Source organism: Carcharodon carcharias, chromosome 1, assembly GCF_017639515.1.
Source record: "Carcharodon carcharias isolate sCarCar2 chromosome 1, sCarCar2.pri, whole genome shotgun sequence".
Taxonomy (NCBI): Eukaryota; Metazoa; Chordata; class Chondrichthyes; order Lamniformes; family Lamnidae; genus Carcharodon; species Carcharodon carcharias.
Window position 1 is genome coordinate 138239179 of NC_054467.1, and position 131166 is coordinate 138370344.

At 42.9% G+C, this 131166-nt stretch overlaps 1 protein-coding gene, 1 long non-coding RNA gene and 1 pseudogene across 3 annotated transcripts; 2 read left to right on the forward strand and 1 right to left on the reverse strand.

Moving 5' to 3' along the window:
- Positions 1–4625: 4625 nt before the first annotated feature.
- On the forward strand, positions 4626–9086 carry LOC121275372 (annotated as a pseudogene).
- A 20059-nt stretch (positions 9087–29145) lies between these two features.
- On the reverse strand, positions 29146–86325 carry smim14 (small integral membrane protein 14). Its single transcript, XM_041211194.1, has 5 exons — positions 86191–86325; positions 75106–75208; positions 56572–56620; positions 34660–34808; positions 29146–33224 (listed from the first exon to the last, which is right to left on the reverse strand). Exons 2-5 carry the CDS (start codon positions 75178–75180, stop codon positions 33186–33188), a joined length of 312 nt encoding a protein of 103 aa, XP_041067128.1. The 5' UTR covers positions 75181–75208; positions 86191–86325; the 3' UTR covers positions 29146–33185.
- A 57-nt stretch (positions 86326–86382) lies between these two features.
- LOC121290616 lies at positions 86383–91137 on the forward strand. 2 transcript variants are annotated; one of them, XR_005945856.1, is made up of 4 exons: positions 86383–87174; positions 88996–89301; positions 89533–89630; positions 90890–91137. It is a non-coding gene; the product is annotated as an uncharacterized LOC121290616 (long non-coding RNA). The 2 variants fall into 2 exon arrangements; XR_005945854.1 differs by having other exon boundaries at positions 88996–89630.
- Positions 91138–131166: the final 40029 nt, after the last annotated feature.

The window sequence follows — 131166 nt, forward strand, 5'->3', positions numbered from 1 at the left end:
ATAGGTCTGGTCCTTGAGTTGAGATTCTAAATTGGAGAAAGGCCAATTTTGTGGAAATGAGAAAGGATCTAGGAAGAGTGGATTGGGATAAGTTGTTTTCTGGCAAGGATGTGTTCAGTAAGTGGAAGGCATTCAAAGGCGAAATTTTGAGAATGCAGAGTTTGCATGTTCCTGTCAGGATTAAAGGCAAAGTTAACAGGCATAGGGAACCTTGGTTTTCAAGGGATATTGGCGATCTAGTTAAGAAGAAGAGAGCGGTGTATAGCAGGTATAGGCAACAAGGAGCAAATGAGGTACTTGTATAGAAAATGTAAGAAAATACTAAAGAAGGAAATCAGTAAGGCAAAAAGAAGACATGAGGTTGTTTTGGTAGATAATGTGAAGGTAAACCCAAAGGGTTTCTACAAGTATATTAAGAGTAAAAGGATAGTAAGGGACACAGTTGATCTCCTTGAAGATCAGAGTGGTCGTCTATGTGTGGAGCCTCACGAGATGGGGGAGATCTTAAACATTTTTTTGTATCAGTATTTACTCAGGAAACTGGTATAGTGTATAAGGAAGGAAGGGAAACAAGCAGTAGTGTCATGGAACATATTGAGATTAAAGAGGAGGAGGTGCTTGCTGCCTTACAGCGAATAAAGGTAGATAAATCCCCCGGGCCTGACATGATATTCCCTCGGACCTTGAGGGAGACTAGTGTAGAAATTGCAGGGGCCCTGGCAGAAATATTTAAAATGTCCTTAGCCATGGGTGTGGTGCCGGAGGATTGGAGGGTAGCTCATGTTGTTCCGTTGTTTAAAAAAGGCTCCAAAAGTAAACCAGGTAATTACAGGCCAGTGAGCCTGATGTCAGTAGTAGGTAAGTTATTGGAAGATGTTCTGAGAGATCGGATATACAATTATTTGGAGAGCCAAGGGCTGATTAAGGACAGTCAGCATGGCTTTGTGTGTGGTAGGTCGTGTTTAACAAACCTTGTAGAGTTTTTCGAGGAGGTTACCAAGAAAGTAGATGAAGGAAAAGCTGTGGATGTTGTCTACATGGAATTTAGTAAGGCCTTTGACAAGGTCCCACATGGGAGGCTAGTTCAGAATGTTCAGGCGCTTGGTATCCATGGAGAGGTTGTAAACTGGATTCGAAATTGGCTGTGTGGGAGAAGACAGAGAGTGGTAGTGGATGATTGCTTCTCAGATTGGAGGCCTGTGACCAGTGGTGTGCCTCAGGGATCTGTGCTGGGACCATTGTTGTTTGTTGTCTATATCCATGATCTGGATGATAATGTGGTAAATTGGATCGGCAAGTTTGCTGATGACACTAAGATTGGAGGCGTTGTGGACAGCGAGGAAGGCTTTCAAAGCTTGCAGAGGGATCTGGACCAACTGGAAAAATGGGCCAGAAAATGGCAGATGGAATTTAATGCAGAAAAGTGTGAGGTGTTGCATTTTGGAAGGACAAACCAAGATAGGTCATACACAGTAAATGGTAGGGCACTGAAGAGTGCAGAGGAACAAAGGGATCTGGGAGTTCAGATGCATAATTCCCTGAAAGTGGCGTCGTAGGTAGACAGGGTTGTAAAGAAAGCTTTTGGCATACTGGCCTTCATAAATCAAAGTATTGAGCATAGGAGTTGGTATGTTATGGTGAGGTTGTATAAGACATTGGTGAGGCCAACTTTGGAGTATTGTGTGCAGTTCTGGTCGCCTAACTACAGGAAGGATATCAGTAAGATTGAGAGAGTGCAGAGAAGATTTACTAGGATGTTGCTGGGTCTTCAGGAGTTGAGTTACAGGGAAAGATTAAAGAGGTTAGGACTTTATTCCTTGGAACGTAGAAGAATGAGGGGAGATTTGATAGAAGTTTACAAAATTATGAGGGATATAGACAGAGTAAATGCGAGTAGGCTCTTTCCACTTAGATTGGGAGAAATAAACATGAGAGGACATGGCTTTAGGGTGAAAGGGGAAAGGTTTAGGGGGAACATTAGGGGGAACTTCTTCACTCAGAGAGTGGTGGGAGTGTGGAACGAGCTACCATCTGATGTGGTAAATGCGGGCTCACTCTTAAGTTTTAAGAATAAATTGGATAGATACATGGATGGGAGAGGTCTGGAGGGTAATGGACTGGGTGCAGGTCAATGGGACGAGCGTCATAATATTTCGGTACAGACTAGAAAGGCCGAATGGCCTGTTTTTTTGTGCTGTAGTGTTCTATGGTTCTATGGTTCTACTGAGCTGATAAGAGCTTCCACTTTTATGCTATTAATCTTGCTTTAAAAAACCCTTGAAAAAGTTACACCTCGTTGAAAGATGTATTCAGTTCATAACTATTATGAAATAACCTCACTAGACCTGAAAAGCTAATTTTATTTTGGGGCATGTCAAATCTCTCCATGTAGTAAAATAACATTTTTAAAATAATACACATATGTAAGTTTTCATGGTATTTCCAGCTTCTTCCCAAGCTCCATATAACATGTCCCAACCAATTATTTCAGTCTCTGTAATATTTTACTTAAAAGTGAAAATTTCAGTGCACTTTATTTCCTGATTTGCTGTCTGTGAGAATACTTCAATGTTTGGCTGCTTATGCTGATTAATAACATCACTGTTGCTGGATGTTAGAGATCTCCCTGATTTGGCACTATATTGAACCATATTAGGAAGTGCGAAATCTATGCCACAGTGATCACTAGTTCTTTGTTGGCACCTTTCTTCAAGGTCAGCAGAGAGTGCCTGCGGCTTTGCTGCTGACCATGAAATCCAAGCCATAATCTTTTACTCATTTTATACATTTGCCTACATATTTCTTACTCCACTTTCTTTCCACGATGAGGTGGGCTGCAGGCTACATCTATTAATGTTATCGATCCTTTTTTATCCTTTGCCTCAACCCATATGGATTTTGTTTCTATCTTAATGTTTGTTGCATCCTTTTTTTGCTATTGTCATGTTATCTGTAATCAGAACGGCTACTTCACCCCTGTTCCATCCTTCCATATCCTTTCTAAATACATTTCACCCTGCAATATTTAACAGTCAGTTCTGTTCTTTTTAAGCCATGTCTTAGTCATTCCTACCACACCCTGACTCTTCGCAATGAATTATTGCCTCCTTTATACCCCATTTAGTTTATGGCTGTGTACATTACACTACACACACTTTAATTCGGTTTCATTAATCATTCTGAAATGGACCCTCTCCTTTGCACATCAGTCTTTCAATCATACATTCACCTTTCTAGTCTGCCTTGCCCTATTACCATCCCTCAGGTCCTAACTTCTGATATTCCCTCAGCAGGAGCTCTTCCCTTTTCTTCTCTATGCCATTAGTTCCAATATGGGCCAAGTCAAATGGATATTCCTGCTGCTTTTCCCTGTTCCTCACCAGTTGCTCTAAGTTATCCATTAACATTGCACCAAATAGACAAAACACTCTCCTGGACTCTCGGTCGAGATTGCAGAGGACTCTATCCTTTTACTTTTATCAAGTCTCCTATGACTACAATCGTTCTATTCTTCCCTCCTTGGACTGCCTCATGCTCTGTGGTGCAATGGTTAGCATTCTGGTCATGCCACTATAGCCTTCACCCTTTTCCTTAGAGGTAGCAAGCAATTGAGCTTAAAAGCAAAATACTGCGGATGCTGGAAATCTAGAACAAAAACAAAAATACCTGGAAAAACTCATCAGTTCTGACAGTTAACGTTTCGAGTCCGAGTGACTCTTCATTAGAACTAAGGAAAAATTGGGCCTGTTGGACAGGTCCCATGTCTATGGGACTTCATTCTCTATTTCCCCTTGGTTCCCCCTACCCTGCTGAATAACATTCACACTCATGCCTTCCTGTAGCTGTCTCTTCCTCTGAGGTGTGACTGCACTCTGGGAAACTATCCAGAAGTCCCTTCTCTTCCTTAATGTGGCTGATTCGCTCTAACTCACGCTTCAACTCAACAACTCTGCAGAGAATTTCCAGCAGACGTGGCAATTCATAACAGTTTTGATATCTACACATTCCCGGATATCACAGTCCTAACTCAAAACTCATGCTGACGCTTCTGTTTCTTTATTAATTAGCAATAATTTATATGTAGAACTAATAGTGTATTTTGAGACCTAGTATTAATTAGCTGATGGATTAGTCTCATTTTTAATTAATTGTTCTGATTATTTACATACAGCAGATACTTAACTTGTGCAAATTGAATCCATTTACTGTCTGGCTCAAAAAAGGGTAGGAACGGGTACTAAATATTCCTGAATACAGAGTGCTCAGGAATGATAGGGCAGGAAAGAAAGGAAGAGGAGTAGCAGTTTTGATTAAGGAGAACGTTACACTGCTGGAGAGAGAGGATGTCCTACAGAGGTCAAGCACAGAATCTATTTAGTTAGAGCTAAGAAACAAAAGAGGTACTATTACTTTGCTAGGTGTAATATATAGGCCACCAATTTCAATAGTGGGGAAGATGTAGAGAACAAATTTGCAAGAAAATTACAGAGAGGTGCAAGAATTATAGAATAGTTATGATGGGGGACTTTTAATTATCTGGAATAGTGATACAATAAAAGGCAGAGGTGCAAGAGTTTCTAAAAAGTGTTTAGGAGAATTTTCTGTGTTAGTATGTTTCCGGTGCAATGAGGAAGGGGGCATTGTTGGACCTGGTCCTGGGGAAAAGAGGTGAGTCAACTGAACTAATTGTCAGTCAGATAATCTTTAGGGGACTGTGAACATTGTATCGTAAGGTTTGGGTTGGCTATGGAAACGGACAAGGAACAATCCAGAGTAAACATAATTAATTGGGGGAGGGCCGACTTCATTGGGGTGAGAACAATACTGGCCCAGGCAAATTGGAATCAAAGATTGGCAGGCAAAACTATAACTGCACAATATGGGCTTTCTTAAAAAGAAGATAGTTTTCATACAGTCAAGTTTGACAACCTTTGACCAGGAAGCAGTATAGTAAAAAAAAAGTAGTTTCTTTAAAAGGCCTTTGGAATCTGTAATTGTTTTTTAAGAATTTTTGAAAATAACTTTTAAGACTTTGCATCAATTGTAAAGGGATAAGTTGTTATTATCTTGGATAGTAATAAACACAGGTCCATATGATCTGGTGACCCTTAACCTGGAAGGAGTACCAAAAGGAGGGAAGTTAAGAAAGAAATCATGTGGCTGGCAGACACAAAGGAGAACTGCAGACACAAAAGAGAGCTACAAGTAGAGGAGCCGGAGGGTGAAGGCAATCGGTGAACGGATGCAGATACAAAGAGGAAGCAGGCAGAGTCAGAAAGATAATTTTTGAGGAGAAGGAGCAAATCACTCCCAGAAAGAGGCCAGTTTTTCTGTTTGGCAGAAAAGGATGCTGTTGGAGGTAATGTGTGAACTGACTGAAAAGGTCTAAAACCCGGAAAGCTGTGCCAATAGCTCAGATTCACTAAAGAGTTGTGTGCCATTGGTTGGTTAGATGAAAAGGAACTCTGGACAGCTACACCATCAGCACTGTCATGACCCGAGGGAGAGATGGTTCATTGAAGTGTGTCTTTTGTTTGTATCATTTTTGTTAATTCATGTTTAATTTACATTGGTTCTGATTCGTGTTAAAGTAAGAGTTACAAAAGGTGAAATCTTGTTTGTAATTTCTTCATTTGGGTGTCCTTTGGTAAATTTAGTTATTTTGGTTTTTTGTTCCCCAAATGGGATCATAACAGAAGGTATTATTTTGAAGGGGAAAGATAGGTCAAATAAATCCAGAGCTCCCAAGCTGATGAAAGGGAGAAAGGTGAAGTTGAAAAAGGGTACATACGAATAGATGTCAGGTATTAATAAAATTGAGAACAGGGCTTAATATAGGAGGTCCTGAGGGATGTGAAGAAACATATAAGAGAGACATAGATAGAATATGAGCAGAGAGTAGTGTCTAATACAAAAGGGAATACAAAAGTCTTTCATAAGCATATGCATAGTAAAAGGGTGGTAAAAGTAAGAGTGGAGCTAATTAAGGACCTAAAAAGGAATTTACACATGGAGGCAGGGGTATGATTGAGATACTAAATGATTATTTTGCATCATAGAAGAAGAAGATGCTATGTAAGTCATGGTGAAAGAGGATGTAGTTGAGACACTAGATGCTCTAAAAATTGATAAAGAGGAAATATTATTAGATAAGCTGCTTTAGTTAAAGTTGATAAGTTGCCAGGCACCAGATGAGATGCATCCAAGGATACTGAGGGAAGTAAGGGTGGAAATTGCGGAGGCACTGGCTATAATTTTCCAATCATCCTTAGATACAAGGGTAATGCCAGAGGTCTGGAGAATTGCAAATACTACACCATTGTTCAAAAAAAATGTAAGGATAAGCTCAGAAACTACAGGCTAGTGAGTTTAACTGTGGTGGTGGGAAAGTTTTTAAGAAATGATAATTCGGAACAAAATGAATCGTCACTTGGGCAAATACAGGTTAAGTAAGGAAAGCCAGCACAAATTTGTTAAGGGAAAATTATGGGCAGAATTCCCCCCCCCCCCCCCCTTAGGGGGGGGAGATTTAAGAACGGACACACGGAGGCACGCCTCCAATTGGCACCCCCGATTGGGGGTGCACCGCCATTTTTCATGAGCGGGCCAATTAAGGCCCACCCAGCATGACGTCCGCCAGGAAGCGCTAAGTGTTCCCTGTGCGGGGGGGGGGTGGGGGGTATGAGCAGATTCCCTGAGTCAAGGGTGCACTCTTTTGCGCATGTACATGAAAGAGCGCACTCATCTCCCTGAGGCTAAGTGCTGCCTCAGGGTAATCGGCTGCACAATAAAAAATCTGAAAAATAGAGAAAAAAAAATTCCGACATGTCCCCTCATGTAACACTGTCACATGAGTTCGGACACGTCCATAACTTTTACATACACTCTAATTACATTTTTTAAAACCTACATGAAACCTCATCCCCCCAGTGGATGAGGTTTCATGCTTTTTCTAATGCCCGCCAGGGCTCCTGGCCTGCCCGCCAACCTTAAAGTTGGATGGGCAGGTCCATTAATTAGTTTAATGACTCTGTCAATGGCCTCCATTGGCCATTGACAGGTCGGTGGGCACACAGCTGATTCTGATGAGCCCCCACCTACCTGAAAATTTAAATGGGGCAGGGTGACGTCAGGAGTTCTGCCCGACATCATCCTGTATCATTTTATGCGTCGGTGAGCGGTGCCCCCCTCCCCCCGCCCTCCCCCGCTCGCTGACTGAGAAATCCTGGCCTCTGTTTGACTAACTTTCTTGACAAGGTATCAGAGAGGGTGGTTAAGAGTAATGCAGTTAATGTGATATATATGGACTTCCAAATGGCATTTGAAAAGGTGTCGCACAACAGACTTGTGAACAAAGTTAGAGCTCATGGAATAAAAGGGACAGTAGTAATATGGGTACAAGATTGGCTGAATGACAGGAAACAGAGAGCAGTGGTGAATAGTTTTTGGACTGGAGAAGTTTATAGTGAGGTTCCCCAGAGATTGAAGTTAGGACACCTGCCCTTTTTGAAATTATTAATGGTCTAATGACACCACTTCAAAATTTGCAGATGGTGCGAAACTTGGAAATATTGTGAGCTGTGAGGAGGATAGTGTTAAACTTCAAAAGGTCATAGGTTGGTGGAATGGGAAGACAAATGGCTGGTGAAATTTAATGCAGAGCAGTGTGAGGTGACTCATTTTGGTAGGAGGAATAGGGAAGAGGCAGTATAAAACAAAGAGTACAATTCTGAAGGAGGTGCAGGAGCAGAAGGACCTGGGGGTATGTGTGCACAAATCATTGAAAGTGGCAGGGAACATTGAAAAAGCAATTAAAAAAGCATAAGGGATACTACGAATAGTAAAAAATCAAGAGGCACAAGGGAGGATCTTTAAACAATCATGATCATGGGAGGAAAAGTAATGGGAAAACTAATGGAACTTAAGGCTGACAAGTCCCTGGACCTGATGGCTTGCATCCTGAGGCCTTAAAAGAAATGTTTGCAGAGATAGTGGATGTATCGGTTGTAATTTTCCAAAATTCCCTGGATTCTGTAAAGATCCCATTGGATTAGAAAATCACAAACGTAACACCCCTGTTCAAGAATGGAGCAAGATAGAAAGCAGGAAACTATAAGCTAGTTAGTTTAATGTCTTTCATTGGGAAAATGCCAGTATCCGTTATTACAGAGTTAATAGCAGGACATTTAGAAAATCATAATAAAATCAAGCAGAGTCAACTTGTTTTTGTGAAATGGAAATCATGTTTGACAAATTTATTAGAGTTCTTTGGAGACGTAACAAGCAGGGTAGATAAAAGGAACCAGATGATGTAGTGTATTTGGATTTCCAAAAAGCATTCGATAAGGTGCCCCATAAAAGGTAAGATAAGAGCTTATGCTGTTGGGGGTGATATATTATAGTATTGATAGAAAATTGGCTAGCTAACATGAAAGAGAGAGTTGGGAATAATTGGGTCATTTTCAGGATGGCAAACTGTAACTCGTGGATTGCCATAGGGATCAGTGCTGGGGCCTCAACTATTTACGATCTATATTAATGACTTGGATGAAGCCAAATTTGTTGATGATACAAAGATAGGTAAGAAAGCAAGTTGATAGGAGAATACAAAGAGTCTGCAAAGAGATATGGATAGGTTTAGTGAGTGGGCAAAAATGTGGCAGTTGGAGTACAATGTTGGAAAATTTGAAGCAGTTTACTTTGGCAAGAAGAATAGAAAAACAGAATATTATTTAAATGGAGATAGACTACAGAATGCTGAAGGACATCCAGGATAAAGCAGCTCGCTTGACTGGCATCCCTTCTACAAACATTCACACCTTCCACCACCAACGAACAGTGGCAGCATTGTGCACCATTTTGAGTCCGGGACTTGGAGACGGGCGACGGTCTGGCACAGAAAATTCCAGTCACAACGAAGCCAGCATTGGACGAGGTGTTCCCAGAGGGTGAGGGTCCGTACGGTGGATCTGGATGAGGTAGGAAGTTCAGGACTCCTAATGGATCTTGCAGCTAATGAAAAAGCAGTCTATGCAGATTTCTTTAATGATTTTGAAGACCTCTTTGATGATGACAATATTCAGTGATTCATTCTCCACACTTCACCATCTGAACCACTGTACATTTTCAAATGACGAGGAGGGAAAAGAATGGTTAACACCTTGGAAGGACTGCTGCTAATGTTCTATGGGCAAATGCACAAAGCAGGACATGTTCTAGAGAAGGAGTCCATATTTTACAAATGTGCATAGACATCTGCATTGTCACCATGTTAATTTTTTGTCCTCTTAAAATTATGAATTTACATTATTGAAGTAATAAAATGTTACCAAAAAATGTACAAGATGCACTTCAGAAACTCACCAAGGTTCCTCAGGGAGCACCTTCCAAACCCACGACTGCTACCATCTAGAAGGACAAGGGAAGCAGATAGATGGGAACACCATCACCTGGAAGTTCCCCTCCAAGCCACTCACCATCCTGACTTGGAAATATATCTCTGTTTCTTCACTGTCGTCGAGTCAAAATCCTGCAACTCCATCCCTCACAGCACTGCGGGTATACCTACACCGCAGAGAATGCAGCAGTTCAAGAAGGCAGCTCACTGCCACCTGCTCAAGGGCAATTGGAGATGAGGACTAAATGCTGGTCTAGCCGGCGATGCCCACACCCCATAAATGGATATAAAAGAAAGTACAGAGGGATCTAGGTATCCTTGAACATGAATCACCAAGTCAGTATGCAGCTACAGTGAGTAATTAGGAAGGCAAATGGAATGTAGAGGGATGGGGTATAGAAGTAGAGAAGTTAGCTACAACTGTACAGCTCATTGGTGAGGCCACAGATAGAATACTATGTATAGTTTTGGTTACCTTACTTAAAGAGGGACATACTTGCGTTTGAAGCAGTTTAGAGAAGGTTCACTTGGGTGATTCCTGGGTTGAGGGGTTTGTCTTATGAGGAAAGGTTGAGCAGTTGGGCCTATACTCATTGGTGTTTAGAAGAATGAGAGGTGATCTTATTGAAATATACAAGATTCTGAGGGCGCTTGACAGGGTGGGTGCTGAGGGGATGTTTCCTCTCGTGGGGGAAATCTAGAACCAGGGGTCACAGTTTAAAAATAAGGGGTCTCCGATTTAAGACAGGGATCAGGACGAGCTTTTTTCAGAAGGTCAATAGCATTTGGAATTCTCTTCTGCAGCTAGCAGTGAAGGCTGAGTTATTGAATATATTCAAGGCCGTGTGAGACAAATTTTTCATTGGCAAGGGAATCAGGGTTGTGAGGGAACAAGCAAAAAGTGGAATTAAGGCCACAATCAGATTAACCATGATCTTATTGAACGGCAGTGCAGACTCAAGGGGCTGAATGGTCTACTCCTGTGCCTTTTTCTTATGTTCTTATATTCTTGGGCTTTATAAATAGGGGCATAGAGTACAAAAGCAAAGAAATTATGATAAATCTGTATAAAACAGTTGTTTGACCTCAGCTGGCGTATTCTGTCCCATTTTGGGCACAACACTTTAGGAACGATGTGAAGGCGTTAAAGAGGGTGCACAAAAGATTCATGAAAATAGTTCCAGGCATGAGGAACTTCTGTTACGTAGATAGATTGGAGAAACTAGGCTATGGAAAAGTTGAGAGGAGGTTTATAGAACTATTCAAAATCATGAGGGATCTCAACAGAGTAGATAGGGAAAAACTTTGATTTCCAATGGTGGAAGGATTGAGAACCAGAAGACACCCAGTTAAGTGATTGGCTAAAGAACTAATAGTGACATGAGGACAAACTTGTTTTGCGCTGCAAGTGGTTATGATCTGGAATGCACTGAGCGGGAATGTGGTGGAGGCAGATCAATTCTGGTTTTTGTCATGAAGCTATTAATGTATATAATATTTTGGAAAATATTTTTCTTTTAAAATGGAGGTTTAATCTGCAGGTAAGTCTTAATTGGATTAAAGCCAGCTAGGCTGGGTGCTTTGATGTACTAGTTTGAGATGTAAACAGAGAGATAATGTGTATTTGCATTTTTTGAATAGACCATTCAAGAGTGGAGTGAAAACCTGATGCCTTTCTAACAGCTACCAAGCCTAACAGCTACCAAGCAAGGCCTTTTATACATGTGTAAAAAGCAAGAGGGTAGCCAGAGAAAGGGTAGGCCCACTCAGGGACAGAAGTGGGAATCTGGGTGTGGAGCCAGAAGAAATGGGAGAGATACTAAATGAATACATCTCATCAGTATTCATCAAAGAGAAGGACTTAGCGGTCGATTTGTCTAGGGAAGAGTGTGTGGATAGCCTGGATCATGTTGAGATCAAAAAAGAGGTGTTAGGCATCTTGAAGAATATTAAGGTGGATAAGTCCCTAGGGCCAGATGGAATCTACCCCAGAGTACTGAGGGAAGCAAGGGAGATTTCCGGGGCCTTGACAGAAATCTTTGTATCCTCACTGGCAATGGGTGAGGTCCCAGCGGACTGGAGAATGGCCACTGCTGTTCCATTGTTCAAGAAGGGTAGCAGGGATAATCCAGGAAATTACGGGCCGGTGAGCCTTACGTCAGTGGTAGGGAAATTATTGGAGAAGATTGGAAGCAAATGGGCGTATTAGTGAGAGGCAGCATGGTTTTGTGAAAGGGAGGTCGTGTCTCACTAACTTGATCGAGTTTTTCGAGGAAGTGACAAAGATAATCGATAATGGAAGGGCAGTGGATGTTATCTACATGGATTTCAGTAAGGCCTTTGACAAGGTCCCTCATGGCAGACTGGTACAGAAGGTAAAGTCGCACGGGATCAGAGGTGAGCTGGCAAGATGGATACAGAATTGGCTTGGTCATAGAAGACAGAGGGTAGCAGTGGATGGGTGCTTTTCTGAATGGAGAGCTGTGACTAGTGGAGTTCCGCAGGGTTCAGTGCTGGGACCTTTGCTGTTTGTAGTATACATAAATGATTTGGAGGAAAATGTAACTGGGCTAATTAGTAAGTTTGCAGACACCACTAAGGTTGGAGGAGTTGCAGTTGGTGAAGAGGATTGTCAAAGGATACAATGGGATATAGATCGGTTGGAGACTTGGGCAGAGAAATGGCAGATGGAGTTTAATCTGGACAAATGCGAGGTAATGCATTTTGGAAGGTCTAATACAGGTAGGAATTATACAGTAAATGGCAGAACCCTTAAGTGCATTGACAGGCAGAAGGATCGGTGTACAGGTCCACAGGCCACTGAAAGTGGCAACGCAGGTGGATAAGGTAGTCAGGAAGGCATATGGCATGCTTGCCTTCATTGGCAAGGGTATTGAGTAAAAAAGCTGGGAAGTCATGCTGCAGCTGTATAGAACCTTGGTTAGGCCACACTTGGAATATTGTGTGCAATTCTGGTCACCACATTACCAGAAGGATATGGAGGCGTTGGAGAGGGTGCAGAGGATGCTGCCTGGTCTGGAGGTTATTAGCTATGAGGAGAGGTTGGAGAAACTAGGATTGTTCTCACTATAGTGATGGAGATTGAGGGGTGACTTGATAGAAGTTTACAAAATTATGAGTGGCATGAAGAGTAGATAGTCAGAAGATTTTTCCCAGGGTGGAAGAGTCAATTACTAGGGGACATAGATTTAAGGTGAGAGGAGAAAACTATAGAGGAGATGTGCGGGGCAAGTTTTTTTTACACAGAGGGTAGTGAGTGTCTGGAATTTGCTGCCAGAGGAGGTGGTGGAAGCAGGTACGATAGTGGTGTTTAAGAGGCAGCTTGACAAATACATGAATAGGATGGGAATAGAGAGATACAGACGCCGGAAGTGCAAAATGTTTTAGTTGACAGGCAATATGGTCAGTGCAGGCTTGGAGGGCTGAAGGGCCTGTTCTTGTGCTGTACTTTTCTTTGTTCTTTGTTCCATATGTTTATATTACTAATAAAATTGGTACAATGAATGGGGTTTCATTCTTAAAAGGTAAAGTTCAAAGAGACTGGTGAGACAATGAGAATTTGAATTCAGCAATGGTAGGTATAACTTCAGTAGTTTTTAGGTGTGCAGAGCAGATGCAATGTAAGATCAAAAGGCAACTGCAATACTCCAACTGGCTTCACAGTGAAAAGAACCTCATTTTGAATGCTTTGCCTGGTGTTTGTCTAAGTTGCTGTTGCCTTAATGGAGATTTGTCTGGGAATTTGTTAAAAGCTGTGATAGTAGTAATTTGTAGCCAATTGTATATTCATTTTAACCTGTGTAAATTAATAAAATGTTTCATTTTGTTTAATGTAAAACCTAGAGAACCAGTGGCCTGATTCCTGAATTTAGAGTCACATCTCAAACAAAACACTTCAAATTATTGGTTATGACAGTTGTTTAAAATTTCCCTCTGGGATTTTTTAAATAACTCCGCTTTACTAACTGCATCGGTCATAACGTTTTTGAAAGAGAATCGCATTATCTGAAAAGGAAAAAATTGCTGGGCTACAGGGCAAAAAATGAGGGAATGGCACTAGGTAAATTGCTCTTGCAGAGAGCTGGCACGGACACAGAATCACAGAGTGCAGAAGAGGCCCTTCAGCCCATCGAGTCTGCACCGACACGTGAGAAACACCTGACCTACCTACCTAATCCATTTTACCAGCACTTGGCCCATAGTCTTGAATGTTATGATGTGCCAAGTGCTCATCCAGGTACTTTTTAAAGGATGTGAAGCAACCCGCCTCCACCACCCTCCCAGGCAGCGCATTCCAGACCGTCACCACCCTCTGGGTAAAAAGGTTTTTCCTCACATCCCCTCTAAACCTCCTGCCCCTCACCTTGAACTTGTGTCCCCTCATGACTGACCCTTCAACTAAGGGGAACAGCTGCTCCCTAACCACCCTGTCCATGCCCTCATAATCTTGTACAGCTCGATCGGGTCACCCCTCAGTCTTCTCTGCTCCAACGAAAACAACCCAAGTCTATCCAACCTCTCTTCATAACTTAAATGTTTCATCTCAGGCAACATCCTGGTGAATCTCCTCTGCACCCCCCTCCAGTGCAATCACATCCTTCCTATAATGTGGCGACCAGAACTGCACATACTGCTCCAGCTGTGGCCTCACCGAGGTTCTATACAACTCCAACATGACCTCCCTACTTTTGTAATCTATGCCTCAATTGATAAAGGCAAGTGTCCCATATGCCTTTTTCCCCACCCCACTGACATACCCTTCCACTTTCAGAGATCTATGGACACACTCGCCAATGTCCCTTTGTTCCTCAGAGCTTCCTAGTGTCATGCTGTTCATTGAATACTTCCTTGTCAAATTACTCCTTCCAAAGTGTATCACCTCACACTTTTCAGGGTTAAATTCCATCTGCCACTTAAACATTCCGTCTATATCTCCCTGTAACCCAAGACACTCAGCCTCACTACTAACCACCCGGCCAATCTTTATGTTATCCACAAACTTACTAATCCTACCCCCTACATAGTCATCTATGTCGTTTATATAAATGACAAATAATAGGGGACCCAGCACAGATCCCTGTGGTACATCATTGGACACTGGCTTCTAGTCACTAAAGCATCCTTCTGTCATCACCCTGTCTCCTAGAACTAAGCCAATTTTGAATCCACCTTATCAAATTACCCTGTATCCCATGTGCATTTGCCTTCTTTATAAGTCTCCCATGTGGGACCTTGTCAAAGGCTTTGCTAAAATCCATATAAACTACATCAACTGCACAACCTCATCTACACACCCTGGTCACCTCCTCAAAAAATTCAATCAAATTTGTTAGGCGTGACCTCCCTCGGACAAAGCTATGCTGACTATCCCTGATCAAACCTTGCCTCTCCAAGTGGAGATAGATTCTCTCCTTCAGAATTTTCTCCATTAGTTTCCCTACCATTGACATGAGACTCACTGGCCTGTCGTTCCCTGGCTTATCTCTACAGCCCTTCTTAAATAGCGGAACCACATTAGCTGTTCTCCAGTTCTCTGGCACCTCCCCCGTGGCCAGAGAGGAATTAAAAATTTGGGTCAGAGCCCCTGCAAATGGCCACCTTCTGTGCTGTAACCATTCTATGAAATCTGAAGATGAGAAAGGAAGAGGTAAAGGTCACAGCAAGATTAATGTACAGATAGAGAATGGTGTGAAATCTTTTTATTAAATTGAAAGCATGATGGCTTCATTGCCAGTAATGTCATTGGGCAACTGCGCACTTCAGCTGTTATAAGTTTAGTTTAAAATCTAAGGTCTAAAAGTGTACTTCATTCACACTGCAGAACTTTCTATCATGGTAACAATCGGGAGGGCAATCAGAATTTCCACAGCACTGTTCCTTTTCTACCTTTCCTTTGTAGGCTGTTGCCGCTATTACCGAGAGCCAAATTTCTCTTTAGTTTGAAAGATGACCACTTACTCCTTAATGACACCAATCACTCTATAAACAAAGAATAGAATTTGTGCTTTTACAGGGGTAGGTAATCAATTGTGTAGAACTCCATCCAGCAACCTAAGAACTGATGATAATTTCCTCATGATTTTTCTTATATTTAAATTCAGTCGAGTGGTTAAAAATCATTCTACAGTAGTTAGAAATCAAAGATGCCATTACAACATCGACTCTGGACCCCATGAAGTCTCATTGTATCAGGTCAAACGTGGACAAGGACACCTCCTGCTGATTACCATGTACCATTTCCCCCTTCAGCTGATGAATCAGTGCTCCTCCATGTTGAACACCTCTTGGTGTACCACCCTGAGGGTGTTAAGGGTGCAGAATGTATTCTGGGTCGGGGACTTCAATATCTATCACCAAGAGTGACTTGGTAGTACCACCACTGACCGAGCTGGCTGAATCCTAAAGGACATAGCTGCTAGACTGGGTCTGTGGCAGGTGGTGAGGGAACCAAGATGGAAAACAATACTTGATCTCATCCTCACCAAGCTGCCTGCTGCGGATGCATCTGTCCATGACAGTATCAGTAGGAGCAACCACCGCACAGTCCTTGTGGAGACAAAGTCCTGTCTTCACATTGAGGATACCCTTAATCGTGTTGTGTGGCATGACCATCTTGTTAAATGGGATAGATTTCAGAGAGATCTAGCAACTGAAGACAGGGCAACCATGAGGCATTGTGGGCCATTAGCAGCAACAGAATTGTATTCAACCACAATCTGTAACCTCATGGCCCAGCATATCCCCCACTCTACCATTACCACCAAGCCAGGGGATCAACCCTTGTTCAATGAAGAGTGCAGGAGGGCATGTCAGGAGCAACGGGCATACTGAAAAATGAAGAGTCAACCTGGTGAAGTTACAACACAGGACCACTTGCGTGCCAGAAAGCATAAGCAGAAACTGATAGACAGAGCTAAGCAATTCCACAACTAATGGATCAGATCTAAGCTCTGCAGTCCTTCACATCCAATCCTGAATGGTGGTGGACAATTAAACAACTCACTGGAGGAGGAGGTTACACAAATATAACATCCTCAATCGTGGGGGAGCCCAGCACATCAGTGCAAAAGATAAGGCTGAATCATTTGCAACAAACTTCAGCCAGAAGTGCCAAATGGATGATCCATTTTGGCTTCCTCCGAAGGTCCCCAGCATCACAGATGCCAGTCTTCAACCAATTCGATTCATGCCACGTGATATCAAGAAATGGCTGAAAGCACCGGATAATGCAAAGGCTATGGTACCGAAAGCTTGTGTTCCTAAACTTGTCACGCCCCTAGCCATGCTGTTCCAGTACAGCCACAACACTGGCATCTACCCGGCAATGTCGAAAATTACCCAGGTATATCCTGTGCACAAAAATCACGACAAATCCAAGCTGGCCAATTACCACCCTTTCAGTCTACTCTTGATCATCAGTAAAGTGATGGAAGGGGTCATTAACAATGCTATCAAGTGGCACTTGCTTAGCAATAACCTGCTCACTGATGACCACTTTAGATTCCGCCAGGGTCACTCAGCTCCTGACCTCATCACAACCTTGGTTCAAACATGGATCAAAGAGTTGAGCTCCAGAAGTGAGGGGAGAGTGACTGGCCTTGATGTCAAGGCAGTATTTGATCAAGTGTGGCAACAGAGAGCCCTAGCAAAACTGGAGTCAATGGGAACTGGGGGGGTGGGGGTGGGGGGTGGGGTGGGTGGGGGTGGGGGGGTGGGGGGTGGGGTGGGGGGTGGGTGGGGGGGGTGGAGACACTCTCTGCTGGTTGGAGTCATACGTAGCACAAAGGAAGATGGTTATGGTTTTTGAAAGTCAATCGTCTCAGCTCCAGAACATCACTGCAGGAATTCCTCTGGGTAGTGTCCTAGGCTCACATCCTATGAATGAACAAAAAAAAAAAATACCATGGGGTTTTGGGAGACAGACACCAAACCAACGCTTTTCCCCGCAGATCGATTAGGGACCAAATTAGAAAATGCACAGCAAACAGTGTCCAATACATGTGGATAAAAGCAAAATACTGCAGATGCTGGAAATCTGAAACAAAAACAGAGTGCTGGAAAAACAGATGCTGTTAAATCTGCTGTGTTTTTCCAGCATTTTCTGTTTTCATCCCATACATGTGGGCAAGACTGACTCTCAGTTTACCAAAATGTCATTTGTAATGGGCCCACAGGGAGGAGGTGATACTGGACACTATACACATCCTTCTGTGTACAAATTTCCTGCATGAAAAAAAATAATTCAGCAGAGAAGGCTGAGAGGAGATTTAATAGAGGTATGCAAGGCCATGGAGGGGTCTGGACAGATAGGGAGAAACTCTTCCCACTCGTGAAAGGATTGAGAACGAGAGGGCACAGATTTGAAGTAATTGATAAAAGAAGCAAAAAAGTGACATGAGGAATAACTTTTCCATGCAGTGAATAGTTAAGGTCTGGAATGTACTCAAAGTGTGATGGAGGCAGAATTGGACTATTATCTGAAAAGAATGTGCAGGGTTACAGGGAAAAGGAGAGGGAATGGCAACAGGCAAATTGCTCATTGAGCGAGTTGATGCAGACACAGTGGGCCATTGGGCTTCCTTCTCTGCTGTAACAATTCTGAGGTCAGTACCTCCCGAGTTATGCCATAATTCCATATGACAGTTGAAGCACACTGATACATTGAAGACCAAGGATCAAGGTTGGAATACCAGCAGCAGATCTGGAGACCAATGAAAATTAGGACTTTGCTGTTATCATTGAAGGAAAGGCAACTGATTTACCTTCTCAGTGTGCTGACTGTGTATGACCTGCTCGTCACAAACTGACGGTAGTACAGTAGTGTTGTAACGTTCCACTATTATATTTTTACTAACCTTAACCACTGCTAACCTCTGTGTAAATAGTTGGAATAAGTATATTTGAATAAATATCAACAAGGGGAACATATTCTCTGTGACTGCAGTAACAGGACATAGGCACAAGACTAAGCCATTCGACCCATTGAACAGGTTCACCCATTCAATTAGATCATAGTTGATCTTTATCTCAACTACATTTACCTCAGTTCTGTGACCCTTAATACCTTTGCCTAACAAAAATCCTTCAATTTCAGATTCAAAACTTTCAAATGAACAAGCTTTTGGGCAAGAGTGTTCCAGATTTCCACTAACGTTTGTATGATGTTCTTCCTGAAAACATCCTTGAATGGCCTAGTTGTAATTTCAAGATTATGCCCCCTTGTCCTGGGCTTCCTTCCAGAGGGAATAGTTTCTCTCTACCCATTAACTCTGTTAAACTTCTTAAACACCTCAATTAGATCAGCCCTTAATCTTCTATACTCAAGGGACTGCAAGCCTAATATATGCAATCTGTCCTCAAAATGTAACCCTTTTAGTCCCAATATCATTCTGGCAAATCTGCACTGCACATCCTTCTGAGACCAATATACCATTCCTGGACTGTTATGCACGCATTATTCTAAATGGGATCTAACCACAGTTTCACATAAGTATATTGTAACTCGTAATCCATTCACAACTCGTATTCAACACTCTTGAGATGAAGGCTAATGTTCCATTAGCCTTTTAAATTATGCTCTGCACCTGTCCACCAGCTTTTAGTGATTTAATAGTTCCAAAAGGACACAGGAATGTAATCCTGTTTAAGAGAACATTAGAGCAGGTGTATGCTTGCTCTTCCATGTTACTGGATGCACTGCATTAATTCTAATCAAAGGAAAAATTGCTGGGCTCCAGGGAGGATCACATGTTGACATTAAAGTAGGGGACACACCTTAACTGTGCTCAAGACATTTCCTTTCAATAGATTAAGCTGCTTACATCAGGACAAGCATGCTCAGGAAACAATTGAAGTGTCAGTGTCTTAAATTGTAAATCTATAATTTCAGCTAAGGAATTACTAGCTATACAGTTATAATTGGCAAATGGAATTCAACAGATTAATGTGAGAAACAGATAAATTTTGGTAGGAAGAATAGGGAGGTCACTGTTACTTGGAAGGTGTGAATCTAAATGGGGTAAGGAACAAAGGAACTACGGAGTACAAATATGCCAATCGTTAAAAGTTGCCCACAGATTAGCAAGGCCATAACAAGTGTGAGGAACACGCCATATATTTTTATAAATTATATAAATATGCTCATTGCTATTCTAAAATTTTAAAACTGAGCAAAGATCCTTAAAATGGTTGAAACCATGTCTGTCTGTGACCCCTGAACAAAAGAAGCCACCTGACAGTTTTAAGAAAACTCACACCTAGTTATCTCTGAGAAGCCATTAGTGATCCCCTGTGGGCAGTACAGACCACCTGCAAAGAGAGCTATACAAAGGCCATCTGCAATTAATCATCCAGGGTGGCCAGAAACAGATGGATCATCTGGTAAGGCAAAGGCCCCACAACCTTCCTTTCAATTCCTAATGGCTGAGACCATTAACAGTCTTCTGAACCCAGATAATGGATACACGTCCTTTGTCAAAGGCCGGATGGAGAGGTAGGAGGTCATGTGACATGGGCCTCTGGCTTGTGGAACAAGTAATAATGCCTTGCTGAACTGCATAGCTCAATCCGCTGTTTAACATCAGACTAGCAGGCCACACCAAAGGAGTTCTGGTCCATGTTGGACCCCTAACATCTAGCCTGCTTCTGCTGGAAGTCTACCATTGCCCACAAGACTGATTCATCTCTGCATACCTATCTCATCGTGTGAAGTCAACACCACCGGAAAAGTGAATTATCCAGCATTGGTTTTCAGTCTACCAACCTCTGACGGAATACCTCATTGGACTTTGATTCTGGACTCTGGAACCTACGAGAAATAATATTTCTTTTCTCTGTGGTCTCTGTACTGTAAATCTATCTTTTCTCTATCCCTTTCTTCACTATCTAAATATGAGGGGGAACGTTGTGACCTCTCTTTCATGTTTTAGGCGTGTGCAAAAAAACTAACCCTTTGAGTTCATCCTATCTTGAGTTTGCTGAAGGGTTATTAATAGAAAATTGGATCACACCAAAACCGAGTGGTTCAGAGATATGCCACCACTTATAAAGAGGGAAACAAATCATAACACCTTTCTGGTTACCAATGGGTGGTGAGGGGAGAAATTAGTGCTGTTTAAATTAACCCTCTTCCTGTTCATAATAAAAACCAAGCACTCGGTTTTATTTCCAGAGAGATCAGAGGGGAAAGCAAGCCGGCACGGTCTGGTACAACATACCAGTAAGAAAGTGGCCAAAGCATTCCCCCTCCCCCAACCCAGTGGCACTAAGGTCAGTTCCCAGCACCCAGCCTCACTGTCGCTCCCACATGCCCAGTTTTCTCTTCATAGACACTTGCTCCTTCCAGTTTCTAACGCATGCCCCGGTCCCTCTGAACCATATCCCCAGCACCTTCAGGTCGTCAGCCCTGACGGTGAAGGGAACAAAGGATTGGTCAGCCCAGTTCCCAAAGAACATAGCCTTACTCTTCCCACGATTTATCTTGGCTCCCGAGGCCAGTCCAAACTGGTCGCAGATGTGGATCAGTCTGTGACTGACAGTGGATCTGAGCAGAAGACGGCGACATCGTCCATGTACAGGGAGGCTTTGACCTGACAGCTTTCACTGCATGGGATTGTCACTCCTCTTATGCCCGGGTCCTTCCTGATGGACTCAGCAAAGGGTTCTATGCAACACACAAAAAGGACAGGGGAGAGAGGGCAGCCCTGCCTGACTCCAAATTTAATAGGAAAGCTATCTGATTCCCACCCATTGATTGAGACTGTGCCACTGGTTTTAGTGTAGAGCAGTTGGATACAATTGCAAACCCCATTTTGGAGAGCACACTCACCATATAGGTGTGCGACATTCTGTCAAAGGCCTTCTCCTGATCCAGGCTGATGAGGCAGGTGTCCACACCCCTGTCCTGCACATAGGCAATTGTAGCCCTGAGTAGCGTGAGGCTGTCAGAGACCTTCCTGCCGGGCACATCACAGGTCTGGTCAGGGTGGATCACCAATTCCAGAGCGGACTTGACCAGATTGGGGATGACCTTGGACAGAATCTTATAGTCCACATTCAACAGTGAAATGGGTCGCTAATTTCTAATTTCCTCCTTTTCCCCCTTGTGCTTGTAGATGAGGGTGATGATGCCTTTCCTCATGGATTCTGACATGCTGCCAGCCAGAGGCATATTCTCAGACACTTCTAGCAGGTCTGGGCCGATCCAGTCCCACAGAGCCGAATAGAACTCCACCGGCAAGCCGTCGCTTCCGGGAGTTTTACTCTTCTCAAAGGACTCAAAGGCCTTAGTGAGGAGTTAGCGGTTTGTCCAGGCTCTCCCATGTACTGTTGTCTAAGACCTCCATGATAGAGGACAGGAAGGACTTGGAGGCCGTGCTGTCTGTGGGCTTCACGTCATACAATCCGGCATAAAAGGATTTGCTAATCCTCAAAATGTCGGACTGTGATGACTTTACTGAGCTGTCTTCTTCCTTCAGCGCTGCTGATCACAGAGTTCTCTCCGTGTATCTTTTGGAAGAAGAAACATGAGCACGTCTCATCCTGCTCCACTGAGCGGACTCTGGAACGGAAGGTGATCTTGGAGGCTTCCAAGGCAAAGAGAGAGGCTTGCTGGCTCTTCAGCTCTTGGAGTTCCTCCTTGACATTGACCCCCATCGACTGCAGCCAGAGCAGATTCTGCATGTTTTTCTGGAGTTGGGACATTTCTCTCTGTTCCTTTCTAGCTTTCTGGGCACCTTTGAGGATGAAAAACCTCTTGATATTTCCCTTGATCGTTTCCCACCAGTGTGTCAGAGACTGAAAGAAGGGTTTCATGGTTCTCCAACCTTTGTAATTCCTCTTGAGCTCCTCAATGTTCTCTGGGGTCAGCAGTTGCACGTTTAGCTTCCATGCCCCCCTGCCCACCCTCTGGTCTTCCTCTAAGTGACAGTCAGCCAGTAGGAGGCAGTGGTCAGAGAAGAACACCGGCTTGACGTCGGTGGATCTGACTGCGAATGCATGGGACACAAACAGGAAGTCTATCCTGGAATGGATGGACCCATCTGGCTGCGACCAGGTGTATCTACGCTGCGCTCCATCTGCAGGGTTGCTGAAGACGTCGTGCGGCTTGGCATCCTTTACTGTTTCCATCAGGGATCTGGATGATGTGTCCAATCTGCTGTCGGCCCTGCCTGATCATCCAGCTGCATTGATGATGCAGCTGAAGTCACCCCGCAGGATGACTGGCCTGGAGGTCGCCAGCAGCAGTGGGAGCTGCTGAAAGACCGCCAGCCGCTCGCCCTTTTGTGCCGGGGCGAACACATTAATTAACCGGTGTGGAGCATTCTTGTACATTTTGTCTGCTACGAGGAGGCGCCCGCCCACCACCTCCTTAACCTCAGAGACGGTGAAGTTGCCTTCCCGCAGCAGAACACCCAGGCCGGAGGAACGAGAGTCATTTCCTCCTGACCAGATCGATGGCCCATGGGACCACCATTGTGACCATTGCCTGTGGGAGCTGAGGTGCGGTATCGCACACTCCTGCAGAAACAACAGGTCAGCTTTGACCTTGGCAAGGTAGTCCAAGGCCGCAACACATCGCGTAGTAGATTTAATGCTACACACGTTTATGGATACAATCTTTACACCCATTTTAAAGCATTTAGTCTCTTACCAAACCTGTTGTCTTTGAGAGTTGGTCTGCTCCTGCATACCCGTAGTGTTCACAAATTGCCTCACTTTGGATGGGCTGAGGAAACTGTTCTGAACCACCCCACTGGAGATGTTCCACTCAGGTGGCATCTGGGGGTTCATGCAAGGAACGAGATTTGAATTGTTCTCTGTTGGAGAAGTCTCTCCGATCCTCTCCTCCTCTGGGGCATTGTTGCTCCTGGCTTTCCGGAGCTGGGGTGCGCTAAGCGCTTCAGTGCTCCCAGATTCCTGGGATTGGGGTGTGCTGGCCTCTTCGGGTTTTGGGCAAAGTTGGGGTGCACTGCTCTCCTCATTGTCTCCAATGTTCTGGAGCTCAGGTGTCTCGTCCTCCAACTCTCTAGAGCTTTGCCGCTTCTTCTGTAGGTGCCACCCTGGTACTTCTTCGGCCGAAGAGCAGCTGCCCTTGTCATCTGTGTTGGATGGGAGATGCCTCTTGCCACTTGTCTGGGAAGTTGCTTGGTCCCTTCTTAGCTCGTTCTTCCTTTTGGCTCTCTTCACCAGTTGCCACTCCCCCTGCTGATTTTCTGCTGCTTCCTCCTCCATTGATTCACTTTCCTGAGGAGTGGGAGGTTCAGGGAGCAGTGCAGTTGATTGGCTGTCTGCTGCCTCAATATTTTCCTCCACCTTGTCTCTCTCTGTGCCCTCCTTTGTCCCATTGTTCTCACTGGGGGCCTTGGTGGTTGGAGGGTTGCAAGTATCCTTGGTAGTAGTGACACGAAGCATTTCATCTGCTTCCCCCTCGTTGGCTTTGGCTGCCTGTGCATAAGTGAGGCAGCATTTGGGGCAGGTCCTGTAGAAGTAGCCTGCCTCACCTCGCAGGTTGCAGCACTTTGTCTGGTGCCCTTCCTGCTTGCAGTACTTGCAGAGGGCGGTGCTGCAGTTGGCCGCCACATGACCAGACTTGCCACATGAATGACAAAGTTTGGGCTGCCCAGCATTGACAAGGTAGCCATGGCTTCCCCTGATAGCGAAGCTGGAAGGAGGGTGGAAGATGGCTCCCTTACCATTGGCATTTGCATGTCCAAATCCCCAAGGCGTCTCTAACCTCGGTGCAGCTCCCAACCTTGTCGATGTACCTGGTGAGGAAGGTGAGTACATCGGCGACAGGGACGTGGGGGTTGTAGAGATGCACCGTCACCACACGGTCCCGTTGCAACAGCAGAGCAAAGAGTGGCTCCACCGTCAGGATCTTCATCTCCGGCTGGTCTCTCTTCTCCTCAAACACCTTCAGGAACTTGATGCAAGCTGCCACGTTCCTGAAATTCACGTCAAAAAATCGACGGGGAAGTCTTGCAGGCAGTAGATCTCCTCCACTTCAAATCCACACGCCTTCAACAGGACCCGCTTGCTGAAGAAGGCCCGATCCATGGGTGCCCCTCCTTCGCTGTCCTTCACCGTCACCCAAACGGTATTACGTACCCCATGGTATGGGGCTTGACTGGTTATAGCCATCGCTTCATGACTACGCTTGATCTTAGCCAAAAGCCAAGAAGTGACAGTCACTCCTCGCTGAGGTACAATTCCATAACAAATTAACACCTCAGTTAAACTAACAGGTAAAGGAAGTTTTAGAACAAACATTTTTACATAAATATCACTGCATAAATACAAGGTCAATGTGACATATACTTGGATGTGCTACTTCCTGGTGGTGTAGTAATAGGTGGAAAGGAGGGTTTTGATATGATCGTACTAGTAAGAAACTTAAGTTACCTTCAACCGAGAGAGATAGAATTGAAAAGTAGGGAAGTTATGCTAAACATTTATCAAATCTTGGTTAGACCACACTTTAGCATACTATGTGCCATTCTGGTCACCATATTATCGAAATGTACTGGAGAAAGTACAAAGATGACACCAGATATGCATGGATATCCATATGAGGAAAGGATAAACAGGCTGGGTCTCTTTTCTCTTGAGAAAGGTGGCCTCAATAGAAAGCTTTAACATTATAAAAAGGTTTCCACTTGTGGGAAAGAGCATAACTAGAGGCTATATACACAAGATTGTCACCAAGAAATCCAAAAGAGAATACAGAAGAAACTTCAACAGATTGGTGAGAATGTGGAACTCCCTTACCACAGGGGAATGTTTAAAGTGTTTTTTTTATGTATTCACGGAATGTGGGCTTCGCCAGCTGGGCCAGCATTTATTGCCCATCCCTAGTTGCCCTTGAGAAATTGGTGGTGAGCTGCTTACTCGAACCACTGCTGTCCATGTGGTGTAGATGCACCCACAGTGCTGTTAGGGAGGGAGTTCCAGGATTTTGACCCAGGGACAGTGAAGGAACGGTGATATATTTCCAAGTCAGGATGGTGAGTTACTTGGAGGGGAACTTCCAGGTGGTGGTGTTCTCATCTATGTGCTGCCCTTGTCCTTCTAGGAGGTAATAGTGGTCGTGGGTTTGGAAGATGCTGTCTAAGGAGCCTTGGTGAATTCCTGCAGTGCATTTTGTAAATGGTACACAATGCTGCTACTGTGCGTCGGTGGTGGAGGGAGTGAAAGTTTGTGGATGTGGTGCCAATCAAGCAGGCAGCTTTGCCCTGGACGGTGTCCAGCTTTTTGGAGCTGCACCCATCCAGGCAAGTGGGGAGTAGTCCATCACACTCCTGACTTGTGCCTTGTAAATGGTGGACAGGCTTTGGGGAGTCAGGTGGTGAGTTACTCGTCGCATGATTCCTCATCTCTGACCTGCTCTTGTAGCCACGGTATTTATATGGCTAGTCCACTTCAGTTTCTAGTCAATGGTAACCACCAGGATGTTGATAGTGGGGGATTCAGTGATGGTAATGCCATTGAATATCAAGGGGCGATGGTTGGATTCTCCCTTGTTGGAGATGGTCATTGCCTGACACTTGTGTGGCGTGAATGTTACTTGCCACTTGTCAGCCCAAGCCTGGATATTGTCCAGGTCTTGCTGCATTTGGACCTGGACTACTTCAGTATCTGAGGAGTTGTGAATGGTGCTGAACATTGTACAATCATCAGCGAACATCCCCACTTCTGACCTTATGAATGGAAGATCATTGATGAAGCAACTGAAGATGGTTGGGCTTAGGACACTACCTTGGGGAACTCCTGCAGTGATGTCCTGGAGCTGAGATGACTGGCTTCCAACAACCACAACCATCTTCATTTGTGCTTGGTATGACTCCAGCCAGCAGGGTTTTCCCCATGATTCCCTTTGACTTCAGTTTTACTAGGGCTCCTTGATGCCATACTCAGTCAAATGCTGCATTGATGTCAAGGGCAGTCACTCTCACCTCTCATGTTTGAACCGGCTATAATGATGTCAGGAGCAGAGTGGCCCTGGCGGAACCCAAACTGGGCATCAGTCATTGCTAAGGATGTGCTGCTTGATAGCACTTGATGACTCCTTCCATTATTGATTAGGCTCTAATTGGCCGGGTTGGATTTGTCCTGCTTTTTGTGTACAGGACATACCTGGGCAATTTTCCACATAGCCTGGTAGATTCTTTAAAAATTCATTCATGGGATGTGGACATTGCTGGCTAGGCCAACATTTATTGCATATCCTGAATTGCCCTTGTTCAGAGGGCATTGAAGAGTCAACCACATTGCTGTGGGCCTGGAGTCACATGTAGGCCAGACTAGGGAAGGAAATCTGCTGTCCTTACCTGAAGGACATTAGATTCCAGTATTGTGTCTGTACTGCAACAGCTTGACTAGAGGCGCGGCAAGCCCTGGAGCACAAGTCTTTATTACTATTGCTGAATTATTGTCAGGGCCCATAGCGTTTGCAGTATCCTGTGCCTTCAGCAGTTTCTTGTTATCACGTGGAGTGAATAGAATTGGCTTAAGACTGGCATCTGTGATGCTGGGGACCTCCGGAAGAGGCTGAGATGGATCATCCAATCGGCATTTCAGGCTGAAGTTTGTTGCGAATGCTTCAGCCTTATCTTTTGCACTGCTGTGCGGGGCTCCTCCATCGTTGAGAATGGGGATATTTGTGGAGCCTCCTCCTCCAGCAAGTTGTTTAATTGTCCACAACGATTCATGACTGAATGTGGCAGGACTGCAGAGCTTAGATCTGATCCGTCAATTGTGGGATCGCTTAGCTCTCTATCACTTATTGCTTATGCTGTTTGGCATGCAATTAGTCCTGTGTTATAGCTTCACCAGGTTGACACCTCACTTTTAGATATGCCTGATGCTGCTCCTGGCATGCCCTCCTGCACTCTCCATTGAACCAGGGTTGGTCCCCTGGCTTGATGGTCATGGTAGAGTGGGGGATATGCCGGGCCATGAGGTTACAGATTGTATGAGTATAATTCTGCCGCTGCTAATGGCCTATAGTGCCTCATGGTTGCCCAGTCTTGAGTTGCTAGATCTGTTCAAAATCTATCCCATTTAGCACAGTGGTAGTGCTCCACAACACGTTGGAGGGTATCCTCAGTGTGAAGATGGGACTTCGTCTCCACAATGACTGTGTGGTGGTCACTCCTACTGATACTGTCATGGGCAGATGCATCTGTGGCAGGCAGGTTGGTGAGGGTGAGGTCAAGTATGTTTTTCCCCTTTTGTTCGTTCCTTCATCACCTGCCACAGACCCAGTCTAGCAGCTATGTCTTTTAGGATTCGGCCAGCTCAGTCAGTAGTGGTGCTACCAAGCCACTCTTGGTGATGGGCATTGAAGTTCCCCACCCAGAGTACATTCTGCACCCTTGTTACCCTCAGTGCTTCCTCAAAATGGTGTTTAACATGGAGGAGCACTGATTCATCAGCTGAGGAAGGGTGGTACGTGGTAATCAGCAGGAGATTTCCTTGCCCATGTTTGAACTGATGCCATGAGACTTCATGCAGTCCAGAATCGATGTTGAAGACTCCCAGGACAACTCCCTCCCGGTGGGACGGGACCTACCCCTGGATGGTAATGGTGCTGTCTGGGACATTATCTGTAAAGTATGATTCCATGAGGATGACTATGTCTGGCTGTTGCTTGACTCGCTCTCCCAATTTTGGCACTAGGCCCCAGCTGTTCATAAGGAGGACTTTGCAGGGTAGGTAGGCTGCAATTGCCATTGTCATTTCCAGTGCCTAGGTTAATGCCGGATGGTCCGTCCAGTTTTGTTCCTTTTTTGTGGCTTTGTAGCAGTATGTTACAACCAAGTGGCTTGCTAGGTCATTTCAAAGAGCATTTTAAAGAATCAACCACATTGCTGTGGGTCTAGAGTCACAGACCAGGTAAGGACATTAGTTTTTACAACAATTAACAATGGTTTTTGGTCCACTTTTGATTCCAGATTTTTATTGAATTCAAATTCCACCACCAATTGTGGTGGGATTCGAACCCAGGTCCCCACAGCATTACCCTGGGTCTCTGGATTACTAATCCAGTGACACTACCACTGCACCATCACCCCAAATAGTATAGATGCATCTTAAAGAGAGGAGGCATGGATAAAGGAAACAATGGCATGAACTGGGTGGGCCAAATGGCCTGTTTATGTGCTGTATACCCCATGTAATCCTATATAAATATTATTCGAAAATTTTAAGCACTAAATGACAATTTTTTTCATGCATCTTTCATATGATTCTTGTCATACAAGACTGTGTACACCTCAAAATGTATCAAACATAACACTACAGAATGCAGAACCACAAATATAGTCTTGGTTGGTTGAAACAAAAATGAGACAGTGTTCCAATGCTAATTTATAGTGAATTCTGTTACTGCTTAAACATAGATAGGCCAAAACATGTCACCAAACTAGTGTAATTCTTCTGAATTATAAAAAAAACTGTAATTAGGATCACATAGCCTGTTAAAATGTTTAACTTCCACACTTCCTGAAGTCAGATTGATGCTGGTTTATTTGTATGGATAAAATAGCAGAAATTTTATTGGAAATAATGAATAGATATGAGTATTAAACAGTGGGAAATATTAGCTTAATGGTCACTGACAGTAGTGCAACTGTGCTACATACTAGTGAAATACAGTTAATATTTTATTTCAAACACTTCCTTCTGTTTCCATTCACTGCAAATGAAAATGAAAACAAACTTCATTCTGTGTTTCTAACCATTTAATAATGAACAAAAAGTGCATAGTAAAAGCCATCTTTCCCAGTAACAATTCTTTGAAGTTTTTAAAAGCCTTGAATAGCACTAATTACAGTACATTAGCAGAAATCAAGGGTCAAGCAATCATTTCACGTAAATCTTAAACATGACTATGGCCTTTTGGCATGTTTAGAAATGTAATTTACATAATTTCAGCAATAAAGGAATAGTCCCCCCCATAACATGATAGCAGTAAGATGCAATATTAATTATATTACTACAGCATTCAACTTTTAATTTAGGGCAAGTTTCCCCAAAGGTAGTACAGCTTGGGCCTCCGCATCTTACGTGGCTTAGAAAGTGGGCGTTCAGTTCCCCCACTCTTGTTCCAGAACCAGGTATTATGAAAAGAGCAAGAGTGACCTGTCTTTCAATTTTTACCCTCCTTGTGTGATAGCACCTGAACTGTGCTTGGTTCCTGGGTCTTACAGCTTTGCAGGAAAAATCAGAAGATATTCTGCAACCTGAATGCATTTTTTTCTGCTTTAAATAAAAAAGTACACCTACTACGCTATTTGGGTGGAATGACAATTTGTGAAAGGTAGTTATCACCTAGTAGTTCCGCCCCAACAAAGATTTTCAGGTAGCGCACAAAGGTAGGTGAAAGGGGGTCAATCACAGATCTGAACCATGGAATGCATAAGAGATCAGCTGGACGAGTTGAATTGAAAGCATATTCCATTAAATTAAAAGTTGCAATGCAAATTAAACCAAAATGAGATATTAGAAACAAAATATCCTTGAGGTATAATGACGATATCATTCTCCATATTAAATAAAATTGGAGTTTTGCTCCTTTGATTAAAATTAAAGAAACATTTGGTCTTAGAAATTTATAGAAAATCATATTAAAATAATAGATTTGTTTGATAATTGTATGCCATTTTAACTAATGGATAAAAACTTATATTAAAAAAAAATCAAAAAGAATTTTTTTTTCCCCCAGCACAAACTTAAATTGCACAATTGTGATTTATAAGTACCTTTGGAACAAGAGAATTATGAGACTTAAGACGGATTCTTTATTTGAAGAGCAGGCTCTTAGAGAAGTAACTTTTTTTTTAAAAAAAGAATTCAACTCCAAATATTTATCAAAACATCAGGCAGTGTTAATTTGATATGCTCAGTGGGATTGGTTGAATTCAAAGGACCAAAAAAAACAAAATTATAAATGATTAACAGTGTTTTCTTAAACATTGAAAAAATAAAAATAAAATTGTCATTCTCAATTTGGCTTCCATTTCTACATTGGCAAATTAGGAAATAATTTGGGTTATTCATTATAATAAATGGAAACCAAGCATGAAATTGGGAAATTCAAGTAGGAAATCACATCTGCGTTCAAATTCTTCTATTGAAACCATTATTGTGGATTATAATTTCATATCTGAAAGGTTTCAAAGTATAAATTAATTGCATTTTATTTCTGGATTTCCTACAACTGGAAAGCTTGACCCTCAACCAAGATGCACATTTTTTCTGGTAAAATGTGGCCAAGGTCAGTGAATTCTCACCCACCCCATGGGTCACTGCACCATGGATACAATATTGGTTCTTCCTCAGGCAAGACACAAATTTTACCTTTAATCCGGAATCAAATTGCACATGTAACATAATAAAATGGACTTGAACTCTTCATATGTGATTTGAACAAGAGGTCCACGTACTATGAACAACCACTAATGGGGAATTTTAAAATCTTGAAGGTACCCCTTTATTACATGGAAAACAACGACTGGCTATAAGCCCAGTATTGGCTGCTGGTTATATCCTACATCGATTGTGAACACAAATTTTCTTCAGAATACTACACTTTTCGCCAATGTATTTCTCCACACAAATCTTACCTTTACTATCTTATTCATATAGTATATAAAATACTATTAACAATATTTGAGTATTTCTTGAATGTGGCGTCTTCAAACCGAGGGAAACAATAACGATTTTGCATTTTTCCTCAAATATAGCAATGTCATATGAAGACGGCATCATTTTGCACATCAATCGAACGTGGCAACTTCAACAACAGCAGACATTTTAGTTTTTTTCTTAATTTTATCCCAACTTATTAAGGCCTTGTTCCATCCCAGGGGACATGGTTCCTCTGGTACCAATCACCCTTTAGTACCTTGCCCAAGTGTTCATTAGCCATGTGCAAGTTTGTCAGGTGTTCAACCACAGGGAGCATCACAACTGAGCTTAATATTAATATTATTCTTACCCAATGACTGTACGCATGATTATACCACCCAACCCCACTACCACATGAACGCTGCCCTGACTGAAAGCAGTTACTGCAGCACAGACCAAGGATTGAACCTGGGACTTTGCTAATCTGTATGGCTCAGACACAGAGGCTATTTCTGAGCCATCAGTACAACTGTCTACCAGAGATGATGGTATACATAGTTGTCAAATTTTAAATTTCTGCATAAAATAGTTCAATATATAAAAAATGCAGGAATCATGAACAAGAAAGAGAGAGAACTATAATGAACTAAGGCAATGTAACACATACAGTCTAACAAACAAGAGGTTGATTTATACCTCAAGTTGAAATTAAATTCAAGGAGAAGTTTATTTTTGATTCCCACTTCCTAGTCTTACGGGGCTCCCTGCACTACATAATCTGGTAGGAATTTAAGCAGAGCTCAGATTATTGGTCCCCTGATTCTTCCCACCTCCACCCCACCTTCCAACCCTGTGAGGAAGCCCCAGTACCTCACAACAATAACATTTATATAAGAAAGTGAGTTGAGTGAGAAACAGCAAACAGGAGTTGAGAGTATTACTGCTCCATACCATCATATCTTGGTCTCAGCTAGAAACGCCTGCACCATGAAAGTCAAGAGAAGCATCTCATATGTTCACAATTAAGTAAATAATGAACAAAGGCATTTTAATGCTCAACTCAGGTAGTGCTGTCTTCCATATATATATATATATATATATAATATATATATATAATACTCCACCTAAAAGATATTGGCAACAATCTTTTCATGCAACAAAATCATTGTGGCTACATAATCATTTGATTCTGGTGTGTGATCAGTTTACAGGTCTTGGCTAACATGCTAGTGAATAAATCTTATGGTAGTGGAGTAGAACTGAAATAAGCTACCTTATCTTCCAGTTGAACATTACAAATTGGCAACAAGTATAAAACAGTATTGGCACTGGAACTGTACAAAAGTAGGATGCAAGGATGCTAATACAGAATTAGAAGTAATACATTTGCAATATAGGTTGGCACCATGATAAATTATACTGACCTCAGAATACCAGAACATTTATGATAAAGCTAAAAGGTGTTTGGAATGTACAGCATTGAACAGAAAAACATTAAAATGTTCAAAGTCTGCAAGTATAACTGTTACAAAAGGATTGTTGAATAGCTCCCTCAAAAAAGCTGTGGATAAAATAAACTCGCATCAAAAACTTAAAGGAAGAACCAAGACAATATTTTAATTAGTAATCTTCAACCCACTTCTCCACTCCGAGACTGCCCTCAACCTCATTATCACCTGAAAATTGGCAAAGATAGAAGTTAACATTACAAGCTTTTTTAGGGCAACATTCACTTGATTTGGCTTGTCCCGCTTGCACTATGTGATGGTCCACTGTTAGGTGCAGTGATAGATATGACACTTATCTCACTGTCCCTGCACAATTCAAGAAAAAAATAATAATCTGCAGTGTTCTCCTCTAAGTGAAATCAGCAATTCTGTAGGAACATTCATCTAGATTTCACAGTTGTTCTTGTGAAAGGAAATGTTTTCATTAGTTTTAAATATATAAGTTTGATTTTGTAAGTGATACAATTAACTGCTCAACTGTTAAGTATTATATAGAGAATATTGATCTTTTAAGAAAATATTAGTAAAATATATAAGTAAACTAAGAGTTTTGAGAATTATTCAGGCCACAGTCACTGGTTTGGTCATTGGTTTCTTGACTGGCAATTGCAAGATTGTGAACCCACAATCTAATCCACTGGAGGAGCAGGGGGATCTTGCCTTGGATTCTGGAAAATAAATTGAACTGCATTATTTCCAAATTTTTCACAATATTGGTTCATTTTAATACTTTCATAGTATATAGTGTCAGAGTTCAAATAGTTTCACAAATACATGGGACGACAGCAAGACCTTGCAATGTGACAGTAGAATAAACTAAATCACTATGACCTATTGGGAACACTTTATATCCTACCTCTAGAACAGTGCAGAGTAAATAAATAGAAAGCATATTTGACAAGTACTCCAAGATACCATTGTACAATGTAGACTTTTGAAGTAACACAAATATGACATCTGATTAATGTAACAAATCTGGCTGCAGCAGTAATGAAGCAAAGAAACAAAATCAACTTACAAGTCATTACAATACTCTGACAGGAGAGTGGGCAATATGATGGATTAAAACACATGCTAAAATGTGCCATATTCTTACTGTGGTGGCCATTTGAAAGCAGCACTGGCCCTATGTAAATATGCAAAGAAGCATCCTGCACCTGTAAAATGACTCGTCTGACCAAATTTAGGTAAATGTTCATTGTAGCCAGAACAGTTTTTTTCTGTTTCGACATAGAAGCAATACAAGAGAAAACTTGCATTTATATAGGACCTTTCACAACCACAGGATGTCCCAAAGCCCTTCACAGCCAATGAAATACTTAGAAGTGTACTTGCTGTTACAATGTAAGAAACACAGCAGCCAATATGCACACAGCAAGATCCCACAGCAAACGTCCAGATAATTTGTTCTTGTGATGTTGATCGACAAATATTCTCCAGAACACTGGGGGTAACTTGCCTGCTCTTTTGGGATCTTTAACGTTCAACTGAGAGGGAAGATGGGGGTCTCGATTTAACAGGTCATCAGAAATACAGCACCTCTGACAGCGTAGCAGTCCTTCAGTATTGCACTGGAGTACCAACCTAGGTTTTTGTCCTCAAATCCTGGAGTGGGACTTGATCCTACAACCTTCTGACTCAAGCGGTGAGAATGCTCCTTCAAACCTGCCTGAATGTGCAGCCAGGAAGCAGAAATTCAATGAAGATGTAATTTTCCGAGTGTGCCAAGCATCAAAATTGCCACCCCTCAATTTTTCCCTCCCAATTGGCACTTCTCACCTCCACAAATGGTTAACTGCCCCTTGGAGGCCTTCTGATGACACAAGAGGATTGATATTATGTCATCCTCTTGCCCATCATTTTAGTTGAGGAGTTTGTTACCACCCCTTCCTTCATGCCTGAAAATAGATGCGAGGAATCTGAATCTCAATCTCAAAAAGGAATCTCATTCAACATATCTCAATGATCCAACATGTGCAAGCTAATTTTTTTTCTGTCAGATTCATCCTGGATACATCCAGGAAAGGCTGATGCCATACATCTGATGCAGCTGTGAATTTAGGTAATTTAAGTGGAAAGGCAAGTATATGTGAACCAACTTACATTCTGTGGCCCATGTGACTTTCCACCTGTTTGATATCCTCTCAGACTAGCAGGTCTCATCAGGAATAACACAAGGGCAATGATAATCCAAGCCATCATAATCATAGACAAAGTTATTCCACCATCACTGGAAGCATTTGGTCCAGGCACTAGAGACAGAACAGATCAAATTACTATACCACCAGACATACTGAGGGCAATTTTATCTTCATCCATCCATTGGGTGCAACACTGGCTTTACACCACACTCAATATTATTGTACATTGATGTCAGTGAAGAGTAATAATATTGGGTGGGGTGCATTTCACCCAATGCTGTGGGTTGCTTACCCAGTAAGTTAAAATTACTGTTTTTAAAGGAGATAAAGAATTTCTAGGAGAACACTATTGATATCGAGTAGACAGTTTCCAGGTCTTTGTTGCTTATTAAAAGAATGAAAGCATTCCATAAGCAAAAGTTTACTTATTTTATCCTTTAAGCTCCATTATGCCAAATATGAAATTTGTAGTTCTGTATACATAATACAAGTAGGAACAGTGAGCAGCAACAATTAGTGTATTCAATATAGATCTGGTGAAACATGACATATATTTAGCAAAATATCTCAAGGATATTTTTCCTAAAGCTAGTGTGTTTTCTGACCTATAAAACAAATATTTTACAGAATTTGTTTAAAAATATGGAAGTAAATGCCAAACTATTTAAAAGGAGCAACTTCACAAGCTCTCGCATCTATTTATTCAATGAACAATTAGACAAAGGAAAAGAGGAGCAATAGATTAGATATATGAGGATATCAGTACCAAAAATGGTTTTTAACCCATGCAGTTCTCCCCTCAAATTTGTGGTTTTCCATCTGTAAAAAGTTTATCTTTCAATACAGGCTGGCCAATGAACAAGAAAGCTTCCAAGTAAACTGTAATTAGGAAGCTTTCGTTAAATACCTGAAACATTGGATTAAGAAGCATGGTGATCACTCCACAAATTCACTTCAACTGCATTAAGAGAGCTTTTTTAGCCAGCCGTAACAAGCCCAATGAGAAGGGGAGCAATTCTAGATCTAGTCTCAGGAAATGAAGCTGGGCAAGTGGATGCAGCAGCAATGCGGGACCATTTTGGAGATAGTGACCACGATATAGTTAGATTTAGCATCATTATGGAAATGGACAAAGAACAGGAGTAAAAGTTCTAAGTTGAGAGAAGACAAATTTTACGAACTTGAATGGTGAGCTGGCAAGAGTGGACTGGATATAGCTATTAGAAGGAAAAACTGTTTCAAATCAGTGGGAGGCATTCAAAGGCAAGATTCTATGGACACAGTGTGGACCAGTCCCCACAAAGAAAATGTGTGGTTCTGCCAAATCTACAACCCCCCGTTTATCCAGAAGCATACAGGCCAAGATAAAGCAAAAAAGAAAGCTTACGACAGTCACAAAAGACTTAGTACTGTAGAAAGTACAGGTGTGAAGTAAAAATGGAAATTAGGAAAGCAAAGAGAGGATACAAAAAAATATTTGCAGGTAAAATCAAAGAAAATCCTAAGATGCTTTACCAGTACATTAGGAGCAATAGAATAACTAAGGGAAAGCTAGGGCCCATCAGAGATGTGCATGGTAACTTTTGGGTTGATGCAAAAAATGTGGCCAGGATCCTTAATGAGTACTTTGTCTCTGTCTTCACTAAGGAGAGGGATGATGCAGACATTCTAGTTAAAGAGGAGGAGTGTGAAATATTAGATACAATAAGCATAGTGAGAGAGGAAGTACTGGAGGGACTGGCATCCTTGAAGGTGGATAAATAATCAGGACCAGATGGATTGTATCCCAGGGTGTTGAAGGAAGCCAGGGAGGAATGCTCCAAGGATCATTTTCCAATCCTCACTAGATACAGGCGAGGTCCCAGAGGACTGCGAACATTCTACCATTATTTAAAAAGCGTGTGACTGATCGGCCGGAAAGCTATAGGCTGGCAAGTCTGACTTCAGTGGTTGGAAAATTATTGGAAACCATTCTGAGAAACAGGATAAACTGTGACTTAGAAAGGCAATGGGATTGATCTGGGATAGTCAGCATGGTTTTGTTAGGGGAAGATCATGTCTTACTAACTTAGCAGAATTATTTGAGGAAGATACAAGGAGGATCAATGAGGGTAGTGCAATAGATGCTGTCTACATGGATTCCAGTAAGGCATTTGACAAGTTCCCACATGGCAGACTGGTCAGGAAAGTGAGATCTGATAGGATACCGGCGAAGGTGGCAAGTTGGATCCAAAATAAGCTCAGTGATAAACAAAGGTTAATGGTCGATGGATGTTTTTGCGAATGGAAAACTGTTTCCAGTGGTGTTCCACAGGGCTCAATGTTGGAGCCCTGGCTGTATGTTGTATATATTAATGATCTAGACTTAAATGCAGGAGGCATGATTGGGAAATTTGCAGATGACACAAAAATTAGCTGTGTGGTTAATAGTGAAGAGGATACCTGTTGATTCCAGAATGATAGCAATGTTTTGGTTGAGATGTGTGGAGAAATGGCAAATGGAATGCAATCTGGAAAAGTGTGAGGTAATGCATTTAGGGAGGGCAAACAAAGCAAGGGAATACTCAATAAACTGGAAGTTATTGAGAGCGGGTGAGGAAGTGAGAAACCTTGGAGTGCATGTCCACAAGTCCTTGAAGGTGGCAGGACAGGTGGACAAGGTGGTCAAGAAAACTTTCCTTTGTTGGGCATGGTATTGAACATAAAAGCAGGGATATAATTATGGAAGTGTATATAATGCTCGTTAGGCCACAGCTGGAATTTTGTGTACAGTTCAGTTGCAGGAATAATTGCTCTGGAGAGAGTGCAGAGGAGATTTACAAGAATGCTGCCAGGGCTTGAAAATTGCAGCTATGAAGTGAGCTTGGAAAGGCTAGAACAGAGGAGGCCAAGGGGTGACCTAACTGAGGTGTATAAAATTACGTGGGGCCTAGATAGGGTAGACAGGAAAGACTTGTTCCCCCTCAATTCCACGGGGCATAGATTTAAGATGATTGGTAGAAGGATTAAAGGGTACATGAGGAAAACCTTTTTCACCCAGAGGGTGGTAGGTGTCTGGAATTCACTGCCTAAGTTTGTGGTTGAGGCTGAAACGCTCAAATCATTTAAAAAAGGTAGTTGGATCTGCATCTGAAGAGCTGTAACCTGCAAGGCTACAGACCTGGTGCTGGAAAGTGGGATTAAAATGAGCGGCTAGTTTCTTCTTTCTCTTTTTGGCTGACACAGACACGATGGGCTGGATGGCCTCTTTATGCACCATAATTTTTCTATGGTTCTATGAGTTCTATCATTACAAGTGACCGAGTGCTAGCCCAAAAAGGAGATGATGGCATAAAACTGAGGGTTATTTGGACAGCGAGCAGTAATCCCATTCTGGGGTTTGAAGTTGCCTGTAGGTCCTCCAGAAGCAAATGGCACACCTCTGCAATTACTTTTTCATTAAATCCAAGCCTTCAGAGACAGTGCTTCTCTGGCAGTGCCAAGTTGCTGTGCCTGAGCTTGTAGTTACAATGGGCGGGTACAAATAATACAGCTCAAATGATATCGTGCCAACCAGCAACCCTAGCTCAACTTACCCCACAATTGCTGCTGGCATTATACTGAATGTGGACATCAATTTCTAGACTTCCGGGAAGTAGCTTGATTAGCAACTCATGGCAAAACAAAAACACTACCTGATATTATGCAAAACATCGTGAACCACATTCAAAATTTGCAACACAACACTTGAACTATTATTAGTAACATAGCACATTTTAAAAGAATAAGCTTGCATTTATGTAGCCTCTTTCACATCCTCAGGATGTCACATTGTGCTTCACAGCCAATGGAAGGTCTTTTGAAATTTTGTAGGGAAATTTGGGAGCCAATATGTAAACAAGATCCCACAAACTATAGAAAGATAAAAAGGTGAAATAACCTAGAGAGAAAGAAAAAGGGAGACAAAAAGAAAAAGAAAAATGAACGAACTAGTTTTGAAGTATAGTTACTAACATAGGGAAACACAGCAACCAATATGCATGCAGTAAGGTCCCAAAAACAGGAATGTGAGAATGACCAGATAATCTGTTTCAGTGATCTTTGTTGAGGGATAAATATTGGCCATGCCACCAGGCGAATTCCATTGTTCTTCAAAATGGTGCCACAGGATCTTCTCCATCTACCCAAGGGCTGACTGGGCCTTGGTCTGCTGAAGGGTCATGAGGACTCGAAACGTCAACTCTTTTCTTCTCTGCCAATGCTGCCAGACCTGCTGAGTTTTTCCAGGTAATTCTGTTTTTGCCTTGGTCTAACATCTCATTTAAAAGAGAGCACTTTCAAAAGGTGCAGCGCCCTCTCAGCACTGTGCTAATGCATTAGCCTAGATCTTATGCTCATGATCTGGGATCGAGCTTGAATCCACAACCTGACTCAATGGCAAGATTGCTACTACTGACACACAGCTAATACGTGACCACAGCACTCCTAACTTTGTGTCTTCAGCATAATCTACACAGTGACGCACCATGTCATCTCAAGATCTTTCAAATCTGCTTTACAAAAATTAACTGTCCTTAGACCTCCTTATATGAGTCAAGAATGCAGTCCATGATTCTTCCAAGAATTATCTTCTTTACAACAGGCAAGAACCAAGTTAACCTCTTAGTATCATGTCAGTAAGCATGTTGTGTTATTACAGGCTCACTCCTTAAATTATTTTAATGACCAGATTTGCATGCAAAAGCATTACACTGTTCAAGAAATTGCATTTCATATCGTGTTGCCTACTCTGCATAGCACCTAAAATTGCTGGCACAGCTACAGAATTGGTGCTGGTATAAATCATTACAACTGCAACAATTTCAAAACAATCATTTACAAATGAACCAAATGTACATAAATACCAAAATGTGAAAAAACCCATGAAATTCCGTAACAGTGCATATCCGGTTTCTATTTTGCTTTGAATGGAGAAAATGTGTGTTAAGATGAACTCCTGGAATGTAATTCCAGCATCAAAGAAGGTTTTTAATGTTACAGAATTCTGACTGGATAGTTGACGTAGGAAATGGAAAACTGTCTCAGTTTTGCAATGGTTTGGGGAAAGGAAATATAACCATTCATTTCATGAGGTGGTAGGCAGGATGATATCGCTGCATGACCAGAAGCTAAGCTAATTGAGTCATGCTTTTGAAATGCAAAATATTCATAACAAACCTGCAGACAAGTAACAGACATTAACAATGGGTTTTGTTGTCTTCAAGTGTCAAAAACAAATGAGCCAACAGAATCAAGAAATAAAAACAAAAAACTGCGGATGCTGGAAATCCAAAACAAAAACAGAATTACCTGGAAAAACTCAGCAATTCTTGGATTCACCTAGTTCTGTTGAAGGGTCATGAGGACTCGAAACGTCAACTATTTTCTTCTCCGCCAATGCTGCCAGACTTGCTGAGTTTTTCCAGGTAATTCTGTTTTTGTTTTAGAATCAAGAAACTACTGTTCACTGCTTAGCTACTTGAGCACTAATGGTCAGTATAATAATGACCCAATTGTTGGGGTAAACCTGTTTGATAGACTTCAAGGAACAAACAGAAATACAACTGCTCTCCCAGGTCTGCATTAATTAATTCCCTGCCCGCTGATAAAGTATAATTTAACAATTGTCTTGAAAGTTTCTGGCTTTGTGTTCTGAGGGAGGAATTGCCTTCCTAAACCTCCTGCTTCTCTTTCTCTCTCTCCTCCTTTAAGATGCTCCTTAAAACTTACCTCTTTGACCAAGCTTTTGGCATTTTGTTTTAACACATTCTTGTGAAGTGCCTTGGGACATTTTACTCCGCTAAGGTTGCTATATAAATGCAAGTTGCTGCAATACAATTACCTCACTTGTTGAGAATTTGACTGTTAGTTTAACCTGAGCATTGAAAAGTGATGAGCATCGCAAGTAATTTCCAGTGCACAATCACGTGGAAAAGAATCATTATAACTGCTGCAGCCCACTATCCCGTTCACAACACAGTAATTGCAAGTTTCAATTCATAAATGTGGGTCTCCTAGGGAAACTGGCTTTTGCTTTGCACACAAGTAAAAGTAATTGGAAGACCTACCAAACAGTAATAGTGCTCTCTTTATACCATTAAGTTACAAATTAAAAGGCATGGTCAGTAAAAAGATAGCTTATTTTTGCATTTACATCTAATAGACTAGCAGTGGGAAAGGGACAATATTACGTTGATTTAAAATTCCAAAATACAGTAAAATCTCTTATCTGGTGTGCTCCAGGAATGGGAGATGCCGGTTCATCAAATGTGCTGGTTAACTAAGATGTAAAGCGAGTTCAGCATTTTTATCCAATCAAAAAGTTCCTGGATAATCTTGCGGTAATATGGGTGTTAAGGTCTCGCGAGAGGTGCAGGAGTGAGCGAATGTAGTAAGCGACTCTGAGGGAATGTGGTGCTGCAAAACATGAGAAATGGATGTTCTTTTAAAAATATTTTTGGGGAATATTGTGTTATTGTGTGAAGGCGGCTGTGTGTGTGTGTGTGAGATTTAATTAAGCTGGGCAGAGGTTTCAAGTGAAGCAGCACTTCACTGGCACTTCCCTCAATTTAGTCTACTGCATTCGCTGCTCCCAATGTAGTCTCCTCTACATTGGAGATCCCAGACGCAGACTGGGTGACCACTCGGTTTGTCTGCAAGCATGACCCAGACCTCCCTGTCGCTTGCCATTTCAACATTCCACCCTGCTCTCATGCCCACATGTCCATCCTTGGTCTGCTGCAATGTTCCAGTGAAGCTCAACGCAAACTGGAGGAACAGCACCTTATCTTCTGACTAGGCACTTTACAGCCTGCCGGACTTAACCTGGAGCTCAACAACTTTAGATTGTGAACTCTCTCCTCCATCCCCACCCACTTCCTGATCCCCCCTTTTCCAATAATTTATAATTTTTAAAATATATTTTTCTTTTCCACCTATTTCTGTCCATTCTTTCATCTCCACCTTTTAGCCTATTTCCATCCCTTCTTCCCCCCCACTCCACCCCCACTAGGGCTGTCAGTTGCTCGTCCTGCGTTCTATCCTTAATGTCTCCATTAGCACATTCCTTAGCTAATATCACCACCGTCAACACCCCTTTGTCCTTTTGTCTATGACATCTTTGGCAATCTCTTCTTTGCCTCCACCTATCACTGGCCCTCTATCCAGCTCTACCTGTCCCACTCCCCTCAACCAGCTTATATTTCATCTCATTTCTATATTTCCTCAATTCTGATGAAGAGTATTTCAGACTCGAAATGTTAACTGTATTCCTCCCTGCAGATGCTGTCAGACCTGCTGAGTTTTTCCAGCCAATTTTATTTTTGTTAGAGATTAATAGGAGACAGGTTGTCCGGGTGGGTTTAAAACATGAAAAGGATAAGTGTTAGGTTTGAGGTACAAGTAAATAGGTTAGATCTAACATTTTCATTTTTAGATAGGTTGAGAGCTTCTTTGAATATCAAAGGGAAGTCAGAGGTAGCAAGAAACATGTTTGCATCTTGCAGGAGTTCCATAGGTAAATAGAAGTGGTGATATTATATTTTATTGACCTGAACGCAAAGACGAAACAGAGGCATGAAAGATTTTATATTTGGAAGAATTTGAGTTTCAAAGAGGTGCGAGAACAATGGAATCTGAGATGAAAGGCAAAAAAAAAGATATTTTAGAGTTACTGCAGCTGTGAGCTGTAGTTGATGAGCTGGAGCTGAGCTGGCAGCTGCTGGAGCCGGCAGTTCTGGGCTGGGAGAAGATGCCTTTTAAATCAGCCATTAAATCAAGCCAGCAAAGTCTTGGGCTGCAACAAGTAGTTTTGTTTTGAAGTTTGGATTTCAACAACAGAGTGGATGAGAGTTACAGGTCATGTGGTATGCTTCTATTAAAACAGATTGCCTTGGTAATACAACTGGACTTTTATAGTTAAACATCTATAAGGGAGTGTTGCCTGGAAGGTGTTTAACTTGTGGGTCTGACCAAGTAGAGTGTGGTTTTGGGGGAATGTTTATAAGACTCAGTTTAAATGTGTAACTGTAACCCTGTGTGCTTAAGTTTTCTTTTATTCTCGTTAATAAAGTTTTTACTTTTAATTTTTAAAATCCCAGAAGTGTTACTGGTGTTCTTGCTGCCGAGATCAGTACATCTTCTTTTTGTTTACAGAATACAAAAAAAAGTGTATGGCCCATAAGCCAAGTTTCACTCTAGGATTTGGTTTGTGTAGCAATTAACATCATCATAACAAATGTATTGCTTTGCAGGATTATTAAAATTCCTTGATTGGTTGGAGTTTGTGAATCCAAGGGATATAAGTATGAGATGAACAATGGACTTGGGAGTTTTGTTGAGAGGTTTTAAAGTGACTGGACTGCAAAATGGCTTTGGCAATTGCCATGACTTTTCTGGGAGTGGAACATGTGACTGTGGAGTATTTGAAATCTCTGACTAAAACTCAGTTAAGAAGTAGGTAAAGTGCAGGTAGAGATAAAAGTGAAATTTCGTTAGGCTGATATAGTTAAAGTACTTATCCGAAGGGATACCTGCAACTAGTGTGTCACAGCTGGAGGTAGTAAAACTTCAGTTGCAAAAGAAGAAGCTTGAACAAGAAATGGAACTGAAAAGATTTTAATTGGAAGGGGAAAGAAAGAGATGAAAAATATGAAGTTAGAAAGAAAAGAGAAGGGAAAAGAGAAGGGCAGATTAAAGGAAAAAAGAAATAAAAAAAGTTTCAACGGGAAAGAGGAGCAGGAAATGGAAAAATGAAAATGGAAAAATGATTACAAGGAATAGAAATGCAAAAGCTTGAATGTCAACTTGAGATAGTGAGAAGTTAGCAACTGAGGAAAGAGAAAGGGAGATAGATAGAGAACTTCAGAGATAGAAAGAAGCCAAACAATACGAATTGTCTAAAGTGAAACTTAAAATAAAGAAAGAAAAGAGAGAGATAGTGATTTAGGCAGTGACTTTGATTCCTTGGAGGAATTAGATTTAACTAGAAATCTTCAGTTAGTGCCTAGATTGAGAGAGGATAGGAGTTGAAAGATATTTGAAAAGATAGCTATGAAATTGAATTGACCAAGAAGTGCTTGGACTTTCATGTTACGAAGTGTTTTGTCAGGTACAGCAATGAATGCGTATGAAAGTTTATCATAGAAACATAAAAAAGTAGGAGCAGGAGTAGGTCATTGGCCCTTCAAGCCTACTCCGCCATTCATTATGATCATGGCTGTATCTCAACGCTGTACTCCTGCACTCTCCCCATACCCCTTGATGCTTTTAGAGTCCAGAAATCTATCTATTCCCTTCTTAAATATATTCAGTGACTTGGCCTCCACAGCCTTCTGTGGTAGAGAATTCCATAAGTTCACCACCCTTGGAGTGAAGAAGTTTCTCCTCATCTCAGTCCTAAATGGTCTACCCCATATCCTGAGGTTGGGTCCCCTTGTTTTAGACCCCCAGCCAGAGGAAATATCATCCCTGCATCCAGTCTGTCCATCCCTGTCAGAATTTCATATATTCCTGTCAGCATTTTATGGGAGGAACAGTCTGCAGATTACGAGATAGTAAAGAATGCAATATTAAATGCTTATGAACTTGTCCCTGAAGCTCATCAGTTGAAGTTCAGAACTTTGAGGAAAAGACCCCATCAGACATTTGTGGAGTTTGCAAGAGAAAAAGAAATTATCTGCGATCAATGATTCAAGGCATTAAATTAGATAAGATTTTTGAAAATGTAAGAGAAATTATTATGGAAGAATTTAGAAATAGCATTCCAGTAAACAGCAGGACAAATTTAGATGAAAGACAAAGCAAAAAAGATCAGGGAAGCTGCTGTTTGTTCAATAACAATATAAAATCCCCACGACTATTTACCTATGGACTCCTGCAAGATGCAATCATTTTCCTTTGCACCTCTGACTTTCCCTTGAAATTCAACAACCTTCCAACTTATCTAAAAATACAAATGTTAGATCTAACCTGTCCACTTGTACCTCAAACTTGACACCTTTAACCTTTTTGTGTTTGCAGCCTGATTCTATTAACCAGCTTAATTAAATCACGCATACACATGCGCACACTAGTAATAAGGATCAAGGTGAAGGATGCCAGTCTAGTAAAAATGGAAAGGTGGAAAGTAGACCTGAATGAAGGAAGCTGATATGTTACCATTGTAATAAGGCTGGAAAAATGAGATCAAGTTGTTGGTAGGAATTCATAAAAGTTCTGGAAGTAAGAGTACTGTGGGCTCTGAGATCCAGAGGCAAAAAAAAAGTGTTTTTTATACAGATGGAGCAAGAAGAATCAAAGGTAGCTAGAGAAGTGGGAATGTGTTCACAACTTACCCAAGGGAGTTTTGAAGGGCAGGTTGCAGAGGTGTTTAAAGAATTTATATGCAAAGGGAAAGTATATCCCTGTGTACAGGGAAGAGCAGGAAGGGATGTCAAAATTTTAAGGGATACTGGGGCTAGCCAGTCCTTAATGTAATGGGATAGTGCAATGTGTCATCTAGAAGGTGTAAGTATTAATTAGGGGAATTCATGGCGGAGTCAAACCTTTTTCATTGTGTAAGGTAAATTTAAAAGGTGATTTGACAACAGGAGGCGCAATTGTAGAGGTAGTAGAGAAATTACCCATTGCAGGTGTTCAGCTTATTTTAGGGAATGATACATCTGGATCACAGATATTGACTATGCCTATTTGTCATGAGGCTATTAATTTTTATAATATTATTGGAAAATATTTTTCTTTTAAAATAGAGGTTTAGCCTGTGGGTGTGTCTTAAATGGATTAAAGCCAGCTAGTCTGGATGCTTTGATATGTAATAGTTTTGATATGTAAGAGAGGTAGAGTGCATTTGCATTTTTTGAATAGAGTATTCAAGAAGTGGGGTGAAAACTGACACCTACTTAGCAGATACCAAGCAATATGTTTATATTACTAATAAAATTGGTACTATGAAAGGGGTTTTATTGTTAGAAGAGGCTGGTGATACAATGAGAATTTACATTCAATGGGTTGTGCTAGATATAACTTCAGCAGTGTTGTGTGTGCAGGGTAGAGGCAATGTAAGATCAAAGCCTGCAAGCCTACCCATGTCTGCATGGAACAAAAGTGAAAGGAAAACAAAAACAGAATTACCTGGAAAAACTCAGCAGGTCTGGCAGCATCAGCGGAGAAGAAAAGAGTTGACGTTTCGAGTCCTCATGACCCTTCGACAGAAATGGAACCTCATTTTGAATTCATAAGGTGAAAATGCTTTACCTGGTGTTTGGTTAAGTCCATGGGTAGCTGTTGCCTTAATGGAGATTATTCTGGGAATTTGTTAAAAGTTATGATTGTAGTAATTTGTAGTCATATATTTTAACCTGTGTAAATTAATATAATGTTTTCTTTAATGTAAAACCTCAAGAACTAGCGGTCTGATTCCTGAATTTAGAGTTGCATCTCAAACATAACACTTAAAACGATAGGTTATGACAGTTGTTTAAAGTTTCCCTCTGGGATTTTTAAATAACTCAGCTGTACACCTGCACGGTAGTAGAGCAGCCTGTTGAAACACAATCAGAGGTTTCACAGAAAGACCATCCTGCATTTTGTCCAGATTGTGTGGTGATAAGGCCACATACGCACAGTTTTAAACATGAAGAGGAAAAATTCGGGGGGAGAACACTGAAATTCAGTTGGTTGGATCAACTTTTTAAAAGAGAAGATTAAAGAGGGTGAGGTTGAGGTGTTTAGTTCATTGAAGCTAGTGGAGTTGCAGAAGGGTCCAAACTTGAAGCAATTATACCAGATAACTTATTCTGAAACAGAAGCAGAATACATTCCAGAATGTTATTACATTAAGAACAATGTGTTAATGAGAAAATGGAGACCGCCTCATGTTTTGGCAGCTGAAAAGTGGGCAGTAGTGAACCAAGTATCGATATCATCTGGGTAACTGAATGAAATTTTGAGCGTGGCAAATGAAATTCCAATGGCTGGACATTTGGGAATTAGAAAAACTCAAGCTAAAATACAAAAATATTTCTAATGGCTTGGACTACATAAAGATGTAGTCAAATTCTGTCAAACATGTCACACGTCAGGTGATAGGAAAACCTCAGGCAATAATTGAGCCTGCACCTTTAATTCCAATTCCAGCATTTGAGGAACCTTTTAACAGGGTCCTAATTGATTGCATAGGACCACCCCCCACCACCACCTCCAAGTCTAAAAGTGGGAATCAGTACTTACTGGCAATGACAGATGTGTCCACCAGATTTCCAGAAGCAATACCTTTGAGGAACATTACAGCAAAGGTGATTGTAGAGGAGTTAACCAAATTCTTTACAAATATGAATTACCAAAAGAAATTCAGTCAGATCAGGGATCGACTTGCATGTCACAGCTGTTAAAAGAGCTATCGAACAGCCTAGGAATAAAGCCTTCCGGACTGATTATTGAGTTCAACAATTTTAGATCATGAACTCTCTCCTCCATCTCCACCTCCTTTCCGATCCCCCTTTTTTCCAATAATTTATATAGATTTTTCTTTTCTCACCTATTTCCATTATTTTTAAATAAATTTCCATCCATTGTTTTATCTCTACCTTTTAGCCTATTTCGATCCCTTCCCCCCACCCCACCCCCACTAGGGCTATCTGTACCTTGCTCGTCCTGCTTTCTACCCTTAATGTCACCTATTAGCACATTTCTTAGCTAATATCACCACCGTCAACACCTCTTTGTCCTTTTGTCTATGACATCTTCTGGTTATCACCACCTATCAATGGCCCTCTATCCAGCTCGACTTGTCCCAACCCCCCTTAAACCAGCTTATGTTTCACCTCTCTATTTTTCCGTAGTTCTGTTGAAGAGTCATACGGACTCAAAACGTTAACTGTGTTCCTCTCCGCAAACGCTGTCAGACCTGCTGAGTTTTTCCAGGTATTTTTATTTTTGTTTTTGTTTAGGAATAAAGCAATTTAGGCCATCAGCCTATCTCACTGAATCACAAGCTGCTTTAGAAAGGTGGCATCAGACTTTAAACTCTGACTAGCACATATAGTCAAGACTATTTACATGACTGTGATTGAGGGATTCCATTCTTGTTATTTGCTATTAGGGATGCCCTTAATGAGTAAACAGGGTTCAGTCCTTTTTGAGTTAACTTATGGTCATGAAGTGAGGAGGACACTCCAAAAAACAGAACCTCCAAGGTAATAATCTCAGGATTGCTACCTGAGCCACGGGCTAACTGGCATAGGGTAAATAAAGTCAAGGAGTTAAATGCATGGCTGAAAGATTGGTGTGGGAGGAATGGGTTTCAGTTCATGGGGCACGGGCACCATTACTGGGATAGAATGGAGCTGTTCCAGTGGGGCGGGTATCACTTGAACTGTGCTGGGACCACTGTCCTGGTGAATCAAATAACGAGGGCTGTAGAGGGGATGTGCTTACAAAGCAAAAGGAAATGGCAGCATTGCAGGGCAGTCATTTAGGTAATGATATCCTTGATGGGCAGGTGGGCTCCACCGGCTTGGCGGTGGGCGGGCAGCTGATTGCCGCCACCGAAACGGGCCCTGCCGCAATTTTGAGTGGTCGGGCCACCCGATGGGAAGCCCTATGCGTTTCCTGTGCAGGGGGAGGGAGGGATTCCCCAATTGTCCAAGTGCTGTCTCAGGGAGAGCGCTGAAAGTTTTATAAACTTAAAAAATAGAAAAATAAAAAAAATTATTAACATGTCTCCCTCATGTTTTTTCAGAAGCTGGCTGGGGCTCCTGGCCTGCCTACCAGCCTTAAGGTTGGACGGGCAGGGCCTTTAATTGGCTTAATTTTCCTGTCAATGGCCTCAATTGGCCATTGACAGGTCGGCGGGCGGACAGCTGATCGCGCTGTCCCCCCGCCTTCCTGAATATTTAAATGGGGCGGGATGATGTCGGGGGTTCCTCCCCCCCCCTCAACTCGCCGACGGAAAAATTCTGGCCAGAGTGTGACAGGAAGGGACAGAGTGTACACACATTAAAAAAACAGCAGCAAACAGGGTCAAAAGGAGGGGGAAAAAAACGGTAAAAAGGCAAAATTAATGGCTCTTTACTTAAATGTGCGTAGTATTTGGAACAAAATAATTAATGGCACAAATAGGGGTTAATGGGTATGATTTTATAGCCATTACGGAGACATGGTTACAAGGAGATCAAAGTTGGGAACTAAATATTCAGTGGCATATTGACTTTTCGAAACAACAGGCAGGAAGGAAAGGGTGGTGGGGTAGCTTTGTTATTACGAGATGGAATAAGCACAATAGCAAGAAATAATCATGGATCAGAAGATGTAAAATCCATATGGGTGGAGGTAAGAAATAACAAGAGGAAGAAGACACCGGTGCGAGAAGTCTATAGGCCCCCTAGCAGCAGCTATACTGTAGGACAGAGATAAATCAGAAGATAATGAGGGCATGTAAAAAAGGCAGTATATTAATCATGGGTGACTTTAATCTTCACGTAGATTGGGAAAATCAAATTGGCTGAGGTAGCCACGAGCAAGAATTCAGAGTGTATTTGGGACAGTTCCCTAGAACAATATGTTATGGATCCAACCAGGGATTAGGTAATTTTGGATCTGGTAATATGTAAAAGGCAGATTTAATAAATGATCTCAGAGTAAAAGATCCCCTAGGAAACAGTGACCATAACATGGTAGAATTTAGCATTCAGCTTGAGAGCGAGAAACTTGGGTCGGAACAACCGTGCTAAACTTAAATAAAGGTAATTACAAAGGAATGACGGCAGAGTTGGCTGGAGTGGACTGGGAAAGGGCTTAGCAGAAAAGACAATTGATGAATGTTTAAGAAAATAGTTCATGACTCAAAGCAAATATATATCCCAGTGAGGAAGAAGGATTCTAGGAAGGGAATAAACCAACCATGGTTAACTAAGCAAGTTAAGGATAGTATCAAATTGAGAGAAAAAACATACAATGTGGCAAAGATTAGCGCTAAGCCAGAGGATTGGGAAAGTTTTAAAAAGCAACAAAAGATGACCAAAAAAATAATGAAGAGGGAGAAAGTAAATTGTGAGGGTAAACTAGCAAGTAATATAAAAACGGACAGTCAGAGCTTCTTTAAATATTTAAAAAGGAAGAGAGAGACCGATGTGAACATAGGCCCCTTACAGAATGAGGCTGGGGAAATAATAATGGGGAACCAGGAAATGGCAGAGGAGTTGAATAAATACTTTGCATCAGTCTTCATAGTAGAAGACACTAATAGCAGTCCAAAAATATTAAATAATCAACGGGCAAAGGAGGGGGAGGAAATAAATACAATACCTATCACTAGAGAAAAAGTATTAGGGAAACTAAAGGGGCTAAAGGTAAATAAGTCCCCTGGACCTGATGGGTTGCATTATAGGGTATTAAAGGAAATAGCTACAGAGATAGTGGATGCACTGATAGTAATCTTCCAAAAATCCTTAGATTCTAAGGAAGTTCCAGAGGGTTGGAAAACTGCCAATATAACACCCTTATTCAAAAGGGGAAGGAGACAAAAAATAGGTAACTATAGGCCAGGCAGCTTAATATCTGTCATTAGAGTCTGTTATAAAGGATGTAACAGTAGAGCATTTAGAAATGCATAATATAATCAAGCAGAGTCAGCATGGCTTCATGAAGGGGAAATCATGCTTGACAAATTTATTAGAATTCTTTGAGGTAACAAGCAGGATAGGTAAAGGGGAACCAGTTGATGTAATATATCTGGATTTCCAAAAGGTATTTGATAAGGTACCGCACAAAAGGCTTCTTAATAAGAGCCCAGGTGTTGAGGGTAGTATATCAGCATGGATAGAGGATTGGCTAACTAATAGGAGACAGAGAGTTGGGATAAGGGAGCATTTTCAAGATGGCAACCTGTAACTATTGGAGTACCACAGGGATCAGTGTTGGGCCACAATTTTTTTACAATATATATTAATTACTTGAATGAGGGAAGTGAATGTACTATGGGCCCTGACAATATTGCAGCAATAGTACTGAAGATTTGTGCTCCAGAACTTTCCGTGCCCTTGGCCAAACTGTTCCAGTAGAGCTACAACACTGGCACCTACCCAACTATGTGGAAAACTGCCCAGGTATGTCTGATACACAAAAAGCAGGACAGGTTCAACCCAGCCAATTATCGTCCCATCAGTCTACTCTCCATCATCAATAAAGTCATAGAAGGGATCATCAGCAGTGTTATCAAGAGGCACTTATTGAGCAATAACCTGCTCACTGACGGCCAGTTTGGGTTCCACCAGGGCCACTCAGCTACTGACCTCATTAAAGCCTTGGTTCAAATTTGGACAAAAGAGCTGAACTCCCGAGGTGAGCTGAGAGTGACTGCCCTTGCCATCAAGACAGCATTTGACAGAGTGTGGCATCAAGGAGCACTAGCAAAACTGGAATCAATGGGAATCAGGGGGAAAACTCTCTGCTGGTTGGAGTCATACCCAGCACAAAGGAAGATGGTTGTTGTTGGAGGTCAATCATCTCAGCTCCAGGACGTGACCGCAGGAGTTCCTCAGGATAGTGTCCTGGGCCCAACCATCTTCAGCTGCTTCATCAACAGCCTTCCTTCCATCATAAGATCAGAAGTGGGGATGTTCGCTGATGATTGCATGATGTTCAGCACTATTTGAACTCCTCAGATACTGAAGCAGCCCATGTCCAAATGCAGCAAGACCTGGACAATATCCATGCTTGGGCTGACAAGTGGCAAGTAACAGTTACGTCACACAAGTGTCAGGCAATGACCATTTCCAATAAAGGAGAATCCAACCATTGCCCCTTGATATTCATTGGCATTACCATCACGGGATCCCCCACTATCAACATCCTGGGGGTTACCACTGACCAGAAGCTGAACTGGACTAGCCATATAAATACTGTGGCTACAAGAGCAGGTCAGAGGCTAGGAATCGTGCGACGAGTAACTCACCTCCTGACTCCCCACAGCCTGTCCACCATCTACAAGGCACAAGTCAGGAGTGTGATGGAATACTCCCCACTTGCCTGGATGAGGCAGCTCTCACAACACTCAAGAAGCTGGATACCCTCCAGGACAAAACAGCCCACTTGATTGGCACCACATCCACAAACATTCACTCCCCCCACCACCAACACACTGTAGCAGCAGTGTGTACCATCTATAAGATGCACTGCAGGAATTCACCAAGGCTCCTTCAACAGCACCTTCCAAACCCAGGACCACTAACATCTAGAAGGGCAAGGGCAGCAGATAGATGGAAACACCACCACATGGAGGTTCCCCTCCAAGTCACTCACCACCCTGACTTGGAAATACATCACCGTTCCTTCACTGTCACTGGGTCAAAATCCTGGAACTCCCTTCCTAACAGCACTGTGGGTTTACCTACACCACATGGACTGCAGCGGTTCAAGTAGGCAGCTCACCACCACTTTCTCAAGGGCAATTAGGGATGGGCAATAAATGCTGGCCCAGCTAGCGAAGCCCACATTCCATGGATGAACAAAAAAAAAACAATCACCAAGTTTGAGGATGACAAAAATAGGTGGGGAGGCAAGTGGTGAGGATGACACAGAGTCTACAGAGGATGCTGACAGGTTAAGTGAGCAGGCAAAAATTTGGCAGATGAAATATAATGTCAGAAAACGTGAGGTTGTGTGGCAGGAAGAGTAGAAGAGCTGAATATTATTTAAATGGAGAAAGACTGCAGAAAGCTGCAGCACAGAGGGATTTGGGATCCTCATGCATGAATCACAAAAAGCTAGCATATAAGTTCAGCAGGTAATAGAAAAGGCAAATGGAATGTTGGCCTTTATTTCAAAGGGAATAGGGTATAAAAATAGGAAAGTCTTGCTAAAACTATACAAGACATTAATTAGACAGTGTTAGAATACTATGAACAGTTTTGGTCCCTTTATCCAAGGAAAGATAAACTGGCATTGGAGGCAGTCCAGAGAAGGTTCACTAGGTTGATCCCAGGTATGGAGGGATTTTCTTATGAGGAGAGGTTGAGTAGGTTAGGCCTGTAGTCATTGGAGTTTAGAAGAACAAGGGGTGACCTTATTGAAACATATAAGATTCTTCGGGGGCTTGACAGGATAGATGCTGAGAGGTTGTTTCCGCTCGGAGAGTCTAGGACCAGAGGGCATAATCCCAGAGTAAGGAGTCGCCCATTTAAGACAGATATGAGGAGGAATTTCTTCTCTCAAAGGGTAGTGAATCTGTGGAATTCTTTACCTCAGAGGGCTGTAGAGGCTGAGTCGTTAAGTATATTCAAGGCTGAGATAGACAGATTTTTAATCAGTAAGGGAATCAAGGGTTATGGGGAAAAGGCAGGAAAGTGGAGTTGAGGATTATCGGATCAACCCATTGCTCATTGAATAGCAGTTCAGACTCGAAGGGCCGAATGGCTTACTTCTGTTACTACGTCATATGGTCTATTATGGTCTAAACCAATGCAGGAGAAATTAGTGAGTCAAAGTTCTGAAATGACTCTCCTGGATTGTTAGGTGAAATTCAGAGGGAGATTAAGTAAGGCATGTGAGCTAGCTAGGAAACATTTAAAGATATCTCAACAAGTACTGAAGGCAAAAGTAGACGAGGAGGCAAAGGCTTGTAGTCTTGTGGCTGGGGAGAAAAAGTGTTTGTCTTGTTGCCAGTGTCAAGTGAACTGCTGAAGGCAAGGTTTAGTGGATCTTATCAGCTTGAAAAGAGACCGAGTGAAGTAAACTACGTATTGAATACCCCAGATGAAGGAAGCGAGTGTGCCATGTAAATATGCTCAAAAAATACGTCAACAGAGAAAATAAACAGCTGGTGGTACTGGTAGTTGTAAGTAAGGAAATGGGGGTAAAAATTAAGGATCCTGAAGTTGACCTTCCTATGATTAAATTGGACGATGAGGAGGTGCTTAAGAATCTAGATGTAATGTTAGATTACCTTCCAAAAAAACGTCAGAGTGATTTAAAAGGGCTACTGCAGTCACACAAAGCAATTTGTGGAAACAAACTGGGGAAAAACAGATTTAACTGTACTTGACGTTGATATGGGGAATTTAGATTCAATAAGGCAACGCCCATATAGATTTAAATCCAGTAAAATTAGCTCAAGTGAGGGAAGAGGTTGAATTTATGCTTCAACATGACATCATAAAGCCTAGTCACAATAATTGGAGTTCACCCATTGTAATGGTGCCGAAACCGGATGGATCACAAAGACTATGTGTTGATTACCAAAAGGTGGATGCAGTAAAATGACAGATGCACATCCTATTCCATGATTGGAGGATTGTATTGAGAAAGCAGGACAATCAACGCTGGTCACAAAAATTGACTTGCTGTGAAAATATTGGCAAGTACCCTTTTTGAAAAGGGCAAAAAAGAGATATCAGCTTTTCTAACATCAGATGATCTATAATCAATGCAAGGTAATGCCTTGTAGTATGAAAAATGCACCAGCAACATTTCAGAAACTAACAAAGTGATTGAGGAAGTGAGCAGTTGTGCTGTTTATATCGGGTGACTTAGTAGTATTCAGTCAAATGTGAGGGAGAACATCTACAACATTTAAAAGGAACTATTTGATCAACTGCAGGAAGCCAGTTAGCTTAGAAGTGAATTTGAAAAAGGGCAAGTTACATATTTAGACATGGTCAAGTGGCCCGATGAGATGCAAAAATAAAATCTATTGTGGAATTCCCAACGCCTACAGCAAAGCGGGGAGTTTTGAGATTTCTTGGCACGAGTCTAGTTGCTCCACTGACTGGATTGTTAAAAAGGAACAGAAAATTCCAATGGATACTGGAGTGCCAGAATGCATTTGACAGCTTGAAAGCTGTACTAACTACTATGCCTGTTCTACAAAGCAGTTTAAGTTGGCTATTGATGCCAGTGATGTGGGTGTTGGTGCTGTATTGCGACATGAAGAAGAACTGGGAATTGAGAAGCCGGTAGGATATTTTTCACGGAAGTTGAATATTTCTTCTGATGTACATTCAACTTTAGAGAAATTGTCTTTAAGTTTCATGTTAGCTTTGCAGCATTTTGAAGGGTATGTTGCAAGCAATTCTTCAGAGACAGTAATATATACGGGCCACAATCCTTTGAAGTTTCTGGACAAGCTTTGGAACAGAAACACCAGACTGTTTCGGTGGAGCTTATTATTGCAACTGTTCGATTTACAAATTATGCATGCAGCTGGATGAAAAAAAAATAATTGCAGATGCTTTGTCAAGAGTTGAAAATTCAAAAGATATTGGCAAATGGAGAATGAACTGGAATGAACTCTATTTTTACAAAAGACTTGTATATATTTTCATGGTTAATGCATATACACCAAAGTGCAATCGTTTTGCTTGTGTAGTTAAATATAGTAAGGAATATGAACTGGGTTCGGAAACTGAAACCATCTTTTTGAAATTATGATGGTTCAATTTTTGCCAAGGAGGGAGGTGAGATAAATTGATGTTATTTTAAAAATACTTTTAGGGAATATTGTGTTATTCTGTGAAAAGGTCTGGGGGGGTGTGTGTGGTGGGGGTGTTTGTGGATGATTTAATTAAGCTGGGCAGAGAGTTAAAGGAGACAAGTTGTCTGGGTGGGTTTAAAACATGAAAAAGGATAGAGGCGTTAGGTTTGAGGTACAAGTAAATAGGTTGGATTTAATATCTGAATTTTAGATAAGTTGAGAGTTTGTTTGAATTTCAAAGGGAAGTCAGAGGTAGCAAGAAACATCTTGTAGGAGCTCCATAGGTAAACAGAAATGGGGATATTATATTTTATTGACCTGAAAGCAAAGCCAAAATGCAGGCATGAAAGATTTTATATTTGGAAGGATTTGAGTTTCAAAGAGGCATGAGAATAATGGAACGCGAGATGAAAGGGGAAAAAAGATATTTTGCGTTACTGTAGCTGTGAGCTATAGTTGTTGAGCTGGAGCTGAGCTGAGAACTGCTGGAGCCAGCAGCTCTGGGCTGGGAGAAGATGCCATTTGAGTCAGCCATCCTGTCAAGCCAGAAAAGTCTTGGGCTGCAACAAACAGTTTTGTTCTGAAGTTTGGATTTCCAGAGTGGAAGAGGGTTACAGGTCATGTGGTATGCCTTTATTAAAGCCACGAAAGTTTGCCTTGGGTAATATTACTGGATTTTTATAGTTAAACATCTATAAAGGGAGTGCTGCCTAGAAGATGTTTAACTTGTGGGTCTAACCAAGTAGATGTGGTTTTGGGGGAATGTTTGTAAGACTCAGTTTAACTGTGTAACTGTAATCCTGTGTGCTTAAGTTTTCTTTTATTCTCGTTAATAACACTTCTACCTTTAAATTTTTAAAATCCCAAAAGTGTTACTGTACTTATTGCTGCTGAGATCAGTACATCTTCTTCTCGTTTTTAGAATGCATTAAAAAAAATGGTATGGCCCATAAGCCAAGTTTTCCTCTAGGATTTGGTTTGCGTAGCAATTAACATCGGCTGTGGTCATAACAGAGGCTGAGACTGAAGCGAGGACAGGCCACTGATAACAGCTACTGGTGAGTTTGACAATTATTAGTGGCTGTGAGAGGGTGGGACTGACGAAAAACAAGTTATCACAGATTTCTGAGGGATGAGAGACATCTCCAGTCACAAAAATGGGCCTGACAGACCCAACCCCAGAATTCTGGTTACTAGAGAATTCCGGTTGCCAGAGTGCCGGATAGCACTGGACTAATTACTAACTCTCAGACAGGTAAATTTTGAAATTTCTTCACATAAATAACTGAAGGTCTATGACCTTTCATACCTGTAACAAAAATTTATATTATGCAAACTGGTATTTCGCAAAATTACTGTTCAATGAATTTAAATCAAAACAGAACTTACGTTCTTGCAGACACTCATTGTCTGTGCAGTAAGATTGTGACTGTCGCAACTGAAATGCAAGAGAAAATAAAAATAAAGGGTGATATTTTTGTAAACCACAGGTTATTAAAGAAATAGCTGAAAAAAGAGATATTGCCGAAGCTTTTCATCTTGCACTCTTCAGGTCAAACACAAGAATGTCAAATTTCCAACAATCTCAATAATTTAAAATACAGGGCAAAAGGATGCTGATTGGTTGGCAAGTCGACTCTGATGCCTGGGTAATCAAAAAAGGTGCAAGGCTTGAACATTGTTTACAGAGAATGAGTCCCTGCGTATGAATGCATGTCACTTCTAGCAAGTGTAAATGAGCCATGTTCCAAGCTCAACTGATTATCTTAAATTGGTTGTTAGTGTAACAATTCGCACACTCAGGATTGGGCAGCAAGTGCTGCCCAATCACAGAATCACATCCAACAGAAGACATTTTGTTTTGAGTTTTACAAGTGCATGTTAGTTGAGTTCGGTCTGTACTCTGCCTATTATGAATAACCAAAGGAACATACTGTTCGATTCAATCAACCAAACACTGGAATGTACAGTCTACATTCCTGGCATCGCATTAGCACTGAAATTCATTCACGACATTGCAATTATGTGGTAGGCAGACGTCTTTCTGGACTAATGGGAACATCCTGTTAATGGAAAATACAACTCGCGTAGCCACTGCATAGTAGCAGTGACTGTGCATACCAAGCAGTGGCCTTTCCCCATTAAGACTTTGCAGCAGAAGCCCCAGGCTTTCGTGCATCCCTCAGCACACAGTCTTTGTCCTTGCAATGTGCCGGTCATCAACAGCCACGCTGGCCAACCTCAAGGCGCCACCCCACCAATAGTACACAAAAAGCAATTCGTTGAATGAGTAATGAATCAGCTTTTTGATAAGACTGGTTCCAAATGAGCCCATCGTGCTGCCAGTAATTTACTTAGTGGGTGGGGAAGGTTACAGCATATTTGGATGGATATGTCTCAGCACTCCCACATTCCCAGACTTGGGAAATTAAATGGTGATTTCAGCCATGAGTTAAATCTTTTTAATAAAATCAATGACAATAAAACAAAACATATTTAAAATATCCAAGGTTGTGTTTTTAAAAGTAAAATTACTACAACCTCTGGTTGAAGTCCTTTTGTAAAATCTTACTTTATCAAAATGCAATGTTTGTACTACAATGTATTCTAAACTGGTTCATTCTTAATTTATATATCCCCTGGTGAAACTGATGGCCATTACAACTGAAGCAGATAGAAACCCTACAAGGTACATTATAAAAGGTAACAACAGCCTGTATTGGACAAAATATTTAATCAATCTAATGTTTTTGAGTTCTTTACTTACATATTTCAACAATTTATTCAGTTAAATGCCTTAGAATCCATATTTTGAGCAGTATTAATGCAATAGTTAATTAAGCACAAAACAGCATTTGTTACAAACATGGTTGAGCAGTTTTGACCATTTTTCCACAGAAATAATTTGGAAAACAAAAATTTTCAAGTGGTGGGATTTGAAAACACTTCTAACTGGTTCAAAAAGGAAGGCCACAGGCTTCATTTATTTGCCAAATATGTATTCAAGTCAGACATCAACATTACCACCCATGGAAATCAAAGGGTAGGGAAGCCATTATCCTACCCCAGAACTGCCAACACAATAGGAATGGGAAATAGAATATCCCTTCTTGTTAAGCTTATCTAAAGCTCATTTTAAAAAGAAACAGCACAATATTAGGCTTGATTAACAGTTCTTTAGGCAGAAGAACCCAGTCAGGGAGAGGGGTTAGGAACTAAGGGGTAAACATAGCCACAAACAGGCCACCAAGTGCTGCAAAGAAAAAAAAACAGCATGTGACATGGATAGAAAGTTCTGTCCTGGGCTGGAGGACATAAATAGAATAACTTCTCAGCATTAAGAAAGATGACCCACTAAAATTGGATGGGGTAGTGTTTCATTTTGATTGTGTGGCACAGAACCTCAAAGGAGGGGAAATATTAAATGATTTTGTCCCTGGGTGGGAAAGCTGGTAAATGGTGCCAGAATTTAGCACAAACCTGTGATAAGACACGACAGATGACAACACATTGATGGCCAGGAATTGAGCCCAGGTCAACTGCTTGGAAGGTAGCTATGCTCACCACTATACCAGTTTATTTTTGTTGTATTGCTTAAATGCAAATTTAAATGATTGAACAAAGTGAACCTGTCATAACTGTTGCTCTGTATGGTCACCTTACTGTGAAATAAAGCAGCCTGATGGTTCTCATCAAACATTGGCTCAGCTAATCATAACTTAATATGCCAGAAAATTTGAAAAAATACACATGCAGCAGACACAAGTATCTGGTCCAAATTACAGGGCAATATCATTGTTACATTCTCAGGTTATACTTTTGTCCAAGCCTACTCATAAAAGTAAAATGCTCAAACTGCTTAAGGGTGTGATTGACTGATTGACAACCTTAAAAAGGTATGTCGGGTAGACCCGAAATGGAAGCACAAACTTAGTTATATTTGTTGAATAACTGATCAATTGGATAAATGTAATGTAAGTCAGAAGAATTTTTAGGACGCATTTGAAAGTGGTCAGAAAAATTCACGCATTTGGTATGAAAAGAAACAGTAGCATGGATATAAAGTTAGTTACTGGAAAAGAAAAAAATTATAGAGAAAGGTCAGAAGTCACTGTTCTTGGTATGTATAAATGACTTGGAAGGGTATAGGCAAACGCATTAAGAAGACAAAAACAAGATTGGTAAATAGAAAAGACGATAAAAGACTTGGATATATGGCTCTCCATGGTGTTATTTACATCATTAATAAATAGACTAAATAGTTGAAGCCCCAGCACAAATCATTGTTGGACACCCCAAAGCACTTGCTTCTAATTTGAATTCTTTTTTTGCCGTCTAACCAGATCAATAATCTGCCTTCAGTTTCATGAGTTTTAATTTTAGCTGATGAGAATCTTAACTAGAATCTTACTGAATTCCTTCTGAAAGTCCATATAAACGACATCCAAAAACATTCCTCTATCAATCAAAGGTTTATTTGCAATCAACTACTGTCACAGCCACAGGCCAAATTGAGGCAAATTTTAAAATCAATTTAAAAAATATACAAAAACACACAAAAAAAGAAACAGCTAAGTAAAATAATGTATTAAATCAAAGCAAATATATGAATTACATCTAATTCATGAACACGTAAACATTAACTGCACTGAAGATAGACACAGGTGATGATAATGGCCATTCGTGTTCACTGTTATGTTAACAATGTTTCCACACCAATGCTGTCTGGCAAAATGGCATCCGGGGTGGTTCCCAACAATAGTCAACACAGAGCTTTTGATGTGGCCTCCACCTCTAAGTCCCTGCCGCTGCCTGCAGGGTCATCCTCACTTGTTGCATGGCACCCAGACAGCAACAAGAACACTGCTGGGCAGAGGACAAGTCCTGGCAGAGCTCAACTGTCCAATCCACCTGGTGCTGTACACACTCCCACCATGCAACTGCCACATCCCAGTGCTGCCAGGGATCTCTGCAGCAGTTGTCTCCCCCACAGGGTCAGTGGGAGCACACCTGTGGCCTGTGGAATGATGTAGTAGCAATAATGGAAAGGTAGCTACAAAAATGTTGTGGACTGGGCACTAAGTACTAAAGGATACAAATTGTTAGAAAAGATGGGGAAAAAAAGGGAGGTACGACGGCATTACAGATTAGTGGAGACATTATATTGTGGAAAGAGAGGACGTCCTTGGACCCCCTCAAGGACAGAGTCCATTTGCTTGAAGTTAGAAGCAAGAAAAGTATGATCACACCACTGGGGGTATTTTATGGCTTCCAAACAGGGGTTTGGAAAGAGGGGTAGAGGAAGAAATCTGCAAGAAATCACAAAGATGTACAAGAACTATACAGCAGTAATACTGTGGGACTTGAACATTATCCCAATCGATGTCTAGGTAAATAGAATAAAGGGAAAGGAGGGAAAGAATTTCTGAAATGTGTTCAGGAGAACTTTGTTGACCAGTAATGTTCTCAATTCAACTAGGAAGGAGGCATTGCTGGATCTGGTGCTGGGGAATGAGGTGGATCAAGTGGGCCAAGTATCTGTGGGGGAACCATTTGGGTAAAAGTGATCATTGTATCATAAGATTTAGATTGGCAATAGAAAAGAGCAAAGAACAATCTACGATAGAAGCAGAGATGGTAGAGGTAATGGATGGAATGAAAATTGATATGCAGGGTGTACTGGAAAGGCTGGCTAAGCTTAGGGTGGATAAGTCACCAAGTCCCAAATGATTTGTATCCAGATTGCTAAAGCAAGTGGGGTTGAAGATAGCAAAAAGCCTTGCCACATCTTCCAATCTTCCCTGAAATCAGAAGAGAAACCAGAGGATAGGAAAGTTGCAAATGCCAAGAGTTTAAAGGCAGTCCTAGCAGCTACAAAGCCTGTTAGTTTAATATCAGTGGTGGGTAAAAGTTTTTTTTCCCCTTAGTTACTGTTTCTGAAATCAATAGGCACTTGGAGAGGGTTGAGTTAATTAAAGAGAGTTAGCATGGATTTGCAAAAAGCAGGTCATGCTCGACTAATCTAATTGAATTTTTTGATGACGTAACAGAGAAGGTTGATGAAGGGAATGGAATGGATTTTAAGAAAGCATTTGACAAAATACCACATAACAGCCTGGTTAACAAAATTGAGGCTCATGGAATAGGAGGGTCAGTGTCAGCTTGGACAAAAAAATGATTTACCAACTTCTATTTATATAGCATCTTTAATGTAATAAAATGTCCCAAGGTATTTCAATAGCAAATAGTCCACCCTTCAGAATTTTGCAGGTTTCAATGAGATCACCTCCTATTCTTCTAAACTTAAGAGAATATTAGCCAAATTTTCTCAACCTCTCATCACAGGCAACATCCTTATCCCAGGGACCAATTTAGTGAACCTTCACTGTACCGCCACCAATGCAAGTATATCCTTTCTTAAATATGGAGGCCAAAACAGCACACAGTACTCCAGGTGTGGTCTCACCAAAACCCTACAACTGTAGCAAGACTTCTTCATTCTTATACTCCAATCCTCTTCCAAGAAAGGCTAACATGCTATTTACCTTCCTAATTGCTTGCTGCACCTGCATGTTAACATTGTGTTCCTTGTATGAGCACACAAGTCTCTCTGAACATCAACACTTACAAGTTCCTCACCTTTTAAAATAAATTCTGTTTTTTTATTCTTACGAACAAAGTGAATAACTTTTTAAAATTTGAATGATTATTTTCTCTGGTTGAAAAGTCAGTAACAAGAGGGCATAAACTTGGGATGAGACTAGAAGTGTAAAAGGAGAATTTAGAAAGGAGTTTTTCACCCAAATACTTATTACATAATTTACTACAAATAGCTACTGAGGCAGTGTGAAGCACATTTAGAAGTGGGAACCTGATATTTTAGAAGTGAGGGCAAAGTAAGGAAAATGAATAGAGTAGATACCCGAGCTAGTACAGGCATGATGGATCAACTAGCCTTCTTCTGTCACAAAATTTTGGTTCTCAATCATACAAGTTGCTCTAGCTATCTCACACCCTACTGCCTTTTGATAGGCAGTGGGGTGGTTCCTGCAGGGAGAAAAGCAGTCAGCTTCTGATGCTTATAGTAGTCTGTATCCAATGACATTTGTATTCATTACATCTAACAAAACCAGAATGGGTGCAAGAGTAATTTCCCTAACAAATAAAATGTTAGGCTCTCAGCCAAAAAAGGAATTGTCTTCAAAACAGGATCAGTGTTGTATTTCCAGGACAAGACCTGTATCGAAAATTCTTAACTCTTAAGTGTTCTAAGCATTTAGCGTTTATTTCTGGATCCCCCCTGCACCCCCAAAGCTTTCGACTTCTCATTTGCATGCATTGAACTGAATCTGCTCACTCCACAACCCATCCGCGAGCCCCTGAAGGAATTACAACATGGAAACAAACCACCAAATCCAACCAGTCCAGGTTAGCATTTACCTTCTACCCAAGCATAAATCTAATCTCAAGTTCCCATCTTGTTCACATAACTATTTATTCCTTTTCCTGCAATAACTATCTAACCTACTTATAAATGCTGATGTGCTCTCTGTTTCAATCATGTTTGATTAATTGTTCAAACAGGTAACTTCCTCAGTCACAGCTATCATTCCACAGCCTAATAACCCTGGTCCTTCTTCATATTTCCTACTCCTTCAAAAGTAGTTAATTGGCTGTAAAATGCTTTGGAATGGCCCAAGCTTTGAAAAGCTACATAAATGCAATTTTTTTTTTTTTTACTTCCTCATACCAGGCAGCATCCTGGTGATAAAAACAAAAAAACTGTGGATGCTGGAAATCCAAAACAAAAACAAAAACAGAATTACCTGGAAAAACTCAGCAGGTCTGGCAGCATCGGCGGAGAAGAAAAGAGTTGACGTTTCGAGTCCTCATGACCCTTCAACAGACCTTGAGTTCAAGTCCAAGAAAGCGTTGAAATATAAGCTGGTTTAAGGTGTATTTGTGGGGGGCGGAGAGAGAGAGAGAGAGAGAGAGAGAGGTGGGGGGGGGGGTGTGGTTGTAGGGACAAACAAGCAGTGACAGAAGCAGATCATCAAAAGATGTCAACAACAATAGTACAAAAGAACACATAGGTGTTAAAGTTAAAGTTGGTGATATTATCTAAATGAATGTGCTAATTAAGAATGGATGGTAGGGCACTCAAGGTATAGCTCTAGTGGGGGTGTTTTTTTAAAAAAAAATGGAAATAGGTGGGAAAAGGAAAATCTTTATAATTTATTGGAAAAAAAAGGAAGCTCCCTCCCCCATCCCCACCCCCTTTCTGTTTCCCCCTTCCTTTTTTTCCAATAAATTATAAAGATTTTCCTTTTCCCACCTATTTCCATTATTTAAAAAAACACCCCCACTAGAGCTATACCTTGAGTGCCCTACCATCCATTCTTAATTAGCACATTCGTTTAGATAATATCACCAACTTTAACTTTAACACCTTTGTGTTCTTTTGTACTACTGTTGTTGACATCTTTTGATGATCTGCTTCTATCACTGCTTGTTTGTCCCTACAACCACACCCCCCCCACCTCTCTCTCTCTCTCTCTCTCCGCCCCCCACACACACACCTTAAACCAGCTTATATTTCAACTCTTTCTTGGACTCGAACTCAAGTTCTGTCAAAGGGTCATGAGGACTCGAAACGTCAACTCTTTTCTTCTCCGCCGATGCTGCCAGACCTGCTGAGTTTTTCCAGCATCCTGGTGAATCAGCCTCAACATTCTTCCTGCAGTGTGGAATCTAGAACTGCATGCAGTACACCAATCTGCAACATGTAGAATAAATTATATATATGATCAACTCAGTGAGATAAACTGTCAGAGTTATATAGCACAGAAACAGGCCCTTCGACCCATCGTGTCTGTGCAAGCCATCAAGCACCTATCTATTCCAATCCCATTTCTCAGCACTCGGCCCATAGCCCTGTATGCTATGGTGTTTAAAGTGCTCATCTAAACACTTCTAAATGTTGTGATGGTTCCTGCCTCTACCAGCCCCTCAGGCAATGTGTTCCAGATTCCAACCACCCTTTGGGTGAAATCGTTTTTCCTCAAATCCCCTGTAAACCTCTTGCCCTTTACTTTAAATCTATGCCCCCTCTGCTAAGGGGAAAAGTTTCTTCCTATCTACGCCCCTCATAATTTTGGATACGTCTATCAGGTCCCCTCCCACTTAGATCCTGTGCAATCTATTAAACTGGTTGGCTCTTCATCAGCAAACTTAGTTGGCAGCCAGTCTCATTTATGCTAACTCAGAAGATAAAAGGTTACAATAATTGCCTGGCAACCAATAATCACCTAATTAAATCTGTGAAAAATGAGAGACAATAAAAATCTTCAATGACAATTGTATTTCCCAGTAAATTGCAGATACTTCCCGAATTAACACATATTGATACGGCTAGAGTGCAAAAGTGGAGGCTGAGAAAATCTACTTTCACATATCGTGGAAACATGCCAGCCTTCGATCTCTCCCAACTAAAAGCTGTACTGCACAGGAATTAAAAGGTTTTTGGTCTGGAGACAACAGCACCAATTTTGCAGAAGTTACCAAGTTCCTCAATTTGTGATAAACTCTCTAGGATAGTTATCACCTCACCACATAACAGGTAATGTCCTGGTAGTTAGGTCAGACAGAAGGCTTCAATAGCATAATCTGCCCTTGCAAACAATCTGCAAAAAAAAGAGAAAATCTTCACACCACCTTCCAATGCACAAGTTACCATGTCAACTGGTCATTATCACATTACTGTTACGGGACCTCACTGTGCATCATTTGGTGACTGCATTTCCTAACTTACAACAGTGACAACACTTTAATAGTATTTCATTGGCTGTAAAGGACAGTTGGACATCCGTAGGTCATGAAAGACACTATGGGCAGAATTTTCCCGTGTGCGGGGGTGGGCCCCGTACACCCACGTGTAAAATGATGCGTGGTGATATCAGGTGAGTGTCCCGTCGTCACCGTGCGCCAGAGATATTTAGTTGGGTGGGCAAGCGATGATCTCCGATGCGCGCCCGCCATTAATTAACTGGCCACTTAAGGCCCTTGAGGTGCCAATCGAAGGCAATTTTTCAGCGCCCGTGCAACAGGCGGGTGGGTAGGATACATTTGTATAAACCTCATCCATGGGTGGTATAAGAGGGCTCAGTGGGGTCGCGAGTGTGCTCTGTCAAATATTGATTTTTCAAAGTTACTGATACTTACCTGTGTGAGCTGCAATACTTCAAAACACATACCAGCTGCTTGATCTGGACTATTAACCTTCAGGTCAGCGCTCTGCAGTGAGGAATCTTTTTTGGGCCTGCATGTTTCAGGAAGCCTTCCCTTAGTCTGGGAATGAGAGTTGAACTCTCCACTGGAAGCACCTCCTCTGAGGAGGATGAGAGGGCTAGAAGGGGGAGGAGGCCAGGAGTGCACATTCAGCCTCCAGGGGAGCCACCTTTAGGAGGTCAGGCACAGACACAAGGGGTGCAGGGCCAAGAGGTCGTCCAAAGCAGAAGGGGCCGCAGAAGACGCCACTATCCTGCTGCCAGGGTTTACAGGCAGCGAAGCAACTACCTCAATATGTCTGAGGTGCAATGCCAAAGGAGGCTCTATTTCAAGGGAGACAGTCAACCATATCTGTCAGGTGATTGGGACCCAGATCTCCGCTGTGTGTGTGGATACCTATGCCAGTGGCTCTGAAGGTCACAGCTGCCCTCAATTTATGCCTCTGGCTTCTTCCAAGGCTCGGTGGGTGATCTTTGCAATGTCTCACAATCAGCTGCCCACACTTGTGTTAAGCCGGTCACAGATGCTCTGTTCATCCTGAGAAGGACCCACTTATCCCCACCTCTGCCTCCTGTCAGACAAACAATCTTCTGTCCATGCTAGTACCTTGCCTCTAACACCATGGGCTCTTATCTTACTGAGCAGCCTCCTGTGTGACACCTTGTCAAAGGCCTTATGGAAGTCCAAGTAGATAACATACATTGGCTCTCCTTTGTCTAAACTGCTCGTTACCTCCTCAAATAATTCTAACAGATTTGTCAGGCATTACCTCCCCTTGATGAAACCATGCTGACTTTGCCCGATTTTACCATGCACTTCCAAGTTTTCTGAAATCTCATCCTTAATAATGGACTCTAAAATCTTACCAATGACCGACGTCAGGCTAATCGGCCTGTAATTTCCCGTCTTTTGCCTCACTCCCTTAAACAGCAGAGGGGTTACATTAGCGATTTTCCAGTCCTCTGGGACCCTCCCTGACTCCAGTGATTCCTGAAAGATCACCACTAATGCCTCCACTATCTCTTCAGCTATCTCCTTCAGAACTCTGGGGTGTAATCCATCTGGTCCAGATGATTTATCCACCTTCAGACCTTTCAGTTTTCCTAGCACCTTCTCCTTGGTAATGGCCACCATACTCACCTCTGGCCCCCAACTCTCTTGAACTTTGGGGATGTTACTCTAGTCTTCTGCTGTGAAGACTGACACAAAGTACCTATTCAGTTCTTCCACCATTTATTTGTTCCCCACTACTACTTCTCCAGCGTCATTTTCCAGGGGCCCAATGTCCACTTTTGCCTCTCTCTTACCCCTTTATATATCTAAAAAAAAAAACCCTTGCAATCTTCTTTTACATTACTGGCTAGTTTACCCTCATGTTTAATCTTCTTCCTCCTTATTTCTTTTTTAGTTATCCTCTGATGGTCTTTGTAGGCTTCCCACTGCTCTTCGCTGCATTGTGTGCTTTCTCTTTAGCTTTTGTGCTGGCCCTGACTTCCCTTGTCACCATGGTTGCCTCGTCCTCCCTTAGTACGCTTCTTCTTCCTAGGGATGAATTTTTGCTGTGTCTCCCAAATTAGTCCCCGAAACTCCTGCCATTGCTGTTCCACTGTCTTTCCTGCTAGGCTCATCTCCCAGTCAGTTCTGGCCAGCTCCTCCCTCATGCCTCTGTAGTTGCCTTTATTCAACTGTAATACCGTTACATCTGATTCCAGCTTTTTCCTCTCAAATTGCAGGGTAAATTCTATCATATTATGGTCACTTCCTCCTAAGGGTTCCTTCACCTTAAGCTCTCTTATCAAATCTGCCTCATTATGCATCACTAAATCTAGAATTGCCTGTTCCCTTGTGGGCTCCACCACAAGCTGCTCCAAAAAGCCATCTCGTAGACATTCCACAAATTCCTTTGCTTGGGATCCACTACCAACCTGATTTTCCCAGTCTACCTGCATATTGAAATTCCCCATGATCACTGTAACCTTGCCTATCTTACACACCTTTTCTATCTCCTGGTGTATCTTGTGCCCCACATCCTGACTATTGTCCGGAGGTCTGTACATAACTCCCATTATGGTTTTTTTTTTACCTTTACGGTTCCACAACTCTACCCACAAAGATTCTACATCATCTGACCCTACATTGTTTCTTGCTATCGATATTATTTCATTTCTTACTAACAAAGCAACCCCACCCCCTCTGCCAACCTGCCTATCTTTTCAATAGGATGTATATCCTTGGATATTTAGCTCCCAGTCCTGATCCCTTTGCAGCCATGTCTCCGTGATGCCCACCACATCATACCTGCCAATTTCAATCTGCACCACAAGCTCATTTACCTTATTTCGTATACTGCGTGCATTCAGATACAACACCTTCAGTCCTATATTTCCCATCCCCTTCTCATTGTTGTCCCCTAATCTGATGTGCTTGAAGTTAGATTCCTAGCCCTTTCCAAACACTCTCTCCTATTTTGTGTTCTGGAGACTTAAATAGCCTCTCCTTTCTTTTCAGTTTTTTCATAATTTTCCATGAAGTTGAATCCACCCCCCCCAACATGATAACCTGCTGCTTTGTTTCCCATTAGTCATACTTCTTGGAGTTTTACCCTTCCCTTCCTCCCCACTTTCTAGTTTAAAGTCCTGTTGACCACCCTATTTACGCTTTTTGCTAGAACATTGGTCCCAGATCGGTTCAGGTGGAGACCGTCCCAACGGTACAGAGCCCTCCTGTTTGATAGTGATTCTTCAAGTCTGTGCCAGGTACCCAGGCAGCTCCCACAACACCTATATCCTCAGGCACTCCCAGGTGCCGAGGCTCTTCAGTGCTCCAACCCGGCTAGATGGATGGCTGCTGGGTGACCAGGGCTATCCCCTCATAAGGTGGCTCATGACGCCTCTCCGCCATCCAAGAACAGAAGCTGAGCTGCAGTACAATAGGAGCCACACCTCCATAAGGGCTGTGATGGAGAGAGCCATTGGTCTTTTCAAGATGCGTTTCCAATGCCTGGACTGCTCAGAGGGCGTACTCCAGTACCCCCCAGATTGTGTGTTGCTGATAGTGGTTGCATACTGCGCTCTCTACAATCTTGCGCTAGAAAGGGGCGACGCTGCGGACGTAGATGCATTGGTCGCTGATGCACACAGTGAGTCCAGCAGTTAGTCCAAGGATGAGAACACACAGGGAAATGCTGAGGGGGTAGACGCTGACCCGGGCATACTCCAGGGAGGCAGGGACACCCGGGAGGCTTTAATCCAATGAACCTTCAGCTAGCCCACCACATATGGACCTCCAGGACAAGCCTGGGCTGTAAGCTCCATATTTGAAACCCAACTGCAAAATCTGACTGGTTAGGAACATTAACTAAGGTCTTTGCTAATAAAGTTCAATGTCCCACAAAGCACTCATTACATTATTGGAAACCATCCACCCACAGAACAAAACAGGCATCCTCAGCCGTGGTGATATGTCTGAGTTTATTTTTGCAACCAAAGAAACTTAATAAAACAAAATGAAAAAAGGTGTCAAAAGATCACACCAACTCATAAAAACCTCATTGGGGGCAAACACAAAAGCACCAGAGATAAGGTGCCTTAGGCACACCACAGGTTTATGTTCACATTTTCAGGTGCTACATCTTGGTGCTGTCCCCTCGCTGGGAGTGGCATCTGAGACAGCCTGCTGACTCCGCTGTCCTGTTGGCCTCGATGACCTTGGCGTTTGACCTCTGGCCTGTGGAGCTTGTGCTGGCCTGGGAAGAAGTGGCCAGTTCCACAGCTGGCGTCTCCCCAGTAGTCACAGCCTCACTAGATGTCGTGGTCACTGTCAGAGGGGTGGAAGAGCTGCCGCCCTCATCCGGAGCGCACTGAGAGGAGCCCGCAGAGACGACAAGCAGCTGCTGAGCCGACGTGAGATCGCTTTGGACCTCCCTGCTCACTGTGGATGGAAAGGCACTGAGCTGGGGAACTTGGTGCCCAGACCATTTCCCACACTGGCACTGACCAGTTGAGGTCAATGCTGATGTCAGGACTTGCTGGTCCGAGTGCATCCCCAAGAAGCCCTGATGAGTCTCCTGGAAGAGCCTCTCCACGAGAGTCGCCACTCTCTCCATGGGGGATGCATGGCGCTCGGACATGAGGCTCATTGTTTCAGCAATAGTCCGCGTAGACTCCTCCACCATGGGCACCAAGCCAAGCATAGCCTCATGTATCTCCCAAGCGCAGGAAATGCGGCCACTTCGTGGACGACTCCAGAGACACATCATCAGGCACCTTGAGCATATGCCTGGCCCCCTGCAGTCCTCTGCTGGTGCCATGGGCACACACAGTCTCTGCTAGCTCCTCCAGCAGCTGTGAAGCTCCCTCACCGCTGTGCCCCGGTACACTAACCAATTTTCTAATTCCCACCGAGGTGCTAGTAACTGCGCTGGTGCCTGCCTGGCAGAGATGGTGTGACGCTGGTCAGACTTCAGGCCCCTTAGGTGTGAGGGGGGACCTCTGCTGCTCCTCCTCCCAGCCCTGCTCCACTGATGCTGAAAGGAAGAACAAGGATATTGGATCAGTTAACGTGGAGACAATGTCAATGTGTATCCCTGTCCCCCGGATTATTATGCGCTCATCCTTCCGTAAGCAATGGTCAAGCCATGTTGCAAACTTCAATCACTGAACATTCAGCACTGCCATGGCTTTTGGGAGATCAATGGTGACCCCAATGCTGGGCAAACATACCTGGCCATGGCACCCCAGCCTCACCGACATCGGTGGACCTAGGTGCATGGCGCCTCTCCAAATCTAGAGCCTCCTGCTCGAAACGGCTGAGAATTGCTAACTGTGCTAGCCTGCCACCAGTCCTCACCCACTCGGCAGCATTGTGCATTCTTCTCCTGAAAAGGAGAGAAGAGCATTCATTAGTGCTAATTGTACCTGAAAACTCTTTGCGGATGGCCCATCCCAACCAGAGTGGGACATTGCAGGCCTCCAGTGCCTTCTCATCCTGCTGCTGTTGAACACTCACATAAAGATGCTAGGTCTGTCCCACACCCCCACCTCTTTGGCCAAATGCTGCCTACATCACATTTGGCACCACACGGTCTAACATTCCATAGCAAGGAGGCGCAAGCACGTGGAGCGCAGAGGACAGCAGATCGATCAGTGCCTGGCTACATTGAAGTTCCCCTCCCAGCATGTCATCACCCTGACTTTGACATGTCCTGGAGTTCAAGCACAGCCCCTAGGTTCAGCTCCTCCAGATTGCCCCCAAACCAGTAATGTGGGTCTCAGTGTTCCACATGCTGCGGGTGCAGAACACATCTTTTCACCACCCTCTCAGGATGACCTTGACATGGGCAATATCTGCTGGCTCACCCGGCAAAGGATACATGCCTCAATAATTCAATGCAGTCACTGAACTCAGACTTGGTGGGGGGGTGCACCAGGGGTGAAAGCCTACCTGCTGGGTCAAGTGACCAATGCCAACATGGTACTCATCCTTCCTAATCGCAACAGGCCATTGAAGTGCTTGCGCCACTGGATCCAGGTGCGCTGCATCACATTGCGGGAGCTCACCACCTCCGCCCAGGCACGTTTGGTCATGTGGGGGTGCTTCCTCCTGGGGTACCAGCACCTCCTCAAGGAGGACAGCAAGGCAATAATTGGAAAAATGAGGGGCACGCTGGCTCCCCCGCCCTACCCTCCTGTCTGGCCTGCTCACCAGCAGCGCTCTGGGAAGCCCTTCTACTGGCCATGATTCACAGCCTTGGAAGGCTGCAGCAACATTTTAAAGCAAGCCTCCGGGTCGCCATTGGACCCGGCGATCACTGCAAACCTCGGGAGCTATGATTCATGCTGGGCGGGCCTTAATTGGCCGCCCGCCTAAAATGATGGTGTGGTCCCGATCGAAAGTGGCGATCGGGTCCACACACGCACCTGCCTGCTCTGCTCTGCACCCCCCCCATACCTCCCCTCAGCTGGAAAATTCAGCCCTATATAAATGCAAGTCTTTATTAATTGCTTAGATGGGAAATTTTTGACCTGAAACCTCATAAGGGTTCTACTGATCTCTTCTTGTAACTCTGACAGGAGACTGTCAGAACCCAAAGGGAAGGAATGTGAAAGGCCATATTCATCCCATTACTGTTGCTTTTTCAAGATTTCCACCAGAATAATGGTGAAAAGCCAATAGAATCCCATAGAATTTCATGGTCCCATGTTTTAGTTACTTTAGCCCTATCAAAAAATCTTTAATTTCTCTCATTCCATCAATATAAATATTTCTTGAATCAATGTTTCTGGATGATGGGGTGAGGGTTCAGAAGGCTTTGAAGTTCCAATAGGGAGGGGGAGCCCACGAAGGCAGAGATCCAACTATTTTTGTGGGGCATGGACAAGCATTTAAAACAAAACTAAGTTTAACAGCCTCCCTGCTAGGTGTCCGCTAGGCTTCACCAACAGAATATCTGCTCAGAAGGCATTTAAAATTGCATTAGGAACCCAGTAGCATTTATAGGGTCTACCAATATTCATTACAAGTCCACAGACTCCCACAGCTATCTCGATTACACCTCTTCACACACCGCTTCTTGTTAAGGACTCCATTCCATTCTCCATGGCATGTGTTCTGCTGATTCCACCTTTCACACTGGTGCTTCTGACATCTCTTCCTTTCTCTTCAACCGAGGATTCTCACCCCCACTGTGCTTGACAAGGCCCTCAACTATGCCAGACCCATTTCCCGCACTTCTGCCCTCACCCCTTCCCCTCCCTCCCAGAATCATGATAGGATTCCCATTATCATAATTTTCCACCCCCCGCAAATCTCCTTATTCAAAGGATCATCCACCATTTCTGCCAATTACAGCACAATGCCACCACTAAACACATTTTCCAGATCAGCCATGATCTTATTAAATGGTGGAGTAGGCTGAAAGGGTCAAATAGCCTACTCTTGCTCCTTGTTCATATGTTCTCCTCAGCTCCCCCATCAGCATTCCGAAGGGACCGTTCCCTCCGTGACATACTGGTCCACTCCTCTATCACCCCCAGCACCTCATCCCTTTCCACAGCACCTTCCCACACAACTGCAGGTGGTGTAATGCCTGCTCCTTTACTTCTTCCCTCCATTAACTCATCACTAACACTATAATTCAGGCACAGATGAGACATCCCAGAAATTATGCAGGATACTAACCCAGAGAGACAAAATGTTGGACAGGTTCCATCACATTATTCATCATGTTAAAAATCAAGAGCATTTGATCAGCCAATTGTACTGACCTACTGTTGATCTCTTAACTAACAGTTCCCAGAACTACTGATATAATTTTATTCTGAATTAGGAGTAATTCCCCAGAATTTACTGCAGGTTTGTGTGAACATAAATCATAGGAATTGAATAACAAAGTTTCTACTCTAAACTGACAAAAAAAAGTAACTACTAATTTAAAGTTTCAGTTCCTCATTTGCTTAAGCATATATATATCTCCTGAGAGTTAAATTCTTTCATGACAGATGTATGATTATTTAATTAACTCCATCTGTTTGGCTTCTTCCTTCTCTTTTGTGTTCAACGATTGTACAGAAGACAAGATCCAATATCCAGTTACATGATATTAACATATTAACAACGCCAGCTCGAGGAAAAACACCTCATCTTCCGCTTGGGCCAATATGACCCTTCTTCGGAACTAGACAGAGGTAGGAATGTGATGGGTTTTATGCTGTGAATACAGGGAGGAGGGGCAGGTGGAACAGAATAGAAGGTCAGGGATAGTTTGGAGGGCAGAAATGACAAAGATTTCATGGAATAGAAGACAACAGAAGTGGTACTGATAGTACTAAAGATCTGTATTTTTTTTAAATTTAAGCCAATAGATAATATTGCCACCGAGGAGATATTATTTCTAAAGGAATTTACACCAGATCCCTATGGTCCAAATCTTACCCTCTACTGAAATTTGAATATCTTTGCATTTTTTGTGGAAGCTTTCTTCAGAAAATGATAAACTAGCAGGACTACCTTACAGCAGTAAGCTTCAAGTTCGGCGTTCATAACTACATTCACAACAGCCACGAAAGTTTTGAGGCATGGGCCTGTGCAGTATTTGCAACAGTAGTGAAAGGGGAAAGGAAAGGAAACCTAAAACAAAAAATAGGTGCCGCATGTTACATGATAGTGACAATTATATAAAAAATAAAGTGCCCCACAATGCTTGTCTGTGGCATCCTTATATGGATAAAATATCCACTTTTGTTCATGCATTAAGTGTCAACTTGTAATACTTACAACTCCAAGTTAGGAGTTTATGAGAGGGCCCAAGCCTCATTCCAGGAATTAAGTGCAGACCAAACAGACACTCAGGGGTAAAAGCAAAATACTGCGAATACTGGACATCGGAAATAAAAACAGAAAATGCTGGAAAAAAACAGCAGGTATGGTTGCAACTGTGGAGCGAGAAACTGAGTTAACATTTTGAGTCCAATAATACTCTTCTTCGGAGTTAACTCTGTTTCTCTCTCCCCACAGATGCTGCTAAACCTGCTGAGTTTTTCTAGCACTTTTGTTTTTTTTATTTCAGGCACTCAGAGGTACCTTTTCTCATGAGACCAGTCTGCCTGATCAGTTGAACATAGGCAACTAAAAAAAATACAAGGCACTATTGCAGAGGAACAGGGAGTTCCTCCAAATCTTGGCCAACATTCATCACCAATCAACCTTACCAAAAACAAAAAATAATTGATAATTTATTATTTAAAACAGGCTTGTCGAACCTTTCCACTCAGGGGGGTGCGGAGAGGGCACACTTGCATATTTTTCTCACTCAAGAGCCAATGAGCAAATTTCAGAAAGATAAGGTTTGGCACAACAATAAACTAAATTTTTTTTAAGTTGAGGTTTTAAGGAAAGAAACAATTGCAAAGCAAAAGTATAGCAATGTCATAGCAATAAATTTTTAATTTTAAAAAAATAATAATTATTAAAAATGACCAGAGTGTGAGAGGGTCAGAGTGCATGTCCAGCTCACTCCCAGTCTCAGGGTGCTCACTCACTCGGTGAGTGGGTGCGCGGTGATGAGAGTGAGTGAGAAGCCTGAAACTGGGTGCAAGGAAGAACCTAACTGCCCCCCACCCCCCAAATCCTCAAATGAAGGAGAGAAACAGCCCGAGATTGGGGGAGCAGCTCCATGCTGAATCTTCCATTCAAGCTCACCTGTTTGACTGGAATTTTCAAAAACTGGCTGCAGGGGCCGGGAAAAGGGGCTTCATGGGCTGCGTCCGGCCTGTCAGCCATATGTTGGACAAGAAAGAATGCGCAAGGCTACAGGGAGAAGGCTGGGGAGTGGCACTAGGTGAATTGTTCCTTCAGAGAGCCAGCGCAGACATGATGGGCCAAATAGCCTCCTTCTGTGATTCCATATCATTTTCTCTTTATACTATGTTCTCTGAACACCTGCTACCACATTTACCCCCATAATAAGTGGGTACAGTTCAAAATTTAAAAATTGTCAAGATGCTATATAAAAGGCCATTGTTTTCCCTTTTTTAAAAGAAAAGTTTTATTAAGTTTCGATTTTAAATCTTTCTGCCATCCCTTTAAATTAAGGAAGTTTATTTACATAAATGTTAATTATAGGATGCAATTTCTTACCAAGTTTATCAGCCTTCTCATCGCATGTTCATGTGAACAGATGCATTCACAAGGGTCATAACCACCTTCCGCCATGGCAGGGCAAGGTTCCTCCAGCCAGTGTCTAGTAATTAAGGCAATGAGAACAATTATAATATTAAAAAAAAGGGACTCAACTCAAGACCAGAATTCAGCCAAGCATTCATTTACAATTTTTTTTTTAAATTTGTAGCCTATTAATTAGCAAATCTTTCAGAATACTTGAAATACAGTACATATGTGGAAATTAAAGCTACAATAAGATCTTTTAGGTAACCTGTTAACCCACAAGTGAAGCAGACCAAATATCTTACTCAGTTTCCATCCACCACTTCCATTAGTTAATGGTGATGGAAGTGATAAAGGTTAACGTAAAATGTTGATCAGAAGCTAGGTTGTTGCACAAATTAGTGATTAACAATATAACAGTGATGCCATCTTTGTATCTTCATTAAAAATTCTCATTTTACAATTAGCAAATGGAGATTCCTTTTTAAAAAATATTCACGGCAGTATATTTCCTTGCTGATGCAAATAGTTTATTCATACTATTCATAAGAATAGAAAAGCAGCATATTATTTCAACTGAGATAGAGGTGACAGAGGAGGATCTGGGTGTCCTGGTACATGAATCACAAAAAGTTAGTATGCAGGTACAGCAAGTGATTAAGAAGGCAAATAGAATGTTGGCATTTATTGCAAGGAGAATGGAATATAGAAGTAAGGAATTTTTACTGAAGCTGTATACAGCCCTGGTGAGACCACATCTGGACTACTGTGTACAGTTTTGGTCTCCTTATTTGAAGGAAGATATAATTACATTAGAAGCAATTCCAAGAAGGCTCAATCCTGGGATGGCAGGCTTATCTTATGAAGAAAGGTTAACAGGTTGGGCCAATTCCCATTGGAGTTTAGAAGAATGAGAGGTGACCTTATTGAAACATAAAGGGATTTGATAGGGTAGATACCAGGAGGTCGGTTCCACTTGAGGGACAGACTAGACCTAGGGGGTCACAGTTTAAGGGTAAGAGGTCTACCATTTAAGATGGAGGTGGGGAGAATTTATTTTTTCTCTCAAAGTGTCATTAGTTACAAGGAATTCTCTTCCCCAGAAAGCAGAAAGATCAATGAATTTATTCAAGGCAGAATTAGACAGATTTGTGATAGACAAGAGAATCAAGGATTACTGGTGGCAGACAGGAAAGTGGAGTTGAGATCACAACCAGATCTTATCAGATGGCGGAACAGGCTCAAAGGGCTGAATGGCCTACTCCTGCTTCCAAGTCCTATGTTCTATACACATATGGTATCAAGAATATATTGGACAAGTTTTTAAAAATGTTAAGAAGGTGCTGTTGATTGATTTCAAGGAAATAATCTAATCACCGGCTTTGGATGACCATTGGAATCCAAAGAGATTTATTTTTGTTATTAATGCCATCGCTACCAGATCACCAGGATACTCAATGCATTCAAGTGTAAAAACAAATAAGCAGCAATGGGGTTTTACATCAAATTGTCAATCACTTATGGAACAAAATGCATTTCTCTAGTGTGTAGTTTGATATATTAAATACACAAATGAATGATTTCATTTTGAAGTTAAAGGATCAGGCATTTTTTGAATTAAGATGTCTCATCTGCAGTTTCACCATTATTCTGCACTGTTATTCTGCAGGACCTTTGTACCAGACTTAAACAGGATTCTTAACAGTTTGTCTGAAGTCACAAAACCGGTGCAAGTATCTGTTAACTTTAAAAAGAAATAACAAAATGGCTTACAGACAATCAAAATAAACCTGCAGGCAGATCCCCTCAGACTACATTTCAGCAACATATTTGCATGAAGGAGGTGTTTTTCCCTGAACCAAATTGCCACGTTGATGCTGCAAGTCACCACCTTTTTTTGCCTGCAGGTAGGCTGAACCATCAATTTGCCCGTAAGGAATCACAGAGCTTAGGCTTTTAAAAAAAAACATTGTGATGCTCTCTTCTGCTCTTAACATCAAGATTAATCAAGATCAACATCATGGTCAAAATAATATGAATGACATTTCTCAATTTTCAACAATGGTCTGTGTTTAGCTATTTCCCAATTGTCCTGAATAGATCCTGCAATTTGAGTAGGATAAATTCTAGAACTGAAATACGTTAAGGACTAACCTGATGTAGAAACAGTTCTGTAATTTAAACATTGTAAAAAAAAAGTCCCAAATCTCCAGCATGTTGGTGTATCACTTCTTACCAGTTGCTGGATGGGTTGGGAAGAAAGCTACCAAAAGGAAATTGTCAACTTGGTTAACCCAGGGCACTCTTGATATAAAGTATTGGCAGTAGTTCTACAAACTCACCTGCTTATTAGTATGAATGAAATTAAAAATGATTTTTTAAATAAACAATGGAATGTTGCTGTTTATTGTAAGGGGAATGAGATATAAAAGAAGGGATGTTTTGTTACAGTTATACAGAGCATTGGTGAGACTACATTTGGAATACTGTATACAACTTTGGTCTCTTTATTTAATGAAGGATATAAATGCGTTGGAAGCAGTTCAGAGGTTCACTTGATTGATATCTGGAATGGCAGCTCATCTTATGAGGAAAGGTAGGACAGGCTAGGCTTGTGTCCATTAGAGTTTAGAAGAACGAGAAGTGATCTTGTTGAAACATATAAAATTGAGGGGACTTGACAGGGTATGCTGAAAGGATGTTTCCCCACATGGCAAGGACGAGAACTAGGAGAGACAGTTTACAAATAAGAGGTCTCCCATTTAAGACAGCAATGAGAAGACATTTTTTCTCTCAAGAAGGTTGAGTCTTTGGAAATCTCCACCCCAGAGAGCAGTGGGGGCAGTGTCATTGAATATTTTCAAGGCAGAGGTAGACAGACTCTTGACTAACAAGAGAGTCAAAGGCTATCAGGGATAGGCGGAATGTGGAGTTCAGGCCACAATCAGATTAGTTGTGATTTTATTGAATGGCGGAGCAGGCTCGAGGGCCGAATGGCCTACCCTTGCTCCTAATTTGTATGTTCTTACATATAAAGTTCTTTGTATAAAAATTTAATCATTTCACATAATTATTATATTTACATCATCCAAAAGTTTCTATTAATGTAAACATTTGTTTTTTTACTTGCATTAGTACAACGCAGCTTCAATTTTAAATAAAGTTACATAGTGTGCTGTGTAACACTTTATACAAATTCATCCAATTTGCAGCAACAAACCCAAAATGTTGACAACATTAAGATTACTCTGATATTCCTTTAGTTCTGGTGAAAGCTCATCAACCTGAAACATTAATGCCATTTCCCTCTCCACTGTCTGGCCTGCTGAGTGTTTCCAGCATTTTTCATTTTTAACTTCAGATTTCCAGCATCTGCCTTTTTAAAAATTTTTGTTAAGGTTGTTCATTACTCACACAGCAAATCCATAGCATCTTATTTAATAGCTATTTTAAATTAGCTTTTTTCTGTTTGAGCAGATAATGTAACAAGTATATTTATTAAACTGTGTTCTGTAAATTGCTACTTATCTGTCTTTTTAAAGTGTAAGTCCTATAGTGCAAGTCCAAGGTTTGCAAAATTACACTGCTCATTATTTTGTGTATGCAAATTACACGTACAAAGAACAAAGAAAAGTACAGCACAGGAACAGGCTCTTTGGCCCTCCAAGCCTGCGCCGATCATATTGCCAGTCAAACGAAAACATTTTGCACTTCCGGGGTCTGTATCCCTCTATTCCCATCCTATTCATGTACTTGTCAAGCTGCCTCTTAAACACCACTATCGTACCTGCTTCCACCACCTCCTCTGGCAGTGAATTCCAGACACTCACTACCCTCTATGTAAAAAACTTGCCCCGCACATCTCCTCTAAAGTTTTCTCCTCTCACCTTAAATCTATGTCCCCTAGTAATTGACTCTTCCACCCTGGGAAAAAGCTTCTGACCAGCTACTCTGTCCATGCCACTCATAATTTTGTAAACTTCCATCAAGTCGCGCCTCAATCTCCATCGCTCTAATGTGAACAATCCAAGTTTCTCCAACCTCTCCTCATAGCTAATAACCTCCAGACCTGGCAGCATCCTGGTAAACCTCCTCTGCACCCTCTCCAACGCCTCCATATCCTTCTGGTAATGTGGTGACCAGAATTGCACGCAATATTCCAAGTGTGGCCTAACCAAGGTTCTATACAGCTGCAGCATGACTTCCCAGCTTTTTTACTCAATACCCCTACTGATGAAGGCAAGCATGCCATATGCCTTCCTGACTACCTTATCCACCTGCGTTGCCACTTTCAGTGACCTGTGGACCTGTACACCCAGATCCCTCTGCCCATCGATGCACTTAAGGCTTCTGCCATTTACTGTATAATTCCTACCTGTATTAGACTTTCCAAAATGCATTACCTCGCATTTGTCCGGATTAACCTCCATCTGTCATTTCTCTGCCCAAGTCTCCAACCGATCTATATCCCATTGTATGCTTTGACAATCCTCTTCACTATCTGCAATTCCTCCAACCTTAGTGTCGTCTGCAAACTTACTAATTAGCCCAGTTACATTTTCCTCCAGATCATTTATGTATACTACAAACAGCAAAGGTCCCAGCATTGATCCCTGCGGAACTCCACTAGTCATAGCTCTCCATTCAGAAAAGCACCCTTCCACTGCTACCCTCTGTCTTCTATGACCAAGCCAATTCTGTATCCATCTTGCCAGCTCACCTCTGATCCCATGCAACTTTACCTTCTGTACCAGTCTGCCATGAGGGACCTTGTCAAAGGCCTTACTGAAATCCATGTAGATAACATCCACTGCCCTTCCATCGTCGATCATTTTTGTCACTTCCTCGAAAAACTCGATCAAGTTAGTGAGACACGACCTCCCCTTCACAAAACCATGCTGCCTCTCACTAATACACCCATTTGCTTCCAAATGGTAGTAAATCCTGTCATGAAGAATCTTCTCCAATAATTTCCCTACCATTGATGTAAGGCTCACCGGCCTGTAATTTCCTGGATTATCCCTGCTACCCTTCTTAAACAATGGAACAACATTGGCCATTCTCCATCCTCTGGGACCTCACCTGTAGCCAGTAAGGATACAAAGATTTCTGTCAAGGCCCCAGCAATCTCCTCCCTTGCCTCGCTCAGTACTCTGGGGTAGATCCCATCTGGCCCTGGGGACTTACCCACCTTAATATTCTTCAAGAGGCCTAACACCTCTTTTTTGATCTCAACATGATCCAGGCTATTTATACACTCCTTCCTAGACAAATCGACCGCTAAGACCTTCTTGTTTTATATTGGAACTGATACAAACATATTAACCAAGTTTCATAAAAGATCTGGGGGTGAAATTGGTCTAAACACACAAAACAAGCTTACAGATCATGGGTTGCTAATTCTCTGAGCTGGTTTTAATTGAGCTCCCCTTCCCTAACATCCAAGTTTCTCCTCTGCTTGGAATGAACAAGTTTTCGGGCTCCTTGGCTTTGGGGGGTTGGTGGGGGGCGGAGTGATGGGAAAGAGAGGGCAGAGAAAGACGAGGGCAAGGGGATGTCAGTGTTTTATGGTAAAATATTTTCATAAAATTTCACCTAATGTCAGCACTAAGCATTCTCATTTCAGTCAGGATAAAACTCTATCTATATTTATCTAACAATCCAACCTCAGAAGGAACCTTACTGCAATCAGGTGAAATTTTGATCACACACTGCCGATCATGCTAGTTTTAGTTACAGGTTTGTATCCCATTAATGATATGCAGTGCATCCCTTCTTCCTACATCCACATGAACCCCCAAACATTCAGATCAAATCAAGATTTTTTGGGCAGCCATGGGGTTTCATGGCATTACATATTCCAAAAGATCAACCACAATAGCATCTGACTTTCTAGCAGGTAGCTATTCAAAAACCCATGGAAGTGCTCATTAAGTTCCATAAAGAAAAAAACAAGTTTTCCATAATATAAATGGACTTTAATTCTGGCTATATTAATGTTTGACAGTGTTTTAAGAATAGGAGAAAAACAGCTGTAGAAAGTTATTTTATTTTAATCACGCCTTCAGGTTTTTATGGTGGGAGCTCGTGCCCATGCTTCTTCTGCATAAAGTATCTTATGATTAGTAAATTATACACAGATAGGACAAAGGCAAGTTAAATAGTCCAAAAACTAATAGCTCAAAAATACTGAAGTAATCAACACCTTAATCATAAATTTAATGTGAAATTTGATCAAGCACAAATGAAGTACCTAATCTTTTGCCAGTAGGATTTTCAAGCAAAAAACCTGTCCTCAGGGAACAATATTTTTTATTCCTTATAGAATCATGGCAAATATTTCTATATTGCGGTGTTCTGATTTTGGTAGGCCAGTACATTTTAAAAGAAATCTGAACGGCCAGTTATTAATTGAAAGAATAACACCAGAAGATTTCACATTTCAAACAAAAACTTTTACAAGAGTTAAACAAAGCAAGTGCTACTAAATTAACATTATGTTTTGTAAATACTTAATAGTTTAAGCCTCAAAATCTCAACGGCACACTCCTCTTTCTACTTTTATTTCCACTCAGGAATCAGGAGTTCGATGCTTTACAGGATTTTGAGGGTCCCTTCACATCTCCTGGAGCCAAACCAAGGTGTGCCACAGCTCTCAGGAACTCACTTTGATTCTCCTCAGTGTTCCCACTATTCTCCGAAGTATGAGATTTCTTGGGGTTCTTCCACCAGCATCCAGCTAGGCAAACTCTCTAACTCTCCTTCAACACATCACAAATGTGGGCACTCCATTTCAAGCTTCACTGCATTCTTACATAGTGACTCCAAATCAAAAACACTCTGGTTCCTGATAGCCCTCTGCTACTAATTCCAGTTGCTTTACAACTCCTGATCCAGTCTTCAGCTGCCTGTTTCTGTGAGAAAAATTACCCAGATTGAACCCAAAACCAAAAAAAAATCTTCCTGAAATCTATCCCCATGGCAAAGTGGCGTACCTGGGATGTCTCCGATAGCGATTTAAACTAATTATCTCCAATTTTCAAACCTCCTGTTTGTTCTGGGGAAACAGAACCTCCCGTCTCCACCATGAAGTTTGAATGGTAGCCCATTGTTTAGTTTCCAATACTTTCCACTATGACCTGATTAAACAAACATTGATTTGCAATTACTTTAGGTTTGTTTACCAGATTCTCAAACCAGCTTCCATCTGTATGCTACTGATATACAGTTATACTCCTTACCTTCTCTCTCAACTCCACAGATGGCAGATGATGACAGACAGCTTTTCTGATATCAAGTCTTGGAAGATTTCAATTTCATCTAACTCAAAATCAGGAAGACGGAAGCCATTGTTTTGACATCCCTGTAATACAGCTACTCCCTTGTCACTGACTCCATTCCCTTCCCCAAACATTGATTCAGACTGAACCAAACTGTTAAGGCTGGTAGTTTGTTTGCCCAAGAAACTTCAATCATCACCAAGAACACCTAATTTTATTTCAGGATATTGCCCACCTCTGTCCTGATCTCAGCTCCTTTTCTGCTGAAACCTGTGTTCTTGTTAAAGCCAGGCTCAATTACACTAATGTTTTCCTTGCTGTCATCTTTCGTAAGCACCCAAAATGTAGCTGCTGACATCCTGTCCTACTTTCCCAGGACACTTGCCCACGTCAACGTTTTTTATTCATCAATGGGACGTGGGTCACTGGGCAATAAATGCTGGTCTTGCCATCGCAAATTGCCCTCGAGAAGGCCATGGTGAGCTGCCTTCTTGAACCGCTGCAATCTGTCCGGTGAAAATGCTGTAAAGTATGGAATTCTGGAATGTTAACCCACTGACAGTGAAGGATCAGCAATGTAGCTCCAAGGCTGCATGGTGTGTGAGAGACTTGGAGAGGAATTTTCAGGTGGCAGTGTTCCCACATGTCTGCTTGCCCTTCTAATTGGTAGAAGTCATGGGTTTGTAAAGCATTGCCAAAGCAGTTTTGCAAGTTGCTGCAGTGCACCTGATAGAAGGGGGGTACATACTGCAACCACAGTGCATCTGTGGTGGAGAAAGCGATTGCTTAACATGTTGCATGGGATGCCAATCAAGTAGGCTGTCTCCCAGATGATGTGGAGTTTCTTGAGTGTCGTTGGAGTTTCATCCAGGGGAGTGGAGAGTATTCCATTTCACCTCTGACTTGTTCCTTTTGGTGCTGAAAGGCTTTGGGGAATCAGGAGATGAGAGAATACCCAGCCTCAGATCTGCTCTTAAAACACAGTATGTGTGTGGCTGGCCCTGTTAAGATTCTAGTCAATGGTGAACTTCCTCCCATCTTCCAGCACCCACCCACAGCCACTAAAGATGTCGATGGTGGCAGATTCAACAATGATAATGCCATTGATTGTAATGGCGAGGTAGTCAGGCTCTCTCTTGTCAAAATTGGTCATTGTTTGGCACAAATGTTAATTACCACTTGTCAGTCTGATGCTGAGCCTTGCCCCGGGCTTGCTGCATGTGGGCATGAACTGCTTCATTATCGGTAGAATCGTGCATGGAACTGAACACTCAATTGACTGAATCATCAGCATACATCCCCAATTCTGACCTTATATTGGTGGGAAGGTCATTGATGAAGATGAAGCTAAAGATGGTTGTGCCTCAAAAGCTGCTCTGAGGAACTCCTGCAAATAATGTTCTTTTGAGATGACTGGTTTCCAACAAGCACAACCATGTTCCTTACATTGGCAATAGATTAAATTTAAGCTCCTCCCCCTCAACTTCCAAGCCCTTGCATGACTTAATCTTAACCTCATTATATCTCTGCAACTTCCTCTGGTCTTCACTGAACTCTTCCATCCATTGATGCTGGCCTTTTCAGTCCCCTCCAACTCTGTGCTTCACCATTGGTGCATGGCTTTTAACTATTGCAACCCCAATTTATATAGCTAGTCCAGTTCAATTTCAATGATAATCCCCTCAGGATGTTGATCGTGGGGGTTACCATTGACCTGAACTGGACTAACCATGTAAATACTATGGCTACAAGAGCAAGTCAGAGGCTAGGAATTCTGCGACGAGAAACTCACCTCCTGACTCCCCATCTACAAGGCACAAGTTAGGAGTGTGATGGCATACTCTCCACTTGTCTGGATGAGTGCAGCTCCCACAACACTCAAGACGTTTGACACTAGGCTATGGGCCTAGTGCTGGAAAATGGGATTAGGATAGTTAGGTACTTGTTTGACTGGCGCAGACTCGATGGGTTGAAGGGCCTTTTTCTGTGCTGTAGACCTCTATGACTATGACTGTTGAGGACAAAGCAGCCCGCTTGATTGGCACCACATCCACCAACAACACACAATAGCAGCAGTGTGTAACATCTTCAAAATGCACTGCAGGAATTCACCAAGGCTCCTTAGATAGCTCCTTCCAAACCCATGACCACTACCATCTAGAAGGACAAGGGCAACAGATGGATGAGAATACCACTATATGGATGTTCCCCTCCAAGTCAGTCACCATCCTGACTTAGAAATATATCACCGTTACTTCACTGTCCCTGGGTCAAAATCCTGGAACTCCTTTCTTAACAACACTGTAGGTGTACCTACACCACATAGACTGCTGCGGTTCAAGAAGGCAATTCACCACCACCTTCTCAAGGGCAACTAGGGATGGGCAATAAATGCTGGCCCAGCCAGCAAAGCCCGCATCCTACGAATAAATTTTTAAGATTCTAGAATTCCCTCCCTAAACACCATAGCATTGCCACAATTCTCTACTCCATAAAAACCTCATCAAAAGCATCTTTTAGATCAGGCTTTTGGTCATCGATCCCAGATTTAGCATTGGTTGTTTGTAAGCTATTTCCAATTATGAAGTAAGTGTCTAGGATATCTAAATTAAACTCAGACTCCTGCCTTCTCAGATCTACATAAGAGATCCAATGGCGTTATTCAAAGAGCAGTACCCTGGCCAACCTTTATTCCTCAAGCAATATCACTAAAATAAATTATCTAATATTTATTTAATTTTCTAAGTTGGGAACTTGTGTGCAAGTTACCTGCCATGTTTCCCTGTAATGCAATTACACTTTAAAAGTACTCTGCTGGCAGCAAATGCCTTGTGACATACCATGAAAGGCAAGTTATTTTTATATTTTCTGTAAAACATAGATGTTTAATCTCAACATTAGACATATTAGAGACACAAGTCAGCTCAGTATACTAAAGTTTTTCAAAACAGCTGCACGGTTATGCAAATTTTTGGGCATCTATTTATAAATTTACTTCTCCATCGGATGTATAATTTGAATAGAAAATGACTTTCACTAGAAGTACTTCAAATCTACTTTCTAAATGTACTTATGATTTTACTATTTCCTTTAACCATGTTACACCTGCGTCCTACGCTAGATCGAAGTTTTAAGTTCGTGGAACGATGTAAAAATATAATTGACAATTCAGACCTAAAATAATGATACAAAATCTTGAAATATGATCATTTAGACTTCGCACATGCTGAATTGGAATGTGTTGACACACATGAACACTCCCCAAAACGGAAGAAAAACAGTGTGCACTGATAGTTTCCACCAATTTACAATAGAGCAACACAGCCCTGACATAAACAATCCGTAGGTTTTTAAATTAAAAAAAACCCTGCGAACTGAGAAATCTACGAGGCAAGCTTTAAAAAACTTATTTCACCCACTTTCAACAAACAATACCAAGTGCGGAGAAAGCCATTAAGATTTAATGACAAGAAACTAAGACAATCGGTTAAAAATAAATAAAACCAGACATCAACTTCGATGTCTCATTATGGACTGCCTAATCACATCCCCGAAACATGATAACGTTGGTAGTAACAGATATAATAACATCCGCATCAGAGACATCAATAAATTGGGATCCCCTCAGATGTGACTGGGATTTGTTTTAAAAGCTCTGATTACAGACATTCCTTTCCCTGAGTTGACCGGTTTCCAACTGAACCCCTCAGTCCCTCAAAGACATGAGACGCTAACGCTGCAACATCTCTCAGAATGCTGCAGGCTCACATTCTCTTACCGGGCTCGTGTTCGCAGAATCTCCGCCACAACCTGCCCTTTCCCAGCTGCGCCTCTGCTCCACTGTTTTGATACAAGACCAACAAGGACGTCACAAGGAGGGGGAGGTGCAACAACCGGAGCCGGATGTACGCCATCTGTCCTTGTGTGCTCGTACGGGGAGACGCGCGCAGCGCGCGTCATCGGACACGCGCCACGATCTCGTGCCACGTGGGTGAGGGCAGGTAGTGGTCACGCGCTCCGGGAGAGAAGGATTCACCAGAGTCAGCACAAGAGGAGTCGGGGCGTAATCTAAATTATTACTTTATAATGTAGCCTATGGAACTTGAATGTAACGTACAGCAAAACAATTGTTTTTTTTAAAAATATTTGAGGCGGTGTCATTGAAAAATGACTCAAGCCACTTGACAAGCACATTCCGAAGACGCCTGCAGGGGGCCAAGGGCTCTGCTGGTGAGAGACTGACACGTGGCTCTTTTCGGTTGGTTGGATGGTGGCCTCAAGGCATGTTGGGAATGATGGCCGGGTGGAGCTAGCTGCGGCTGCGCGAGGGTTGCTGACGATTTGGGGAAGTTGAAGCTGAAAAAGGAAGTGTTTGGAATGTTGGTGTGTTGGCCGGAAGTTTATGGAAGAGTGGACCGTTCGTGTTTTCGGGGCGGGGCGGAGTAAGACTAACGTTGTGGTTTGAGCCGCCTGTCCTGTAAGGAGCCAGCACTTTGCGTCCTTGATTATTATACCGTTTCTCGGTCCTAGCACAGTTTACTGTGGTTGATAGATGGTTTAATATAGTTGAAGAATTCTGCCCCGTGGAAGAAGCAATTTTAATATGGATTAGAGTGAGGTAATACTTGCATTTTGGGAGAAGAAATCCGGAGTGGAAATATGTCCACTCAGTGAAAGACTTGACACTTACGGAAGAACAGCAAGACCAGTCAGTGCTCTGTAAGTGCAACTGCAGGTGGATCAAGCCATTAGAAAGGCCAATGTAAGAAGAAAAATAAACTACGGTGTATTTGATCTGTGAGTTCAAGGGATAAGAAAATCGTGAGGGGATACTTTCAATTTCCTTGCGCCTATTTTAAATTTAAGACAAAATTGCCTCTTCAGATTAAGTAATTACAATCCTGAATGCATTCACAAGAGAGGTAGAATGCGATTTTTTAAATACAAAGCTTTTTTGGTGAAAAGCAATAGAATATTCTAATAAGGTGGAGATTTAAGGAATCTGTGCAGCAAACCAAAAGCCCCCAGACTCTGCATAGGTTGGTCTCTTTAAATTATTGTATGTGCAAAAAATTCAAAAGGGCTGAAAACTTAAATAAGTTATCCATGTATTCCACAAAGAAATTAGGGGGAATGTTGCTCATGACCTCCTCAAAAAAAATATACTAGATTAATCAGATGTGACCTACCTTTCACAAATCCACACTGATACTTGTCCAAGTGCTTGGTTGCTGTCTCTAATGATATATTCCAGTAACTTCCCACAGCTGCTTGTTAAACTGGCAGATATGTTATTTCCTAGTCTCTCCCTTCTGAATTCTTAAATAATGGAGTCACACTTGGAATTTTCCAACCCAAAGGTGCAATTTCCAAATCTAAAAATTTGAAACAATTCATCCGCAATTTCCTCACTTCCTCTTAGTAGCTGGGGTAGAAACCCTCAGTTCATGGAGATTTGTCTACTTTAAGACCTGTTATTTTCTTCATGATTTTCTTTTTATTTGTATTAAATCCAATGAGTTCCTCTCCTTGACAACTCATCAGAAACTTAAAAATGTATTCTAGTTTTCTTTATGGACACTTTTTTGCTTCAATGATCGTAAAATAATACAGGACAGCTGACAGTATCATGATACAACAAATTGAGCAAGGAATGGCGGGACATAGATTTATGCCCATAGTTCTGCATGCAAAAAAGTTCTCATGGGGACTAGTAATCTAGAGGCTAGAGTAATATCATGCTCTGGAGACATTAGTTGAAATCCCACCACAGCAGCTGGGAAATTTAAATTCAATTAATTAAATAAAACTGGAATGAAAAAAAAGCAAGTCTCAGTAACAGATTGCTGTAATGGATCTGGTTCACTAATGTCCTTCAAGGAAGGATATCTGCTGTCCTTAACTGGCCTGACCTACATTTGATTTCATACCTGCAGCAGTGTGGTTGACTCCTAACTGCCCTCTGAAATGGCCTAGCAACACACTCCATTTCATTAAACTGCTATGGAAAAGTTAAATAAGAATACAACAGATGGACCACTCAGCATCGACCTAGGCATTGCATACGACAAAACACTCCCTTCACAGTTGGACTTGCAAAAAGTCCTCCTCATCAATACCTGGGGACTTTTGCTAAAATTGGGAGATCTTCCCACTGACCAGTCAAGCAACAATCATACTCATAGAATCATACATTACAGCCAATATCCCAGACATCACCATCCTTGGGAATGTCATTGCCCGTTGGCAAGACAGACTGACCTAAGGTGATGGCACAGCGGGGTACAATTGAGAGGGAGTAGCTTTGGGAGTTTTCAACATCGACTCCAGACCCCATGAAATCTCATGGAATTAGGTCAAATATGGGCAAGGCAACCTGCTGATTACAATGTACCATAATCTGTCAGCTCATGATTCAGTAATTGTCTACATTGAAAACCACATACAGGAAGCACTGAGGACAACAAAGGCACAGAATGTCCTGTTCTGATGAAAAGTCATTGACCTGAAACATTAACTCTGATTCTCTTCACAGATGCTGCCTGACCTGCTGAGTATTTCCAACATTTTTTTTTAATTTCAGATTTCTGGCATCCGCAGTACTTTGCTTTTGTGTTAGGGAACAAAATGTACTCTGGATGGGTAACTTTGTCCATTATCAAGAGTGGCTCAATAACACCACTACTGACTGAGTTCATGGAATCCTAAAGGATATATATATCTGCCGGACTGAGCTTAAGACAGGTGAAAAGGAACCAATGCAAGGAAGAACACTAGTTTACTTTTTCCTCCTCAATCTACCTGTCGATGGTGCATCTATCTATTGTATTGGTAAGAATCCTCACAGTCTTTTTGGAGATGAAGCCGCCCCTCCACGTTGAGGACGAAGGTATTGTGGTGTGTTTCTCTATATTCCTAAATGAGATAAATCCAGAACAGATATAACCGCTCAATCATCCATGAGGCATTGTAGGCCAGTAACAACTGTATGGTATTCAACCACAATCTGTACCTAATGGCCCAACATATCCCTCATTCTACCATTACCATCAAGCCAAGGGAACAAGTTCTGATGAAAGGTCACTGACTTGCAATGGTAACCCTGTTTCTCTCTCCACAGATGCTGCTAGATCTGCCGAGTATTTCCAGCATTTTCATGAACCAACCCTGGCTCACTGAGGAGTGGCAGGAGCAGCACCAGGCATACCTTAAAATGAGGTACTAACCTGGTGAAGCTAAACACAGGACTACAAACATGCTAAACAGTAGAAGTAGCATGCTATAGAAAATATTAAGCAATCCCAGAACAAACAGCTGAGATCAAAGCTCTGCAGCCCTACCAAACACAGTCGTGAATTGTGGTGGTAATTAAATAACCAAAATGAGGCCAAGATGGATAATCTACTTCACATTTCTGACTGAAGATGTTTGCAAATGCTACAGCTTTGTCCATGCACTGTCATTCAGGATGGGGATATTTGTGGAACCTCGTCCACAAATATCCCCATCCTGAATGACAGTGCATGGACAAAGCTGTAGCATTTGCAACCATCTTCAGTCAGAAATGTGAAGTAGATTATCCATCTTGGCCTCATCCTGAGTTCCTCACCACCATCAGATGCCTGTGGTCAGCCACTTTGATTCACTGCACATAATATTAAGAAATGCCTGAATACACTGGACATACCTAAGGCTATAGTGCTAAAGACATGTGCTCAAGAACTAGCCCCACACCTTGTCAAGATGTTCCAGTACAGCTACAAAATTGGTATCTATCCAACTATGTGGAAAATTGCCCAAGTATGTCCTGTCCACAAAAAAGCAGGAAAAGCCTAGTCTGGCCAATTATCACCCCATCAATATACTCTTGATCATCAGCAAATTGATGGAAGGTGTTGTCAATAGTGTATCAAGCAGCACTTCCTACCAATATGCCACTCACCGATGTTCAGTTTAGGTTCTGCCAGGACCACTTTGGGCCTCAATACAGCCTTGGTTCACACATGGACAAAAGGGTTGAATTCCAAACATGAGTTGAGAGAAACTGCCCTTGACATCCAGACAGCATTTGAGGGTGACACCCTTAGTAAAATTGAAGTCAATGGGAATTAGGGAGAAAAACTTCTTCAGTGGCTGGAGCCATACCTAGCACAAAGTAAGATGGCTGTGATTGATGGTCATTAATCTCAGCCCCAGGAGATTGCTGCAGGTATTCCTCAGGACTGTGACCTAGATCCAATCATCTTCACCTGCTTGATCAATGACATTCCCTTCATCATAAGGTCAGAAATGTGGATGTTTGTTGATGATTACACTGTATTCTGCCCCATTCATAATTCCACATAATGAAGCATGCATGCAACAGGACCTGGAAAACATTCAGATTGGTTTGACAAGTAACATTTGTGCCACAAGTGCCAGGCAATGTCAGTCTCCAACAAGGGAGAGTCTAACCATTTCCCTTTGATATTCAATAGCATTACCATTGCTGAGCTCCCACCATCAGCATCTTCTGAAGGCCACCATTGACCAGAAACTTTACTGGACCAGCCACAAGAATGATTCAGAGACTGCAAGGTCTGGAGTGGTTAACTCACCTCCCTGATTCCCCAAAGCTTGTCCATCGTCTACAAGGCACTAGTCAGGAGTGTGATGGAATAATCTCCGCTTGCTTGGACAGCACCTTCCAAACCTGCAACCTCTAGCACCAAGATGAACAAGGGCAGCAAACCACCACCTGCAAGTTCCCCTCTAAGTCACATACCATTTTGACTTGGAAATATATTGCCAATCCTTCACTGTTGCTGGGTTAAAATCCTGGACTCTCTCCTTAACCACACTGTGGATGTATCTATATCACGAGGACCATGGTTCAATAAGGCCAATAATCACCTTCTCAAGAGCAATAATTGCTGGCTTTGCCAGCAATGCCCAAAAACCACGAATGTCTAAAAAAATCTTCAAGCTATCTGTACAGAGTAGAAGTCAAGCAGAAGATGGACACTTACAGCAAAGTAAAATTAGAGATCCAAATACCATGGGTGAACTGCTTTCATTTAAGTTAACTCTGCTGTGGAGCTTCATTTCAGTGTGAGCACAGAGTGAAGACTTGAACACAAACATTTTGGGTATGCTTAATGTTTAATTAGTAGTTGTAAGATACATGGATAATTCTTCATGCAGAGTTTTGGCTTTGTTCAAAAATTTATTTTTCATTAAATGATCTTGCAGCTTGTTGATACTTAAGAGTGCTTTACAGATAGTGTGGAAGAGCATAATAAAACTTGTGTTTATATGGTGCCTTTAACTTAAAACATCCCAAGGCGCTTCACAGGAGAATTATAAAGTATGATACAAGCCACATAAAGAGATAATAGGCAGTTGACCAAAATCTTAGTCAAAGAGGTAGGTTTTAAAGGAGCATCTTTGAGGAAAAAACAAGATAGAGAGGCAGAGAGTATTAGGGAGGGATTTCCAGAGCTTCAGGCCCAGGCAGTTGAAGGCCTGGTCACCAATGGTGGAGCAAATAAAATCGGGTTGCCGAAGAGGGCAGAATTAAAGGAGCGCAGATATCTTGGAGGATTATGGGCTGGAGAAGATTAGGATAGGGACAGGGTAAAGCCATGGTGGGATTTGAATACAAAGATGAGAATGTTAAAATAGAGGTGTGGCTTAACTGGGAGCCATTGTAGATCAGCGAGTGAGCAATGGAGTGATGGCTGATTGGGATTTGGTGCAAATCAGGACACAGGCAGCAGAGTTTCAAATGATCTCAGGTTTATGGGGGGGAGGCTGGTGAGTTGTGCATTGGAATAGCCAAATCTAAAAGTAATAAAAGCATAGATGAGTGTTTCCACAGCAGGTAAACTGAGGCAGCAGAGGATGTTACATGTGGAAATAGAATGTCCTAGTGATGTCATGGACATGTGATCGGAACCTCATGTTGCTAATTGTGACATCAAGGTTGCAAATGGTTTAGTTCAGCCTCAGACAGTTGCCAGAAAAAGGGATGTTTAAGGAGCAGAGTTTGTGGTGAGGGCCAAAGACAATAGCTGGGATTTTCCACTCCTGTTGGCAGTAGGTGGGAGTGAAAATATCAGGAGATCACAAAAATTGGTTTCACGTTGTAAAACCAGTTTGTGATTGTCCGCTCCACCTGTCAATGGTAGGCCTCATTTTCCACCACTGCACATCAGGAAGCTAATTTCAATACATTATAAGCCCTGCTTGCCAGAATCATTCCCCCCCACCACTCGATCATGCCTCACGCTGATGTGTTTCACAACGGTACATAAGTGACGTGCACTTGGCAACCTACACTTCACTTGGGACTTCAAGGCTTGTTTGCCTACTGTGTTTCGGGCAGTTCTCATGGTCACCAGCACTAGGCTTCACAGGCAGTACCGCTTTGCTTTTCGGGGGGCTCATGGGCAAATAATATCTACCTACCAGACCGGCAGTAAGGCACTGGGGAAAGGGGGTATTCCAGGATGCGTGTGGAGGCACAATTAGATCTGTGCAAGTGACCTCAAGATGGTGAGGGCTGAGGAGGCAGTCTCTAGAGGAGAAGAGGCCAGATGGAAATGTGAGGATGTGTGTGAGAGAGTGAGTGGTGATGCTCCTTGAGCTGGCAGTGAGTGAGATGCCAATGAATGTGTGATAGGCTTGTGAGTGTGAGTTCAGAGTGATGAATTAGTTGACTTACCCTGGCAGCACGGATGAGATCATTCATCCTCTTTCTGCACTGGATGGCCAACCTCTCCTGTGCACTGTTGGCACTGACACTGCCTCCCCAAGCCGGAGTGATGAGATCGCTGGACCTCCTGCGGCCATATCAGGGCTATAGGATATCACAGCGGGCCTCCGAAAGGCATTCAAGTGATGGGTCTCAACTCTTCTTGGCTTTTAGGGCCATGTCTTCACTGGGGTAGTCCTGGGCTGCAAGCATTGAGAACTGTATGCTCAGTTGCAGTTTAGATATTGTTACAAAAGTATAATAATTTTCATTAAATTATTCTGGTTTATTGTAAAATAGGTTTATGGGTGTGAGTATAGATGGCTCTGTGTGATTTAATTACATTTGGAGTTGGGTAGACTGCAAGCTTGAAATTATCAAAAGAAGTTAGGCGGAGAAATGTACTTGAAATGCTAATAAGTAAACATGGAGGGGTCTTAGCATGTAAGTTGTGAAGGGAATTTGCATTTTTAGATAAGTGAAAGGGTTGTTTGGATTTCAAAGGGATGTTATGATGTTTACAACTAGCCAGATAAGCAAGGCAAAAGAAGAGTGTTTATTTTTCCCACTGACAATATTGGCAACATGAAAGATTTTCCTATTATGGGAAAGGTAAAGTTCCAAAGACATATGAAACAATGAAATTTACATATTAAAGAGAGAGAAACATATATAAAGGAGAATGATAGGCTATATTGAGGATGTAAGATGTGTGTGAAACAGCCTTCAGGCTGTTTGTGCATAAGTCTGCTGTGTCTTGTAACTAAAGTTGGAGACAAACTTTTGAGAATTCCACAGTCAAGTGGGTACTGTGATAACTTACTGGCTTGTTTTTTTTAAATTTAAAATCTATTTTGGACTGTGCCTTAAAGGGGGTGTAAAATTGGGAGTCAGGTTAGTTAGGAATTTTAGGATTTGTTATAGTATTAAGTAATTGTAGTCTTGTGTATGTACTTAAATCTTTTCTTTTGTTAATAAATATTTTTATTTAATTTTTTAAATCTCTAAAGACTTTAGTAGACTCATTATTTCTGAAATCAGTGCACACATCTCATAATAAACACAAATTGCAAAACAGTTGTGATAGCATGGCCAAGTTTCCCTTGCGGATTTGGTCTGCCTGGCACACATCATCTGCCATGTCATAACAAAATTGGGGGCTTAACCAGGATATTTGAAATCCCTTGATTGGGAGTTGGTGAATCTTAAGGCTACGAGTACAAGAAGCACATTGAACTCATGAGTTGGTGTGAGGGACTTGAAAGTGGTGAGACTGCAAAAATGACTTTATCCATGGCTAAAACTTTTCTGGGAGTAGAAGATATAACTGGGTTACAAAAGTTATCTAAGAGCAAGTTAACAGAATTGGCAGATAAGCTGCAGTTGAGTTTAACCGTAGGGGCAAAGTAGAGGTAGTTGAAGTGATAACAGCATTTGAAATTGGAAGGGATACCTGACACCAGTGAGTCATTTGGAAGTAGTGAGACTTCAGTTACAAATGAAGAAGCTTGAACATGAACAAGCAAAGGGAATGAGAAAAACAGGAGCTGAAATGGCTGGAGGCAGGAAACGGAAAGGGCATTTCAAAGAGAGCAAGCAGAAAGGTAGGAAAGAGAAAGAGAACAAGCAAGGGAATTGGAACTGGAGATATTAGGAGAAGAAAGAGAAGTTAAAAAAGACCTCGGATGCTGAGAAAGATTCTGATGTGGAAATAGCGACTTCGAGTCTAAAGCCCAGTAGGGAGATGTTCAAATTTGTACAAGTTCTTCCGAAGTTTGAAGAAAGGGATGTAGAGGTATTCTTTATTTCATTTGAGAAGATAGCTAAGCAGCTGAAATGGCCACAAGAAATCTGGACATTGCTTTTACAGTCTAGGTTAGTAGGTAGAGGTCATGAAGTTTATACTTCACTGTCAGAAGAAGTATTGGTGGATTATGATGCAGTAAAAAAGGCCATTTTGAATGCATGAGTTGGTTCCTGAGGCGCATAGGCAGAAATTTAGGAATATAAGGAAACAGTCTGGTCAAACTTATATTGAGTTTGAGAGAATAAAACAAAGTAATTTTGACCAGTGGATATGGGCATTAAAGGTAGGGACAACCTATGCAGCTTTTAGAAATTTAATTCTTTCGGGAGAATTTAAAGATTTCATTCCTTTGGTAGTGAGAACTCATGTGGAGGAACAGAGGGTCAAAACAGCAAGGGAAGCAGCAGAGATAGCTGATGATTGAGTTAGTTCATAGATCTAAACCTTTTTTCATCATCCTTTTAAATCCAAGAAGGATAGAAAGTGGGAAGGTAGATAGGGAATAGAAGGAGTAGTTGGAAACTCTCAGGAAGTTTTTTCTCAGACCAAAATGGAACGAGCCGAGGGTAGAAGTGACACTCAAACACTGAGGTGTTTTCATTGTAATAAGATTGGACATGCCAAGTCTGTGTGTTGGAGGTTACAGGGATAATATGATGCAGTAAATGGAACACAGAAAAGCATTGGAAGTAAGAGTACTTTAGATTCTGAGGTCCAGGAAAAAACAGCGGTCTGTGTACAGGGGAAGCAGGAAGAATCAGTGATAGGTAAAGAAGTGGGATTGTGTTCACAATTTATCCAAGGGAGTGCTGAAGAGCAGGATGCAGAAATGTTAAACGATTTTTATGTGAAGGGGAAGTCTTTCCATGTATGCAGGGTGGATAAGGCAAAGATATTAAAATTTAAAAAAAACACGGGCTAGTCAATCCTTAATATTAATGGGATAGTGATATTCGTTGTTCAGAGGGAATATTGCAGGAAAAATGAGTAGGATTCATGGAGATGTTAAACCTATTCCATTGTGGAAGGTAAATTTAAAGAATAAGTGGAAAACAGGTGAGGTGATTGTTGGAGTGATGGAAAAATTGCCCATTGCAGATGTTCATTTTATTTTAGGTAATGATATAGTTGGGTCACAGATGTGGGTGATGCCTACAGTAGTTGAGCAGCCTGTGGAGGTGCATGCAACAGAGGTTTTGGAGAAAGAACATCTTGGATTGTTTCCAGATTGTGTAGTAATGAGATCACAAACTCACAGGTTAAAACAAGAAGAGAAGAAATTTAAAAGGCAGGGAAAAGTTGCTGATATCCAATTAGCTGATTCTATCTTTGATAAAATTGTTCAGGGAGAGAGAATGGAGGAGCATGAAGCTGAAGTGTTTAGCTCAGTTAAGTGGGTAGAGTTACAACAAAGGAATCCACAAATAAAGCAGTTATATCAGACAGCTTGCTCAGAAACAGTGGCAGAATGTATTGCAGAATGTTATTACCTTAGGAAGTGGATGCTGTATCATGTTTCAGCCCATGAAAAATGGATGGAAGTGCGTCAGATTATTATACAATCTGGATACAGAAATGAGACATTGAGAGTAGCTCATGAAATTCCATTTGGGGGACATTTAGGAATTAGGAAGACTCAGGCAAAAATACAAAAACCTTTCCATTGGCCTGGATTGCATAAATATGTAGTCAAATTTTGCAGAATATGTCACACATGTCAGGTGATAGGGAAACCTCATGCAGTGATTAAACTGGCACCTTTAATTCCAATTTACTCATTTGAGGAACATTTTACTGGGTCCTGATTGATTGTGTAGGGCCCCTCCCTGAGACTAAAAGCGGAAATCAGTACTTGCTGACAGTAATGGATGTGTTCCAAGAAGTGATACCTTTGCAAAATATTACAGCAAAGAGAAGTGTGGAAGAGTTGACTAAATTTTTTACAAGATATGGTTTGCCAAAAGAAATACAATCAGACCAAGATTCAAATTTCATGTCACAGCTCTTTAAGGAAATAATGATCAGCTTGGGATAAAATTGTTTAAGCCAACAGCTTACCATCCTGAATCACAAGGTGTTTTGGAAAGATGGCATCAAACTTTAAAAACCATGATGAGGGCTTATAGTCATGACTATCCATAGGATTGGGATAGGGGAATTCCATTCTTGTTATTTGCTATTAGGGATGCTCCAAATGCATCAACAGGATTTAGTCCTTTTGAACTAATCTATGGTCACGAGGTAAGGGGACCACTTAAATTGATTCATGAGAAATTGGTTAAAATTCAGGAACTACTCTCCTGGGTTATGTGACAAACCTCAGAGAAAGATTAAACAGACCAAGTGAGTTAGCTAGGGAAAATTTAAAGATATCATAGCAAGTCATGAAAGCAAAGGCAGATAAGAGATCCAAAGCTCATAGTTTTGTTGCTGGGGAAAATGCATTAGTTTTGTTACCAGTACTGGGTGAATCATTAAAGGCAAGGTTTAGTGGGCCTTACAGAATTGAAAAGAAACTGATTGAAGTAAATTATTTAGTAAGTACTCCAGATAGAAGAAAGAAGCAAAGGGTGTGATCTCTCAAGCCTCCACCCACAAATGCATCCATGAGGTCACGGATACAATTTTTGCAAGGGCACACAACTTTGTGCATTTTGCCTGGGACCAGGACAGCCAGGATGCAAGAGCAATTGGATTCACCCAGATCTCGGGTTTCCCACCGGTGCAGGGTGTGATTGACTGTACTCAAGTGGCGCTCAGATCTCCATCGCAACACACGGTAGATTACATCAACCACAAGGGCTTCCATTCGCTGAATGTGCAGCTGGTATGCGACAGCCAGAAATGCACCCTGCAGGTGTGCACATGCTTTCCAGGGAGTGTGCATGACGTCTACATCCTCAGTTGGTCACAGAATACTGGAGTCTTCCAGGGTTCACAGAAGCTGCAAGGATGGCTCCTTGGGGGCAAGGGCCACCCGCAGAGGCCATGGCTAATGATGCCCTGTGGCAGCCTCAGACCGCAGCAGATCGACAGTATAATGAGGCTCATACTGGAGCTCATACCTTGTGGAGCAGACCAGCGGGATGCTGAAGATGAGATTCCTGTGCCTGGACCACTCTGGTGGAGTCCTGCATTACAGTCTGCAGAGGATGTCTCACAGTGTCATCATCTGCTGCGCCCTTTACAACTTGGTGCTCCAATGGGGAGACGAGCTGGCTGAGGAGGAGACGGAGGAGCTGTACGTCTCCTCCGATGAGGAGGACACTGATGGGAATGAGGGTGAGGAGGTCCATGAAACTTTAAAAGCATCTGATCCTTTGCCTGCCTTCAGCACCTGAGCCCTTCAGGAGCACAGCATCAGATGCTGAATAGATGGGGGCCAGCCCCCTCCTCAAAGAGCACACCAAGGAAATGAAAGAACTCTGTGGCGCCTGCCCACTACGTTCTAGCAGCAATGCCAAGCACCGCTGAGGTGCAAGCAACAATAATGTTTCCAGGGAGTGTGAGGCCAGATCATCACTTTGGCCTGAAGCCTGCACAGAGCACAAGGAAGACGCCCTGGACTGAGTCATCTGTCTTTATCTTGTGCAGAAAGGTTTCTCATCAGAACAAGAAGCCATAGGCAGGGAGACATTCTTGGGAGTTTATTATCAATAGTAACAGCATGTACAAGTGATTAACACCCATATCCAGGCTGTGCAACTAATTCTCCTTAACTTTCCTAACCCTGATTGGTACTCCCCAGAAATCCACAGCGGAGGTAGAGGCAGCCTACCGACTGTGACGCCAGTTCTGTGATGACCTTGGTGGGCGTCTTCTGGGGGGCCGAGACTTGGAGGGCCCTGGCCTACTTTTGGGGTCCTGCTGTGTAGCAGTGGCACCCTCCTTGGCCTGTGGAGCTGGAGCTGCTGGGTCACAGGAGAGAGAGGGGAGTCACAGAGGGAAGAGGGGAGTCGGATGGGCCAGATACTCGCGGAGTCACCTGGATGGATGGGCCCAGAGTGTGCATCTGCTGATCCTCCTCCATATGGGTGCCCAGGGGCCCCAGGCTGACTCTGCAGGAGCAGGGGTAGCTGGAGTGACACCAAGCTGCCCAGCACCCCTCTCGCGTACACACCGTTGAAGGCCAGCTATGACATCAGTGATGAAGTTGAGCCCGTGTAGCAGCGCAGGAGCGAAGCCCTGGACCAAGGTCTCCATTGTGACCGCCATCCTACTAGTGTTGACCTTGGTGCATTGGCATGCCAGCACTATCACCTCAGAGTGAAGGCAGACGGACTCCTCCATTGTGCCTTGCAATCTGAGGAGTGCAGCGGACATTCCTTCTTGATGTTCCCGATCTTGCCTTTGCAGCTCCAGCAACAGTGACATGACCGAGTCCAGGGGCTCGTCATCTGACTCAGATTCAGCAAAGTTCTGGCCTCCAGCAGTTCCCTGGGTGCGAGAGACCTGGGAAGTCCCTGCACTGCCTGTTGTGAATCGGAAAAGAAATGTACTCATCAGTTTGTGATCCCGGGGCTATTCTAAAGCTAGATCCCACCAAAGTGTGTGTCTCTGTGCTGGTGGACAGTGTTTGTGAGCGCTGTGATGGGACTTCTGGGAGGGTGCCTCTAGATTCCTCTTTAGAGGAATCATTCTTTGGGGCTTGATTGGAGGCCCTGGGTTATGGACTCCGTCAGCTGTTCGGCAGATGTGTCTGCAAAAGCATGGAGAGATAATTAGTACATGGTACTGGCCTGTGAAACAGGACACATCACTTACTGCATGATTGTCTGATGGATGTTGCGCTGCTGGACCCTCACTTGGTAGAGCACCACCGACCTCACCGTCAGCACAGGACCAGTCCAAGTCATGGCCGGCCAGCTGGATGGCTCTGCTTTCAAAGTCCATGAGGAGCCTGTCTTCGGGCATTCCGCCACCAGTCTGCGACCTCTCCCTGTTGCTGAGTGCCAGTTTGCCTGCATGAATAGAGTAAAGTGTAAGCAAGATGCTGCCAGGCCAGATGATAAGTATGTCTGGCCTTGTGGGTGGCAAGTGGTCCCATGGACAGGATGAGGACAATAACGGTGAGTGTGAGAGAGTGAATGGCGTATGCCTTGAACCGGCAGTGAGTGAGTGCCCTGTGGATGTGTGATGGGTTTGTGAGTTTGTGTGTTGAGAGTGATGAGGAGATTGAGTTACCCTAGCAGAACGGAGTAGATCATTCATCCTCTTGCAATACCGGGTGGCTGTCCTCTTTTGAAGGGCATTAACACTGATCACTGCTGCCGCTGCCTCCCAAGCCAGGTAAGTACTGATGCTGTCCCTCCTGCGGCCAGAGCGGGGATAGAGGACATCCCAGCAGGCCTCCACAGCATCCAAAAGATGCCCAAGGGACATATTGCTGAACCTGAGGGCTGCAGTCTTCTTCAGTTTCAGGGCCATGTCTTCCATGCAGCAGTGGTGGTCTGGAAACACTGAGATGTGTGCTTGCAGCTGGACTTCAAGTATAGCGCCTGACATGATGCAGCAATGGGGTGATGGCAGGCGGGCAAATGAGAGCTCACCCGCCTTGGAAATGGCTTGTTTCCTGGGAGTGCATAAATAATGTGGTGGGTTTGGACAATATGGCGTGAAAACCCGCCACCGCGGCCTGAGGGTAAAATGTCATTTTACCCACTTGTTACCGCACTTAGTGCAAATCTGGGATGATTCCACCCTGTTTGTGGATTATCAAAAGGCAAATGCAGTGATAAAAGCAGATTCATATCCTACACCACAGTTTGAAGATTACATTGAGAAAGGGAGACAATCAAAGTTTATCACAAAGATTGACTTGCTGAGAGGATATTGGCAAGTACCGCCATCGGAGAGAGGAAAGAGTTATCGGCTTTTGTGATGCCAGATGGATTATATCAGTTTAAAGTTATGCCATTTGGTATGAAAAATGCACCAGCAACATTTCAAAGGCTGACAAACAAACTAGTTGCAGGGCTGAGCAATTGTATTTATGTTGATGACTTGATAGTTTTCAATCAGATGTGGGAGGCGCATTTATGACATCTGGCAGAGCTGTTTAATTGATTGCAAGAAGCTAATTTGGTGATGAACTTGGCTAAGAGTGAGTTTACCATTGGACATGGTAAGGTGGCCCCGAGAGATGTGAAAGTTAAAACCATCATGAATTTCCCCATACCCACAACAAAATGCGAAGTTTTTAGATTCCTGGGCATGAGTGGGTTTTACCAGAAGTTTGTACCAAATTTTGGCAGTGTTGCTGAACTATTAGAACAGAACAAGAAGTTTCAATGGACACAGGGTTGTCAGAAGGCATTTGGCAGTTTAAAAATTATATTCACTACAACACCAGTTTTGGCATTTTCTAATTATGTTGAACAGTTTAAGTTGGCAGCTGACACAAGTAAGGTAACCATTGGTGCTGTCCTGTTGCAAGAAGATGAAACTAGAATTGAGAAACCGATACGGTATTTTTCACGAAAGCTGAATGTACATCAGAGAACATATTTAACCATAAAAAAGAGACTTTTAAAATTATGGTTCATTTTTCCATAAAAATGGAGGTGTTCCGAAAGTATAATAATTTTCATAATATTATTCAGGTTTATTGTAAAGTAGGTTTATGGGTGTGAGTGTAGATGGTTCTGTCTGTGTGATTTAATTATGTTTGGAGTAAAGTAGACTGCAAACTTGAAATTATTAAAATAAGTTAGGTCTTGAAATGCTAATGAGTAAACATGGATGGGGTTTTAGCATGTAAGGTGTGAAGGGAATTTGCATTTTAATTAATGGAAGGGTCTGTTTGGATATCAAAGGGATGTTAGGATGTTTACAACTAGCCAGATAAGCAAGGCTAAGCAATGTGTTTCTTTTTCTCAAAAGTTACTGACAATATTGGCAACATGAAAGATTTTTCTATTATGGGAAAGGTAAAGTTCCAAAGACATATGAAACAATTGAATTTACATATTAGTGAGAGAGAAATATATATATAAAGGAGAATGTAAGGCAATATTGGGAAGCCATGGAAGATCTAACAGGAGTGTGTGAAACAGCCTTCGGGAAACCTCCAGTCATTTGCACATAAATCTGCTGTGTCCAGTAACTAAAGTTGGAGACAAGCTTTTAGGAATTCCAATGTCAAGTGGGTACAGTGTTAACTTGCTGGTTTTTTAAATTTAAAATCTATTTTGGACTGTTGCCTTAAAGGGGGTCTGTGATTGGAAGTCAGGTTAATTAGGAATTTTAGGATTTGTTATGGTATTAATTAATTGTAGTCTTAGGTATGTGCTTGAAATCTTTTCTTTTGTTAATAAATATTTTAATTTAAATTTTAAAATCTCTAAATGTCTTAGTGGACTTATTACTTCTAAAATCAGTGCACACATCTTCTCATAATAAATACAAATTACAAAACCATTGTGATAACATTGCCAAGTTTTCCTTGAGGATTTGGTCCACCTGGCACACATCATCTGCCGCACCATAACAAAATAGTACCCGGAGTGAGGAAATGCTGAAGTGACATTGTGGGAGGCAATCCAGAGGCCATCCACCAGTGATATAGCATGTTCCCTGTGCCTGCATAATTAATGAAGCAGGAAGCGGACAATAAAGTGCAAAAACCCACCCTCGTGGCTGGCGGGAAAAATGTCTTTTTTCATGCCCGTCACTGCAATTAGTGCAATTCAGGCCTGAATTTTACCTTTGGCAGGTGTGCACAATTGACGGGCCCAGGAATGGTCAGAAAATGGGCCCCCAACCGCGATTGGCCCCCCAACACCGATTTCACGCTGGCTGGCCAATTAACAACCAGTGAAACGTGCATTGGAAAGCGCAGCAATGCCAGGGCGGTGGCTGGAAGAGGGTGGGTGATGACGTTTTTGTGGACATGGGTGAGCGCTGCAAGAAAACTCCCTGAAGTCAGACAGCTGCCTTAGGGAGCTGCAGACCTGAAAATGCTAAAATAAAGGTTTAAAAATCTCCAAAAAAAATGTCCATGCATCATAATCAATTACCTGAAAATAAAGCTGATAAAAATGCTGTCCACAGATATTTATCTTTATTTTATTTCATTACAGAAATTTCATCCCACCCTTGGATGAGGTTTGATGAAAAATGCAAAGGCCACCTGGCCAATTTGCCCGTCACCAAAGATAAAGTTGGATGGGCCATGAAGAATTGGAGACAATTAATGGGCTTACTTGCCCTTGGGCGCGTTTCCAACTTTTGCATGCGTCTGCTGAGCGAAATATCGTGTGAGTGCACAATGATGTCGGGATGCTCGTCCGATGTCTTCTCGCACGATTTTGCGGCCAATTGGGTCGGGCATGTGCCCGCCTGTGGAACATAAAAACAGCACTCAGGGAAAATTCCAGCCAATGGCTTTGGTTTTCAAATATGTAATTGGGTGAAATTTCTACTTATCCAGCACTGGCTATTGGATAAGAACCAGTGAGGGGTCAAGAGAGGTTGTGGTGAGGTTGAGTTGGATATTGTCAGTGTACATGTGGAAACTGATGCATTTTTGGAATTTGGAGAGATCCATGGATAGCTAACAAAAACAAAAACAGAATTACCTGGAAAAACTCAGCAGGTCTGGCAGCATCGGCAGAGAAGAAAAGAGTTGACGTTTCGAGTCCTCATGACCCTTCAACAGAACTTGAGTTTAAGTCCAAGAAAGAGTTGAAATATAAGCTGGTTTAAGGTGTGTGTGTGGGGGGCGGAGAGAGAGAGAGAGAGGGAGGTGGAGTGGGGGTGTGGTTGTAGGGACAAACAAGCAGTGATAGAAGCAGATCATCAAAAGATGTCAACAACAATAGTACAAAAGAACACATAGGTGTTAAAGTTGGTGATATTATCTAAACGAATGTGCTAATTAAGAATGGATGGTAGGGCACTCAAGGTATAGCTCTAGTGGGGGTGGGGAGAGCATAAAAGCTGTAAAAAAAAAAAAAAAAATTTTTTTTTCTTTTTCTCTTTTTATAATGGAAATAGGTGGGAAAAGGAAAATCTATATAATTTATTGGAAAAAAAAGAAAAGGAAGGGGGAAACAGAAAGGGGTTGGGGATGGGGGAGGGAGCTCACGACCTAAAGTTGTTGAATTCAATATTCAGTTCGGATGGCTGTAAAGTGCCTAGTCGGAAGATGATAGATCCTTGGGTAACACCAGGGGTAACCACAGAAGCAGGAAAAGAAACCATTGCAGATGATTCTCTGGCTACAATTAATATATAAGAATGAAACCAGGCAAGTGCAGTTCCATTCAGCTGGCAACAGTAGAGAGATACTGGAAGAGAATGGTATGATGAATTGTGTCAAAGACTACAGACAGGTTTGGAGAGATGATGAGGGATAGCTTATCTTTGCCATTTGTGACTTTGATAAGGGCCTTTGATATATGAAAAAACCCTGCAGCTTCCCACTTGGTGAATGTGAGTTATCCATAAAACAGTTCAGGCTGTTTCCATAGTGACATTTTCTCTTGGCCATTTCAATACCAGATCATATCTTTCCAATGACAATGCAAGTAAATCCCTTTCCCCTTGCACCCTTACAATAGTCCGCCCTTACAATAGTTTTATTTTGAATGATCTTGATGCATGTAGAGGTACCATAATGCTTACGTTCTGACACTTCACACATGATTTGATAGCAAAGCAATAATCTCTTCATCTATTTGGTGTAAGCTGTGATTCAGTGGTGGTGCTTTTGCCACTGAGTTGCAAGGTTGTGGGTTCAATCCCCGCTCCAGGGACTTGATCACAAAATCTAGCCATCCTCACATCACCATTTGTGGGATCTTTTTGTGTGCAAATTGGCTACTGCATTTCCTGCATGACAACTGTGACTACTCTTCAAAAAGGTATCTCATTGGCTGTAATATGCTTTGGGATATCGGAAAGCTGTAAAGTGCTTATACAAATGAAAGACTTTTTCTTCCATTTTAATTGCTTTTGAATGATACCAGAGCTAAAAGGGTTAGCCTACTTCTGCTCCAATTTTGTATGTTCGTATGTAAATTATGAAGACCAGTTGTATAGACTAAGCTTGTGTTCCCTTGAGTATAGAAGATGAAAGTCTGATCTAATTGAGGGGCTGGATTTTAAGCTCCCCCTCTAATGGGTTTGAAAGGGGGGGTACACATAAAATCTAATGGGCAGCCTTCCCACTGCCTACTCACCCACCCCCGACATGTATGAAATTTTACAGGGTTGGGCGGCCTGCTCTTGGACTGATTGGCTAGAAAGTCTTTAAGGCAGTATTTCATACCAAGATGGGGCAGACATTTTGCCTTAAAGCAATTAAGTCTTCTGCTAGCATTAAGTTACTGCTGGGCAACCATCAGGATCATGAGCGGAGTTCCCTCTTGAGGGGTGGATGGGAACCACGGTACCCCTTAAAATCCCCCTCAGGTGTTTAAAACGATTAAAGGAGTTGTTAGTAGATAATGATGAAATCAAGTGGGAAACTCCAGAAGTAGGGGGCATAGAATGGAGTAGAATATACAGCACAGTAACAGGCAATTTGGCCCAACTCAACTGTGCTGTTGTTTATACTCCACTTGAGTCTCTTTCCATTTGCTTCATCTCAGCATTACCAAATTACAATACTTCACTTCAAAAATAGTTGTAGAGTGCTTTGGGATATCCTGAGATTGTGAAAGTCACTGCACAAATACAAGGCTTTCAAATCTTTCTTTTTCCAACCTTAAAGCATATCTTTCTATTCCTTCTCTCTCATGTATTCATTTGGTTTCCTTTTCAAAACATCTGAGTTACTTACCTCAACTACTTCCTGTGTTAGCAAGTTCCATGTTCTAACAACAACAATTTGTATTTATATTACCCCTTTAACATAGTAAAAGCACTTTACAGGAGCTTTATCAAAATAAATTGGAAACCAAGCCACAGAAGAAAATATGAGGGAAGATGCTTGTACAAAGAAGTGGGTTTTAAGGGGCTTATTAAAGGAGAACAGAGAGTCGAAGAGATTTAGGGAGGAAAAGCTAGAGCTCAGGGTCTCGGCTGCTGAAGGCCTAGTCACGACTGGTAGAGCAGATACTCAAAGGCCAGAATTGGATGAATGTAGATACCTTGGAGGATTTTAGGACTGGAGGAGATTACAAAGATAGGGAGGGAAAGAGGTCATGCAGGGATTTGTAAACAAGGATAAGGATTTTATAAAATTTCAAGATGTTACTTGACTGAGAGACACTATAGGTCAAGGCGAACAGGGGTAATGGATGAATGGGATTTGGTGCAAAGCAGAACATGGACAGAGTTGTGGATGACTTTTTGAGTAAAGAAATTTCTCCTTATTTGCTTTCTAGATTTATTAGTATCTTGTATTTATGGCCCCAAGTTTAGGATTAACCCATAAGTGGAAACATTCTCTCTATATCTACCCTGTCCAACCCATTCATAGACCACAATCATATCACCTCTAAGTTTCTTTTCTAAAGAAAAAAGCCCAACCTATTCAATCTTCCCTGAAATCTGTAAGCTCTCATTTCTAGTACCATCCTTGTAGACCTTTTTTACATTTTCTCCACTGTTTCTATATCCTTTTCATTGTATGGATGTATTCACAGTTCTAAGTGAGGCCTTATCCAGGTCATAAACATAACAATATAAGAAATAAGAGTGAAAGTAATCATTTGAACCTGCTCTGCCATTTAGTAAAATAATGACTGATCTTCTAACTCCAACTTCCTGCACTATCCCCATATCCCTTGATGCCCTTAATATCTAAAAATCTGTTGAAATCTGACTTGAATATACTCAACAACTCAGTATCCACAGCTCCTTGAGGTAGAGCATTCCAAAGATTCACAACTCTTTGCCTGAAGACATTTCTTCTCATCTGTCCTAAACGGCTGACCCGCGACAATCTGATACCTTAGTTCTAGATTCCCCAGCAATAGGAAAATATCCTTCCGGGCATCTACCCTATCAAGTTCATTAGGAATTTTACATGTTCTAATTGGATAAACTCTCATTCTTCTGGCCTACTTAGTTTCTCCTCATAAGACAATTCCTTTATCCTAGAAATCAGTCTATTGAACCTTTGTTGTACTCCCTCTAAAGAAAATTAGGGAAGGAGATTAAATTGTACACAATACTCCAGTTGTGGTCTTACTAAGGCCTATATAATTGCAATAAGACTTTTTTATTCTAATACTCCAATCCCTTTGTAACAAAAGCTAACATATCATTTGTTTACCGAAATGCTTGCATGATTCATGTAAAAGAACACCCCCCCCCAACCATGTTCCACTGAGTACCAGGATTTCTCATTCTCCCACTATTTAAAATTATTCTGCTTTTCTATTTTTCCTACCAAAGTGGATAACATCACAGTTCTCCAGCTGCCACTTTCTTGCCCGTTCACTTAACCTGTTAAATCCCTTTACAGTGTCTTTGTTTCTCCTCATTGCTTACTTTCCCATCTAACTTTGAATTGTCAGCAAACTTGGATATGTTGAACTTATCTAAGTCCTTGATATAGATTGTAAATAGTTGAGGCTAAGCACTAATTACAGCCGGGCAATTGAAACTGACCCATACATTCCTACTCAGTTTTCAGTCGATTAATCAATATCAATCCAAGATATTATTATCCCCAATCCCATGAGCCCAAATTTAGTAATAAATGTGTGTGGCACTTTATTGAAAGCTTTTTGAAAATCTACCCTATATCCACTCGCTTTCCCCCTCCACTACCCTACCAGTTCTAGCCTCAAAAAACTCTACTTTGCTATAGGTGATTTCCTTTCATAAATCCTCGTTGATTTTGCCCAATCATATTATGATTTTTTTAAGTACCCTTCTATTACATCCCTAATAAGATATACAAGTTCTATGCAAGTTCCAATACAAGTTTAACATAACTTTATCACTAGTGAGTTCTGTACACAAGAAATAAGTTCATGCGCTCTATTAGCAGTTTTAATTGTTTTTCTGACCTGCAGTGCTGCTTTTAATGATTTGTGTACACCTTCCTACCCAATTTGGATTCTTATTTGCAAAAATTGAAGTAACGTTTCTATTTTTCCTTCCAAAATGCATCACCTCACATTTACTTATGTTCATTTCATACTTAACTGCCTTGTCTGCTGATTTTCTGGACATTAATCTTAAAATAAGATACGGCTGCTCAGGCGATGTAAGGAAGCACAAAGGGTGGAAATCTGGACTTCTTCAAAAAACAATTTACATTTATATTGCGCCTTTAATGGAATAAAACACCGCAAGGTGCTTCATAGGAGCACTATTTAACAAAAATATGACATGGAGCCACATTAGGAGATATATATAGTCAGATGACCAAAAGCTTAGTCAAAGAGGTAGATTTTAAGGGTGTCTTAAAGGACGAAAGAGAGGCAGAAAGCCAGAAATTTAGGGAGGGAATTCCAGCCCTTAAGGCCTAGGCAGCTGAAGACATAGTGACCAGAAGTGGAGCGATTAAAATCAGGATGCTCAAGAGACCAGAATTAAATGACAATATACATCTCAGAGAATTGAGAGAAAATTAGAGTGCTAAGGAGGGGTGAGGTCATAGAAGGATTTGGAAAAAAATAAGAGTTTTAAAATCAAGGCTTTGCTCAGCCAAGAGCCAATGTAGATCAGTAAGAACAGAGATGATAGGTGAACAGGACATCATGCAAGTAAGGACACAGGCTTCAGAGTTTTTGATGACCTCAAGTTTACAGAGGGTAGAATGTGGGAGACCAGCCAGGAGAATGGGGGAGATGGTGGTGTAGTGACAATATCACTGAATGAATAATCCAGCCTAATGTTCTGGGGACTGGGGTTCAAATTCCACCATGGCTACTGGTGGAATTTGAATTAACTTAATTAAAAAAGAAACTGGAATATAAATAAAAATCAGAAAATGCTGGAAAAACTCAGCAGATCTGACAGCATCTTTGCACCATTACCTGATCTGAAGTTGTTGAACTAGAACCAGACCATGAACTCCCTCCTCCATCTTGACCCCCTTTTTTATTCCAATTTTTCCCCCAACCAACCCCAACCCCCACAGAGCCACCTGCCATTTGTTCTTATGTTTTGCTTTCACAGAGCACTGGCCCTTGTTCTGCTATTAACACGTTCTGCTTCTTAGTCTTTAACACTACCATTAACACCCCCTTCGTCTTGTGGCCATGATATCTTTGTCAAATCTCTCCTTTGCTCTCACATATCTCTGACCTTATATTTTGCTCCACCTGCTCCACCCCCTATTTAATGGTCAGTATGGAATCCATCACATTTCTACTTCTCTTTAGCTCTGAGGAAGAGTCATACATACTCAAAACATTAACTGTTTCTCTCTCCACAGATGCTGCCAGACCTGCTGAGTTTTCCAGCATTTTCTGTTTTTATTTCAGATTTCTAGCATCCGCAGTATTTTGCTTTTATTTAGCTGGAATATAAAGTTGGTCTCACTGATGGTAATCATGAAACTATCATCAATTGTCATAAAAATCCATCTGGTTCATTAATGCCCTTCGGGGAAGGAAATCTACCATTCTTACCTACACTCTGGCCTATATGTGCCTCCAGGCTCACAGCAATGTGGTTGACTCTTAACTGCCAGCTGAAATGGCCTAGCAAGCCACTCAGTTCAAGGGCAATTAGGAATGGGGAACATGCTGGCCTTGCCAGTGATGCTCACATTCCATGAAAGAATAAAAAATAAATAAGTACATTGGAATAGTGAAGTCTAGAGTTACCAAAGATATTAATGAGAGGTTGTGCAGCAGATGAGATGAGGCAGGGCGACGTTGGTTGGTGTTACAGAGGTGGTCTTACTGATGGTGTGGACATAAGTTTGGAAGTTGAGATTCAGGTCAAGTATAACACCAACATTGCAAACAGTTTAATTTATTCACAGACAGTTGCCAGGGAGAGGTATGGAGTTGGTAGCAAGGGAAGGAGTTTGGACAGGGACCAAAGACAATGGTTTCAGTCATCCAACGTTTAATTGTGAAAATTTCTGCACTTCCGAGTATTGGATGTCAGATAAGCAGTCTGATAATTTAGGAACAGTGAAGGAATTCAGAGAGATAGTGGTAAGGTAGATCTGAGTATCATCAGTGTTCACGTGAAAACAATGCTGTGCTTTTGGATATTGTTGCCCAGGGTCATCATGTAGATTAGAAATAGGAGGGGGTCAAGGATAAATACTAGAGAGACACCAGAGGTAATGATGCAATATTAAGAAGAGAAGCTATTGCAAGTGATCCTCTGGCTACAATTAGATGCTGTGAGGGGACTACACCTCACGCTATATATTTTTAGAAAATACATATAGATATCCTCATGGCTATTTCTAAAACTTTAAAAACTGAACAAAGACCTTTTAAAATGGATGAAGATATGGTCTGTCTGTGACTCCTGAACAAAAGGAGCTAGCTGGCAGTTTTGAAGAAACTTACACCTTGTTACCTCTGAAGAGACAGTAATGACACACTGTGGGCTGCACAGACCAAATTCAAAGAGAGCTATACAAAGGCCACCTGCATTTCATAATGCAAGTTGGTCAACCGGAGTCTAATCATCTGCTAGGACAAAGGTCTTATCACAATATTCTAAATGTGGTCTGACTAGAGCTTTATAAAGCATCAGCAGCACATTCCTGCTTTTATATTCTAGTCCTCTCAAAATAAATGCCAAACTTATCAGCCATGATTGAATGGTGGAACAGACTCGATGGGCTGAATGGCCTAATTTCTGCTCCTATGTCTTATGGTCTTATGGCCTGGCCACCTTCCCTTCAATTCTTAATGGTTGAGACATGTAATCATTTTGGGGACCCAAATGAGGGATATGCCCCCTTTGTCAAGGACGCTGTGAAGATGCAGGAGTCATGTGACATGGACCTCTGGCTTGTGTAACCAGTAATGTTGCCTTGCTGTACTGAAAAATCTTAGTCTGCCATTTTACCACCTAATGAGCAGCAACACAGAAAAGGAGCTTGATACTTAACATTTCATTAGTTGAGGCATGGCACAATACACAAGTTCAATGCATGTTGGTCTGTCTTTCCCATGGAACCCAGGACTTCAGAGGTCTTCACTTCTTTGTTCTTTGAACCTGGTCTCTTGCCTCACGACGTCCTTCGAGATTTTAGCTAAGCCAACTTACCTCTAGGATATGCACATCCTTTCGTAGCTTTAAGACTTCAACTCTAATGAAACCTTTGCCAACCCATAGCCTTCCAGTCTACCTTGACTGCTGAAGCTACACACTTCACAGCTGCCTGCTGAATGTTTTCTCACAGTTTGTAGATCTGTAATGTAACAAACCTATAATTAATTTGAGGCCCACCCATTGAATTGCCCTTCCTTATTTCCATAAACGCTCACAATAGCATGAATTCCCTCTTCTACATTGTTATTGTTATTTTGTGTCCTTTCTTATCCTGACTACCCCTCCTGAACATATTGGGCTGGAATTTACTGGATCTGGGAATCTCAAGCCATGCCCAGATGAGTTGACATTTTCCTGCACCTTTTTTTTCAACTGGAAATTGCTGGAAGTACAAGTTCAGAATTGGGCAACAAGGGCAACAGGGCAACCACTAATAGTCCTTAGTGTATCTTGGTCAACAGTGTATCTCCTTAACCAATAACATTTAAGAATTGGGGGAAAAAACAGTAGATGTACTGACAAAGAGGGTCAATTGAAAGAGTGAACTCAATGTCAAATCAGGAACAGAAAAATACACAGAAGGAGGGAAAGATTGGATTAGGAGAGGGAGAAAAGAGACAGAAAAGTAAGAAAAATTCACATGTAAAATTTGTTATTTTTAAAATCTCCAACAGCACTTCATTACCTGAAAAAAGAAGACTCCACATTTTTAATTGTTCACTTGCTGGGTCAGAAAGGTTGATTATGTAGTTAAAACGATAATTGCACTATTGATTATGGGCTTAACCTTCTGTGATGAGTTTAAAGGGAAAATAATGTGCTGCACCTTTGTTCAACTCATCGGGAGGTTCAGGGTGAAATGTGTTTTCATGAAGCCAACAATATTAACTTGTGAAATTCACAATTTATGGGGTATCTCTTCCTTGCCACACGTCACCAGCAGACTTGCACATTAATAATAGTGTTGTTCATATGCTATTACTTTTTCAACAAATCACAGCCTTCTATATTCCAATCTGTTCCTTTATCATTTTTGTCTAGTTTGCAGCCAATTTATGCTACAGCTATGAAGCCTATATTTTCCAAGTTTTTTTCAATTGCTTCCAATTTCCCCAGTTTAATTCCAACACTCTACATATGTTGCAGTACATACGTTTTAACTTCTTTAAACCTGTCTGTCTTTCTGTCTATTTGGGTCTTTTTTTCAAAGCTGCATGATTAAATGTTTTGGATTGTCTTTTGTTGCTTTTAATACTACCATTATGACTTGTAGTTGAAGGCCTCAGCTTCTCCAAAATCCTGGACTTGGACAATAGTTTTGCCTAAAGCTGTGCGCCTGTGACCTAAATTTGGATGGTTTCAAGCGTGTGCTGTTACATTTCCCAGGATGCATCAGTACCGTTTAGCGTACTGATGGAATATTCTTCTTTAGATTCTAGAGTTGTGAGTTACATGTGACTTCTTTATCCATCAGCAACATCTGAAAAACTAAGTGCTAACAAAAAGCGGTTTACATTTCAGAAATTTAGATGAGCATATCTGCTAATAAACAGACCAACAAAATGTATATTTTATTATTTCATAATGTTTCAGTACAAGCACTGAAGGGGTAATGTGCAATGCATTGTGGGAATGAGTTTTTGATGTTCAGCACAACACACACAGTGAGAACACAGGCCAGGAACACTTCAATTGCAATGCAAAATATAGATGTATAGCAAAAACATAAAAGTAAGGACAAAATGCCTGACTTTAAAATGAAGACTGAATTACATCTATGCACGCTGGTCCAACTGTCTGCAAGCCTGTTAACCCCACTTCATTTCATCACTGCATTTGATCTTGAATTCCCATGTGCAATATATCCCCCTACCTGAGTCAATAATGTAACCCTGCTGATGACAGTAATTTTAAGATCAACATTCTAGGGTGTGTTCTGCCTTTTGCCCAAGGAATAAACATATAAAGAAGGATAATGTGGAGTTTGTTAGGAAAGAGGTTTTATGGTACAATTAATGAAAGTAAAGAAACTGACAAGATGGATAACTATTGGAATATGTTGATACTTCAAAAGATTGATGTGTAATATGATTGTTTCAGAAAGTCGAGATATATCACCATCCAGTAAATTCTGTTACAAGAGATTTGTAGCTGAACAAAAAATTCCAAGACAAATTTGTAAATTGGATGGTTAATAAACTTAAGATAGTGATCAATACTATGGGAGCTATTGAAACTGTTGGAGTATACATACATTGATCGTGAGGCAACTACTGTTCAGCTTTGGTTGGATAATCCTTGTAGGATTCTTCAAGAGGCAAACATAAAATAACTTGTGCCTCTGTCTCCCTGTAATTGTGTCTCTGCTGGCATCCTCTAATTCTTTCTGCCTTTTTGTCTTAAATCTTTCTGTTTGTTTTCTACTCTTGTCACTTGCATCTTTTACTGTATAGCGCACTTTCTCTCATTATCTCTGCATCTCATCATTTATGTCAGACTCTTTTCCCGTCTTTATTTTCCTTTCAGATTGTTCTTTATTCTACTCATCTTCCATATATTTTGCTTATCTTTGAACCATGTTGTTTCACTAATTTATTGGGACCACTTTTCCTCATATGGTGCAAATTGTACCAACAAAATTGAGAACTGGTATGAATCTGCCTGCATAGTATTGTATTAATAGCACTTGAATCTCCTTGATCAGCTCACTTGATTTACTAATCACAGATTTTGGTACAGACTAGAGCAAATGTTCATTTTAAATGGATTAGATCTGTGTTGAAATTGAAGAAAATAGAGTGTCATATGGGTGCATTAATGTGTTTTCTGCTGATATTACTAACAGCTATTGCTAGATTACAATGGTGTACAGTTGAATTATAATGTAATGCACTGTCTTTGCACTACAATTCATGGCCTTGTATTTAATTTATTGTATTGTACCTGTATTAATATTGTTTAATGCACTGCTTTTTTATTTCAATATAATGTGCTGTATTTGCATTTTAAACTATTGTGTTGTTTTTTGTTTTTAAAAAAATTCCTTTATTTGTATTATAATTGTCCTGCAATGCAACTATTTGAGTGTTTTAAGATTCACACTTCATAGAGGATCCAATCCTTAATGATGGCAACAGCTACAACCTTGGGCATTTGTGAATAGACCTGGGTGTCATAGTAATGTGGTGTGGCTTCTCTGTTCTCCTCTGTTTGCAGACACAGCTCAGTCCTAGAGCTACAATCTTCTTCAGAAGCTAAAATAGCAAGAGTGTGCAGACATCAAGCTTCAAGATTAGTTAGCTAGTTCCCCAGGAGAGATTTGAAAAAAAAAATGATTTAAAATATTTTTTTAAAGAATATGTACTGTCACATGTTTTAATAAGTTACTTAGACGAAAGGTGGCTAATATGCTAAATGGAAGTCGTTTTGTCGTTTTCCCGGGAGACAAAAGAATAAATCATTATTAGCTTGTCTAGCTGAACAATTCACAGCCATTATGTTGGAAAGATCTTAAATCTTTTCTACTTGTGAACAAACAAAAGATAAAAATATAGAGACCAGGACACAAACTGGCAGAAGAAACTTTTTAAAACGGGAAGGAAGTGGTTTTGTTAACGTAGAAACTTAGAAAATAGGAACAGGAGTAAGTCATCCGACCCTTCAAGCCTGCTTCACCATTCAATATGATCATGGTTGATCCTCTATCTCAATGCCATACTCCCGCTCTCTTCCCATTTCCCTTGAAGCCTTTAGAGTCTAGAAATCTATTTCCTTCTTAAATATATTCAGTGACTTGGTCTCCACAGCTTCCTGTGGTAGAGAATTCCACAGGTTCACCACCCTCGGAGTGAAGAATTTGCCCCTCATCTCAGTCCTGAATGGCCTACCCTGTATCCTGAATCTGTGACCCCTTGTTCTAGAACCCCCTGCCAGAGGAAACATCATCCCTGCATCCAGTCTCTCTAGCCCTGTCAGAATTTTATACATTCAATGAGACCCCCTCTCATTCTTCTAAGTATCAGTGAATAAAGGCCTAGTCGACCCAATCTCACCTCTTAGGACAATCCTGCCATCCCAGGAATCAGTCTGGTGAGCCTTCGCTGCACTCTCTCTATGGCAAGTATATATGCTTTCTTAGGTAAGGAGGCCAAAACTGCACACAAATCCCCAGGTGTGGTCTCACCAAGGCCCTGTACAGCTGCAGTAAGACATCCTTGCTCTTGCACTCAAATCTTCTTGCAATGAAAGCCAACATATCATTTGCCTTCTGAACTGTTTGCTGCACCTGCTTCCACTCCATGAACGTGCAGATCGTGTGTGATCATAGGATGCAGATTCTGCAAGTTTGTGCAAGGTACCCAGGCAGCTCCCACGACGCCTACATCCTCAGACACTCACAGATGCCTGGGCTCTTCAGTGCTCTGGCTCAGCTGGATGGATAGCTGCTGGGTGACAAGGGCTATCCCCTCAGAAGGCGGCTTATGATGCCTTTCTGCCATCCAAGAACAGAAGCTGAGGAGTACTACAATAGGAGCCACGGCACCACAAGGCCTGTGGTGGAGAGAGCCATCAGTCTTCTCAAGATGTGCTTCCGATGCTTGGACCGCTCAGGGAGCACACTCCAGTAGCTCCCAGATTGTGTCTCTCTGATAGTGGTACCAAGCTGCATTCTTTACAATCTTGTGCTGGAAAGGGGGGATGCAGTTGACGACGAAGACCTTGATGCAGTGGATGTGGCTGCACATGATGAATCCAGCAGTGGCTCAGAGGATGAGGAAGCACAGGGCGATGATGAGGGGCAGCACGCCGACCCGCTACTGCACCAAGGAGGCAGGGACATCCAGGACCCTTTAATCCAACGAACCTTCAGCTAGCTCCACACACATGGATCTGCAGGAGCAGCATTCCCTGGCGCTTCCACACGTGGCACTTAGGTACTACATCTTCCACCTCATCAGCTGCAACTAAGGGCTTAGTACATAAACATCAATGTCCACTCAAACACTTGTGATATATCTGTGAAACATACAAATGCAGCATAAAGGAAACACCCTCAGCCATGGTCACAAATGTGGACTTTATTGCCACCAAAAAAATGAACAAACGTCGCTCTAGGGCCAACACAAAATCACCAGCAACAAACCCATGGAGTGCCTAATGTGCCTTATGCTTATGTTTGTGGGTGCTACGTCTTGGTGCTGCCCCATCACTCAGAGTGGCTTGTGAGACAGTCTGCTGACTCTGCTGTCCTGTTGGCCTCGATGACCTTGGTGGCCGTCCTCTGGCCTGTGGAGCCTGTGATGGCCCCGCCTGGGAGGAAGTGGCCAGTTCCAGAACTGGCACCTCCCCAGTTGTCGCAGCCTCAACAGATGCAACGGTCACTGGCAGAGGGGTGGAGGAGCTGCTGCCCTCATCTGGATCAGCCTGAGAGGAGCTTGCAGCGATGACAGGCAGCTGCTGCGCCGAGGTGAGGTCACATTGGACCTCCCTGCTCACCACAGATGGATGGGCACCAACCTGGGATACTTGGTGCCCAGAACATCTCCCACATTGCCAATGACCACCTGTGGCCATTAGCACTGTAAGGGCTTGCAGGTCAGAGCGTAAACTAATCAGATGATGATCAATCTGTTGGAAGCCCCTCTCCATGAGAGTCACCAATCTCTCAAAGGAGGAAGCCTGATGCTCTGTCCTGAGGTTCATGCCATCACTGACACTCTGCCTGGATTCCTCCACCACAGAGACCAAGTGAGGCACACTCTCATGCAACCCTGCCAGATGCTCCTGCACACCTTGCCGCTTATCCTGCAGCTGCTGCATGGCGGACATCTCCAGAAGCACATCATCACTGCCCACTCAGCATGTGCCTGGTCCCCTGCAATTCTCTGGGTGCTGACGCCAGCAACATTCTCTGTTCATGCCATCTCCTCCAGCGATTGTGAAGTGCCCTCTCCACTGTGCCCCGGGACATTAACCGACGTTATAATCCCCACCGATGTGGTAGTCGCTGCGCTGGTACCTGGCTCACTGAAATGATGTGACACAAGTTGCAAGTGACGCCCCTCAGGTGTGGAGGAGGGGGTTCTGGACTTGTTGCTGGCGGCCATGCGGTGGTGATGCTGAAGTTAACAAGGACAGTGCATCAGTTAGCGTTCTGTCAGTAAAACCATTCATCCCTTCCCCCCCAGGCTCATAATGCGCTCAAATTTCAAGAACCTAAGGAGACAACATTGGTGGGGTGGTAAATAGTCAAGAGGAGGCCCAAAGACTACACATGCATACAGACAGGCTGGTCAGATGGCCTAAGGAATGCCACATGGAATGTTATGTGGATAAGTGTGAGGTTAAGCACTTGGGCAATACAAACAAGGTACGGGAATACATGAGTAAAGGTAAGACCATGGAAAGTCACGATGATTACAGGAACCTTGCTGGGCAGACCCGTTAAGGTAGCAGAACAGGAACATAAGGCGTTTAACAAGGTCAAAGCCAGACTTGCCTTTATTAGCCAAGGAATAGAATGTAGCAAAAGATAGGTCATGTTGCAAGCGCAGAAAATGCTGTCCAGGTCACAACTACACTTCTGCGTTCAGTTGTGACCTGCGCTTCATGGGAGGAATGGCATTGGAGTAGGGAGAGTGCAGAGGTTCCTGACCAGGATGCTTACTGGCCTGGAGAGTTGGAGTTATGAGGAAACATTGCATACACTTGCAACATTTGCCGTGGAGCAGAGGAGACTGACAGGTCACAATATTGACCTTCATACCATTGTGAGGGGCATAGACTGGGTGGGCAGAAGGCAACATTTCCCCTTGGCAGAGGGATGACTAACGTGGTGGCATTTATTTAACTTGAGTGCCATGAGATTGACAGGTGAGGTGCTGAGGACCTTTTGGACAGAGTAATGTGGGACACACTGGCTGAAAGGGTGGTGGAGATACAAACCCTCCTAAGATGCAGTAAGTCTTTGGATGTGTAGCAGCGATGCCATGGCATGTTAGGCCATGGGGATAGTGGTCACAAATGGGATAAGGTGACTTTGGAAGGTGCTAGAAACCCGCATCCTCAAGGAGCCGAGGGACCTTTATGTATGACCCACACATCTGACTGTATCAGTCTGTGAATGATCAATGTTGTCGCATTAACAATTGCAGCAATCATCTGTGCTTTGGATGGTGAGGAGACAGAGTGGATGGGACTGTGGGCCTCAAATACCTGGCCAATGCACCCCAGCCTCACCGACACCTGCCGACCTGGCCGCTTGCCTCCTCCCCAGCTCCATGGCCTGCTCCTCAAATGTGGTGAGGTGCTGCAGCAGGGCGTGCCCACCACCAGTCCTTGACGTTCCCAGCTATTGTGTTCTGTTTTTGCCCGCAGAACAGAAAAGAGCATTTATTGGGGCTGATCGTTCGTGTACTCTGCACATGCACGCCGCACGCCAACCACACTGGCCCATCTGAGGCCTCCAGCAGCTCCTGTCCACACTACTGGTGATCAGTCACCAGAAGATAGTATGGCTTCTCCCAACCCCCTCCCCCAATGGCCACCTTGGACACATTAGGCATTCATCACTTTGAATAACACACTAGGTTTTAGCACCCATGGCAGGGAGGCGCAACTAGGGGTGGCACCGAGGCCAGCAGATGGCTCTTGGCCACGACACCTTGAGGCTCCCCTTCCACCATCTCATCACCATCAATAAGACATGTGTTGGAGTTCTGAGTATGTGCTTAGCTGCCTCCCCTGCAGGTTGCCCCCAGATTACTTAACAAAATTGGCGACAAACACCAACATATGCTGCGGGGAGAACACATCTTCTCATCAACCACTAAGGCTGATGTAAGCATGGTCACTATCTGTTTACCCACCCATCGTGTGCCAAATGCCCAATGAAGTAATGACATTACGACGTTGGAGGGGGAGACCTCAAATGCTAAGGCTACCTGCTGGGTTAAATGGCCAAGGCCAAAGTGGTACTCACCCTTCCAAAGTGCAATAAATCATTGAAGCATTTGTGGCACTGTGTTCTTGTGCACCGCACAGCATCTTGAGAGCCCACTGCCTCCTGCCACGCCAGCTTGGTAATGTGGGGAGCCCTCCTCTTTCCATCCTCAGAAACAATACCTCCCAACGATGTGACACATCTTCAAGGAGGGCAGCAAGGCAGGCATCAGAGAACCAAGGGGCACATTAGCCCCCCGCTGGCCTACCCTGCAGCATGCCCCTCTCTTCCTCTGCCCTGCCCTCCTCTAGAGCCCACTGTGCAGACTAGTCACTGGCAGCCTATAGTGAACAGCCTAAAGGAGGCTGCCAGGCCTTTCTTTATACAGACTGCCGGTTCCCCATTGGAACCGGCAGTCTGTACACACCCACCGCACATTTGAAATTCCCGCTGTACACGGGAGTCTGCAACGCGCTGGGCGGGCCTTAATTGGCCTGCCTGCGCAAAATGGCAGCGCGGCCAGTTTCGCCAGTGGAGATCGGCTATGTGCCCGCCAGTGGTTGGGTCGTGCCCATCTGCCTGACAAACATAAAATTCTGCCCCATATGTCTTTGGGACTTTTACCTTTCTTATAATATAAATCTTTTCATGTTGCTACTATTCTCATTAACCAGTTTGAAATTCAAATCTCCCTTCATCTATCTAAAAATGCAAATTCCTGTTACACCTTACATGCTAAGACCCCAACCATGTTTACTCATTGGCATATTAAAGACACTTCCATGTCTTACTTCTTTTGATAACTACAACTTGAAGTCTGCTTGACTACAAAATGTAATTAAATCACACATACAGACAGAACAACTCAACCTCCAATAAACCTACTTTACAATAAACCAGAAACATATTATGAAAATTATTATACTCTCATGACATTATGCTCCTTTGTTTTTGGAAATTTTGCAATTTGTACTGAAACAGAGCAAACTGCTTAAAAGTGCAAGGCCACATTCCAAGGTGAAAGTGAGAAACAAACAAATCACGCTCAGGGGATTGTGAAGAGAGAAACATTTCCTATTATCCAGACACCCTTTGAAACTTGTAACTGTCTATGGATGAGACATTAAAAATGCAAAGTGCTGAATATTGAAACAACGGCTGCCACAGGCAGGCACAATATAAGCAGGCAGTGTCAAGAAAGCCTTCAGCAGAGGAAGCAGGCTGAAGACTGCTATCTCTTCCTCTATTTGTTTTGGACTAAATGTGTCGCCCAGTTCGAGAAACCAACTCCACCAGAAACCAACTAACCAAGATCTCACAATAATTGGCCAGAATTTTCCTATCGACGATTTGGGTCGGGGCCCACTCGCTGACGGGAAAATGATGCAGGATGACGTCGGGAGGAACCCCCGACGTCATCCCGGTCCATTTAAATTTTTAGAAAGGCGGGTGGACAGCGAAATCAGCTGTTTCAAAAACAGAATTACCTGGACAAACTCAGCAGGTCTGGCAGCCCGCCAACCTGTCAATGGCCAACTAGGGCCATTGACAGGATCATTAATCTCATTGAAAGACCTGCCCGTCCAACCTTAAGGCTGGCAGGCAGGCTAGGAGCCCCAGCGGGCTTCTGATAAAAGATAAAACCTCATCTACTGGCAGGATGAGGTTTCATCTCAGTTTTTAAAAAGTTTATTAAAATTTCATTCATATTTATTAACATGTCCCATCTTGTGTGACAGTGTCACATAAGGGGGACATGTTAATAATGTTTTTCTTTCTCTATTTTTAAAGTTTCTTAAACATTCTGCGCTCTCTCTGAGACAGCACTTAGTATCAGGGAGCAGTGCGCTATTTTGCACGCATGCGCAAAAGAGCGCACTTTGACAGATGGGGAATCCCTCCACCCCCCCCCCCGCACAGGAAGTGCATAGCGCATAGCGCTTCCTGTCGGGCAGGCCGCTGGGCGGACCTTAATTGTCCCGCCCACTCAAAATGGCAGCCAGCCCCGTTTCAGCGGTGGAGTTCGGCTGCCCTCCTGCTGCTGAGCCGGTGGGGCCCACCCGCCCATCAATGTCAAAATTCTGACCAGTGTAACATCTTCTACATCTGACTACACACAAGAAACCAGTTAATCTAAATTGACCGCAGCATTTAAAATTTACACCTCAAGGACAATCAAAGGACACTGAACTGTATATCCTTTTACCTTTATTTATTGGATTTTAACTCTCCTTTTCTCTGACACTTGTATGCGTGTGTGTGCGCGTGTGTGTGTGCATGTCTAAGTGCCTGCGTGAAGGCCAAATGGTTGATATCATTTTTAAATTATTTTTCTCCGGTTTAGTCATTAATAAATTTGCTCTTTCTTTATGTTATGACCAGGACGGGAGGAGTGCGCAGTTGATCTAGCCCCACAACTCCGCAGGTCGTACCATTAGTTTAAAAGTTTAATTTACTCACCAACATGGCCAATTGTTTACCTTCACTACCAGAATAAAAGAGACTTTAACCAGGCTTCTTTCAGTAAACAACAAATCTATTAGTTTATTATAAAACCAGATATGTCAAATAGAAAGGTAAAGCTTATCAACATCTAGTATGGAATATGAAATTATACAAATTACTCTTTTGAGATACCCTAAGACACACACACACACAGACAGGCACACAGACACACACAGAAAATAAAATTGAAATGGAGGAATTTGGCCAAAAGTCAATGGTTCAAAGACAAAGTGGAGAATTTTCCCCATGTCGGGCGGGCCAAGTGGGAGCAGGCGCAGACCCGATTGCCACCCACGATCAGGTCCGCGCTGCCATTTTACGTGGGCCAGCCAATTAAAGCCCACCAGCATAATGCGCGACTTCCGAGGATAGTGGGAGTGAGCGGGCAGCAGCGGGAGTACAATGACCGCCTGGTCCAATGGCAACCCGGCGGCATGTTTAGAAGGGCTCACCAGCGGGCTTCTGGTGAGCAGCCCAGGCTAGAGGGTAGGGCAGCAGGGCAATTTGCCCCTTGATTTCCGGATGAGTGCCTAGCTGCCCTCCTGGAGGAGGTGGCAGCACAGTGGGAGGTCCTGCTTCCGAGGGATGGGAGGCGGAGGCCCCCCCATCTGACCAAATGTGTCTGGGAGGAAGTGGCCGAGATCGTCAGCTCCCATGATGTAGTGTAACGCACATGGGTCCAGTGCTGCAAGAGATTCAACGACCTCCTGTGCTGGGGAAGGGTGAGTACCATGTTGGCAGAGGTCACTTAATGCAGCCATCAGCCTTTCCTCCAAGGCGCCACCTGACCCCCCCCAAACAACTCTGAGTGCAGTTACAGCATTGAATCCTTCATGGCATATTTCCCTCATTAGGTTTTGCCAGCAGATGTTTCCCATGCCTAGTTCACCCTGAGATGGTTGTGCTGAAATGGGTTCTGCATCTGCAGCATGTGTGACACTGACAGCCAGAGTATAGATTCAGGGGCAAACTCAAGGATCTGCACCTAGGCAGAGTGCTGGAACTGTGAGCTTGTGAAAGTTAGGGTGCTGACATGCTGGAAGGGGAGCTTCCAGGTGGCGGGGCACAAATCTACCTGCTGGCCTTTGTGTTCCTTGTGCTTGTGCCTCCTTGCTTTGCAAGGTTAGACTGTGTGGTGCCAAATGTGATGGAGGCAGCATTTTGGCAAGGGGGTTGAGCCCTGGCTTCTTTGTGTGAGTGTGCAGCAGTTGTAGGGTGACAAAGCACTGGAGTCCTGCAATGGTCCACTCTGTTGGGGTGGCAGGGATGTGATGGGAATGCAGAAACAGGCTGGACTCCTGTTTCCTCTCTCCTTTTCAGGAAAAGACTGCACACAATACTGCTGAGCAGATGTGGACTGGCGGAGGCCAGGCCCAGTTGACCATTGTGACTCCATTCGAGCAGCAGGCCATGGATCTGGAGAGGTGCCATGCACCCAGGTCCACTGGTGGCAGTGAGGCTGGGGTGCCACGGAGTGGTATGTTTGCCAAGCACTGAAGTGATCATGTGTGTCCCAGCAGCCATGGCACTGCTGAATGCTCAGTGACTGAAGTTTGCAACATGGGTTGACCATTGATTATGGAAGGATGAGCGCATAATGATCCGGGGGAGAGGAATGCACAATGACATTGTCTTGACTTTAACTAATCAAATGCCTTTGTTCTTCCTTTCAGCATCACTGGTGCAGGGCCGGGAGGAGGAGGCAGAGGAGCCACCTCTCACACCTGAGGGCCCTGAACATTTTGACTCACCAGCATCACACCATCTCTGCCAGGCAGGCACCAGTGCAGCTACTAGCACCTTGGTGGGAATCAGATCATCAGTTAGTGTGCCAGGGCACAATGGTGAGGACACTTCATACTCGCTTGTGGTGCAGGCGGAGACAGAGAGTGCCCATGACATTGGCAGTCAGAGGACTGCAGGGGACCAGGCACATGCTCGGTCGATGGCTGATGATGTGCCTCTGGAGTTGTTCGTGAGGCAGCAAACGCTAGAAGTGCAGCAGGGTCTGCGGGAGAATCTGGCGGAGATACATGAAGCAATGCATGGAATGGTGCCCATACTGGAGGAGTCCACGCAGAGCATCACCGATGAAATGAGCCTCATGGCCGAGCGCCATGCTTCCTTCATGGAGAGAGTGGCGACTCTAGTGAAGAGGGTCCCCCAGGAGACCAATTAGGGCTTCTTGGGGTTGCGTTTGGACCTGCAAGCCTTCACAGCGGTATTGACCTCAGCTGGTCAGTGCCAGTGTGGGAGATTGTTTGGGCACCAAGTATCTCAGCTCGGTGCCCATCCATCTATGGTGAGCAGGGAGGTCCAAAGCGACCTCATGTCAGCGCAGCAGCTGCCTGTCGTCTCTGCGGGCTCCTCTCAGGGCGCTCTGAATGAGGGCAGCAGCTCCTCCGCCCCTCTGCCAGTGACTGTGGCATCCGATGAGGCTGTGGTGCTGGGAAGATGCCAGCTGTGGAACTGGCCACTCCCTCCCAGGCAGGGCCATCAAAGTCTCCGCAGGCCACAGGACGGCTGCCAAGGTCATCAAGGCCAACAGGACAGCACAGTGAGCTGACTGCCTTAAATGCCAGTGCCAGAAAGCTGGGGGCACCGAGACGTAGCACCCGTAAGCGTAAATTTAAGGCACCTTAGGCACGCCACAGGTTTCTCGCTGGTGTTTTTATGTTGCCCCACTATAAGTTCCTGACCACTTGGTGTGATGTGCAACATCTTTGTAATTTTTTTTTCTGAACTTCATTTTGTTATATCATTAAATTTTGCTATGTAATCATGGCTCAGAGTGACTCCTTTCTTCTGCAGGTGGACGGTTAACCATGGTGTTAAAATGAGTTGTGAGACATTAAGCTTTATTGACAAGGCCCTTAGTTAATGTTCCTATCCAGGCAGATGTAGCACTCAGGTATTGAGTATGGAGTCTTCAGCCCTGGTGTGTGTTGAAGGTCTATTTGTGGTGGGCTAGCTGAAGGTTCGTTGGATTAAAGCCCCCCCAGGTGTCCCTGCCTCCCTGGAGTATGCCTGGGTCAGCCCCTTCAGTATTCTCCTGTGCGTGCTCATCCTTGGACTCACTGCTGGACTCATCATGTGCAGCCGGAGCAACTACGTCTACATCTTCTTCATCCACTGCGTCGCACCTTTCCAGCGCAAGATTGTGGAGAACGCAGCATGCAACCACCATCAGTGACACACAATCTGGGGGGTACTGGAGTGCGCCCTCTGAACGGACCGACATCGGAAGTGCATCTTGAGAAGACCACAGCCCATGTGGAGGTGAGGCTCCTATTGAACCGTTGCTCACCCTCTATTCTTGGATGGCGGACAGGTGTCATGAGCCTCCTTTTGAGCGGTTAGCCCTTGTTGCCCAGCAGCCATCTATCCAGCCGGGCTGGAGCACTGAAGAGCCCCGGCACCTGGGAGTGTCTGAGTGTGTTAGTGTCGTGGGAGCTGCCTGGGTACCTTGCACAGACTTGCAGAATCTGCATCTTGTGATCCCACACTATCTGCACGTTCATGGAGTGGAAACCCTTCCTGTTGACGAAGGCACTGGGCTCGCCCACTGGCGCCTTGATGGCCACATGTGTGCAGTCGATTGCACCCTGGACGCGGGGGAAGCCAGCAATTACTGCAAAGCCTCTGGCTCACTCTGTCCAGTTGGCCTTGTCCCAGCAATAGTGGATGAAAGTCAATGCACACCTGCACAGAGCGCCTGTCACCTGCTTGACACAAGTGTGGACAGCTGACTGGGAGACTCCGCAAAGATCACCCGCTGACTCCTGGAAAGAGCCAGAGGCATAGAAGTTGAGGGCTGCTGTGACCTTCAGCGCCACTGTCATGGGATGCCCACCCACACAGTTGGCGCAGATCTCAGGGCCTATCACCTGACAGATGGAGGTGACTGTCTCCCTTGAGAGATGGATCCTCCTTCGTCACTGCACCTCAGACATATTGAGGTAGCTGCTTTGCCACCTGTATACCCTGGCAGCAGGATAGTGGCATCTTCTGTGGCCTCTCTGTCTTAAACTTCCTGTTGGCCCTACATCCCTTGTGCCTGTGCCTGTCTTCCCAAAGGTGTCTCCCTGGAGGCTGAAAGTGGACTCCTGGCCTCCTCCCCCTTCTAGCCCTCCCTTCCTCCTCAGAGGAGGTGCCTCAAGTGGATAGCACAACTCCCATCCCCAGGCTAAGGGAAGGCTTCCTGAAACCTGCAGGCCCCAGAAATGATCTTTACTGTAGAGACCTAACCTGAAGGCTGTTACTCCTGTTGAAGCAGCTGTGTCACCAAGTGGTCCAGAGATTTTCACCCCTCGGGCACAGACTGCAAACTAAGGAGCATTTCAGTGGACTGTAGAACAGTTGGACAACTGGGCACATTGTACAATCTTCTTGCTAAAGCTAGCAGTGGAGCAGTCACTAGTGGAGGTCCTCACAGCCCCTTGCAATGTCATCATCCCTGTTCGGACCAGTCTCCCCCATGGTTCAAGCTAAAGTGCAGGTTTGCAGCGCGGTTTAGGAGAATGCCTGTACCTAAACTGAGCGCACAGCAGACAGTCCAATGGGCAAATCTGCCGCTAATCAGTCAGGTGGAGTAATGCGGAGGAAGGTGGGGTTTCGGGCAGCCATGCAGTGCACTAATCTCTGGCCATCCAAATGGTGGCCAGCATTCTCCTGGATGCATTAAGGGGCCATCAGACTTAACCAAGAGAAGTTCTTAGTACATCCTTACTAACCCACGCATCTCTCTCTCTTTCATCCTGCAGGAGGAGCACATCAAGATCATGGAGGCTAGTGAACTAGTTGTATGCCTCGTGGCATATGGAGAGCGAAGACGATGGAGAAGAGAGCAACTGAGGCGCCTGAGGGAGGAGTAGCACCTTCTAGAAGAAGGGCGGCTGGGGCTTCCACATATGCCACCAAAGAGCCACAGCGGTCCCTGGTTGGTGCCTAGCTTGACCCAGGGTCTATCAACACCACCTTTCTTCCTGCAGATGACCGAGAACCAGTGCCACCGATGACTGTGCATGTCTAGGGAACTTGTCAGCCATATGTGCCAGCCACTGCAGGATTTGACGCCACGTGGACATGGAGGGTGTCCACTGCCAGTGGCTGTGAAAGTGACAGCTGCATTCAATTTCTACACCAGTGGCTCCTTTCAGGGCTTCACAGGTGACCTCTGTGGGATATCACAAGCCTCCACTCACAAATGCAGCCATGAGGTCACGGATGCCATCTGTGTGAGGGCAACAACTTTGCGCATTTCGTCCAGTACCAGGAGGGCCAGGATGCAAGAACGATTGGATTTGCCCAGATCCTGGGCTTCACATAAGTGCAAGGTGCCAACAGCTGCACTCACATGGTGCTCACACCTCCATCGCAACAAGCGGTCAACTGTGTCAACCTCAAGGGATTCCATACACTGAATGTGCAGTTGGTGTGCGACCACAACCAATACATCCTGCAGGTCTGCGCACTTTTTCCAGGGAGTGCGCATGATTCCTACATTTTCAGTTGGTCACAGACCCATGACATCTTCCAGGGTCCACAGAGGCTGTAGGGATGGTTCCTTGGGGACAAGGGCTACCCACAGAGGACATGGCTGATGACACCTATGCAGCGGCTTCAGACTGTAGCAGAATGAAGGTATGACAAGGCCAATGCTGCAACTTGCAAACCATCGGGATGCTGAAAATGAGTTTCTGGTTTCTGGACCTGCCTGTTGGAGCCCTGCAATCTGGTCCACAGAGGGTATCATGCAATGTTGTCACCTGCTGCGATCTTTACAACCTGGCGCTGCAATGGGGAGAGGTGCTGGCTGAGGAGGAGATGGAGGACCTGGATTCAGGTCTCCTCCAATGAGGACGATGTCAACATTGATGAGGGTGAGGAGGTCCTTGAAGGGACCAGTGATGGTGATAAGGCCCTCGCACTGGCCAGATGAGGCAGGCATGCTCAGAAGGCCTCATAGCTGCTACATTTCTGAAGGATGATGAGGACATGCAGTGAGGAGACACCATATGATCCTCACATTGTATCTATGAACGTTTGACTCCAGTCTGGCTTATGGCAGTGCACATACCTGCGGTGATAATGCTCCTATCATGGAGGTGCAGTGGAGGCCCTGGTAGTCGCTCAAACCAGGAAGATGGTGACGATATGCAGTGAGGACACTCCATAGACCTTCACAAAGCCTCTGAAAATGTCTGACTCCTATCGTGCCGAGGGCAGCTCGCTTGCGCTCCGTGATCAGGGTCATATCATGAAGACACAGCCCATGAAACTTTAAACGTATCTGATCCTTTGTCTGCCTTCGGCATCTAACCCCTTCAGGAGCACAGTGTCACTAGTTGCTGAAGAGATGGGGGCCAGCCCACCTTAAAGGTGCTGAGAGCACATAGAGAGGATGACAGAACTCTGTGATGCCTGCCCACGACATTTTGGCAGCAATGGCCAGCACCATTGAGGTGCAGGCATCAGTAATGTGTCCAGGGAGTGTGAGACCAGACCATCACTTTGGTCCGAAGGCTGCAAAAAGCACATGGAAGAGGCCCTGGACTGAGACACCTGCCTTTATCTTGTGCAGGAACCAAGGCTTCACATCGGAGTGACACAAACACTGCTCATTGGAACAGGAGCCATTGGCAGGTAGACGTTCTGGGGAGCTTATTGATAGTAGTGAACATTATGTACAAGTGATTATCACCCATGCCCAGGCTGTGTGCCTCTCTTCCACGGCTACATTCACGGCCGGGTATCCCTGGAGAAGGAGTACGCAGTGTCTGCTGGCACCATCAAGGCCTTCTGTGCTCAGTGGGCACTGCAAGGACTGGGGTGCTTTTATTGACTCCTTTAATCACATTTTGGTTTAATGTTTGTAAGTCTCCTTTATAATTTGTCTTTTGTTTTCGCAGTGTCCCTTTAAGCGGCTGCCTTTTACTTTGTACCTGATTTTGTTAATTTAGTTTATTTGTGTTGTAACAAAAGAGTTACATATTCTTAACCCTCCTAACCCTGCTGCTATGTCTTGGTGCTCCCCAGACATCCACAGCAGAGGTGGAGACAGCCTGGTGACTGCTCCATCATGTCTGTGATGACCTTGATGGGTGTCCTCTGGAGGGCCAAGACTTGGAGGGCCCTGGCCTGCTTTCGGGGTCCTGCTGTGTGGCTGTGGCACCCTCCTCAGACTGTGGAGCAGGGGCTGCTGGGGTCACAGGAAGAGGGGATTTGGATGGGCTGGACACTCCTGGAGTCACCTGGGTGGATGGCCCCAGGGTGTGCACCTGCTGATCCTCCTCCCTATGGGTGTCCAGGGCCCCAGACTGACTCCTTGAGGAGAATGGTTAGCTGGAGTGAGATTGAGCTGCTTGGCTCACGTACACACTGCTGGAGGCAAACTGTGGCATCAGCGATGGACTTCAGCCTGCGCAGCAGTGCAGGAGCAATGCCCTGGATCAAGATCTCCATATTGGCCGTCATCCTACCAGTGTTGATCTGGGTGCATTGGCACGTTGGTGCTATCACCTCAGCCTGAAGGCCGATGGAGCCGTCCATTGTGCCTTGCAATCTGAGGAGCTCATCCCTTCCTGCTGTTCCCAGGCTTGCCTTTGCAGCTCCAGCAACTGTGACATGATCGAGTCCAGAGGTTCATCATCTGACTCGGACTCAGCAAATTTCTGGCTTCCAGCAGTCCTACTAGTGCTGGACACCGGGAAATCCCTGCTACTGCCTGCAGAAAGTGTGATGTGCTCACCAGATTGTGACCCTGAGGCTACTCTAAAGCTGGGTCCCACCGAGGTGTGTCTCTGCGCTGGTGGAGGGTGTGGGTGAGCATTGGGACAGGATTTTAAGGGGGGGTGCCTTCAGGTTCCTCTTTAGAAGTTTCTTTAAGGTTGTTTGGAGACCCTGGGTTCTGGACTCAGTCGGCTGTTTGGCAGATGTGCCTGCAAAAGCAAGGAGAGATGATTAGTGCATGACAGTGGCCTGTGAAACAGGACACATCACTCACAGCATGGTTGTCTGATGGATGTTGCACTGCTGGATCTTCTCTTGGTAAAGCACCGTCAGCGCAGGAATGGTCTAGATCCTACCCGACCACCTGGATGGCCCTGTTTTCAACATCCATGAGGACCTTGATTTCAGGCATTCCTTCTCTGGTAAGCAACCTCTCCCTCTTGTTGTATGCCAGCTTGTCCTGCATGAATAGAGATGGAGAAAGTGTAAGCAGGATGCCTGCCAGGCCAGATGATAAGTATGCCTGGCCTGTGTGGGTAACAAGTGGTCGCATGGATGGGATGAGGACAATTAAGGTGTGTATGAGAGAGTAAATGGTGATGTCCCTTGAACTGGCAGTGAGTGAGTGCTCTGTGGATCTGTGATGGGTTTGTGAGTTGAGAGTGATGAGAAGAGTGACTTACCCTGGTGAAATGGAGGAGATCATCCTCTTGTGACACTGGGTGGCACTGACCACCGCTGTCACCACCTCCCAAGCAGGGTTAGTGAGGTTTCTGCCCTTCCTACGGCCAAAGCGGCAGTAGATGTCGTCATGACAGGCCTCCACTACGTTCAGAAGGTGCTCAATGGATGCGTCATTGATCCTGGGGGCTGCAGTCTTTTTGAATTTCGGGATCATCCTGTATTTCATGCAGCAGTCATGGGCTGGAAGCACTGAGAAGTGTGCGCGTGGCTGAACTTTAAATATGGCACCTGGCATGATGAATCAGCGAGGTGATGGCATAGTGTGCGAATGAAAGCCCGCCCACCCACCATGGAAACAGCATGTTTCCAGGGAATCCATAGCAAATGAGGGGGATTTGGGGTGATACAGTGTGAAAAGCCACCATTGCGGCCAGCGAGCTAAACATCATTTTATCTGCCCAATTCCACCCACAGTCCTCCAGGCATGGTTTATTTTTCAGAGTCATGAAACCGGTGTGACCCCTTTTGTACACAGTTCACCAGGGTCAAGAGGTTGTCTTTTTTTTCAACTGCTTAATTACCCATTCCCACAAAAGGAAGCTTTTTCCAGGAATGGGAATCAGAGTCCTGCATTAACCCTTTACAGGACAGTGTCTTCTAAAACACAACTCTTCCTGAACGTCCTAAGTCCTTGAAGATGAACCATTTCCTGTGATTAAAATTTTCATGACATTTCCCACCTTGGAGAAATGAAATGCCGTATTTATATGTGAGTCATTACAAAGTGTAATAAAACATGAACAACAAATACCAAAGTACACCCACACTCTCCATTCAATTTTAATAGATAGCTAATACTCTTTGTATCATTTTGACCTTTAGCAAATTTAAGGCAAAGTTAAATTCTAGACAAAGCATCAGCAATTACATTGTTTTTCCCCGCAATGTGGACAATCTTTAAGTGATAAGGCTGTAATAATAAACTCCATCGAAATAGTCTGGCATTCTGGGTTCTATACTGACCAGTCCTAAGTAACTTAATGTGGGAAGGACTTGCCTTTCTGGACCCCTCTTGCTCGGAGACAGCCCAATTTTCTATTCTTGTTTGTTTAAACTAGCAGCAACAGTCTTAAAACTCTCATTAGAAATGCAGGCACGTTTTTAATGTGAAACTAAAACTCAGTTTGTCTTT

Coding starts and splice junctions, on each gene's coding strand:
- smim14 (XM_041211194.1), bottom strand. CDS start 75,180: ATGGCGGAAGGTGGTTATGACCCTTGTGAATGCATCTGTTCACATGAA. Junction 56,621..75,105: donor TGAGAAGGCTGATAAACTTG/GTAAGAAATTGC, acceptor CTTGCATTTCAG/TTGCGACAGTCACAATCTTA. Junction 33,225..34,659: donor AGTCACATGGGCCACAGAAT/GTAAGTTGGTTC, acceptor TTTATTTTCCAG/AATCCAAGGCAAGATCCCCC.